The 125,453-nt window shown below is 45.2% G+C and overlaps 3 protein-coding genes across 6 annotated transcripts; all 3 read left to right on the top strand.

Moving 5' to 3' along the window:
• Window positions 1–7,763: 7,763 nt before the first annotated feature.
• Window positions 7,764–20,456, top strand: LOC129857890 (spondin-2-like). Of its 2 annotated transcripts, XM_055926568.1 has the most exons (7): window positions 7,764–8,032; window positions 9,909–10,000; window positions 12,454–12,678; window positions 15,049–15,269; window positions 18,024–18,215; window positions 18,585–18,756; window positions 18,900–20,456. In XM_055926568.1, the coding sequence occupies exons 3-7, from the start codon at window positions 12,459–12,461 to the stop codon at window positions 19,085–19,087; spliced, it is 993 nt and encodes a 330-aa protein (XP_055782543.1). In that variant the 5' UTR covers window positions 7,764–8,032; window positions 9,909–10,000; window positions 12,454–12,458; the 3' UTR covers window positions 19,088–20,456. The 2 variants fall into 2 exon arrangements, with proteins under 2 accessions (XP_055782543.1, XP_055782542.1); XM_055926567.1 differs by lacking the exon at window positions 9,909–10,000.
• A 795-nt stretch (window positions 20,457–21,251) lies between these two features.
• LOC129857888 (lysine-specific demethylase 3B-like) lies at window positions 21,252–44,180 on the top strand. 3 transcript variants are annotated; one of them, XM_055926563.1, is made up of 24 exons: window positions 21,253–21,853; window positions 29,163–29,339; window positions 30,459–30,572; window positions 30,670–30,775; window positions 31,006–31,130; window positions 31,247–31,315; window positions 31,425–32,141; window positions 32,253–33,609; window positions 33,912–34,119; window positions 34,338–34,552; window positions 34,657–34,809; window positions 35,310–35,417; window positions 35,746–35,873; window positions 36,020–36,338; window positions 36,483–36,748; window positions 37,006–37,272; window positions 37,514–37,685; window positions 37,775–37,996; window positions 38,203–38,322; window positions 40,669–40,692; window positions 42,092–42,231; window positions 42,547–42,723; window positions 42,943–43,077; window positions 43,308–44,180. In XM_055926563.1, the coding sequence occupies exons 1-24, from the start codon at window positions 21,641–21,643 to the stop codon at window positions 43,386–43,388; spliced, it is 5,613 nt and encodes a 1,870-aa protein (XP_055782538.1). In that variant the 5' UTR covers window positions 21,253–21,640; the 3' UTR covers window positions 43,389–44,180. The 3 variants fall into 3 exon arrangements, with proteins under 3 accessions (XP_055782539.1, XP_055782538.1, XP_055782537.1); XM_055926562.1 differs by having other exon boundaries at window positions 36,017–36,338; XM_055926564.1 differs by lacking the exon at window positions 40,669–40,692 and having other exon boundaries at window positions 21,252–21,853; window positions 36,017–36,338.
• A 995-nt stretch (window positions 44,181–45,175) lies between these two features.
• On the top strand, window positions 45,176–75,343 carry LOC129857889 (receptor expression-enhancing protein 2-like). The gene is made up of 8 exons (XM_055926566.1): window positions 45,176–45,407; window positions 52,337–52,409; window positions 63,044–63,120; window positions 63,444–63,564; window positions 63,828–63,941; window positions 64,182–64,368; window positions 69,541–69,713; window positions 71,053–75,343. The coding sequence occupies exons 1-8, from the start codon at window positions 45,376–45,378 to the stop codon at window positions 71,149–71,151; spliced, it is 876 nt and encodes a 291-aa protein (XP_055782541.1). The 5' UTR covers window positions 45,176–45,375; the 3' UTR covers window positions 71,152–75,343.
• The last annotated feature ends 50,110 nt before the right edge of the window (window positions 75,344–125,453 follow it).

Here is a 125,453-nt window from a genome sequence, read left to right as displayed (position 1 = left end):
TCCAGAGCTCACAACAGCTTTATGAGTAGGCAGGCAGGTGAGATGGGTACAGTCATTGCACCACAGGGATTGGGAGGGGGGAATGCCAACCGCCAAATTGCCACATGTACCATCCCTAGCCCATGATGAGACTGTTCTTCATAAAAAGCAGTCTAAACCTTTTGGTCCCATTGCTGGAGGAAAGCCCCCCCCCTCATTTGTGTTAGATGGGGAAGGGGGATCAATACAAGCTAGGAATACACAGGTGGACCTGTAAAAATTGAGTTTAGAGGGAAGCTTATTGGTTACTGTCATGGTGTGTTGAGGTCATACGATGGGAAATGGGGTATTTGTTTTGGGGTCATCGCTGAAGACCGGATTAGATCCTGCTGGCTAAAAACATCTGTTTTGTTGACTAAGCTTTACTTGTAAAAAGCTTGCAAGCTTAGTTCCTCGCATAACCCTTAGGTAGGTCATAGTAATAGACTTTTTTGGGATTCGCGGGTGTAGTGTGGTGACGGGAGTTTTTCCTGGTCAGGAAAACTCCAGGCCCCGTGGATGAGGTAACTAGGGAAGGTTGTATGGTCTCAAGCGGTGTTTCCCCGTCCTGGAGTACCCTCCCAACGGTACACATTTCTGTTGTAGCCCCGGACAAACAGACCTGGTTCAACTCATCGAGAGCAAGTTGAATCAGGTTTGCTTGTCCAGTGCTATAATAAAACATTTGTACAATGAAGGGATACTCGAGGACTGGAGTTGGGGAAAAGCTGGTCTAGGCTCGGACACACCAATAGCGTATGCCAGCCGAGAGTACTTAGCACCTCTGAACAGAGTTCCGGCTGTAATTTTCCAACCGAGTGCAAACCGATTTTACATGTAGAATCACTTGAAAATGTTGGGAGTCAGACATCCACCAGCGAGGTCGGTCCCTGAAACCCAGTGCGCCAAATGATCGGCAGACAAGCGGCAGATCAACATTCAGTGTGGCGTGGTCCTTAAGTGGGATTAAAAGTGTTCCTTGTTGACACGACAGAAGACGAGCTCACGTAATCTCTGTGCGTGTCTATGTGGAATGAATTAACCACGACAAGAGACTCCACAGGCCCTCATGCTCAATCAAAGGATTGTGTTAGCAACCCAAAGACAAGCGAACAAATATTTACCCATGCTCTCATTCCCATCTAAATATTAGTCTTTACAATGAATGGATGACTTGGAGATTGCATCATAAGGGGTGATATTGGTAGAGTTCCCTGCTTATTTCTGATCGTCCTGAGTACGGTACGTACTGTATGTTCACTCTGTGCTGTGTGTGTAGCCTATTAGATCAATGGATCAACTTGACACATTACAAGTAGATGGTCAATATATTTTGTATACAGTGTCTGAATAGAGATAGAACAGTATTTATTGGGCCTACTTTTTCCATCCCTGGTGTCCCTTATGAGGGTGTCTCAATAATGGAGTTAGAAACCCTAAACTCCAGCTGGGGCTGGTATGGCACAAACCCAGCTGCTGTGGTTATGGTACCCGCCGTTGTTCTTCAATATTATTCTCGCAATTGGCTTCTGCCACTGTTTACTTGGCGAGTGTGAGTGGGTGTTTGACGAGGGGACTGTGTGTGTGTGCTCATCTGTGTGTGGGTTCGACATTGATCATGTGTGGTTGACTCCTACCGACTAGTGTGAGCTGCTCTGCAGATGTGTGCCCTCCGCAGTGACTCAAATTCAGAGGCAGGCCAGTGTGACGTTCCACTCGGCTCGTGGTCTGTATGTCTCAGTATTATGTGTATGTGTCTCAATGTGTAAATCTAAGTGTGTGTGTGAGACGTTCTCCTCTATGCCAATGCGAGCCAGCCAGTGTTGACGCCCAGCTCTCTGTTATTAATCAGCAGGCAGGGGAAGGTCTAGGTTCTCCCTGTAACCTCCCAGCAAACAGCAAAAGCTCCCACAACTTTAGAGAACCCCCCCCCCATAGAGTTGATGTTCACGGTCAAATCGAATTATCATAATAACACATCCCCATCAAAATCCGTCAGTTTAAACTAGAGATATCTGGGGTTTTTTTGCATGGGTTGCGTCTTAATAAAGCTCCACAGCTGTGTTTGTCAGACCAGCAGGCATCCCGAAAATCGGTCTCATCACGAAAACATCTGTAGCGTCTGAATGGTTTGGGCTACACAGTAATATGACCCCTATATGGAAAGATGAGAGTCTCACAAACACATTGTGTTCTCCGTTCTCCGATGGTGTTCTCTGTTTTGCTCTACGACCCCCACAAGTGTCACAGGACTCGTCTGAAGGTAATCCGGTACCGGCCCGAAAAATGAATGGAAGTGAATGGGGCATGTCCATGTCAAAGGTATACGGGTCATTCCACTGTAATTAAAAAAAAATAAAAAATCCTGAACTTTCTTATATCTCTCAGACCTCACTTGCTCACATTGTATATAGACTTATTTTTCACTGTATTATTGACTGTATGTTTGTTTTACTCCATGTGTAACTATGTGTTGTTGTATGTGTCGAACTGCTTTGCTTTATCTTGGCCAGGTCGCAATTTGTAAATGAGAACGTGTTCTCAATTTGCCTACCTGGTTAAATAAAGGTGAAATAAAAATAAATAAATAAAATCTCTCAGATATAGAACAGACACTTCAAAACATACTTCCTTTTGATGTATTTTCATGTATGAATATTTTATTCAATGTGTTTCTTTGGGCTAATGGCAGTAAGGCTATATATATATACACAGTATATATATATTTTATACCTACGGGAGTCATACAATTCCAAATCAAATAGCTAAATGATCCTTGCTATGGCCATCTTCAAGCAATGCCATATGTTAGCTTAGTAGAAACCCAGCCCCGGCCCCAGCCCCCCGTATTTTCAGCGGGAACCCCATTTTTTTCCGCCACAATTTCTGCGGATGCCATTTTTTTGTGAGAACTTCATCCCACACAAAATCTTATGACACAAAGTTAAAATCGGTACATAAAATATTTTACATCATCAAATAACCTTCAATTTACTACATTTTCATCTCTTATCAAAATGAAAAGAACCAATAAATACATTTACTTCTCCAAGGTTTTTACAAAAAAAACATTTTTTTTTAAAGCGTTTGTATATTGTACTATACAAAAATCTGTACTCTTCATTTTTTGTTCCTAAAACATATGCTGAACAAAAATATAAATGCATCATGTAACGTGTTGGTGCCGTGTTTCATGAGCTGAAATAAAAGATCCCAGAAATGTTCCATATGCACAAAAATTGTATTTCTCTCAAATGTTTTGCACACATCTGTTTAGATCGCTGTTTGTGGGCATTTCTCCTTTGCCAAGATAATCCATCCACTTGACAGGTGTGGCATATCAAGAAGCTGATTAAACAGCATGATCATTACACAGGTGCACTTTGTCCTGGGGATCACTCTAAAATGTGCAGTTTTGTCACACCACAATGCCACAGATGTCTGAAGTTTTGAGGGCGTGGGCAATTGGCATGCTGACTGCAGGAATGTCCACCAGAGCTGTTGCCAGATAATTGAATGTTCATTTCTCTACCATAAGCCTCCAACGTCATTTTTAGAGAATTTGGCAGTACCTCCAACCGGTCTCGCATCCGCAGTCCATATGTAACCACGCCAGTCCAGGACCTCCACTTGCAGCTTCTTCATCTGAGGGATCATCTGAGACCAGCCACCTGGACACCTGATGAAACAGGAGTATTTCTGTCTGTCATAAAGGCCTTTTGTGCTGAAAAACTCATTCTGATTGGCTGGGCCTGGCTCCCTAGTGGGTGGGCCTGGCTCCCCAGTGGGTGAGCCTATGCCTTCCCAGGCCCATCCGTGGCTGCGCCCCTGCCCAGTCATGTGAAATCCATAGATTAGGGCCTAATGAATTTCTTTCAACTGACTGATTTCCTTATATGAACTGTAACTCAGTAAAATCGTTGACATTGTTGCATGTTGCATTTCCATTTTTGTTCATTATATATTTAAAAAATATATACATATACACTGCTCAAAAAAATAAAGGGAACACTTAAACAACACAATGTAACTCCAAGTCAATCACACTTCTGTGAAATCAAACTGTCCACTTAGGAAGCAACACTGATTGACAATAAATTGCACATGCTGTTGTGCAAATGGAATAGACAAAAGGTGGAAATTATAGGCAATTAGCAAGACACCCCCCAAAACAGGAGTGATTCTGCAGGTGGGGACCACAGACCACTTCTCAGTTCCTATGCTTCCTGGCTGAGGTTTTGGTCACTTTTGAATGCTGGCGGTGCTCTCACTCTAGTGGTAGCATGAGACGGAGTCTACAACCCACCCAAGTGGCTCAGGTAGTGCAGTTCATCCAGGATGGCACATCAATGCGAACTGTGGCAAAAAGGTTTGCTGTGTCTGTCAGCGTAGTGTCCAGAGCATGCAGGTGCTACCAGGAGACAGGCCAGTACATCAGGAGATGTGGAGGAGGCCGTAGGAGGGCAACAACCCAGCAACAGGACCGCTACCTCCGCCTTAGTGCAAGGAGGTGCACTGCCAGAGCCCTGCAAAATGACCTCCAGCAGGCCACAAATGTGCATGTGTCTGCTCAAACGGTCAGAAACAGACTCCATGAGGGTGGTATGAGGGCCCGACGTCCACAGGTGGGGGTTGTGCTTACAGCCCAACACCGTGCAGGACGTTTGGCATTTGCCAGAGAACACCAAGATTGGCAAATTCGCCACTGGCGCCCTGTGCTCTTCACAGATGAAAGCAGGTTCACACTGAGCACATGAGCACATGTGACAGACGTGACAGAGTCTGGAGACGCTGTGGAGAACTTTCTGCTGCCTGCAACATCCTCCAGCATGACCGGGTTGGCGATGGGTCAGTCATGGTGTGGGGTGGCATTTTTTTGTGGGGCCGCACAGCCCTCCATGTGCTCGCCAGAGGTAGCCTGACTGCCATTAGGTACCGAGATGAGATCCTCAGACCCCTTGTGAGACCATATGCTGACACATGCACATTTGTGGCCTGCTGGAGGTCATTTTGCAGGGCTCTGGCAGTGCACCTCCTTGCACTAAGGCGGAGGTAGCGGTCCTGCTGCTGGGTTGTTGCCCTCCTACGGCCTCCTCCATGTCTCCTGATGTACTGGCCTGTCTCCTGGTAGCGCCTGCATGCTCTGGACACTACGCTGACAGACACAGCAAACCTTTTTACCACAGTTCCCATTGATGTGCCATTCTGGATGAACTGCACTACCTGAGCCATTTGTGTGGGTTGTAGACTCCGTCTCATGCTACCACTAGAGTGAGAGCACCGCCAGCATTCAAAAGTGACCAAAACATCAGCCAGGAAGCATAGGAATGAGTGGGTGGGCTTGTTCTGAGAAGTGGTCTGTGGTCCCCACCTGCAGAATCACTCCTGTTTTGGGGGGTGTCTTGCTAATTGCCTATAATTTCCACCTTTTGTCTATTCCATTTGCACAACAGCATGTGCAATTTATTGTCAATCAGTGTTGCTTCCTAAGTGGACAGTTTGATTTCACAGAAGTGTGATTGACTTGGAGTTACATTGTGTTGTTTAAGTGTTCCCTTTATTTTTTTGAGCAGTGTATATATATTTTTGCGACCGCACTGCAGTGCAACCCCGACTTTGAATATCACTGCTCTAGGGGTTAAGCGTCTCATTAGATCATTACCTTATGGTTCCATATGAATGTTCCAGTGATGTGCAAGAACTGATTCCAAGAGAACATGTCTTGTCAAACAGAACACTGCAAACAATTCTAGGGAGAGAATGTTTTTGTCATGTTACCCGTAATGTATCCGGCATGCTTAAGTGTCCAGTTTTCCATTAGTTAGAATAATATTCCTTGTATGTTAGCGAAAACCTCTTCATTACTATTTAGCATGTTCTGGCGTTAGTTAGGAGAACATTCCCTTAATGCCAAACAGAACTTGGTTACCGTGTTCTCAGAATAACCAATATTAATGCTATAGACACGTTTCATGGGAACGTTGCAAGAACATTCCTGTGTACAGTTTACGATAATATTCCATCACCGTCACATCAAACATACACAGAACATGGTTGCCGTGTTCTCGGAATAGAAGATATTAATGTTCCAGACACATTTCATGGAAACGCTACAAAACCCGAGACCGGGTGAGAGAGGGCTAGATAGTGAATGATGGAAAGAGGGGATAAAGCGAGAGAGAGAGAGGGAAGGAGTGAAGGGAGCAGAAATTGAAATAGAGAGGGAGAGAAACAAGGAGGTAAGCAAGATAAGGGGCAAGAAGCTTTTGGAACTAAGTCATTGACCATCTTTCTTCTCCCTTCTCCTTTTTTCCCTTCCAGTTAGTTATTTATTTATGTTCACCTTTATTTAGGCAGGGAGTCCCATTGAGACCAAGGTCTCTTTTCCAAGGGAGCTCTGCGTGACAAGACCAGCAGCAAATGACACAATAAAATGCTACAACAGATACTACAGTCAAGGCAGGAGCACACCCCAAAAAAATATATCTGATAAAACAAGGGCATTCCTCTGTGAAGAGGTCCTCTACCAACAATCTGAATTGCCTGAAAGGTTTCTAGAGGGTTCACGGTGAGGCCATAGTGGCCAGGTAACCCAGGCTGCTTCTCCATGCTACCTCGTTCTTCTTGTCATCCCTTCACAGAACAGCTTAAGGGAAGGAACGTCCTTAGCTTTGGGATAAGCCTAGTCTGAGACCCTGGTCTTTGTGGTAGCCTACATGATTGTTCAGAGATGCTTTTGAGTGGGTGGGCTTGTTTGTGTGTGTGTGTGTGTGTGTGTGTGTGTGTGTGTGTGTGTGTGTGTGTGTGTGTGTGTGTGTGTGTGTGTGTGTGTGTGTGTGTGTGTGTGTGTGTGTGTGTGTGTGTGTGTGTGTGTGTGTGTGTGTGTGTGTGTGTGTGTGTGTGTGTGTGTGTGTGTGAACCCTAATTTTAACCCTAAACCTAACCCCTAAGCCTAAAATAGCCTTTTTCCTTGTGGGGATCAGCGAAATGTCCCCACTTCGTTGTTTTACTATCCTTGTGAGGACTTCTGGTCCCAACAAGGATAGTAAAACCAAACACACGCACACACTCATTCACACTGCGCCCCAACACGTGGATCAATAGCCAGCTCGGTAATGGAGCCCCTCCTAAATTGCCCATGTGTTTACCAGCTGTGGCTGTGGGGGAATAGTTATGTCAAGACACAGACAGACAGGGCTTTAATACAGCCTCCTTCCTTCACTTCACTGACCAGAGGAAGTTTGTCCAGTGGAATCACTAGCTGGATTGACCACTAAGGCTCAGCCCTGTTCTATTCATTATTGGATGGAAGCACTTCCCTTTTCCAGAGCCAGACTGCTGATCTGTCATTATTCAACAACCAGACTTTTGGGATTTCTCCGACCCCAAATGTAATAATTAAAACAGTTCAGGGAAAACGTAAACACTGTACAATCGGAATGCACTGACTGCCAAGTAAGATCTATTAAGTTGTGGGTAACACGGTGTTGATTACCTTGTCAGCAATATGAGGTTAGGGGTAACTGAATTCTCAGAGCAACACGGAGACAGTGGGAGAAGTTGTGTGTGTACACACAGAGAGAGAATGAGAAAAAGGGCGGAAGAAAGAGGGAGAGATACTATAGAGGAGAAGGGGGGTGCTGTGCACTGCCTTCCCATACAAGGAGAGGTAAGGGAAGAAAAGAAGGGGAGGGAGAGAGAAAGCTAGAGAGAGGGGGGGGGGGTAGAAGGGCATACAATGAGGGAGGAGGGTGGAAGAAAGGGAGATTTGGAGAGAGATAGAGTGGAGTGAGGAAGGAAGACTGTGATAAGGCACCCTGCCTCCCGCAACCAGACGGACTGTGCCAGTAGAGAGAAAGAGAGAGAGAGAGAGAGAGAGAGAGAGAGAGAGAGAGAGAGGAAGAGAAAAAAAAGGAAAGAGAGCGAGTGACTGGAGCTGAGTATTCCTTGCTGTCGTGCTGTCTTTCTGTCCTGCTGATATATCCTCTGTCATTTACTGAGTCGTCCTTCCCAGGTAAGAAACTCAATCTACAACCCTGATGATTCGATTCAGACACTCTGAGTATGTGCATGAGTATTAGTGTGCATGAGTGTGTGGTTCTGTCAGACCCGGGTTCAAAGAAATGTGTACTTGGTATTTCAAATACTTTTTCTTTGACAGTATATTCAAATACTTCTTTCAAATACTATTTTCAAGGACCTGGGTTAAATGCCTGGGAGTGTATTTGAGTCAGTGTATTAGAATTTTTCAAAACCTTTCTAAGTGTATTTCCAAATTCATGAAAATATTCAACTACTTGTCTTTTCAAAAAATATATATCTAAATACTTACTTTGAATGTATGTGAAAGTAATTGAGATATTTGAAATAGTATTTCAACCAAGGTCTGGGTTTGGTATATGTGCATGTACTGGTCCCTACTGTACATCTCTATTTGTGCATCCCTTAGTGTGTACGTTTGTTTTTACATGATGTGTGAGTTGGTATGTATTTGTGTGTATGCTACTGTTACCAAAAAGGCAAAGGTGATAGTGCTGTCTGCCTCTCTCTCTCTTCTCTCCCTCCTCTCTACTCTTTCTCTTTCTGCTGAGGGTTTAGAATAAAAGAATAAAGCCGGGTATCTGGTGAATGCTTCAGCATATGTCCCTCTCTCAAACCCTGCATTCATCTTCATGTTTCTCTCCTTCTCGTAACTTCCTCCCACACTGGCATCACTGTGGTTTGTCTTCAGCTTGCATTTGGAAGAGAGGAATCATCTGACCTCCTTTCATGGTGTGTGTGTGTGTGTGTGTGTGTGTGTGTGTGTGTGTGTGTGTGTGTGTGTGTGTGTGCGTGTGTGCGTGTGTGCGTGTGTGCGTGTGTGCGTGTGCGCGTGTGCGCGTGCGTGCGTGCGTGCGTGCGCGTGTGTGAGCCTTGCACTGAATGAGGTTGGTGTAATTACACAGCGTAGGTTCACAGGCAATATGTTTGGCATCACTCCACATCCCCTTGTTTTATTGTGTCTCGTGCACCAGAGAAATCCAGAAAAACTGCTGTGTCTAAGTCTGCTAGTGGGTTGACTGATGAATCCTAACATGTGTATTTAGCTGTGTGTCTATGCATGAGGCTGTGTCTGGGCTATGTCTGTGTCAGCTGATGAATCCTAACGTGTGTATTTAGCTGTGTGTCTATGCATAAGGCTGTGTCTGGGCTATGTCTGTGTCGACTGATGAATCCTAACGTGTGTATTTAGCTGTGTGTCTATGCATGAGGCTGTGTCTGGGCTATGTCTGTGTCAGCTGATGAATCCTAACGTGTGTATTTAGCTGTGTGTCTATGCATGAGGCTGTGTCTGGGCTATGTCTGTGTCAGCTGATGAATCCTAACGTGTGTATTTAGCTGTGTGTCTATGCGTGAGGCTGTGTCTGGGCTATGTCTGTGTCAGTTGATGAATCCTAACATGTGTATTTAGCTGTGTGTCTATGCATAAGGCTGTGTCTGGGCTATGTCTGTGTCAGTTGATGAATCCTAACGTGTATTTAGCTGTGTGTCTATGCATAAGGCTGTGTCTGGGCTATGTCAGTGTCGACTGATGAATCCTAACGTGTGTATTTAGCTGTGTGTCTTTGCATAAGGCTGTGTCTGGGCTATGTCTGTGTCGACTGATGAATCCTAACGTGTATTTAGCTGTGTGTCTATGCATAAGGCTGTGTCTGGGCTATGTCTGTGTCAGCTGATGAATCCTAACGTGTGCATTTAGCTGTGTGTCTATGCATGAGGCTGTGTCTGGGCTATGTCTGTGTCAGCTGATGAATCCTAACGTGTGCATTTAGCTGTGTGTCTATGCATGAGGCTGTGTCTGGGCTATGTCTGTGTCGACTGATGATAATTAACGTGCTGTGTGTTTCCAGCCTGTGCTGTCTCTACGCTGATGAGAATGAACGTGCCTACAATATGCTGTGCCTGTGTTTCTCTCTGTCTATGTGACTGATGGAGATTGACAGTGAGTAGTCAGTGCCATGTTTATCTCAGCGTGTCAGTCAGTGGTGTTGTTCATCCTCTCCGCTGTGTACTGACTGTACCCCACTGCCCTGACGCACTTCCAGCCCTTATATGTCTAACCTTAGTTTAAAAGAGATTCATTATGTTTTTTTAATTTAACCAGGCAAGTTAGTTCAGAATACATTCTTATTTACAATTTTGGCCTACCAGGGAACAGTGGGTTAACTGCCTTGTTCAGGGGCAGAACGACAGATTTTTACCCTGTCAGCTCGGTTACTGGCCCAACGCTCTAACCACTAGGCTACCTGCCGCCCCATACCTTCACATACTGGCTACGTTTACACAGGCAGCCCAATTGTCATGTTTTTTTTACACGAATTGGTCTTTTGACCAATCACGTCAGATCTTTCCAAGTCAACTCTTTTTTAGAGCTGATCTGATTGGTCAAAAGACCAATTAGTGAAATAAAAACCAGAATTGGGCAGCCAAAGATTGTCGAGAGATGAGCACCAAACAGCTTTCCATTGACACTGTCTGTCTAGATTCTAGAGGGAAAGGGGCGAGTGATGTTGAGAGGTTGTTGCATGGTATATGATGTTTCTATAGGTTAACTTACAGTATCTGTGCCCCTCTGTGGCCGGCAGGCACAGAATGCAGACAGGGCCAGTCGAACAGCACACGCGCGCACGAACACACGAACACACACATACACACACACACACACACATATCACACAACACATTGTCCCTGAAGCCTATTTTCAGTTGTGGATACTGTTACCTCTCTAATATAGGCTGCTCCAAAACTCTACTCAAAGTTTTTTCTCATGGCGTACTGTGGTGTAGTGGAGGGTAAACGCAAGTAAACCAAGTTTACTCACTTTTTTTTTGGCTTGACAGTTATCCCCCTTTTGCGGAGAAATGCATTTAAAGTAAAGGGAGCATTGCTTTTTTTTTAACCCCGATCGGCGATCACACCTATTCTTTTTTTTTACCACTACATCGCTGGTGGCATATCACGAGTAGGCTGCAGCGATAGTTTACTGTCTGCAGCTGTATATGTCAGTGTGCATGTTACCCATTTACTTTCTCCTCTAAACTTATATTTACAACCGCAAAGTTTAACAGGCATGTTAAAAATACCATGAGTATGGAGGCAGAGAGGAGCCAACTCTGTCATCTGATCATCTCAGCGGCTGCAGCTCTGCTGTACCAATATTGCAGGAAGAAGGGACTGGTCACATTGGCGACACACACACCTACACACACACCCGCACATTCTGAGGGCAGTCTGAGAATGAGCTGCAAAACCACTGTACCCTCTTAGTCCCTTTTTGGTCCAGGACGTTCAGTGTTCAGACTGTAACAGAGAAAAGGAAGCGCCAATGCAGTCATAGTCTATTCCCTCTTTGTACAGAGCAGAAACCATGTTGTCTGCACACACACACCTTAGTGGGGACAGAAGGCATATGCACGCACGCACGCACGCACGCACGCACGCACGCACGCACGCACGCACACACACACACACACACACACACACACACACACACACACACACACACACACACACACTGAAAATAGCCTTGCCAGGCTGTTGTTCTGTTATTTTAATTCTACCAGCCTCATAAACAGGGCGGTAAATCAGGATAGGGGGCTAGGGGGTGAGGAGGGGTGAGGTAGGGGTGAGGGCAGAGGACTGAGGGGAGTGGGACACAGAACAGGCAGCGTGGCTCTGGCAGTATGGCTGATTTACACTCATCTCCGGGAGCATTGTAAATCCCCCTTAAGCCCTGATGTACAGTGGCAGAGTACAGGGAACTGGGGCTCACGCACGCACACACGCTCACACACACGCACACGCACGCACGCACGCACGCACGCACGCACGCACGCACGCACGCACGCACACACACACACACACACACACACACACACACACACACACACACACACACACACACACACACACACACACCCATGTACACCTGCAGATACACAGATGTCTTTATAGACAATCAACATGTGCATATACGGTATGGATGGTCCACTCTCCCATTAGCACATCCAGTCTGAATCAGCAGTGGTCAGGTCAGGGTCAGGATGTTTTGAGGATGGTCAGTCAGTGAGGTCAGTCAGCACTCAGCAGGCTTTATGTCTATCCTTAGAATGTCGGCCATGTTTATTTTGGACCAGGGTCTTATCCAGACATTACAGTGACATTGATGTATGCTAACAGTTCGATGGCCTCTACCCTCTACCCTGCCCTCTGACTGCCCCTGCCCTGACCGACGTACTGGGATGATACAGTATAAAGTAGAGTACAAGGAAACTAGTTTAACTAACTGTCACACATCCTGACCTGGACACTTAGAGTCAGTGTCTTGATGAAACTCCATCCTACTCTGTTGACAACACTTTTAATTGACATTTCTTCTCTTCCCTCTGTGTCCAGTTTAGATGATGTCATCGAAGCTCCTGTCCTGCGGTTGGCTGCAGCAGCTGCTGGTGGTGCTTCTGAAGCTCACCCTATCCTTTGCCGGACCGACCAATGGGACAGAGTGTACGGCCAGAGGTCCTGCCTCCTACATCCTGGTATTTACGGGTCACTGGAGCCCCCAGACTTTCCCTAAACAGTACCCACTGTTCCGACCCCCTGCACAGTGGTCCAAACTCATAGGTGAGATGAACCACCAGCTCAGTCCAAAATCAGGCCCTAACCACTACCTCTAGACATGATGATGATCAGAACACAGACACAGCGTATACTCCTTATAGTAGTCTCAATGACCTATAATGGCCTCCTCTCTTTGCCTTTTCCCCTCATGACAACTGGTTGGTGAATGGAAAGGACACTCGTCACTTTTCACCCATAAAGCCCTTTCACATCAGGGCTCACAAGGGAAAAAGGGTGAAGCAGCGAGGCTATTTTAAACAACAGAGACACAGACATTGATCGATAGAAAGCGCGCGCGCGTGCGCGAGAGACAGAGAGAGAGAGAGAGAGAGAGAGAGAGAGAGAGAGAGAGAGAGAGAGAGAGAGAGAGAGAGAGAGAGAGAGAGAGAGAGGAGAGAGAGAGAGAGAGAGAGAGAGAGAGAGAGAGAGAGAGAGAGAGAGAGAGAGAGAGAGAGAGAGAGAGAGAGAGAGAGAGAGAGAGAGAGAGAGAGAGAGAGAGAGAGAGAGAGAGAGAGAGAGAGAGAGAGAGAGAGAGAGAGAGAGAGAGAGAGAGAGAGAGAGAGTAGACCACCCACAGTTCTCCATACTCTCTAGAGAAAACCATGTTACAGAGAGAGATGGGGAGAGAGAGATGCTCAAGGAACTCTTGTGGTGAGTTGACAGACCAGGTAAAATACAAAGGCTGCCTTGTACTCAGCAGTCTTAAGAGTGGCATGTCTCTATTTGTGGTCACCTCCCTTCTCCTGCTGGCTTTCTCCCTCATCCTCTCCCCCCTGCGGTCAGGGAGCAGATCAGGGATAGTAGGCTTGACAGGGATACTGGCTCGGCCTGCTCCTTTCTTCACCTGATCATGTGCTGGAGGTTTGAGGGCTCACAGCTGGCCAGTTAACCTGTTCCGGGCCTCCCCTTCCCCCCATGGCCCGGCCCTGCGCTCCCAGTCCATCTCCACACACATAAGGGGGAGAGAGAGAGGCTAAACGCTACCAGATGATACAGGGCGGGTACCCCACAGGTTCTCTCTCTTACTTACTCTCTCTCCTTCACTCTATCTCACTCTCCCTCGCCTCCTCTCAATTTTGTGGCTGCTGGGGTCCTGGATGCAAATAGGGGCTATGGTGGTTTTTAGAGTGTGGTGGGGTCAGATGTCTTCCCTCACTAAAGGAGGGAGGAAAGGGGCATCAGGCTCTACTTGGCTCTGCCCTGCCTTGCCAGCGTGGATGGATGGCAGAGGTGTGCGTGTGCCAGACTTGATCTCTGCATCACTGTCTGTGGCCGCTGTGGGTTTGTCTGGCTTCCAGAACTTCCAGCCATGCCCTGTCAGCCTGCCAGTGGGCGATGGCCTGTTGCTGCATATAGAGACAGTAACGTTGCACATAGGCCCTGGGGACATGGACACGCCTGTGATGACTTAGACTGTAGGGGGCCAGGAACAATGAGCCCAGGGAAGACAGTTATATAAGTGCGTTATTAGTCACTGAAGAAGAAAAACATGACTCATTTTGGGTCTGGGAGTTGAGGAGGGCGGTCGTTCATTTGCGAGAAGAAATTGAAACGTTACGTGAATCTGAATCTTAATCTGTATTATTGGGTTTCAGGAACTTGACGCTTGTGGGAAACCTGCTAGTATGGAAATTCAATTAAGTCCATAAGTGAGGAGGTTGAGGAGAAACAGGATAGTGTGTGAAGTGTGTTTTTTTTGGGTGCACCGGGAGTGTGCGTGTGTATGCACGTGCCCGTGTGTGTGTGTGTGTGTGTGTGTGTGTGTGTGTGTGTGTGTGTGTGTGTGTGTGTGTGTGTGTGTGTGTGTGTGTGTGTGTGTGTGTGTGTGTGTGTGTGTGTGTGTGTGTGTGTGTGTGTGTGTGTGTGTGTGTGTGCGAATGGATCCTGAGGTTAGCTTAGGCAGAGATGTTATAAAAGAGACTGAGACTGTGTGGTTGTTAGTTAGTCTGACTGACCCTCTGCTAGCCTTAGAACCCCTGATCCGGGGCCAAGTGTGGCTTATAATGAGAGTGACAGAACAAAGAACAGACAACTGACTCAGAATCAGTTCTTAATCAGGACAAAGTGAGAACAAAGGCAACAATCCCTCGTAAAGAAAACAGCGGGAGGTAAAGGAGGTAAACGGTATGAGGAGTGAAAAAGCAGAGACAAAAAGAGAAAGAAAATGAATTTGTAGTTTTTTAAAATATTTTTTAATATTTAACCTTTATTTAACTAGGCCAGTCATATGTGTGTGTAAAGAGATCATGAATGCAGTGAGATGAACTCATTCTAGATTAGAGCGATGGCATCAAGGCAAGGAGAAAGGAAAAACACATGCATTTTCAGAGCATTGGAAACGTACCTCACTGCCTCCCTGTCTTCTCCCAACAGCTATCACTCACAACGGGCAGCATCGGCTGTTTCAGGAGGGGGCGCTGGCGAGTATAGGGGTGCAGAACTTTGCTGAGGTGGGGGTAACTGTGGAGCTGGTGAAGGGGGCGAAGGATGCCAGGAAGAGACGGGAGGTCGGTGCCATGTACAGAACAGCGGGCATCCCCACTGGCATCGGGTACAGCTCCACAGAACTGCTGCTGCAACCACGGAGCCCACTGGTAGGCATCACACACACCCACGCAGGCATGCAATGCATGCACACACAAACACACACACACACACGCACGCACGCGCGCGCACACACACACACACACACACACACACACACACACACACACACACACACACACACACACACACACACACACACACACACACACACACACACACACACACACACACACACACACACACACACACACACTTCGTTGCTTTACATAAACCTCTTCACAACCTTTCCACCGTCCGTTCTGCTCTCCGCTTACAACCACAAATCCTTACCAACAAACACAATCCTTAACTCAATCCATTGTCAACTCATGACCCGGTCCCACCACAGGCAAACCCCTTGACTCACTCCACCCTCCCTGGCCAAACACATAATCACTCTTTTACAGTGCTCCAATCAGGCTAAGTTTAGCATCCAGCCCTATGGCCACAAACGCCCACATCCGTTCTGCCTGGTCTGGACTATGTCTGCTGTCTTCCCTGCTGAACTCAGTGCCCGGGCGGGGTCTTCATGGGGCTGGGGCTGATGCTGGAGCTGGGAGTGAGGCTGTAACAATAGGCAAGGGCTGGGGCTTTGACCGGGGCTTCGGTTGTGGATTGGGGTTGGGCTGGGGTTGGGGCAGGGGCTGGATATGGGAGTGAGGCTGGAATGATAGGCTGGGGCTGGAGCTTGTGGCTTGGGCTGTGGCTGGGTTTGGGGCTGAGGCTGGGCAGGAGGCTAGCCAGGCTAGGTGGGTTCTAGGCTGCCTGGGGCCTGTGTCTGTTTGTTTATCTTTGCCCTCGCACTTAGTTGATGACTGAAGTGGAGAGAGGGGGAGAAAGGGTTAGAGAGAGAGAGGGAGGGAGGGTAGCTCCTGAGGGTTTGGAAATAGAAGGGCCACAGAGTGGAGCTGGTGATCTACGTTTTGTTTATTAGTAATTCCACTGCCTGCCTGCACCTGGAGTGCGTTGTGCAAACAACCCCCATGAAAAGCATCTCTCTCCACTGCTGCCTGCCCCATACTGAAGGCTGGCGTTTGTCTGGCATTCTCTGATCTAAATGTGAGGTATGTGGTGTGTGTGTTTGTGCTGGCCAGGCCAATCTGTTTTTAGATCAGTGGGTAGCAAGGCGGAGAATGGGGGCATGGAGGTGTGTGTGTCTTTGTGTGGAACGTGACAATGATGGCTCAAATTGTCCTTCTCTGGAAATGCACAAAGAGATACACATGTAGGCTTATGCTTATTACGCACGCACGCACGCACGCACGCACGCACGCACGCACGCACGCACGCACACACACACACACACACACACACACACACACACACACACACACACACACACACACACACACACACACACACACACACACACACACACATTCTCTTTTCCACAAAGCAAACACATTTGCAATGCTCCAAACATCCCCACATGATTCTCATCTCCATATTCATAAAACCCCATTCTATTTCTGTCAAGCACATAATTGGAACCAGACAGAAATCAAACAATTCACCAACTACCAGAACCAATCGAGTCTACTCTGCACTAGGAAACCACCGCATTTCGACAGATTAGTGTGACCAGTTATGCATATTTCTTTAAGCTTCTGGTACTGCCAGGTTTGGGCGGGTTGCGGTTGGGGATTTTTCATTCTCTGGGCCTGGGACTCCTCCGTGGGCCCTGGGGAGAGCATGCCTAAATGGAGTGTGAGTGTGATTATGGGACTATAAGTGGGTATCAGTGTGTGTCAGCGAGTGTCTCTGGCCTTCAAGTAAAAACCGCTGCCCCCGCGGTGGACAGATCAAGCCAGAACGTGTTAAGATAGATACGCTGCCTTCCCACTCGCTGCACAGGCAAATGAAATGGATATAGCAGGAGGGATTCCTGGAAAAACCACCGTTTGAGAGAAGGTTTAGAAAGATGAGAGGAAGGATGGAGGGAGGTAGCGAGCGAGGGAGGGAGGGAGGGAGGGAGGGAGGGAGGGAGGGAGGGAGGGAGGGAGGGAAGGAAGGAGAGATGTGAGCGAAGGAAGGAGGAGGTCAGTGAAGGATAATTCTCGAAGCGGATGGAATAGTAGAGATGCCCCTGGGCTAGTCGGTAGTCTCTCCAGTCTCTCTGTTTAATCCTCATCCCTCACTGTGTGTCACAGGATAGAAACACACCACTGATGTCATCCTCATTTGCTTGATGCTGCTGCTTCCCAGAGGCCAAACTCTCCACGCCACTCCACCCTAATGCACCTAGTGCACGTTGATGTCTGCCCCATCCCACCCCATACAAGCCTGTCCACTCTACCCCATCGTGTCCCAACTCAGCCCAGATCCACAAATAGCAGGCGTCCTGTCCCGAGGGAGGCTGTGCTCCCTTCCTGGTCTTTAATGTGCTGTTTTCTGGGCGCCTGCCACCCCGGAGCCGGTTCCCAGGACGCTTCCTGCATGAGGTCACTGCCTTTCAGGAAACATCCATCACAGAGGAGAGAGGGGAGTAGAGGAGCATAGAGTTTAACCCCACACAGGAAACAGCGGGTGTGCTGGAACGGGTGGACGCACACGTCAGGCTATTACACAACCAGGATGTGTAAAGCCAATGACCGATTTTGTCCACGCATGTGTTAGCTTCAGCTACAATCCTGTCTTATTACCACAGCCAATATTACACACACATGACCTGAATACTGTACTGTAACTAAACTCTCTCATTTCCTCTCTCCACCTCATTTCATTCCTCCCCTTTCCTCTTCTCCCCCACTCTATGGACACAGCTCTCTCTGATGGTGAAGGTGATCCCTAGCCCTGATTGGTTTGTGGGGGTGGACAGTCTTAACCTCTGTGAGGGCGGCCAGTGGAAACAGGAAATTACCCTTGACCTCCAACCCTTGGACTCTGGGACGGACAGCGGCTTCACTTTCTCTTCACCCAACTATCCCACCGTCCCTCAGGAAAACATCACACGGGTGAGACAGACGACTTCTCCCCTCGTTTAACTTTCACCTAAGGGGCAAAGAGGGCCACGGAGGTTGCCCCTTGCTCTATAATGACTAGGCTTTAAATAAGCCTATTCTAGCCTATATAGGGGAAACTGGACACCTCTTAAAGCCCCCTATGGTGTAGGCATGCTACTAACATTCCCCTAACATGGAAGACTTGAAAGTGTAATTTAACTTTTTCCACTAACATAAAGTCACAGTTAAAGCACACAGCTTTGAAATGTTAAGAAGTACCGGTAATAATCTGTGATTAGTGTATGTTTTATTGTGTGTGTTTTAGTGTGTGTCTTAGGGTTTGTTGTTGACCGTTTTCTATATGTTGTTGTCCCCCTCCAGATAACTTCCCAGATGCCCAACCACCCAGCCAACTCCTTCTTCTACCCCCGTCTCACAGAGCTCCCGCCCATAGCCTCCATACGGCTGACCAGACAGAGCCGTTCATCTGCCCGTCAAACTCCCATGTCCAATCACATTCTGCCTCACCCTATCCACCCTCAACGCTTCTCAGGTAGGTTTACATGCACACATCCCCTGTCTCTTTCCCTCACTTTCTCTTTCTTTCTCCCTCTCTCTCTCTGTGATTATCTCGATTCACTGCATTTCTGTGTTATTCATTCACCACATCTCTTTCCCTCTCCCTCCCTATCTCAGAGACACCATTAGACTGTGAGGTGTCTATGTGGTCGTCCTGGGGTCTGTGTTTGGGGCCCTGCTCCAGGGGAGGGATCCGCCATCGTACCCGCTACATCCTCCTGCGGCCGGCTAATGCCGGAACCCCCTGTCCCGAGCTGGAAGAACAGACCGAGTGCACACCACACAACTGTCTGAAGCGCCAGTGACCCCCGACAGAAGAGGGTGAAGTTGCCCCAAGACACTGATTTAAAGTCAGTTTTAGGTTTAGGCCAGTAAGGTTAGGATTCGGGACGGTAAGCTGATCATAGATCTGTGCTTAGGGGGAACTTCTAATTGGAGCCACACCCCTGGCGGTCTCCATGGTAACACTGGGACTCAAACATACACAGACCACAATAATGTAAGCAATGGACTCTTTCACTGCAGAACGCACAATCTCTAGACCCAGTTAAGTCTTAAGTGGCGGTGACTTTTTGGTGTGGTCTTTATGGAGTACTCTGGCAATCTAAAGACCAACTAGTCCTGACTTGTATTGAGAAACACTGTTGTTGACTGATTGACAAGTACCCACATGACAAAAGAGCACAATGACATTATCAGTGGACATGAGAGACAGAAAACTATGTAGAGTATCTTCACTGGCACACACACACATGCCCTTGTACACAAATAATACACTCTTACTTTGTGTAAACTGGGGCATTGATTTACATGGGAATCCTATACGATGCTCAGCTCAGTGCACAGCCATCATTCAACATAACCACACAGACAGATTTATAAATACCCCTTTCACAAGACACAACTGATGATGGCTCACTATAGCCCGGTACCCCATGTCAGAAAAACCTAGCCAATATGGAGCGAGGCGGTTTCATAAACGAAAAAAGGGATACAGGTTTAAAAAAACAAGAGCAGTTATATCTGTTTTCTCTCTTTTAATATGTAGGACATATTTTGTATATACTGTATGTTCTGTTGTATCCGTCGTATCTTGTGTAACTCATGAAATAAATATGGAGGTGATTTCTGTAAATAGAACCTTCTGTGTTATTTGGCTTCTGCCAAAGGAGCCGAACAGTCTTAACATGCTAGTTATGTAAAAGCTTGTCCGTCCAAATGTGAAACTGCTGTCACACTGAAGAACGCCCTTGAATTACGTCTATTAGGAGTTCCAGTAATCCACAATGACATGAACTTATTTGTGTCTTGTATGCCAGAGTGTAATTTTAACAATAATGAAACCTCTTCATTGGTCTGGCCAAGGCCTTTGGCTACTAAATAAAGACATGGAGTCACTCATAAATATCATTAAACAACATGGACATTGATACCATGAAGGCTATGTCATATCAACAGAAATACAAGAGGGCAAATCACTACACTCTTAATGTTTAATGAAATAAAATGCATTTGTAGCACTATTCAAGTAAGTAGGCCTAAGCCTTGTCCAAGCCAGAATGATGTACAAATACACCCACTGCACAGGATGCTAGTCTGTAGCGCTATTCAAAGCTCAATAATCGACCCTAATAGTGCTGGCTGTAAACGTTTGAAAAAGTTTGAAAAAACCTTGTACATAATAAACACTCTTCATAGTCCAATAATTAATTCTCAACCATCTATTCCTGAATTATGCAATAATATCTTGCTTTTATTATTTCCATCCTGCTATGCTGTTGTGTGGTGTTTGGACATACAGTGCGTTTTGAAATGCTGTGGCGCCCCCTTGTGGTTAACATAGGGACACGTGAATTTGCGAGTAGACGACAATCTCAATCTTTTTTCAATCAATGTAGTCAAGCTCAATCAATGTAATGCAAGAGCCAAAGTGTGCAAAGTAATCACTGTCAAACAGGACATGGAAATAAAATATAAAAGGCGAAGGAAGAAAATGTATGCTTTACCAGAGTGCACACAAGCGGTGCTTCACGGTAGTACTAGAACTAGTTCTATGGTTTGTTCTGGTCGCACAGATTTATGGGGCCCCTAAATTATGACGTCAGCAGATTTGGAGGTCCATTCAGCTCAGTGAATTAATACAGAGTTTCAAAGTCATATAATCTCCAACCGGTATGATTAAAATCTAACACTAAAATGCATGCGGTAGACTGTGAACAAAATTGTTAGATACTGTTTGTGGGCGAAGGAGAGCATATGGGGAAGAATTGGCTACTGCTACTAAATGATGTGTGTATCTGCATTGTGCTGAGTATACAGCATATCTGTGGTGTCCGAGCAAAAGTAGTTTTGCGCAACCCCCCAAAAAAATGATTTCCATTTAGGCCAACTGTATTTTTTTCAGATATCCAGACACTTATTTGGCATTCCAGATTGAACGGGTTCTGTGTAGTACACTGGTGAGCCAGCATAAGTCGCTGTAGCAATTCACACGCCCGCTAGCTATCTCCGCAGTGGAGCCTTGTAGCTAGTACGAGGAGGAGTGTGTTTGATTTTTGCAATTGCAGCCTCAATGGCGGATAGAGCAGGATAGCGGCTTTGCGGACAATAACATCTCGGTACTTCTCTATTTGTGGCGTGACTTGGTCCGCCGTATTTTCCCGTGCATCCTACGGAAGAGGGGACTCCGGTGCATGCAGCAAAGTTGCGGTAGTTGAGGTTTCAATCTGTTACTTATTTTAGGCCGATTTAACCTGGCTAACTGGCTGGCTAGCTAACGTTAGCTAAGTGCATCGGAGTTCCCAACAGAAATATAGGCGAAGGAAGTTGCTCCTGCAATTCACAGTGGCTAGCTAAATATGGGAGACTCTCTTGAACTGATTGGGAAGCGACTTCTACTGCTCCTCAACGATGGCAGGTCCGCAGCCGGATCCGAAGCGGAACAGGCCGCCTGGACTCGTGACTGGCTCCGGGGGACTGTCCGGGCGGTCAGCGTCATAGGGTTGGCCAGCCCAGGGGTAGAGGTGAGCGGAGGAGAAGCGACGACAACAACTGCAGCTGCGGGGCTGACGGTCAGTGTTTTCATGTGAATAAAAACAACTAACGTTAGCTAGCTAACAAGCTAAACGCATGATTTAACTAGCTAGTTACGTATTTAACTCAACTGAAAAGAGAAAGCATACAAATAATGAATGGTCCGTTTATGTTTAAATTATATTATCCAACTAACACATTATGAATAGCGAAAGCTAGCCAATCGTGCTTCTGTGTTGCGCTTGCCAGATAGCCATTGTCCCCATAATTTAACCCGGGGATTTTGGGCCTTCGACAGATTTGAACTTAGTTAGCTTGCTAGCCAACTTTACCGTAGTCTCCAGAATGAAAATCATGTGCAATGGGCATAGCCTCATTAAAATGTGAACGTCGGTGAATTAGATTTGCTTGCCTCAAATGACCGAATGTAGATATTGATGGTGATACAGCTAACGTTAGGCCAACATAGTTAGGTGTAATTTGTTGCGTGTATTATCTTCAACGTCATGATACCAAGTGTATATTTTTCATTCTAAAATAATTTTTCGTAATTGCGTGACCCCTTATGTGTTCCTATAATTTCACTGATTAATAGGGAGGATGTAGTTAGAAGATTCTGCAGTTGAGAATATAAATACATCTGAAAAAGCTGTCTGACTTGATGATGCAGCCTGTGATTGATTACAAGGCATGCCAACATCCAGAACTAGAATTACAGAGGATAAATAATGTCAGGTGTCTTTTTTGTTGTTCTACCAAAGCAAATCCAGATTTTTAGAAAGGGACAGGTGTTGGTTGGAGTAGTTTATTCCGATTATTCATCTTTCAAGGAAGTCTCCAGGACCATTTTTGGGAAATAGGCTTTTTAACTAGTGCAGATAGTAACTACAGACACCGCTCAGCGCTCTCCGCTGCTGTTCTTGTTTCTATTGGGAGGAGATATGTTACTGTGTGTAAATAACATAAATGTCTGTATGTTTTTGCTTTTGCATGGACTATGTGTTAATCATCATAATGTCTTCTGTGCAGGTTATCTGGTCTTGGTAGGAAGGCATTTTTCAAATCACAGCACTTGTTTCACCTCTCACAGAACCATACAGTTCATATTCACAAGTCTGTCCATGTTGGGCTTGTATGCTGAGTGAGTCAGCAAGTTTCACATTTAAAATGGACTTCTGCTGACATATCTTGCCCCTGTCTTGAGACCTAGAGTAGAGCATTAGCCCATATAAATGCAATCCATTGTTACACTGAGTATGTTTACATGCATACTAATAATTTGATATTAAACTGATTATGGCTGTAGGCCAAGTATGGCATTAGTCATGTTAACACCTTACTCTGCTTATCTTAATCGGTGTACTAAGGTCATAATCGAAGTAAGTATACGCCGATTAAATCACCTGGTGTTCGGTGCAATCTTTAGAATAATTCAGGCATTTAAATGCCTTAATCCAAGTTACCATGGAGTATTTGCTCTGCACGTGCTAGCACAAGCAGCGCAAGCTTCCTTCTTTCGCACGAGTGATGTGAGTTCGGATAAACTCAAAGTATTTATCTTTAGAAATAGTTTTGAGATACAAACTATGTTTTTGAACTCAATCAAATAGACTTCACAAAAATAACATGGTCTGTGTTGGAACGTTTATTTGGATGGCGATTTCTGCATTTATCAAAGTCAGATCAAGTAGCCTGATAACCTCTCCCTCAATATCAACAAAACGAAAGAGCTTATTGTGGACTACAGGAGACCGAAGAGGGAGCGTGCCCCCATCCTCATCGACCATGGCTGCAGTGGATAGGGTCAAACGCTTCAAGTTCCACATCCCTCGGGACCTGAAATGGTCTTGCCACACCGACATTGTGGTGAAGAAGGTGCAACAGAGTTTCTACAACCTTAAATGGCTGAAAAAATTCGGCATGCTTCCCATTCGGAACAGTTCATGGATATATTATGCCAAGGTTTTTGGTCTTAGGCAAGGTTTTTTTGTGGCTGTTCTTGCTCAACATTTTTCTCTCGAGGAAGTCGGAAGCCACCATTTTTTTATTTCACCTTTATTTAACCAGGTAGGCCAGTTGAGAACAATTTCTCACTTACAACTGCGACCTGGGCAAGATAAAGAAAAGCAGTGCGACACAAACAACAACACAGAGTTACACATGGAATAAAAAAATGTACAGTCAATAACACAATAGACAAAATCTGTATACAGTTTGTGCAAATGAGGTAAGATTAGGGAGGTAAGGCAATAAATTGGCCGTGGTGGCGAAGTAATTACAATTGAGCAATTAAACACTGGAGTGATAGATGTGCAGAAGATGAATGTGCCAGTAGAGATACTGGGGTGCAAAGGAGTAAAAATTGTTTATTTCCAATATGGGGATGAGGTGGTTGGATGGGCTATGTACAGGTGCAATGATCTGTGAGCTGCTCTGACTTAAAGTTAGTGAGGGAGATATGAGTCTCCAGCTTCAGTGATTTTTGCAATTCGTTCCAGTCATTGGTAGCAGAGAACTGGAAGGAAAGGCGGCCAAAGTAGGAATTGGCTTTGGGGGTGACCAGTGAAATATACCTGCTGGAGGGTGGGTGCTGCTATGGTGACCACTGAGCTGAGATAAGGCTTTACCTAGCAGAGACTTATAGATGACCTGGAGCCAGTGGGTTTGGCGACGAATATGAAGCAAGGGCCAGCCAACGAGAGCATACAGCGGTGGGTACTATATGGGGCTACGTCCCTTTCGTCTGGGATTGGTCGACAGTAGGGGTTCTTCAATGAGGTGTTTGTTCTCATTCAATGAGAGACGACTTGTTTTCATGCGTATTTTTTTAACTTGAGAAATACTGCACCAAACATCTTAGATGTAAAATTGCGCGACTAAGGTCTCCTCTGGAAAAACATCAAAATTAATTGCAAATTTCTTGCGTTGTCTTAGATGAATTCTGACTTTTGAAGAAGTGTATTCTGGCTATATCGAGCACACTCGTTCGGGTTTGCCTAGCCAAGTTCAGCTTGGCGCCAGCCGAACCAAAGTATGCTGACGCCTTAAGACCCTCGCAGAGTTCAACAGATGCAACATTGAGAGCATTCTGTTGGGCTGCATCACCGCCAGGTACGGCAACTGCTCCGCCCTCAACCACATGGCTTTCCAGAGGGTGTTGTAGACAACCCAGCACATCACCGGGGCCACGCTGCCTGCCCTCAAGGACATTGACTGCACCCGGTGTCTAAGGCCAAGAAGATCATCAAGGACCTCTGTCACCCGAGCCCCCAACTGTTCACTCGGCTGCCGTCCAACAGACGGAGACAGTATGGGTGCATCAAAGCCAAGACCGAGAGACTAAACAGCTTCTATTACCAGGCCATCAGACAGTTGAACAGCCATCACTAGCTGTCCACCAGGCAACGCACACAACACACACACACCTTATGAACACACACACACGCAGCCAATCCTGCTGTCCCATGTTATAGAGACATTGAACCACTGGTCACTTAATGTTTCACATGGTGTATTTTAAATAATGTATCCCTGACAGTCTATTCTAATATTTTTGTTACTGTACATTTGTATTTTAGTTACTGTTTCTACACACTGCTTATTTATTTATACTGGTTTCATGATATAGCTCACTAATATATCTACTGGTGTACATATCATTTTTAGTTTGTTTTGTGTAAATTCGCCCGGTGTACATACACAGTTCATTCGGAAAGTATTCAGACCCCTGGACTTTTTTCACATTTTGTTACTTTACAACCTTATTATAACATTTATTTAATAAAATGATTTGCTCATCAATCTACACACAATACCCCATAATGACAAAGTGAAAACAGGTTTTTAGAAATAAAATAAAACAGAAATACCTTATTTGCCTAACTATTCAGACACTTTGCTATGAGACTCGAAATTGAGCTCAGGTGCATCCTGTTTCCATTGATCATCCTTGATGTTTCTACAACTTCATTGGAGTCCACCTGTGGTAAATTCAATTGATTGGACATGATTTGGAAAGGCACACACCTGTCTATATAAGGTCCCACATTTGACAGTGCATGTCAGAGCAAAAAACCAAGCCATGAGGTTGAAGGAATTGTCCGTAGAGCTCCGAGACAGGATTGTGTCGAGGCACAGATCTGGGGAAGGGTACCAAAAAATTCTGCCGCATTGAATGTTCCCAAGAACACGGTGGCCTCCATCATTTTTAAATGGAAGAAGTTTGGAACCACTAAGACTCTTCCTAGAGCTGGCTGTCCGGCCAAACTGAGCAATCGGGGGAGAAGGGCCTTGGTCAGGGAGGTGACCAAGAACCCAATGGGCACTCTGACAGAGTTCCTCTTTGGAAATGGGAGAACCTTCCAGAAGGACAACCATCTCTGCAGCACTCCACCAATCAGGACTTTATGGTAGAGTGGCCAGATGGAAGCCACTCCTCAGTAAAAGGCACATGACAGCACCTAAAGGACAAGATTCTCTGGTCTGATAACCTAGATTGAACACTCTGGCCTGAATTCCATGCGTCACGTCTGGAGGATACCTGGCACCGTCCCTACAGTGAAGCATGGTTGTGGCAGCATCATGCTGTGGAGATGTTTTTCAGCTGCAGGGACTGGGAGACTAGTCGGGATAGAGGTTAAGGTGAACGGAGCAAAGTACAGAGATCCTTGATGAAAATATGCTCCAGGGCGCTCAGGACCTCCGACTGGGGTGAAGGTTCACCTTCCAACAGGACAACGACCCTAAGCACATAGCCACTCCTGCGTTGTCTTGGCTTCGGGACAAGTCTCTGATTGTCCTTGAGAGGCCCAGCCAAAGCCCGGACGGGAACCCGATTGAACATCTCTGGAGAGACCTGAAAATAGCTGTGCAGCGACTCTCCCCATCCAACCTGACAGAGCTTGAGAGCATCTGCAGAGATACAGTACCAGTCACAAGTTTGGACACCTACTCATTCCAGGGTTTTTATTTTGACTATTTTCTACATTTGTAGAATACTAGTGTAGACATCAACAATGAAATAACACATACGGAATCATGTAGTAACCAAGAAAGTGTTAAACAAATCAAAATGTATTTGAGATTCTTCTAAGTAGCCACCCTTTGCCTTGATGACAGCTTTGCACACTCTCGGCGTTCTCTCAACCTGCTTCGAGGTAGTCACCTGAAATCTCAATTAACAGGTGTGCCTTGTTAATTTGTGGAATTTCTTTCCTTAATGCGTTTGATCCAATCAGTTGTGTTGTGACAAGGTAGGGGTGGTATACAGAATATAGCCCTATTTGGTAAAAGACCAAGTCCATGTTATGGCAAGAACAGCTAAAATAAGCAAAGAGAAATGACAGTCCATCATTACTTTACGATATGAAGGTCAGTCAATCTGGAAAATATCAAGAACTTTCAAAGTTTCTTCAAGTGCAGTCGCAAAAACCATCAAGGGCTATGATGTACCTGGTTCTCATGAGAACCGCCACAGGAAAGGAAGACCCAGAGTTACCTCTGCTGCAGAGGATAAATTCATTAGTTAACTGTACCTCATATTGCAGCCCAAATAAATGCTTCACAGAGTTCAAGTAACAGACACATCTCAACATCAACTGTTCAGAGGAGACTGCGTGAATCAGGCCTTTATGGTTGAATTGCTGTAAATAAACCACTACTAAAGGGCAGCAATAAGAAGAGACTTGCTTGGGCCAAGAAACACGAGCAATGGACGTTAGACCAGTGGAAATCTGTCCTTTGGTCTGTCCAAATTTGAGATTTTTGGTTCCAACCGCTGTGTCTTTGTGAGATGCAAAGTAGGTGAACGGATGGTCTCCGCATATGTGGTTCCCACCGTGAAGCATGGAGGTGTGATGGTGCTTTGCTGGTGACACTGTTTGGTATTTATTTAGAATTTAAGGCACAATTAACCAGCATGACTACCACAGCATTCTGCAGCGATACAACATCCCATCTGGTTTGGGCTTAGTGGAACTATCATTTGTTTTTAAACAGAACAATGACCCTAAACCAACCACCAGGCTGTGTAAGGCCTATTTGACCAAGAAGGAGAGTGATAGATTGCTTTATCAGATGGTCTGTGCTCCACAATCACCTGACCTCAACCCAAGATGGTTTGGGATGAGTTAGACCGCAGAGTGAAGGAAAAGCAGCCAACAAGTGCTCAGCATATGCGGGAACTCCTTCAAGACTGTTGGAAAACCATTCCTCTTGAAGCTGGTTGAGAGAATGCAAGTTGTGTGCAAAGCTGTCATCAAGGCAAAGAGTGGCTACTTTTGAAGATTATAAAATGTATTTTAATTTGCTAAGCTTTTTTTGTAGTTGGTTACTACATGATTCCATATGTGTTATTTCATAGTTTTGATGTCTTCACTATTCTGCACTGTAGAATATATAGAAACTCCTTTGAATGACTTGCTGTGTCAACTTTTGACTGGTACTGTATAAATTAGCAAAAATGTCTAAACCCCTGTAATTGCTTTGTCAATATGGGATATTGTGTGTAGACGAGGGGAAAAAACAATTGAATCCATTTTAGAATAATGCTGTAACGTTACAAAATGTGGAAAAAGTCGATCTCTGAATACTTTCCAAATGCACTATATATAGATTGCATTTTGATACTATTACAGTGTTATTTGGGTTGTTCATTCTTGATTTACTTGCTGTTTTTGTTTAAAAATATCTATTTTTCTTTACAATTTAATTGTTTGACTTGACTGCATTGTTAGGAGCTAGTAACATAAGCATTTCGCTGCACTGCTATAACGCCGCTATACGCAACCAATAAACTTTGATTTGATTTCAGATGTGTCCATGTAAACAGGATTATTAGAGTGAATTGTTCTTGCAAAGCATCTAAATGTTTAAATCAAACTCTTCTATTAGTCTGTCTTCACAATCGCATTGTGTGCATTCAACCGTACTCCCTGTAATCCTCATCAATAATGTCGCACTAGGCTACTTATTGACAATGATGGGTAAATGAGAAAGTGAGACCGGTTTTGAATTGTCTTGCCTATTTCTAATAATTGACTGCTCTTCCCGAAAGAGATGCCCATACTTTGAGGAGTAGACATGCTGTGTTTGAGTCACTAGTGCTGCCCGGGCTCTGCTGACTGTATGATCCTACCAAGGCCTGTCCTGCTGACTTTGTCTGTAGCCTGTCTGTGACTGCTCTTCTCCCATCAGTCCAACGTTGTCAGTGTTTTGTCTTACCTCAGTTCTTTTGAAAATGTACTCCTAACATGGCACTGAGTCTACGTTAATATAGCTAGTCTTACAGAAATGGCACCACTCTCCCACCATCTTTCCCCTCCATTCCCTTCTCCCCCTGTCCTGTAGGTGTTTGTGGAGTTTGAGGACTGTGCATGGCGCAGGCGGTCCTGGGTACAGGTGTACGGGGAGGAGGTGAGAGCTGTACTGGTCGAGTCCTCCATCGTCTGGGCTAACCGCAGCAGCGACCCCAGCCAGAACCACCCTGCGGCTGGAGGAGCCCCTGGAACGGCCTGGCCTGCCCTGGTGAGTAGCCACCTCCTCTCGCTTAGGGTTAACCAAATCATGTTTGGACTGTAACACTGAGCCACACCAGTGGTTTTCAATCCTCTCTGACCCTGCAGAAGTTTCACAATTTTGTTGTAGCCCTGAACTACCTCACCTGATTCATCAATTGAAGGACTTGATGATTTGTTGACAAATGTAATCAGGTGTGCTAGCTCTGGGATAGTTAAAATACATGGAACCACAGCTAAGTGATCTGATCTGGACCGGTTGCAAACAGCATGATGGGAGGTCACCTAAAAACAACTATTGGGGGAGACTATTAGGTCATGGGCTGTAAAATGGGGTTAAAGTCCTGGTAGCAGATAATGGACCATAACAGATATGTATGTAGTTGGTGCTGTATATGAACTAATATACATTGGTTGCGAAGTGGGATTATTTCCCGAAGTAAGAGCTGATTTGGAGAACCTCAAACCTAACTTTTAGAACGACATAATATAATAACGATTGATTTTACTATTTGTAATCTGGGAATGTTTTCTTGGGGTGCTCTAAGCTACTATTATATGCGTGTCTGGCATGGAGAAATAGGTACTACACTCTCCTTTTAAGGTTAGTTCAGAGGGTGCATGTATGATGTATGCACTCTCCTCTCACATTCCCTGGCTGACTCCGAGGCACACCTGCATCTTGAATTGAGGCCAGGCCAGCTTGTGGAAATGCAATTGTCCCAGCAAGGGATGTCTGGAGGACCTGTTACCATTACATAAGAAGCACACACGCAGCAACCTGCTCTCTGCTCTCCCTCATGCTTTGCCAGAGGATAAGATTAGAGATCGTTCTCCAGCCACTCCACCAATTAACAGAGGCGGCAGGTAGCCTAGTGGTTAGAGCGTTGGACTAGTAAACGGAATCCGAATCCCAGAATCCCCGAGCTGACAAGGTAAAAATCTGTCGTTCTGCCCCCGAACAGTTAACCCGCTGTTCCTAGGGTGTCGATGAAAATAAGAATTTGTTCTTAACTGACTTGCCTAGTTAAATAAAGGTGGGGGGGGGGAAAGATAGGAACGCTAGCCTACATAATATCGTTCAGAGTTAGTGGTTCTTTTCCTAACGGTGTTCCTCTTCGTCCGCTAGGCGTTCCGGTCTCTAGTGGACCGTGTGGGTTTGGGTTCCCTGGTCCCTGTGGAGTTCTTCGGGAACAGAACCCTCAACTTCCTCCCTGACGGGAATTCACTCCAGAGATTTGAGGTGGGTTTACTCAAGGTTGTGTGTCAACTTTTATTTGAAGTGTGTGTGTGTGTGTGGTATCACTCTGTGAATGTCTGTATTTTGTCTTGCTCTGTAGGTAGAGAAAGACGTGGGGCACTCTCTCCTGCTGGGGCAGCCATCTCTGCAGGCTGCGGTGTCCAGCTGGCACAGTGACTTTGAGCTGCAGGAGATCCTCAGGAAGGGTGAGTCTTTGTTAAGACTTATCTCTGGAACGAATGGAAACCTATTGTGCTTTCCTCCTGCCTTTTCATTGCTCACCCATGTTTTCCTACACTGCCGTTCTCAATCCTGGCCTTTTCTAGCATCTACTTCTCAAACCTCTTCTCACTTTTCACTCCCTCCGTAATATCCTTCTGGCGCGCCACTCCACGGGTCTTTGAGCCTTGTCCTGTTGGTTGTGTTGTCTCTCCAGGCTCCTACACAATCCAGGGCAGGAGGGTTCAGGTTTACCAGTGTGAGTTTGACGAGCACTGGGCACCGGGCCTGGTCTCTCGGCACGACCCCAACTCGCACATCATGGAGATCACCATGGACCAGGTACACACACACACACAACCGCTGCCTGGATGTGCCTTTCGTAGTACCTTTTTGATGTTAGGTAATATGGCGGAGGTGTTGACAGCTGTTAGCTAAGTGTTATTATTGTGTTCTAGGCAGAGGAGACCCAGGTGGTGGATCCTCGGGTAATGCACGTAATACTTGCTGAAGATCACTTTGATGAGGTAAGTTGGATAAAGTATACAGTCCTACTCCTCCCTTGCTTTTTCCCCCAAAATACTTATGAGTTTGTTGGTCGACTTGTTTGAGTTTGCATTTTCCTCCTCCTTTCAGAACGGGAGGAATGCTCGGCGGAGGAAGGAGAGCGATGGCGTGAAGGGCGAGAGCGGCCGTAGACGGAGGACATCGTCGGAAGGCGAGGAGGACGTGACTCTGAAGCGTTTTAAGGGGGCGGGAGAGGGAGCAGCGGGGGGACAGAACGGGAGCGGCTCCACCAAGGGGATGGTGACGTGGGGTGAGGAGGTAGCAACCGGAGGAGAAGACGGAGTGGGTGGAGGAGGCAGAGTGAACAGCACTACCAACAATAACAGCAGTTCCTCTGAAGTCACACAAGGTCACGCCACTCCGAACAGCATTTCCTCCCACATGGACCAATCAAAAGCTCAGCCGCGGTACCCCAAGGAAAACGGACGCTCCCTCTCCACACAGGACAGACAGGGGTCGGCTGACTCCACCACTACAGTCACACCCACCCCACCCCCCCTCAAACCAGCCCCCTCCCCATTCTCCAACACTTCCTTCCCCTCTTTGGGCCAGATGCCCAGCCTTGTCCCTGGAGCTCCGGCCGCCAAGCCTTCCCCAGCAGCCCCGACCCCAGAGAGCGAGGAGCCATCCCAGTCTACCTACCCCAAGACGGCTGCCCTGGTGTCCCCCGGCCCGGTGACCATCTCGTCCCCATCGCAGGGCAGTGCCCCCAGCGTGGCCCTCTCTGCCCCCCTGTGCTTCAGCCCCAAACCCACCGCCTGGACAGGACCACTCAACCAGACGGAGGTGAATTAGTAACACTTAACTTGACTTTGCTCTTAACCTGTGTAGTAACACTGTAACTACTAACTATAATTGTTTTCACTAATATGCTATTTCCTTATCCTGCTTCTTTAGGGCTCTAAGCCCATCTTGGCTGCGGCTGGGTTCCGGCTGCCCCAGTCCAAGCCTGCTGGTGCTTCTGTGTTCGGAGAGGTAAGCTCCCAGACCAACGGTTCCTCCAACACAGCGTCAGTCTCCCAGGACACCCCGGGACCCTTCGGCTTTTCCTTCAGAGGCGCCAAGAACAACGAAGCACAACCGCAGCAGCAAGACCAGAACTTATTCTTCCAGTGTATGAGTCAGAAGACTGGCCAGAACCCTGGTGGTTCTAATCAAAACCAGACTTCAGGCCTGGGTCAGAGCCAGGCTAAAGACACCAACTACTTCACAGCAGTGTCAGAGAGCTTGAGTAAGGAGCCTCCTAGCCTGTTCAAGCCCTCCGCCTCCACAGAGGGACTCAAAAAGACTGTTCTGGCCCCCGCTTCAACTGGCCTGTTTGGCTCAGCTACAGCTCATCTCAAAGAGCAGTCCAAAGTGCCTGAGACCCAGCCGGCAGGCAACGGAGTGCTCAACAAGCCTTTCGGAGGGGACAAACTCTCGTCTTCCTTCAGCGGCGGCTCTGGGGGGATGAGGAGCTCTGTTCTGGGAATGGCTGCGATCGGCACCCCCCTGGCTCCAGCCTCTGGATCTCTGGGTGGTGCTAACAGGAGTGGCACTAACGGTGGCGCGGTGGGTGGCTTCAGCACCAAGACAGACAGCCACCAGAACCTGTTCCTCCAGGGCTCCAAGGAGCCTTCCAACCCCTTCCTGGCCTATGGGGAGAAGCTCTCCCACAGCCCCTTTAGCGGCAAACCATCCCCTCTGGAGCCTGAGACCCTGGGCCCTGCCTCCGCCTCGGAGAGCAAACCCAACCTATTTACAATGGCCGAGCCGCCCAAGGGCATCCTGTCTTCCCCCTTCGCCTCCCTCACAGGCGCCGCTGCCTCCAGTTCTTCCTCCCCAGCCCCAGGACCCGACTTCATACAGAGGCCCCAGTCTGATGCCCCCTCCAAGCCCAGGGAGGGCGCCTCCACAGGGGAACAAGGCTCCTCAGCTGAGGGTGTGTCTCTGGATGACCGGCCCAGCTCCACCTCGGGCTACCCCATGTTTGGGAGCGCTGTCCCTGGGGGGAGTGGTGAGGATGCGCCCATGCCATTTGACCAGGGCCAGGCCCAGAAGTTTGCCCTGGAGGAGCGAGGCCAGGTATCTAAACGTGACTCTGACTCCAGCGATAACAGCGACCTGTCAGACCTGAGTGAGACTGAGGAGGGGCTGGAGAGAGGGCAGGCCCCTGGGGGCCTCCCGGGACCCGTCAAGGAGGGAGCCATGCTGCTGCAGAAGGGTAAAGGCCCCGGGGTAGCCAAGGGCCGGCCACGCAACAAGCCCTTTAAAGGTAAGATCTGGAGCCTCGGGATAGGGCTCTGATAATAAAGTATTCCTACTGTACGTCAATGCGTTTCTCAATCATTCGTAACATTTCATTCGTCAATGTTGAGGCAAGTTAGATTGTGGTCAGGGTCATGAAACGTTAGCACGTTAAACGTTAGTTTGATGGTAAAGAAAAGTTGCTGACCAACTCTTCCCTAATGAATCAATTACCCTTTCCTACACTCTTTGATGAATAGGTTGTCATTGCGTTGTTTTGTATCGCTTCATATTCTAATCAAAACTCTCCGGTCTTTCCTTTTTCTCCAGTGGGCCAGTCAGTGCTGAAGGACGTGACCAAGGTGCGTCGTCTGAAGCAGTCAGGAGAGTCGTTCCTGCAGGATGGCTCCTGTATCAACGTGGCGCCCCACCTCCACAAGTGTCGCGAGTGTCGCATGGAGCGCTACAGGAAGTACCGGGAGCAGGAGCCTGACGACGACGACCCCAACGTGGCCTGCCGCTTCTTCCACTTTCGCAGGTACCGTCTGTGTACCAAAGACTGTGTTTTCCTGCGTGCGTGCGTGTCCAAGCACTGTGTGTGTGTGAGGAATGGCTGGGGTGTGTATCCTCTTACAAGGAATGCGACAACGAATATTGGTCATTTCATCAACCTCAATTATAATCCAACATGTTCTACTCGTCTACGCGTCCTGCACTACTCTGTCCTCCAACCTCTGACCTTTGCCTCCTAACCAGGCTGGCGTTCACGCGTAAGGGCATCCTGCGTGTGGAGGGCTTCCTGAGCCCCCAGCAGAGCGATGCCATGGCCATGGGGCTGTGGCTACCCTCGCCGTCCGTACAGGAGGGCCTGGACCTGGATACCTCAAAGTACATCCTGGCCAACGTGGGAGACCAGTTCTGTCAGCTCGTCATGTCTGAGAAGGAGGCCATGATGATGGTTGAGCCTCACCGTGAGTGCTCTTAGGCTGCGTCCAAAATGGCACCCAAAATGGCACCCTATTCCCTTAATAGTGCAATACTTTTGACCCGGGCCCAATCTGTCTGTGTCCTACAGAGAAAGTGGCGTGGAAGCGGGCGGTGCGCGGCGTCAGAGAGATGTGTGATGTGTGTGAGACCACTCTCTTCAACATCCACTGGGTCTGCAGGAAGTGTGGCTTCGGGGTGTGTCTGGACTGCTACCGGCAACGGAGGAACCGCCCTCTGGAGGGTGAGAGTCATAAAATCTAGAGAACATACAGAATGTGTGACTTTCCTGAAATTTTACGGTTTTCCAGAAGTCCTGGTTGGAAGATTCCTGGAATTCCATGGGAATAAGCAGCAAATCTGAGAATATTCCAACTATGATTTCTGAAATACTGGGGAACGTTGGGAAAGTTACCAGAATGTTGCCACCTTAGACTCAACACACAGGGATGGGCTGGGGTAACACTGAGGGGGCCCTGTCCATTTCACCAGCAGTGTTTGCCTGTAGTGGTCTTTCAGTGATGTTTGTTTTTGTTTTGAAGTAGTAAAGATTTAGCTGCTACTAATTGTTAATAAAGAATCGGTATATGATGTACTTTATTGTCCATTAACTTACAGGGAATGGACATTTTGTATTTATGAACAACCCAACCCAACTCAGTATACCCAGAATGGCTAGAAGCTATGGGTCAGCTGCAGTGCAGAGCCCCTTTACGAATGACCCTTCCTGTTTTTGTGTCTCAGAGGTGGACGAGGGGCCTGATGACGAGGTGTTCTCCTGGTTGAAGTGTGTCAAAGGCCAGAGACACGAGCCCCAGAGCCTCATGCCCACACAGATCATACCTGGAACAGGTAACATGGACCAGGATACCTATAGAAGCCTAGGGCCCAAATGGACCCCTAAGCACTTGTGGATGTCAGAGAGGATTTGACAGTTGTAAGCAATATGGTAAAAGCTCCACCTTGCCCTCTAATAGGCTAAGTAGAAGTTTCACCACATTCCTTATACCAATCAAATCCTCAAATAGGATTGGGCCTAGAACTGGGGCCTGGAGTCTTTCCTGCTCATGTCACATGGTCTGGACAAACTCCCAGCCCTAACTATAACATCCAATTATTATGTTGTTTATCTCCAGAAGAGTTGTCCCATATTGACATTTCTCTCTCCTCTCTCCCTCAGCTCTCTATAACATAGGGGATATGGTGCACTCAGCCCGGGGCAAATGGGGCATCAAGGCAAACTGCCCCTGCACCAGCCGGCACCACAGGCCCCTAGTGCGCCATAGTGCCCCCAACGGCATCTCACAGGTAATGCACCACCCCTTTTTTTAAATGTCAAACCAATATCAATATTTTACATTTTTACCATCCACGCATGGTTTTCACTTGTTTTACATATTGCTTGTCAAGGGCTTCATTAGAATGCAGTAAAATGTTCCTTGTTGTCCCAGCAGTCTGCAGTGTCCTCCAGCATGGGGAGCAGTGGTAGTGGACCAATCACAGGTGGTGGGGGGCCAGCGGGTTCAACCACTCCTAAACCCGAGGGGGGGGAGACAACAGTGGTCAAAACACGGCCTACATCCAGCACAACGTCATCCGAGGCGGCAGGAGGGGTTGATACTAACTCCACCAACAGTACCAGTGCCCCCCCTAACTCTGCCCAGACAGCCGCCCCCAAGGACAGCCGCCCTTCCACGGGTGAGGGCAACTCCACCGCCCTGCACTGGCTGGCAGACCTGGCCACTCAGAAAGCCAAGGTGGAGGACACTAAAGGTGAGGGCCAGGAGAATATCATCTCTTTCACTTCATCTTCTTGTCTCAATCCTAACTCATATGCTCAATGATACTCTCTAAATGTATCGTACATGTGTTTAGATTAGACCATCTCTAACCATCGTCTCCTCTCCACATCTCTAGACTCTGGGTCGCTGCGCTCGGCGATGGGCCGGGACACACGTTCTCCCTTCGGCCTTGACTCGTTCAGCGCCCTGTCCAAGCCTTCGTCCTCCTCCTCCTCCAGTCCTAAACTGTTCAACAGCCTGCTGCTGGGCTCCAGCAACACCCAGCCCAAACCAGAGGGCTCCAGCCTCCGAGACCTGCTCAACTCTGGCCCCGGGAGGCTCCCCCAGGCCCCCGGAGACACTGGAATACCATTCCCCTCAGTCTTCTCCACCTCAGCCGCTGTGAGTGTCTTTTCAGCTTTCCTCAGTTAGCTAGGAGAATTCAGATAATTTCAGAATGCCCAAATGTAGAATGTCAGAGTGCCCAGATATGGATCCTTACATAATGCCTACATGTAGGGACATTACAGGGGACCATTCCAGAATTCTTAGATTCTACAAAGTTCTAGGTTATGTCCCAAATGGCACCCTGTTCCCTATATAGTGCTCTGCTTTTGACCAGAGCCCTAGACTGCAGGTCTAACCCCTCCCTCTCTCAGGGGGACAAGATGAAGGGCAGCCTGCCTAACTTCCTGGACCATATCATCGCCTCGGTGGTGGAGACCAAGAAGGCGGAGGGCCGTCGTACGGGCGAGGGGGGCAGCGAGCTGGGCGGGGTGGGCCGCAGGGACGGGGTGATGGGCCTCAGCGTGCTGGACCCCCACACCTCCCACTCCTGGCTCTGTGACGGACGCCTGCTCTGCCTGCAGGATCCCTCCAACACCAACAACTGGAAGATCTTCAGAGAGTGCTGGAAACAGGGCCAGGTGAGAGAGAGACCTCTCTGTGGGGTAGAAAGGCGATTAAATAATTTTTTTAAATACGGATTTTTAATAAAGAAATATGTGACCACCGAGAGTAGTACTAAGGCGGTGTGAGTAATATGGTGGTGTGGAAGATGGAAATGGACTGAGAGTAGTTGGGGATGAAGTTTGGAAGAGGGAGATGTGTATTGTGAGAGATGAGGTGATGATGATTCTGTTTGAACTCTTTCCCTCCTCTCTCCAGCCGGTGCTGGTGTCTGGTATCCATAAGCGTCTGAAGGGGGGTCTGTGGCGACCTGAGGCCTTCAGTGAGGAGTTTGGGGACCAGGATGTTGACTTGGTCAACTGTCGGAACTGTGCCATCATTTCTGACGTCAAGGTCCGTGACTTTTGGGACGGCTTCCAGGTCATCTCCAGTAAGTAACGGGATCGTTCATTCAGCCATTCATTCGTCCATTTATTTGTTCTTTCATTCGTTCATCTCGCCTTATCTCTCTCTCTCCAGAGCGTCTGAAGGGTAGTGATGGTCAGCCCATGGTTCTGAAGCTGAAGGACTGGCCTCCCGGAGAAGACTTCAGAGACATGATGCCTACACGGTTTGATGATCTGATGGAGAACCTACCCCTCCCAGAGTACACTAAGCGAGACGGCCGTCTGAACCTGGCCTCCCGCCTGCCCAACTTCTTTGTCAGGCCAGACCTGGGGCCTAAGATGTACAATGCCTACGGTGAGAGAGACAGCAGAGATGGAGAATATGCAAGATTAGTAATGAGCCCATTTACTCTTTTAATGGGATGTCAGTCTCTGATCTCTGTTTCTATCTCCTCCTTTTATATTCTCTTTTTACACCTCTTCCCTCTTGATACTTTCCATGCTTCCTTCTATTACACCTTTTTCACCCCCCCTTTCTCTCACCTTCCATCTCACTCTCAGGTCTGATCGAGACAGAAGACCGGAGTGTTGGCACTACCAACCTGCATCTGGACGTGTCTGATGCCGTCAACGTCATGGTGTACGTGGGCATTCCCGAGGGAGAGGGGGAACACGTCAAGGGTGAGTAGGACCAACACACACTCTCGCACAGTGAAGCGGAACTTAACACACACACACACACACACACTCACAGCAACACTGACTCGCACAGCTGACTCATTCCAGCGTTGACGTACATCACACTAAACCACACGAGGCCCGTGACACATTTCTGTCCGGCACGCGCAATGATTTGGGTTTTTAATTCATTTTGGCCCGTTTCCATTCCGTCCGCGCTGCACTACAAGTCACAGCAAGCACTGCCATTGTCCTGCGCGCCAATGGCAGTGCATTGCCACACACACCCACCCACGAGCCAGCCAGTGCGCTGTATCATATTACATTTGCAGCAGCCCAACTGTTTTCCTTAATGGCACGGACCGAAAATTGAAAAATGTTGGAGGCTAAATGTTGATGCCAAGTTTCGGTTCCAACTGGTCATTGCTGTACTACAGGAAATGGCATATTTGTTGTCAAAATTATTAGGTAAAGGATTTGCATGCTAATATAAATTTGTACTAAAGGACACTATGACTAAATGAATCTACAGTTGAGTCATCTACATGAAATGACACAGCCTGACTTGATCGCATCGGTGTGTTCAACGTCAATTGCGCTGCTATACATGTCTCATTTATAGCGTGTAGGGGAGGGAAAGTACACAGACACATACATGCCACAAGTCCCAGGCTACTAAAATGTTGTGGCCCGGCTTTGTTTTTTAAAGCTTGACAATGAATAACCAACAAACTTGCAACAAAACACCACGCAAAGGGGAAACATGTAGGCCTATTACAGCAACATTTGAGCAGTAACCTAGCTGCAATACATTTCATGCGCACCATACAGCAATGCCGCGTTCAACCGCACTGGTGATCCATGCAGAGCGAAACATTTAAAACGTGTTTTAAGTGTAAATGTTACAACAACCTAGTGAAACGACTTACTTTGTTATTTGCAGTTAAAAAAAAAAAAACTTTTTGGTTAGGGTCGCAGCATATTTTGCATAGCAGCAAAGGTTGGACAAATAATATTTATTTAGTTTTATTTGTTAAAATGTTATACAGCATCCTATGAGTTAAGTGGACATTATAAAGGGGCATATTTAAAAAAAATAAAACGATTGCCAGGTTGGGTCGCAGTTGTATGCAAGTTTTTATTTATTTTTATTTTTTTGGTCTGACCCGCGAATTCGTTGTCTTTTTCAATATGGCCCGTGCGGTAATTGAGTTTGACACCCCTGCACTAAACAATGTAACCTTTAGCATGGCTAGCAATTATTACAAGTGTGTATTGACATGGTAGCAATTACAAGTGTCCATTTAGCACTGAGTGGTATGTTTCAGTAAGGCACTACTCACACTGACATTACCACTTTCCTCCAGCAACACTCATAAAAGATTCATAGAGTTTTTTGTGAGGTAAATAAAAAATGGTCCTTGGATCTTTGTCCTTGAACAGACATGTTTTCAATTCCATTGACTGCTGCACTGTATTTTTCAGTAGTTTTATTATGACAGGTTATAACACCTTAAATCTAAAGCAGAATTTCCCAAACTCTGACCTCAGGACCCCAAGGATTGCATGTTTAGGTTTTTGCCCTAACACTACAAAGCTGATTTAAATTATCAAAGCCTGATGATTATTTGAATTGGCTGTGTAGTGCTAGGGCAAAAACATGCACCTCTTTGCGTCCCGAGGACGGAAATTGGGGAAACCTGGTCTAAAGAGTATATAAAATAAAAAAACATTGCAAAATCTTCCAAAAATATGTTAACTGTTAAAATCACATGGGCTCCGAAATGACCCAGTCATATATAATTGGATTTGAAAGGCGCTCCAAAGTTTTCTATAGGAAAGTCGATAGGTTCACACAAAGATCAAATGCCCTCTACTGTCCCATTCAGCATTTCCAGTTTCTGGAAACTATGGACAGGAAGCCATTCCTCAGCATTGAGACAGAATAATGGTGTAAATGTTAAATTTAAGCCTGTCTTCAGTCAGTCCTATAGACTTTCCTAAGTTTCCCACACTAGTGTATAATAATAGAGGCCTCTGACTAGATTATAATGTTATTCATCCCAACTTGGGACATTGTTATATCAACACTAGCATCATCAATGATTAGAAGGACTAGACGAGGATCAATGACATACACATCATAAATGCATATTAAGGCACGTGCACCTTAGTAGAGACCCATTTTTTTTTTAAAGGTAAGAAATGCTGTTTTCTATCCTACTCTGGTGAAACAAGCCCAATGAGGCTAACCCCCCCCCCCCCCCCCCATGCAGCAATGGACAGGACCCTGGAAAGGCCCTTTAATGGGTCTCACATGTTGATTGTGGTAAAATTTCTCGTTCACAGAGACGGATATCGCTGGATGTAAAGGTCTGTGCATTTTTTAAAACATCACCTCCTTAGCATGCCTTTTTTTCTTGACTAACTTCTCCCTTCTCTCTCTCTCTCCCACTCCCCCATCCTCATGTCCTCTCCCTGTGCGGTTGGGGCCAGAACACTACGGTGGCTCATCTGTCTGTTTGTGGTCTGAGTGGGGTCTGCCTGCGGTCTTCCTTCCAGTGTAGAGCTGACCTTCAGTAATGCTCTGATAGTCAGTCAGACGAACTCTGTTTTTAAACCCTTTTAACACAACAACTTTGTTTTTATTTTCATGCTGTTCGATGTTAGTAAGTCTTTCCTTGCATTACATCTTCTGTTATCTGGGACAACTGGTGTTCTGGCCTTGACTGTTGGGGAAGACTAGATGTATGAAGGTGTAGGTTACTGTCTGTATCCCTGCACAGGTTCACTGACTCTCAAGGAGAGAAAAGAGCAGCAACTTGCTAGCTGCCCGTCTTTGGAGTCACATTCCCCCCTGACGGATATCTCTTCCTAGAGGAGAGATGCGGGGGGAGAGATTATAAAATAAACACACATTACCATGACAAGCATATGTAGCTGTACCGGACTCTATGCCTAACCGAGATCAAAGTCAGAGCAAATGAGCACCCCCCCACACAGTCTCTTCCACACACGCATGCAGGCAACTTGATCTATGGCAATCTCGGGATAATTTGTCCAATTGACCGGAATTTGAATAAAACATGTAGCTCCGTTAGTGTTTAGTCCTGTTCCTCACTAGCCACCTAAATGTTTACTGGATTAGTAAATGATGAGCAACTCTGAATGCGTCCCAAATGGTACCCATTTTGACAAAAGTAGTGTATTGCAGAAGGAATAGGGTGCCATTTGGAACCTATGTGTTGTGGCTGAACTCAGAGCTGCCACCGGCCAACAATGATGTCATAGCAGGGAGATTCCATTTCCCCCTGCCAGCCGAGCGCCCCTCTGGTTGTGGATGACTGATGATGAATCAGCACTTCAGAGGCTTGTGTCTCAAATGACACCCTATTCCTCCTGTTCCACCTGTAGTGTGCTACTTTTGACTAGGGGCCACAAGGTTATGGTCAGAAGATGGTGTACTGCATAGGGGAATAGGTAAAGGGTGTCGTTTGAGATGGCGCCTCGTGATCCTGACGTAGTGAATGAGCACTTGTATAGATTAGAAGGATTGTAGTGTTTTCCCTCCATAGATTAGAAGGATTGTAGTGTTTTCCCTCCTGTGTCTACAACTGTAGGATGTGAAGGTGTGCGGTACTTCTGTGCTTTGTGATGTTTCGTGTTGCACTTCTTCTTTCCTACGTCATTCCCTTTGAACATGGACTCTGTCAGTGACTGACCGGTGCTGGAGTTTGCTCATCCCTGTCTCTCTCTGTGTGTGGTCCCGCAGAGGTGATGAGCACCATCGAGGAGGGTGACGTAGACGAGATGACCAAGAGGAGGGTGTACGAGGCCAAGGAGAAGCCCGGGGCGCTGTGGCACATCTACGCCGCCAAGGACGCCGAGAAGATCCGGGAGCTGCTCCGCAAGGTCAGGGTTCATCATCACCACATTCCTTGAAATGTCAATATGCACATTCATTTTCTTTCAATGCATTATATCAGGAAAGAATCTAAAATGGTGGCTGAACTTCTTTAGTTCTACTGTTCCCACGATTAAAATCAGTCTCAAATGGCACCCTATTCACTATATAGGTGTGCTACGTTTGGGCCCATAGGGCTCTGATGAAAAGTAGTGCACTATATAGGTATTAGGGTGCCACTTTGGACGTAGACATTGTCTCTCTGATATACCATACCATGTTACTATGATTTACCATATCTTCTTATCCTTTGACTGTGGTAGGTGGGTGAGGAGCAGGGCCAGGAGAACCCTCCGGACCACGACCCTATCCACGACCAGAGCTGGTACCTGGACGGGGTGCTGCGCAGGAGGCTGTACGAGGAGTACGGCGTGCAGGGCTGGGCCATCGTACAGTTCCTGGGAGATGCTGTCTTCATCCCCGCCGGGGCTCCCCACCAGGTACTAGGGGAAACACTGGACGTACCAGTCGAGGTTTAGACTGAGACTTTTTTGTGTTTAATGGTTACATAGGGGCATAGCGTACCCTTATGTTTTCTCTTTTTAGCTATATGATGTCTATACTCTTGCTTTTCTTTTCATTCATACATTCTCTCTCTCGCCCTCTCAAAATGACAAATCAAACGCTCACCTCTTTCTCCTCTCTCATGTGCCCCCAAGGTGCATAACCTGTACAGCTGTATCAAGGTGGCGGAGGACTTTGTGTCTCCTGAGCACGTGAAGCACTGTTTCAGACTGACCCAGGAGTTCAGACACCTGTCCACCACACACTCCAACCACGAGGACAAGCTGCAGGTACACTTCGTCCGCCTCCCAAATGGCACCCTATTCACTATGTAGTGCACTAGTTTTGACCCTGGTCAAAAGTAGATCACTTAACTATGACTCCACTATAGTATAGGCCAGTTATTTGAGAGAACGAATAAAGGATTGAATCGATCAGTCAGCTAAACAATCAGTAACATATTGTGGTACAATTGTAATTCTGACGGGATTTGATGGTAATTTTGATCTCTGTTCTCTAGGTGAAGAACATCATCTACCATGCCGTAAAGGACGCTGTGGGGACACTGAGGGCCCATGAACCCAAGCTAGCACGCTCTTAGTGCCCGCTAAACACACACACACACAAGCTGCAGTTATAGAGTAGAGGTCTCAGTGTGCAGAGAGAGGCACGGTGATGTGCTCACAACTCTCTTATTTTGTGGGGGGGGGGTCTATAGTCAGCGCTTGGATGAAGGAAGTACTACATCATCGCTGTTACACGACATGCTCTACACGTCTTAGTTGTTTTCCAATTCACTTCTGATTAACTCTGTATTTAAGGTCAGTGTGTCCTGTTTGTGTGTGTGGAAGAGAAGGAGAGCATGTGACGTGAGGCGGTTCAGCTTCTGTGTAGCGTCTGACTAGATGTGAGCACTGGGCTAAGTTTCCTTTTGCGACAACCATTGACATTATTATTCTTCCTTAGAAGAGAGGGTTCACTTGTTTTTAGATATTTTTTGTTGTTGAAGTTTTAATCTTTAGTGGTGGAATTGAGACTTGTGCAAGTAACAAGCATCGAAGTGAACTAGACCAAAGTTTTGTATTTTTAGTTGTCTTATTTTTAATTAAAAGCAAGGACTTCTTAAACATGTTTTCTTTTATACGCCGGAGGATATTTCAGAGTAATGGCTTTTTGAATGCTTGACAGAGTGGCTTAGAGAAATGTCTCCATTTATTTGGTCATCTTTGTTGTCCCAAGGTTTGCATGGATGAACTGCAGACTTCAAAACGTTGTAAAAGAATCACAATTCCAACTGAACAGAAACTACTGGCCGTTAACAGTGTATCGATATATGTTGATGATCTTAGCAGTCTGTTTGATTTTTCAAAATAAAGTTCACAAATTAAATGTACTGGTCATTTTCAGGTGATTTTTATACAACTTTATTGTTGTGTGTCATTGGACTCAATTGTTGAACAACTGTTACATGTCTTCACATTGTAACATGTATGTATCAGGTGCTAAAGATGATGTAAACAACATGTCCATATAATGCATCAGCATGATTTAGCTCATTTAAAAAAAAAAAAGTTCCACTCCACATATGTTTTGGATGGATTTTTACCCATGCTGCAGCTGTATATGTTATCCGGAGGCAGCGGGCTTAGATCGCTAGACCACCCTAGGCCACTACCCAGTGTTCTTATGCTTCCTGACTCACCTGCATGAGTCTATATTTGAAAGTGATAACAGCAATAAGGCAGGCAGTCTCTTATTATATCCTTCCACTGAAGTCTATTCCCAGAGAACCAGACACTACTTGATGGCAAATCTTGTGTATTTATATGCTAGTTATAGGTTGTGGTCCTAATTCAATTACCAAACCCCAAACAGCTGTTGTATTACATAGAATATTAACATAATCAATTACATAATGCCATCGAACTATAGTGTGCAATAATCTTTGCACAAATACCCTGCCATATTTTTATGAGGGAATGAATGAAGACAGACTTGTTGTGGCAGCTGCCTAGCACCTACAGCAGGGCTCACCAACCCTGTTCCTGGAGAGCTACCTACCCCGGTAGGTTTTTGCTCCAACCCCAGTCATAACTAATCTAATTCAGTTTATCAACCAGCTAATTATTGGAATCAGATGTGCTAGATTAGGATGGAGTGAGAACACAGGACCGTAGCTCTCCAGGAACAGGGTTTGAGAGCCCTGGCCTGGGACATCAGTGCATCTGACGTTTCACTGTACAGAGCTTTTTGGTATTGTCTATCTAGCTAGGCCTACGTAAATCAGCTAATTGGGTCAGTGGCAGCCTTCATAGGACCTATTTCATTGTGGCAGTAACCAGTTGTTTTTGCCTTCTCTACGGACTAGACAAAACAGTGTGGACCTGCCCCTTTAAGAGAAGAGGAGTTCCAGCGATTTGAACGCTGCAGATTCAGAATCCACAGTAGCCTACCTGCCAGTAAAATAGAGCAGGAGACTAACTGCACTTGCATCACAACCACACGGTCGTGGACGGAGGAATGGGGGGTTATCCAGCTAGTTAGATTTCCGAGAATAAGGAAAAGCTCACTACAATCAACCAATTAAGATGGTGTCGTGGATTATCTCCAGGATGGTAGTGTGAGTATGCATTCTGCAGCGTCTGTTTGTTGTAGCTATCGGCTCTTGTCAGCCCACATCGTGTTCTATAGCTACATACGCTAGCTCGCGCTGTCATCTGTTCGATGCCATGGCTTGTGCCCAGAGCGCAGGCGAACAGTTATCTTGATAGCAAGATTGTTAGCGAGCGAACTAATTTTCTAGCAATTAAATTGTCGTTGGTTTATATATAGCCCATGGTGTCTAAATGTGCGTTTTGACCACTGGTGTTTCATAAAGCCAGGATGGTTGGCAAACAGCAACACCGTTAGCCAGTGCAAAATTGGCAAGGTAACGTTAGCTAGCTAATGTGGGTAGTTGAAATGACAACGCTGCTAGCCAATTGAAGTGAAGGTGGAATACATTAAATGGCTAACAAGCTTGCTAATGCCATCTACTGAAGTAAATTTACGAATTCATATCGGTTGTGTAGCTAAATCAGTAATGCGAAAATGCTTTATTCTTGGATATCGCTAATCGTGCATAATCTTGAATAATGCAGGCCCGGCTGCTGTGATCATCAAAACATGGCAGCAACTGCACTGCTAGCATGACGCTGACAGCCAGACAAATAATTTAGATTTTGATTTGTCTGGCTGTCGTGTGTCACGCTAGCAGTGCAGTTGCGGTCATATGTTTTGATGATCATAGAAGCCAGGCCTGCACTATTCAGGATTATGCACTATCCCAATGTTACCTCAACCAAGATCAAGTCAATATTTTTACATGATTGATCTTTGTCATTCATTCATGGCTCGTAAATTCCTGGTTGCTAAAATTCGAATAGTTCGCCTAATTTGTTTTTGACAAAACTAGCATTGTGTCACGAATCCATGTACCAAAACAGCTGTTAATTAAATATATTTTCAATAGCCAACAATATTGTATTTTCAGCTTTTTGAAGCTGGTATACAAAACCGAAATTTAACAGGAAGCATAGAAATAATGTACATAGTTTCAATCTACCTCTTCTTAGACTTGCTTTCGATGAGAACGACAGATCTAGAACTAATTTCTGTGATTTTGGTCCGTCGCTCAAAAAAGTTACACATTGATGCTTTAACGCCTCATGTCCACCAGATGCTTCACTGTTTGCATTCCGGCGGAATTCGTTCATTGTCAATGGAGCAGTCCACAACACTAGGCTGTTGTGCACTGCATGCGTTCAAAATGTTCAACTCGTGCGGTGTTACAAACCGAAGTACACAGACTCCAACCAGCTCGCTTTTAGGTAGTTGAAAAGCGAAGCACATGCGTCAAGTGCCGAAGAATGCGGGCTAGACATCAGTAGGCTGGACATATGACATTTTTAACAATGCTTTTTTTTCTAATAAAAAGTAGTTAATTGCATCCGCTGTGGAGCCCAGTTTCATAATATTACCACAGACCCCAGCTGCCTGCCGTAGTTTGAGTAATCACGAAAAACAGGCGTTATTTTAAGGACATGTTTCACCCTGCCAGCGCCTATTAGTTCTATTGAGCACTGTGGCACCAACTCGCCTTCCGAATTTTCTAATCCCATTGTGTTGTGCTGTCACAATGGTTGCTTCGCTATAGTTGGCAATGGAGACCTGCTCACGTTGTTTATAGTAAAAATGCAAACAACAAAAAATTACTCGTTACTCTGAGGTCGTCCCATTGTTTACTATAGGGAAATATAGGTGTCTGTCTATTTTGCCAAATATCTCGCAATGTGTATATTTAGATTTAAAAAAATAAAAAAATAATTTGACACCATTTTAATCATGAGAATCTCCTCTTTCTAACTATGTAAGGCTTGGTAGTGTATCGTTGTCATCAAACGCTAGCCCCGAAATACATTTTGCCCTTGGAACGCTGCTGGTATATTTCGCCAAATATCTCGCAATGTGTATCTCGTTGTCATCAAACGCGAGACCAGAAATAGTCAGAAGTTGCCATTTTTACCCTACTTCCTCGTTATGCACTCATAAGCACCATTGAGGTGCGGATGTTTACTTTCTACACGAGTTATTTTTAAGTTTCGTCCTAAGAACAGATTGTAGTAGTAACATTGAAAAGGGATACATTTTTAAGCTTCACTTCAGTCAAAACTGTCTCTGCGAACGTTTGATTCCATTAATTTGCTATGCGCTCGCGCTAGTGTTCCAGTTTAGCCAACGTTCTAAAGCCATTTTTCAGCCTTGGGTGAATTTTGACTCGTTCTATTGTCCAGCCTAACATCAGGCAAAACAAAAAGCACTTGCATCGGGTGTAATGTGTTATCATGGAGCTGTCACTGTGACAGTGGTGCTGTTTCATAAGGGGTGAGACCAATTATGTTTTGGTGAGATGAAGAGGGAGGCGAACCATGAAAAACAGCCCCAGACCGTTATTCCTCCTCCAACCAACTTTACAGTTGGCATTATGCATTGGGGTAGGTAGCATTCTCTTGGCATCCGCCAAACCTAGTCATACTGCCAGATTGTGAAGCATGATTCATCAATTCAGCTTTACGCCACTCCAGCTGACGTTTGGCATTGCGTATGGTGAGCTTAGGCTTTTGTGCGGCTGCTCGGCCATGGAAACCAATTTCATGAAGCTCCCGACGTTTGCATTGAACAGTTATTGTGCTGATGTTGCTTCCAGAGGCAGTTTGTAACTCGGTAGTGAGTGTTGCAATCGAAGACAGACGACTTTTATGCGCTTCAGCACTCAGCGGAACCATTCTGTGAGCTTGTGTGGCCTACCACTTCGTGGCTGAGACATTGTTGCTCCTAGACGTTTCCACTTCCCAGTAACAGCACTTACAGTTGACCAGAGCAACTGACTTGTTGGAAAGGTGGACCCCTATGACGGTGCCACGTTGAAAGTCACTGAGATCTTCAGTAAGGCCATTCTACTACCAATGTGTGTCTATGGCTGTCTGCTCAATTTTATACACCTGGCAGCAATGGGTCTTGCTGAAGTAGCCAAATCCACTAATTCGAAGGCCCCTCCGAATCGTCCTCTGGAATAACGGATATTCTGGGTTAATAATTACATAACCAACAATCTCTAGTAATACTAGTCCCATGCAAATAGGGCTAATGATGTAGCCTACTGTCTGACTTTGCATTGTATTACATAACCAATAATAACATCTAAGGCAACTATTACCTTTAGTGTGTAGAGCGATTAATGCCATATGTCCACCAGCTGCACATGCGTTTTACCATATGTTGTTTTTGTCAGATGTCTAGCCTGCATTTTCCGTACTTGATGTGCTTCGCAAGGCTGCAGAACGGTTTGCAGCATGGAGAAGACCGTTTTTGCCCTGTTCGACTAAAGCTAATAATTAGAACGGATGAAAGTTATTCCTCTATTGGCAGAGGTCATTCAAAAAGTACATTTTATGCCCTGAGGACATGTCTCCCGGGTGGGAGGCACCTCCCCCTTGCACCAGCCACACGCACTCTGGTTTACTACTTTTTTGGCTTTGATGTAATTTTTGGGAGAATTTATTTAACCGTGATGTATCTAGCACAGTTAAGCATTTTACATCGGGTTAAATGGTTAGAAAATATAACTATTTTTAAAGGTTGGGATAGGAGGTGTAACCGGTGTCTTGGGCCCAGCTGGGGGTGGTTGAGGAGGCAGCACTAGTGGTCTCATCTGAAAACAAGCATATGTTAGCAAGCAATTTTTTGTTCAGGCATGTTGTATAAATTCTAATGGGATATCTTATGCAGTAATATAATCTTCCATTATAAAAAGACAACTAATTCCACAAAAAGGGTGGGTGAAATATCCATTGTTTGTTTACAAAAGGTTTCTCTGAGCTTTCCCCATAGCAAACAACGTCATGGAGCAACATGGCAATGTTAGACCCTTTTCCCGATCCGTAGCACTTTGACGACACACTAAATCCCTTCGCCGACACACTAAATCCCTTCGCCAGCTTGCAAATAGAGACTATCTCAGAAATGTAATGAATGTCCGCTCCGAGCTTTCAGAGCGCCGAAAGACGGCTCATTGTTTCAAGAGAAATCATCGCCCAAGGTCAGTTTCTCCTACAACAAACTCATTCTGGGCATGTTAAAACCCGATTGTCTAAACTAAATATGTGTATCGATGTGAAAATTGGCATATAGACAGTAAGTCCCGAGACTTTATACATGTTGACTGTCTTTGATGTTGCCGGGAAATGGGAAGAAGCTGCGTTAGTTGTAACTGCGTAGGTAACTACTCTCAAGATTTAGTACAGACCAGGCCTGAGACAAAATGTTGAAATAGTAGCCTACTTTGACAACTATTCAGTGAATGCAACAAGTATTAGATACACAATATTTGTAGGACAAATTCATATTTCACACTGTCACTTTAGTGTTTGCATTTAGCCTACAACATGTCATGAAACTTCTGGAAACACGGCCCCGTCCTGCAAAGTGGCACAGAACACATAGAGCACCCAAAGGACGTTTCTACACATCTCCCACTCGGTCCACACGCCTTGGTGCCACATTCTTGTCCCCCCTCTTCCTGCCACTGTAGCCATATCACAAAGTGAATGCACAAGCTGCATTTTGAATGCCTTCAGAGAAGAGATTTCTGGAGAGGCCTTTGCAGGGTCCCCCACACAATGTATGCATTTGAGGGCTATGTTGAGCACCCCCCCCCCCCCCCCCCCCCATTGTAATAGCTCCTCAGTTGGTCAAGATGGTCAACCCCGCCCATTTTCTTGTTGTAATCCATTACAAGCTCTGGAACAGATAAATTCCTACCATTTAAAAAAAAAGGTGAATGGTGAGACTTAGGGCAGACACACGCCATGGAAACGTAGGCTCCCCTCGCGGGTGTACTCCCTCCTCTCCGTCACTCTCCTTCCTTTCGCTCCACATCTCTATTCCTCCAATCATCTCTAACTTCTATTCCTCCCTGCCTTTTGCTGCTGAGCCTTGACTCTCCACATCACTTTTTTCACTGACCTAGAGCAACAAATAGGATACAATTCTAGTCTGGAACATAGTCTCTCTTCCTTCCTCTGTTTCTCAGCCATACACATACTCTCTTCCTAATAAGGTGTTCCATAATAAATTGTGGTAGATACACGCCTCTCATTTCTCACTCACTAACTACAGAGTTTGCCAATGTTAGCTGATTAGTTACGAAGCTGGAACAGTTTCCAAATTAATTGCATCGGTAGAAACAGGAGAAACAAGAAACTTGTTAGCTTGCTATGTAAACAAATATCCAACTCCTCATATGCGTTCCACTGCGCAGGCATCTTCTACCCTAATACGACAACTAAGCTGTCAAATAATAGATAAACGAGGCAATGTATAGCCTATGAATATCTGCACCTAGCAAACATGACAAACCATAACCTAAGCCCAACAGATAAACACCAATTACTCTAGCCTTCGTTTCGGTGGCTAGTAAGCTGGTTTTCTGTATGGCTAGCTAGTAAAAGTGATAGCTGAGGTTGGCGCTTCGTTAGCGCTGCCCAAATGTATCACTACACGCAACTTTTCTTGCCTGACAGACTAGCTAGCTATAGAAAGCAGCTTGGGCCGTTTTCATATAAATGACATCGGTAGAAACAAGACAAAACAACCAACTAACATTAGTTAGCTGGTTATATACAACTAAACACTGCGACTATTTCCATGAGACAGCACGCAATCATAAAAATGTGATAACAGCCACACGAATACGACAACAGGTGGTGAGCAAGTTAATTTAGCGATATTGACACAGATTTTTGATAGATAAACAAGGTCGTTCGCGGCCGCAATATTAGTTTAAATAAAGGCCGTCGATGGCCACTGGTTTCTAATAAATGTTTGCCATTGGGACTGGGCATCAGACTCCAGAGCCCTTTATTGCAGAGTTGTGTCAATGAGGTGGTTGGTTTGACCAAACTGTAGTTTGTGACTACTATAATTTCCCATTGTAGCCAGTACAGTAGACCAGAGTAAAGTAGTTATGTACATTCTAGTGTTCTCTACTCTACTGTGCCGTCCAAACTTGTGACACATGGGTGTCCTCCGGCCTGCCCTGCCCAACGTCTCCTCTTACTGCAATGTAAAGCTAACAACACAGTGCAGCCCTGGCCCAACATGTATGACTGGGTAAATCACTCAGACCCACACACAGACCTAGATGGATGCATGGACCCAGTGTACACGACATACACCAATGGAACAAGAAAATCCCATAGCAGGACGAGTTCCACAGACAGCCTAAGAGAGAGTTTGGAATACACAAAGTATCCCTCTGACCGAAAGGTGGTACACCTTATCACAATTTAACCTACAGTGGTAGAAATGCACATAACATACATACACTGGTAGCAGTCAGCCTCTGATGGCTGTGTGTGGCAGGCACAGACAGACAGTAAGGCGTGGTCCTCCTAGATCTCCCCTCGCTCAGCATTCAGTTCCTGTCACATCAGCAGTAATTGCCGCGCCGACAGGACAGAGTACTGTGTGTATGTGACTGGATTTATTTTTCCTTTTTGTGTGTGTTGCAGGCAGGTTCACATACGGTGGGTGACCTGTCGTTAGCCCTTTTTGTGTTTTGTCCCTCTATCAGTACAGTAGCAGAACCGTTTTCCAATCTTCTGTTTCCTGGAGAGAATTTGTTCCAACAAACCACTGCCTGTTTTTTATGTCTAAATGTCACCATGTATAATCGCAATACAGCTGGTACCCTGTAGGCTAACAGTGTTTTTATTTTTTTGAATGCACATTTTTAGAGCCTGTTCAGAATATGGCCTACTTTCTTTGAACGCAACCTATTTTATGTTGACGCTGAGATCATGGGTTTTTAGACTCGAGTCATGTGTTAAGCAACATTTGACTGGATAAATATTGAAACAGAGGGAAACATTTTGTTCAGTGTTGGCATCCTGAGGTCATGTTGCCCGGGTCGTGTTGTTCACTGTACCGTAACCTCTCCTTGTCCTTCAGCCTGGCCTTCGGGACCCTCTACCCGGCCTACTCCTCATACAAGGCCGTCAAGACGAAGAATGTGAAGGAATATGTGAGTACTGTACCTATTTTTTTTATTTCTTTTTATTATTATTCCAGTATATTAGTGTAGGATAAACATTTTAAAGTGTCTTTTGTAGCCAGCTCATATTCTTATTGGAAAAAGTGACTGTTTTTTAAAATGGGGTGTGGGATTTTACTCTCTCCAATGGGATGCTGCAAGTTTCCATTGTCTCTGAGGATGCGAGAGCAGTTCAACTGTATCCGTTTAAAAGGGGAACCTCCCAGCTTACCTCATCCCTGTCAGCGAGCAGAGGGATGAGAAGGAAGAGGGGTCCTCTGCCAAGCTCTCTCCTTAGTCTCCGCCCTCTGGTTGCTATAGAAACCCCACTCAATATCTGAGCGGGGGCACATGCAGACTGACAGAGGGAGAGATACAGAGGAGGATGCCATTTTTAGCCTTGTTGGTTTTATTTCTCACCCCCCCCCACCCCAAAATGTGACTCAACCTGTCAGGCTATTCACTGCATTGCACTGGGTTTAGTACTTTGAATTGTTTATATGTCGATAGACATACAGTGCATTCGGAAAGTATTCAGGCACCTTGACTTTTTCTACATTTTGTTACGTTACAGCCTTATTCCAAAATGGATTTAATTGGTCTCCCCCCCCCCCCCCCCCCCCCCCCTCCCCTCAATCTACACACAATACCCCTTAATGAGAGAACTGATTGAATTGATTTTTCGACATTTTTGCGAATGTAAATGTGATACATTTTTATTATCCCTAAGTATTCAGACCCTTTACTCTGAAGCACCTTTTGGCAGCGATTTAAAGCCTCAAGTCTTCTTGGGTATGATGCTACAAGCTTAGCACACCTGCATTTGGGGAGTTTCTCCCATTCTTCTCTGCAGATCCTCTCAAGCTCTGTCAGGTTGGATGGGGAGCTTCGCTGCACAGCTATTTTCAGGTCTCTCCGGAGATGTTAGATCGGGTTCAAGTCCGGGCTCTGGCCGTGCCGCTCAAGGACATTCAGAGACTTGTCCCGACAGCACTCCTGCATTAGGGTCGTTGTGCTGTAGGAAGGTGACCCCCCCCCCCCCCCCCCCCCCTTATCTGAGGTCCTGAGTGTTAAGTTCATGTTTTAAGTATCCCTATATTTCTGTTATTACGGGGCGATCACTCAGTCAAGAGTGCGCATGCGCAGGAAGTCGGTTCGTTGTTGGACCTAGCCTGGAGTGTTATGGCTACCTTGTAGTGTGTTCATATAGTAAACTTTGTTAAACTGGAACCTTGTCGTTGTGTCATTTCAAGTTAACATTGGTAGCAGAAGATGGCTTCTAACTACAATGTGCCACCTCGCTTCGACGAGAAGAGGTCGTACGAAAGTTGGAAAAATGAACTGGGAATCTGGATACGCGTTACTAATCTGGACGCGAAAAAGCAAGCACTTGCGGTGGTATTATCGCTCGAGGGAAGAGCGAGAGATACAGCACTGGAAATATCCGTTGAGGATTTGAACAAGGATGACGGTATGGGAACTTTGATCACAGCACTGCATTCTGTATTTCTCAAAGAAGAGAAAGACCGTGTCTACGAGGCATATTCAAACTTTGACAGTGTTACGAGAGATATTTCGGTTGCAATGGCAGACTACATCATTGATTTCGAACAGAGGTACAATAGCATGCGCAAGTATGACATGGTTCTCCCAGATGCAGTGCTAGCGTTTAAGTTGCTAGACACTGCTTGTCTAGATGGTAGGGAGAAACAGTTGGCTTTGACTGCTTGTACTGTGCTGACTTTTGCATCTATGAAGTCGGCACTAAAAAGAATATTTGGTGAGAAGACGTCTGTCGCGCCAATAACAAATGGAATGCAAGTGAGTGACGCAGCATATTACACCGAGCAGCACAGAAAAGGCGCCAACAAGTCACGTTCTCAAGACAACCAGAAGAGGGCGCCATTTCCCGGCACAAATCCACTGGACAAATTTGGAAGGAGATCGAAATGTGCAATTTGTCAAAGCACTTACCATTGGGTTAAAGACTGTCCTCATAAAAATGAACAAGTTAAACTAACAGAGGAAAATGTAAACACAGAGAGAGAGCAGTGTAACATTACACTGTTTTCAAATGAATCTGATACTGAGATTTTTATAGTTGAATCCTTAGGAGCTGCGGTGATTGATACTGCATGCACACGGACAGTGTGTGGTGAAAAATGGCTTGATAGCTATGTCAGTGAACTAAACATGAAGGAAGTACAAAATATGATTGACACACCAAGCAACAGAGCTTTCAAATTAGATGGGAGAATGGGAGAATTGTCCATTCTACCAAGAGAGTTAAGATACCAGCAAAAATTGGTCAGACTAAGTGTCACATTGAAACAGAGGTGGTCCCTACAGATATCCCCTTACTATTAAGCAAAGCTTCACTCAAGAAGGCAGGGGCTGTATTAGACATAAAAAATGACAAGGCAGTGATGTTTAAACAACCAGTGACTCTTGAACTTACTACCTCAGGTCACTATTGTGTAAACATTTTGGACAAAGACATGACACAGAGTCCATGCAAAAATGAGATTGACTGACACGAAGCACATGGAGATTCTGACAGTCACAGAGAACACGAACACAAAAGACAAACACAAAGTATTGTTAAAGCTTCACAAACAGTTTGGACATGCTACAGTTGACAGACTTCAGAAGTTACTCAGGAGTGCAGGGAGTAATGATGATGAGAGTATTTCCATTCTACAGCAGATAGTTAAGAATTGTGAGACATGTCAAAAATACAGCAAACCTAAGCCCAGACCAGCTGTTGGTTTGCCACTGGCTTCCATGTACAATGAAACAGTGGCTGTAGATCTACATGAGTTAGGACCAAGTGTGTGGTACCTTCACATAATCGACCACTTCACACGCTTTAGTGCTGGAAGCATTGTGAATACAAAGAAACCCAGTGAAATCGTCAAGCACTTCATTCATTCTTGGATATGTGTGCATGGCCCGCCACAGAAATTGTACAGTGACAATGGAGGAGAATTCAATAATAATGAAATAAGAGAAATGGCAGAGAACTTCAACATGGAAGTAAAGACAACTGCTGCATACAGTCCATGGAGCAATGGACTTCTGGAGAGACACAATCAAACACTCACAGAGATCATGCTGAAAGTGAAGCAAGACAATGGATGTGACTGGAACACAGCCCTAGATTGGGCTTTGATGGCAAAAAACTCAATGCACAATGTTCATGGTTACAGCCCATATCAACTAGTGTTCGGGCAGAACCCTAATCTTCCCTCAGTACTGGTTGACAAGCCACCAGCACTAGAAGGGACCAGTGTGAGTGCATGGGTGGGACAGCACCTTTCAGCACTACATGCAGCGAGAAAAGCATTCACTGAAGCAGAGTGCTCAAAGAATTCGCAGGGCTCTGCGGAAACAGCTTCGACCCACCGATGAGAAGTACGAGACTGGAAACAGAGTGTACTACAAACGAGTTGACTGTCAAGAGTGGAAAGGACCGGGAGTAGTCATTGGCCAAGATGGTGTGGTGATATTTGTGAGACACGGAGGCATCTTTGTCAGGGTGCATCACTCAAGATTGCGGAAAGTAAATGATCAACAAGATAGAGGGGCTGTGGCTGAGAATCAGTCTCCTAATGAAAATGACAAAAAGGACACAGTAACAGACACAAACCTACCAGATGTCGCATCCAATGATATGGACACTGAAACTGACACAGGAAATGGAGCAGAGACCTTCAACCATGCCACAGGTAATACTGTTGAGGGTTCAAATGATGAAAACATTCAACAGCCACATGTGTTAAGAGAACATGGTTGTTCCAATCTGAAAACTGGACAAACTGTTAAATACATGGACAGAGAAAGTGGTATTCCACACACAGCAACCGTCATTGGACGAGCAGGAAAAGCCAAAGGAAAACACCAGAACTGGTACAACTTGCAGTACTCTGAACCAGCTACACTTTCTGGTACAACAGGGTCAGCTGACCTGTCACTTGTAGATGATCTCAGAATTGAATCAATGGAAAATCGAGAAAAACAGAATGACATTCAAAATGATGATGTACTTGAAACAAAGGACGTGTCATTTGACTCAGCTAAGCTAGATGAGCTCAGTAATTTGAGGAAAAATGGAGTGTTTGAGGAAGTCAAAGACATTGGTCAAAAATGTGTCTCAACAAGGTGGGTGTGTACCCTTAAAGAATCCTTAACTGGAATAGTGCCTAAAGCACGTCTAGTGGCTAGAGGTTTTGAGGAGCTGGCTGCTAAAGAACTCCCAAAAGACTCACCGACATGCGCCTCAGAGTCACTCAGATTGCTGATGTCAGTGATCTGCCAGAAAAAAATGGAAACTTAATTCCATAGACATCAAATCTGCATTTTTGCAGGGAACAGAGCTGTCAAGGGACATTCACATCCGACCTCCGCCCGAAGCTAAAAGTGAAGGAACACTGTGGAAACTAAAAAAGTGTGTGTATGGACTGGCAGATGCATCACTCTACTGGTACAACAAAGTCAAGGCAACAATGCTGAATACAGGTGGAAAAATGTCACAAGTAGACCCTGCAGTCTTCTATTGGCTTGATCAAGACTGCAATGTGACTGGAGTACTTGCCTGTCATGTTGATGACTTCATCTGGGGTGGCTCACAGACTTTTGCTACAACTGTGATTCCAAACCTCAAAGCTGTTTTCCAGGTCGGCCGTGAAGAGCATGATCATTTTTGTTATGTTGGCATAGAGTTTATTACAGTTGATGGAACAATACTGATGCAACAGGAGAGCTATATCAAGAATCTTCAACCTATCCACATGGATTCTTCAAGAGCTGTACAAAGGAATTCCCCTCTATGTGGAATTGAAGCTGATCAATTGAGGTCGAAGATAGGTCAAATTCTATGGGTTGCTAGACAGAGTAGACCTGATGTGATGTTTGATGTTTGCAACTTGGCATCTAACACAAAACACGCCACTGTACAAACCATTCATGAGGCAAACAAAGTTGTTCGTAAACTGAAATCACAACAAGTGACTTTAAAGTTTCAGCATGTTGGAAAAGATGACTCTTTGAAACTAGTTGTCTTCAGTGATGCTTCGCTAGGGAACCTTACAGATGGAGGCACACAAGGTGGACATCTAATCGTGTTAATGGGTGAAGGAGGAAGATTCTCACCTATCTGTTGGCAGTCAAAAAGGATCAGAAGGGTTGTCCGAAGCACACTTGCTGGAGAAACACTTGCTCTTGCGGATGGAATTGACAATGCGATCTTTCTTGCAACTCTGTTCTCAGAGCTTACCACTGGTGAGACAAAACGGCACATTCTACCTGTAGTTTGTGTCACTGACAACTACTCATTAGTTGATGCTGTGAAGTCAACCAAGTCTGTCACAGAGAAAAGACTTCGTCTTGAGATTAGCAGCATCAAGGAACTTATTCAAGCACAGAGAATCCAGCGGATTCTGTGGTCGACCACAAAGGAACAGCTTGCTGACTGTCTGACTAAAAAAGGAGCATCCAGTCTTGTGCTCCTACAGGCTCTCAGTAATGGAAAGTGGCAGCTTGAGTAATACAAATAAAAACTGTCAAACAACCCATTTGTAATGGGGATCTTGAATAATACTTGGACATTTAATTATATTGTTGATGTTTATTTGTCTTTAAAGAAAAGGGGGAGATTGTTAAGTTCATGTTTTAAGTATCCCTATATTTCTGTTATTACGGGGCGATCACTCAGTCAAGAGTGCGCATGCGCAGGAAGTCGGTTCGTTGTTGGACCTAGCCTGGAGTGTTATGGCTACCTTGTAGTGTGTTCATATAGTAAACTTTGTTAAACTGGAACCTTGTCGTTGTGTCATTTCAAGTTAACACTGAGTGCCCTGGAGCTGGTTTTCATGAATGATCCCTCTGTACTTTGCTCTGTTTATCTTTCCCTCAATCCTCCCAGTCCCTGCCATTTTAAAACACCCCCACAGCATGATGCTGCCACCACCATGCTTCACTGTAGGGATGGTGCAGACAGGGACGAACTAAGAACGAAAAATGTACCTGGACTTTTTGACTCAGACCGGCCCACCAAAAATCCCTCCAGCGATACACCACCACCCGCGCCACACTTTATGTAAACAAGATTACTGAACAATAGAACAAATAGGGATAAATTATTTGCTTAGTTCTTGAAGGGCTGTCTGTGTAAAGCCACTGGCACTGGATGTTAGCTGACTAAAGTTTTTAGGGTCTATAAGAGCAATGTCGGCATACAAAGTGCCATTACTCAGAAATCGCCGATGGATGCTATCTATAACTGTATCCAGAATTTGATTATGGACCCCACTCTTGTATGCACTCTCTACTCCAGTAAAAGTCTCATCTTGTGCCATCTCTCCAGGCACGGTTTTCTTCTTTCGAGCCCTTTTCGTTGGCCGAGGGGTCTCTAACTCCAGCTCTGTTTCGTCATCCCGTTCTCTGCAACTTCCTGTTGGCCCACTGAACAAATGTGTCTGCAGCTGCCTTGACTTTTTCAAAATCTCTTGCCATTCCTTTCAGCTGCTCCTCTGTAGACACAACCATACGATGCACGGACAGAATGTCCATTCCACTTGTTTTGAAGATATTTTGAGACTGGTGCGGTGACCTGGAATATCTGAGTTTTAAGTATTGTTTCATACTTCAGCAACTCCCTCAATGTATCCTTGTGCCTTGACCCATGCAGTAGTGTTGTTTTTCCTGATCTTGTATGGTTGAAAGAGTGAGAAGGACCTCAACATACAGACCCTCATCTGGATTTCCAAAAGCTCCAAAGACGTTTAAGGCACTGTCTTTAGCCCACCAGAGTGTCTCTCCAATTGGAGCAAGATGTCTGTCTTGGGTCCTTGCTCTCCTTCTCCAAAATGTCCGTCCTCTAGTAGGATTCACTGAAGAACACAGCTATGTTGTTATTGAGAGAGAAAAAGTGACCCACTTGCCAAGACACACTGTGTGTCTGCCAAAACAAGGTTCAGGATGTGTACATAGCACCACCCATGCACTTGATTGGTGGTGTCAAGCTTCATGTTTTCCACTACTTCACTCAGTACCTGGACAAAGTGGTGTCCAGTGGATGCCTCGCATTTCACCACAGCCACAAGCCTCTCATGACGTTCGTCACACGTTTGACTATGACAGCGCATTGATCGTGTCTTGTAGTGTCAATCTGGACTGAACATACGAGCTTCCTGCATTTCACTTGTTATGGTGGCCTGCGTCGGATGGTAATGATGTTATCGGTGGTAGTCTTTGAGAAGAGTGATTAGAGAGCCTCTTCCCCCTCTTGACCCAGGCTCAGTTTATTTTTTTGCTTTTCTCTATGCAGGCAGTGAGATGTTCTTTCATACATTCATAAGTCTTTGCTAGATAAAGCCCCGCCTTATCTCAGCTCACTGATCACCATAGCAACACACGCTCCAGCAGGTATATTTCACTGGTCATCCCCAAAGCCAACACCTCCCTTTGGCCGCCTTTCCTTCCAGTTCTCTGCTGCCAATGACTGGAACGAATTGCAAAAATCACTGAAGCTGGAGACTCATATCTCCCTCTCTAACTTTACGCATCAGCTGTCAGAGCAGCTTACCGATCACTGTACCTGTACACAGCCCATCTGTAAATAGCACACCCAACTACCTCATCCCCATATTGTTTTTTTAAATTTTTATCCTTTGCACCCCAGTATATCTACTTGCACGTTATCATCTGCACATCTATCACTCCAGTGTTCATGCTAAATTGTAAGTACTTCGCCACCACGGCCTATTTATTGCCTTACCTCCCTAATCTTACTACGTTTGCACACACTGTACATAGCTTTTTCAATTGTGTTGTTGACTACGTTTGTTTATCCCATGTGTAACTCTGTTGTTTTTGTTGCACTGCTTTGCTTTATCTTGGCCAGGTCGCAGTTGCAAATGAGAACTTGTTCTCAACTGGCCTACCTGGTTAAATAAATAAAAATACACAGGTCGTACTCAGCAGAATGATCATCTCTAAAAAGTTGCCATGGGCAATGCTGCTGTCATCTAGCGTACAAGCTGTTTCAGACTGCATGCCTCTGTAGCTCAGACCCCTCTTCCCTATGACTAACATCTATAATGCGCTCTAGCACTTGCCTTCTACTGTGCACTTGCTCTCTATGAGCAGACATCTGACTGCCGATGAAGAGGCGCTCAACGTTACCTTTTGGAGGACCTTAGAAAGTAGGCCTCGGCATAACCTCTATGCATAATGCTCTTCCACTCTGTGATGGATATGCATCCCGTCTGCCATTCCATTCATGAAAGGGCTGTTTTGTGGGCTTTGCAAGTGCCATACACATGAAGCTGAATAAAGCATGGTTCTCGTCACTGTATGACAGCCACTTCCTGTTGGTCCCATCTTTACAAAAGAGCACCTTCTGCACCACATTTTTCCCACTTTTGTTGGGGGTGGAAACTGAAAAACATATATAGGTCCCTTGACTTCGGCCCCTTTAAAATAATCCAAAATTGGTGTGGCATCCTGGCTCTGGCTCAATCTACGTCTGTCCACTGCAGATGCAGTATCCTCAACCTGGATGAGTAATTTAGTATAATATTATAACATGAAATAAAAAGTAATGTGAATATAATAATAGTATACTAAATACAGCTAGTATAATATTAATTCCAATTGGACAATACATCAGTTTAAGCAATACACAACCAACATTTATAATTTTTGTACGTTTTGTTCCGTCATTAAATCCTTGTGCAAGAAAAATGGTCTACATTGGTTGTTAGTACTTGTCAATAATCTTTGTTAATGCTAAGTTAGTCTCAACAATTCATGCATAACAATGAGTTCAACATTTCTAAAGTTTGCTGTAGCACGTCAACTTTTAATGTCCCGCCCCACCCAGGCTGTGATTGGTCGGTTCACGAAAGTGACATTGACAAGGGCTTGTTTCAACAAAAGGCCAGCTAGCCAAACCCAAACATTGCTTATCTTATCCCTATTGTCTTACCACTTCAGCTGCAAAACCTTGACTAACAGTTGAACTGCTATCGCTGGACTCAATGGGCTGCTCTCTCTCCTGCCAGTGCCTTCAGGCTCACTCGGCTGAGATGATTGACTGGTAACGGCGCCAAATGAATAATTTGTTATTTTAAAACATTTGGCTGCATCAGTCCCAAGGGACTTCAACCTCTTTGTTTTTCAGCACCACCTTTTTACGTTTTTCGTTTTGTTTGTCCATCTTGCTCCACTCCACTATTTATCCAAATGTCACCACTTAACAGAGATGGGAAAGGGGCGGGGCCCAGGTAAAGTTAGAATGGACTGGACCACAAGTAATTGGCTGGGGGAGAGAGGCTGACAGATGTAATACCCAACCGCAGTGGGGCCAGTCAGACACACAGCACTTGGTTATTTTTATTTAAGCGGGGGCCGGGGTTATTTATATTTTGCGTTGCATCGGCCCCAATTGTCAAGCGGCTCACCGGGAAAACTCTCGGTGCTCCAGATGGCCAGTCCGTCATTGGTGCCAGGTTTCCTCCAGACTTGTCTCTTGGCATTCAGGCCAAAGAGTTCTTTCATGGTTTTGTCAGACCAGAGTCTTGTTTCTCATGTTCTGAGAGTCCTTTAGGTGCCTTTTGGCAAACTCCAACCTGGCTGTCATGTGCTTTTTACTGAGTGGCTTCCTAGAGCTGGCCTCTCTACCAAACTGAGCAATCGGAGGAGAAGGGCCTTGGTCACCTCCCTGACCAAGGCCCTTCTCCTCCGATTGCTCAGTTTGGCCGGGCGGCCAGCTCTAGGAAGAGTCTTGGTGGTTCCAAACTTCTTCCTTTTAAGAATGGTGGAGGCCACTGTGATCTTGGGGACCTTCAATGCTGCAGACATTTTTTGGTACCCTTCCCCAGATCTGTGCCTCGACACAATCCTGTCTCGGATCTCTAATGACAATTACTTTGACCTCATGGCTTGATTTTTGCACTGACATGCACTGTCAACTGTGGGACCTTTTATAAAGACAGGTGTTTGTGCCTTTCCAAATCATGTCCAATCAATTGAATTTACCACAAATGGACTCCAACTAGAAATGTCTCAAGGGTGATCAATGTAAACAGGATGAATTTTGAGTTTCATAGGAAAGGGTCTGAATACTTATGTAAAAAGGTATTAATTATATTTTTTAAATACATTTGCAAACCATTTCTAAACCTGTTTTCACTTTGTCATTATGGGGTATTGTGTGTAGATTGAGGGGAAAAACATGAATTTAATCCGTTTTAGAATAATGCTGTAACGTATCAAAATGTGGAAAAAGGGAAGGGGTCTGAATACGTCCTGAAGGGCACTGTATTAACATGTTTGCACTCTGTCCGTGTGTCTTAGGATTCATCCACACCGTCTTGCTATTTATATTGCAATAATTGATGGTTCACTTCACACACTGACTGTATTTTATTCCTTGCCCATCCTTTGGCAGTGATAAACCATGCATACTGATTCGGTCTAAGGGCTGTAACGTGCATGCTTGTGTGTGCGGGAGACGGCGAATGCTGTACATGCGTCTTGTCACATTTTTACGGCCGATTACTGTAGGCTGCGCTTTTCTGTGTTACATTTTGTGACGCTCTCTCCATCGTTTGTGTGTCCAGGTGAAATGGATGATGTACTGGATAGTGTTTGCGTTATTCACCACAGTGGAGACCCTCACTGACTTGTTCATGTCCTGGTGAGTCTTGGTGGGTCGTCTCTGACCACTGCCCTACAGCCACGATACAACACCAGTCCCTAGGACTACCCCCTAGGATCAAAATACTTTGACAATACGTATTCATGGTTGAAAAGATGTGCTCACTAGGATTGCTATATTTAAATCAACTTTGATTTTGTTTGTTTACATTTGTCATGGTGTAGGTAGGCTATTGCCTTCTGAAAAGTACCAAGATATCGGAGCAAACGCTTGGTACACCCTTTGGTCCCTGAAAGAGGCCTAGATCCATTCTCCTTTCCTGCCTATTAAGTATCTCCTGTTGGGTGTGGTTGTCCATGCAGGTTTCCTTTCTACTTTGAGTTGAAGATAGCCTTCGTGATCTGGCTCCTGTCTCCGTACACTAAGGGCTCCAGCGTGCTCTACCGCAAGTTCGTCCACCCCACCTTGTCCAACAAGGAGAAGGTAACGTGTAACTCTTAACCATGAACTCTAACCCTGTCCAACAAGGAGAGGGTTAGAGGTCACAATGAGATCTAGCTCTGTCTGCCTGTCAATTCTCTACTGGTTAGATGCAATGACTCATCTTTCTTTGTCTCCTCTTTGTTTTGCGTGACTGTCACCTGCTTTTGCTCTGTCTTTCTGTTTCTCTCCTGCTCTTTCCTTTTAATTTTTTCCTTTTAATTTTTATTTTTATTATGTCTTTTTACCCATCTTCTGTCCTGTAGGAAATAGACGAGTACATCACCCAGGCCAAAGACCGTAGTTATGAGACTATGATGAGGTTTGGAAAGAGGGGGCTGAACTTGGCTGCTACGGCCGCCGTCACTGCAGCTAGCAAGGTAAGCAAGGCGCCGGGCCTCGACCAGGGGTGTGTCTGTGTGCACATGGTGTTTCCGTGTGCGAGAGAGGACGGAACTTACAATGTGCATATGTGTCTTTGTCACCCCAAGGCGTTTGAGGTGTGTGCTCTTACTGTATGCTCACTTCATGTGACTTAGCACTGGAATGCTGTAGGGCGTCTGTCTGTATATGCGTACATCTAGAGCCTGCAGTGTTTGAGCGATGTGTGTGCTTTGCAGGGCCAGGGCGTGTTGTCGGAGAAGTTGCGTAGTTTCAGCATGCAGGACCTGACTCTGATCAACGATGGGGAGGAGCTGGGCCTGCGTTCCTCTGACCCGCGCATGAGGAGAGACGCCATGGACGACATGGTTACTGGAAGTAGCACGCTATCTAACACACTGCCCCGCGCCAAAGCCACACGCCAGAGTGGGTAACACACACACACACACACACAGACCCACACACAAATGCTGGCTTGCGCCATCAAATCAAATGTATTTATATAGCCCTTCTTAGATCAGCTGATATCTCAAAGTGCTGTACAGAAACCCAGCCTAAAACGGCAAGCAATGCAGGTGTAGAAGCACAGTGGCTAGGAAAAACTCCCGAGAAAGGCCAAAACCTAGGAAGAAACCTAGAGAGGAACCAGACTGAGGGGTGGCCAGTCCTCTTCCTACGTCCATACGGCAGAGTATATAATGCATGCGTATAGATCACTGTGAAATATTGGGGTATGTGGAACTGATCACCGGTCAAAAAGGTTGTCGAGAAATGACAGCCATTTTAGTCATAGACAAGTCAGCGTACTGTAATACTGTCTGTACTCTGTGCCCGTTGTCGAACAGCTCTTATCGGTACTGGGAGGGAGGTGGTGAAGTCATGTGATTTAAAAAAAAAAACTGCAGGATGCCAGGGAGGAAACGCTCCAGAAGGGGAGGAGATGGGGAGAGAGAGCATGTGATGTCAGTGGGGGGTCTTTGTGTCTGACTGCACAGCGCTGTCTCTGTGGGGCTGGCAGTTTGTGAATACAGGGGGAAACACTGAGGTAGAAAAGGAGAGTGAGGATGGAGAAAGGGGATGCATTTAGTTCATGGGCAGTATGGCATGAAAGCCAGGAAAGAGGAGAACTAGTGTAGCGACGAGACAGACCATATAAGAGACAGAACAGGAAACGGTAACAGCAAAAAAATCAAATCAAATTTTATTGGTCACATACACATATTTAGCAGATGTTATTGCGGGTGTAGTGAAATGCTTGTGTTCCAAGCTCCAACAGTGCAGTAGCATCTAACAATACACACATCTAAAAGTAAAATAATGGAAATATTAGGACGAGCAATATCGAAGTGACATTGAATAGAATTTAGTGAGAAGAAAAAGTATGTGAACCTTTTTAGAATTACCTGGATTTCTGAATAAATTGGTCATAAAATGCATAAAACGTCTGCTTAAAATAATAACACACAATTAGAATTGTTCATGTCTTTATTGAGCACACTGTGTAAATATTCACAGTGCAGGGTGGGGAAAGTATGTGAACCCTTGGATTTAATAACAGGTTGACCCTCCTTTGGCAGCAATAACCTCAACAAACATTTTCTGTAGTTACGGATCAGACCTGCACAACGGTCAGGAGGAATTTTGGACCATTCCTCTTTACAAAACTGTTGAAGTCCATAATATCCTTGGGATTTCTGGTGTAAACTGCTCTCTTGAGGTCATGCCACAGCATCTCAATTGGGTTGAGGTCAGGACTGACTGGGCCACTCCAGAAGGCGTATTTTCTTCCGTTCAAGCCATGCTGTTTTACTTCAGTCTTTTGGGTCGTTGTCCTGTTGCATCACCATACTTCTGTTGAGCTCCAATTGCCGGACAGATAGCCTTACATTCTCCTGCAAAATGTCTTGATAAACTTGGGAATTCATTTTTCTGTCGATGATGGCAAGCTGTCCATGCGCTGAGGCAGCAAAGCAGCCCCAAACCATGGTGCTCTCTCCACCAAAGTTTACAGTTGGGATGGGGTTTTGATGTTGGTGTGCTGTGCCTTTTTTTTCTCCACACATAGTGTTGTGTGTTCCTTACAAACAGCTAGGGTTGCAAAGGGTTGGGAAATATCCTGCATTTTTCAGGAAATTTTCCATTTGGAAGTTAAGCCAGGGAATTTGGGAAATTTTGCTTAAATACATCAAACAAGTTAGCTTATAAGTGTGACTTTTTTGTGTGGGATACACAAGGCAATTCTAGGTCTTGTGGCATATTTTGGTTAAACTATCCCCAATTCAATGGAATTGCAACCCTCTGCATGCACAGTGCAATCTTCCATCGAATGTACAGCTGATTCTAAAGATCTTACACACTAATAAGATGCTATTGAGCCCACACTACTACACTGTCTGAGCCAAGGACTACATGCTTTCTGGTAAGCTTTGATTACATACTGGGTGGGGTGAAATTATTTTATGACATGTTTTTTTTTAAACTAGTAAATAGTAGCCTACAGCAAAGTGTGTTTTAAAATAATTTCCGCTATTTAGTTTTTGCTACCATGTGGGTTTTAGCTTGCTTGAGCCTGCTAACTGAGTGTTAATACACCGGTTTCATTTTAAAACATTTATCTTACAAAAGAGTTGTTTAATCTGTACATGGAATTGTATTTTTTATTTTTATTTTACTCCATTTTTCCCCCTGATCTTTACAAGAAAATGCTACGGGCACTATCTGATGTGTGGAGACATTTCACTGCAGCTAATGTAGAAGGAGAAGCTATGTACATTTGCAAATACTCTGTGAAGAATGCAACAAAGATGCAGAATCATCTGGCCAAGTGCATAAAGTTCCCTCCGTGCTTACAACAAGCAACCTCTGACAAAAGTCCCTCTACTTCTATTCGAGGTGAAAATGATGAATCCGACACCTCATCGATTGCAACAGCTCATGGTCCTCCTGGAATCAGTTTTTTTTACTCAAAGAAGGAACGTAGTCAGGGAAAAGCTGATGAATGTCTTGCTCGAGCTGTGTATACAACTGGTTCATGTCTGATGCTCACAGGCAATGTGTATTGGAAGAGATTTCTGAATGTTCTTCACCTAGCATACACCCCTCCAACCAGACATGCTTGATCTACTCATTTGCTGGATGCAGAGTTCAACAGAGTTCAAGTGAAGGTCAAGCAGACTGTATTATGGTCATCTCTGATGGGTGGTCGAATGTTCGTGGACAAGGAATACGTAACTACATAATTTCCACCCCTTAACCAGTATTCTACAAGAGCACAGACACAAGGGACAACAGATTGCAGATGAGCTGAAGGCAGTCATCAGTGACCTTGGACCACAGAAGGTATTTGCACTGGTGACAGACAATACTGCGAACATGAAGGCTGCTTGGTCTAAAGTGGAGGAGTCCTTCCCTCACATCACACCCATTGGCTGTGCTGCTCATGCGTTGAATCTGCTCCTCAAGACATCATCGCACTGAAAGCAATGGATACATTATACAACAGAGCCAAGGAAGTGGTTAGGTATGTGAAGGGTCCTCAAGTTATCGCAGCAATCTACCTCACCAAGCAAAATAAGAAGACGAATAGGAACACAACAACAAATCAAATCTAATTGTATTAGTCACATTCACCTAATACAACAGGTGTAGAACCTTACCGTTGAAATGCTTACTTGTAAGCCCCCAACCAACAATTCAGTAAAAAAAATGCAGACAAGAATAAGAAGTAATTGAAGAGCAGCAGTAAAAAAAAAAAAGAGACCATATACAGGGGGCTAGTGGTACAGAGTCAATGTGCGGGGGCACTGGTTAGTTGAGGTAGTATGTACATGTAGGTAGAGTTATTGAAGTGACTATGCATAGATGATGACAACAGAGTAGCAGCGGTGTAAAGAGGCGGGGGCACAATGCAAATATTCTGGATAGCCATTTGATTAGATGTTCAGGAGTCTTAAGGCTTGGGGGTAGAAGCTGTTGAGAAGCATCTTGGACCTAGACTGCGCAGAGAGAACAGTCTATGACTAGGGTGGCTGACAATTTTTAGGGCCTTCCTCTGTCACCGCTAAGTATAGAGGTCCTGGATGGCAGGAAGCTTGGCCCCAAGCTACCCTTTGTAGTGCCTTGCGGTCAGAGGCCGAGCTGTTGCCATACCAGGTGGTGATGCAACCAGTCAGAATGCTCTCAATGGTGCAGCTGAAGAACCTTTTGAGGACCCTTGCCAAATATTTTCCGTCTCCTGAGGGGGAATAGGTTTTGTCATGAGGGCACAACTGTCTTGGTGTGCTTGGACCATGTTAGTTTGTTGGTGATGTGGACACCAAGGAATTTGAAGCTCTCAACATGCTCCACTGCAGCCCCGTCGAAGAGAATGGGGGTGTGCTCGGTCCTTTTATTCCTGTAGTTCACAATCATCTCCTTTGTCTTGATCACGTTGAGGGAGAGGTTGTTGTCCTGGCACCACACGGCCAGGTCTCTGACCTCCTCCCTATAGGCTGTCTCGTCTGTGATTCTTTCTCCATATATGGTAAATATATCCAATGCAAAAAACATATACATTTTAATGGTGTTAATGTTCATTCCCACGGAAAGTTTACACCTGAATATTCCCCAAAAATGTGCAACCCTACAAACAACAGAACTTTAGTTTAATTTGTCCACAGAATATTTTGCCAGTAGCGCTGTGGCACATCCACGTGCACTTTTGCAAATTTCAGATGTGCAGCAATGTTTTTTTTTTTGGACAGCAGTGGCTTCTTCCGTGGTGTACTTATTGTAGACTTGTCAACAGAGATGTTAGCATCTTCCAGAGATTTCTGTAAAATCTGACACTTTAGGATTCTTCTTAATCCCATTGAGGATTCTGTGCTGTGCTCTTACAGTCATCGTTGTAGGACGGCCTCTCCTAGGGAGAGTAGTAACAGTGCTTAAATTTCTCTGTTTATAGACAATTTGTCTTACGGTGAACTGACGTTTAGAGATACCTTTGTCACCCTTTCCAGCTTTATGCAAGGCAACAATTCTTAATATTCTGAGATCTCTTTTGTTCGGGGCATGGTTCACATCAGGCAATGCTTCTTGTGAATAGCAAACTCAAATTTTGTGAGTTAATGGGGCAGGGCAGCTCTAAGTGGTTCTGAGGTGATATGATCCTTAACTAGCCTCTCAAAGCACTTCATGATGACAGAATTGAGTGCTACGGGTCCATAGTCATTTAGTTCAGTAACCTTTGCTTTATTGGGTAGGATCAATGGTGGACATCTTGAAGCAAGTGGGGACAGCAGACTGGGATAGGGAGAGATTGAATATGTCTGTAACCAAAACGGGAGTGCTTAACACGTGAGCTCCTGTTAGTGGCTATAGGCATGTACTCTCGTCTCATGTCTGATAGGAGAGTCTAGAAACCTGCCATGTATTCTCTATGAAGCAAACGGCATGAAACTGGGAGGGGCCTACATGAACTTGTTTTCATTGCAAAACGTTTTCTGTTTGGAGTAAACGGTTTCTGCGGCGTGCAACTAATGAATACACCCCTGGCACACTAGTGGGAATGATGATCATTTCACTCATGACAGCCCACAATCCCTCTGTCCAATCCCACAGCTCGTTCCTCCATGGTTCCTCATCTTGACGAATCATCGCAGCACAGCTCGGACCAATCAGACACCAGGAGCATCACCACGGAGCATTCTGACGAGGACTACGTGGAGAAGGCCCCCGTGAAACGCACGGCCAGCGTCAGGGCAACCAAAAAACCTGCCGCTGCCAAGACCGAGGTAGGGGATCACACACACAGAGTGGAGTGGGACTTCGGCTTATGCATTATTTGTGACAGGAGAGTGACTGCTTCTTCTGCACTGAGGAGAGTCAGAAAAGTGATGGTTTTAAGTGCACTGGGTGTGCGTGCCAGTATTGTGAGTGTAAATGTGGAAATCAATGAGGAAAAGTGCACATACCACTCTGTTTTGAGGAGTCACAGCGCAACGCTTAGTGAAGGATGAAGCCAATGCAGTGTGCCCCACTCTTGACTCCTAATATGTTTAAGTGTGTGCAAGTCACAGGGTCACCCACAGTATAACTGTATAATCCTCCAATAGAAATACTCTCATATATTATCATGTATGAATGAATATCGCCTTCTCCAGCAGCTGTGTAGAAGCTGCCCTGGACACAGTTCTACGATCAGCTGAGTCTTTAATCTTAGTGGAGGGAAATGCAAAACTTGCCTTAGATCAGTGTGTAAGGGGAAACCTCATCCTACTCTACTCCAGCACTAGCAGATTTAAAACATTTTTTAATTTTTTTATTCACCTCCACGATTTACGATGGAGTTTAGCAGCGACTAATGTGGACGTACTGGAGCTCCGACGTCACATAAAATGACGTTTCAAAAACGACATTTCAGCACCCGGAAGAATAGCCCGCAATTACACACGACATTGTTCTAATTTCGAGCTGTTCTCTGGGTGCTGAAATAAATGTGATGTCGCTGTCCAACAATAATCCCCAACCAAATTTACTGAGCATGAGCAATTTGGACAAAAACGCTGGATATACTGGGTTGGCCTGAGTTGTGCGAAGTTGGTAAAACATTTTTTAATGAAAAATGATTCACAGCTGTAATTGCTTCCACCAAGTAGGAACTCGAGGGGGGGTGGAGACTTATTCAATTATGATATTTCAGTTGATTTGTAAAAATGTATTTAGCAAATCTTTAACTTCCTTTCACTTTGAAAAAGTGGAGTTGGTTGTGTAGGAATAATCTAATTGAATCCCTTTATTTATTTTTTACATTAAACATTTTAAGGTAGCGAAACGTGGAAAGTTCAAGGGAGTGGAGACTTTCTATAGGCACTGTATATACGGCTCAATAGTACATGGTTGTGTATAGGAAGATTTGTGTGCGCGCCATGGACTAATTCAGGAATGCGGTGTGCCGGTTGATAGACGGCTCTTGTGCGAGGCGTCCACCCACTTAGGACGCTAAGCCCTTGTCCAAGTTCTCTGAATACCTACTTCTCCTTTTTTTTTTTTTTTTTTTGATCTCTGTTGTCATTTCTTAATTTTTCTAATTTTCTCTTCGGTAAACTCCTTGCCTCTCTTCCCTCCTGTCAGACTACTACTACTACTACTACTACCAAGACGGTGAAAAAGATGCCAAAGAAGAAGACTACCACTACAGCTATAGCCAGCAACAACGGCGAGTCACAATGAGACCTGTATCTGCTGTCCCGATCTACACCCTACTGTACGCTACCACACACACACACACACACACACACACACACACACACACACACACACACACACACACACACACACACACAGCCAAGGACATCTGGACAGTCACTCTTGCCTGTTAAGCGCCACTCACAGGTTTAGTTCTACTATATATGCCCAGCTTCATTTCAACTCACAGGTTTAGTTCTAATATATATATATGGTCAGCTTCATGTCAACAGCACTTTTTATTTAACCTGCTGCTTACATTTTAGGCTGTATAGTCATTGACATCAGTGTATGTAAGTGCATGTTTTGTTTGAGGTAATGGCAGTGATGGCCTGTTAACTGAACTGAAAATGTGTTGCTTCCTCCTTACTGTACTGTTTACAGCCTTCTCTGTGTTGTCTATCCAAAGCCTCACACGGGATTGACTTGACTTAATCCTCTTGGGGCCTTTGGGAGCATAGGGCATCCACCCTGGCTCTTCCACTCACCCACTGTGCGAGGGCTTTTGCGTCTTGCCAGGAGATTCCTGCTGGATTATTGGAGACGCATTTTTTCTCAGGATCAGCTTAACCCGCCTGAGTCCTTATGTTATCCAGAGTGAAGGGAAATGCTAAACTGGCCTTAGATCAGTGTTTTAAGGGCAGCATTCCAATTAGTATGTTATCTACTCTCTATTGGAAGGTAGTTTGAGGCTGCCATGTAGGGGAAGGTACTATAGCGGACTAGGCATGTCTGGAAGAGAAAGCAGGGAGGCCAGGGAAGAGAGGAGAGAGGGAGGGGTGCTAAAGAGTTGTGGACCGGACAGACCAGCTCTGCTCAACATGTCCCTACTACAGAGATCAGTCTCACCGCTGTCTGTAGAAGTCTATAGGGCCCCTATCCCCTTTGGGAAGTCTGTCTGTACATGGAGGCGGTGTTGTCGTCTCTGGAAAACAGAGGACATTCTGGGAGCACTTAGGTCTCTAACTGTGTTAAGCCCATGTCAAGGTTTCTCATATCATTCACTCTGCTGTTGTGGAGCAGTAGTGCCCATCGACTGATACACACTCGGTCACGCGCTGGCAGAGCGATGAACAGATCGGTGTGTGTGTTCCCCCCCCTCTCCGTTCCTCTCCCTCTGAACAACTCCACCCATCCTCACTCTGTGCAGAACAGAAAGTCCAGCAGAAAGACCCACAGATTCAGGCTTCGTTACCTTTTTTGTGTGTGTTGTGTCTCTGCATTGGTGTGTGTGTGTGTATTTTTGGAACGTGACCACACTTCTGTTTACCCCCTCTTTGTTGACCCAACTGCATAGAGCCAGAATGACATTTAGCATTCACTTATCACATAAATGAAATCAAATATATGTTTAACTCAGTACAACCACGTGTTGATAATGCGTTTTAAAATCATTGAGGATGACAGTTAATGGTCCTATTAAATGACTCAAATGTACAGACAGGACATAGTAGGCCTATGCTACACAGTAGACCTAGCCTACTAGGCATACTTGGGTTAAAGATAAAATGTATTCTTTTTTTTATTACTTGTATAGCGCTTTTCGAAGCGCATAAAAAGTGAAACCTTGAAATGATGGAGATTGAAAATCTGCTGTTTTTGGGGTGAAGTTGAGGCAATTTGAGCTGGAAAGTCATTGTAGGTTGAGGAGAGGGCATCGACGGGACAGCCAAGGGGAAACAAAGAGAGTCTGAAAAAACGGGCTCAGAGCTCTACAACAGCACACCATCTGCTTTTCTGAATGGTCAGTCACTCTATTGGAGTCAGGGATTTAGCGCCCACCTGGGTGAGGCCATGGCTGCTGAAAAGCCACTACATCTTGACAGTGGTTAGGAGCATTCCCTGAACAGTCCCTGAATTTCCTCTGCTACCTCTGGCTACAGAATGCAGTTCTTGCTGTAATACTTCCAAACGGATTAAACAAAAAGCCAGATTATTTTGAATCCAGACAAACCGCTAGCAATTAAGCCAAAAGATAGACTTTATCACAATCCTGCAACTCTGAGTCAAGACCACACGATATAGTGCAGTCAAAACCCACAAAATAAATACAAATATAGAGCTCTCTGCCTCGGCTACGTTATGATGCCATGGCAACCACAGAACCAATAAGCATAATCATCATAATATTATAACCATCAATAACATCAATGTCTTACACTGCAGCGCTTAGCCTAGCTATACTGTACTCTCCTGTGTCTGATAACCAAACATTTTAATTGAGTTGTGTTAGACTTGTGCTTTCGGGTTATTTTTGTTTACTCTAAATTGGCGGACACACTGGACGTGGTGGTGTTGTACCCTAATTAGGAAGACCTTCAGGCTGTCTGGCTCTTACCTGGGTGAGCACCCCAGTCTGACTAGTGAAATGTCTGAGGGATCAACTACTATCATAGTCCTAAATTGTCACACTAGGTGTTGTCAACTATTGTAGACTATATGACTTGTGTCACACACTACGTATATTCCTGACTAGGTTAGTTATCCATGACTGATATCTCTACTTCAGGGCCCGTATCCACAAAGCGTCTCCGAGTAGGAGTGCTGATCTAGGATCGGGCCCCTACCTGTCCGTATAATCTTATCAAGGAATCAAATCTGAAGGGCCTAAATCAGCACTCCCACACTGAGACGCTGACGCTTTAAGGACACGGGGGCCCAGATGTCTGTTAATCTAGGGTCTCGATCATATATCATTGTTTCTCTGAACCATAAGGAGAGCAGCTAAACTAGCATATCCTCGTCACCTGTCCTCTGACAGTAGCCACCTCAAACATGGTGGAAACTGGCTTACCCTGTTAGATAGATGGAAGGATACTGTGGATAAATGATCTTCCAATTGTGTCTAAAGCTGTTAAAACGACGTGCCCTGCTAGTGTTTTACTTAAAAGATATATATACACACATAGCATACAAGGTGGGTTTTTGGACAAGTGTTCTTTAGGGCATCTAATCAATGCCCTTTAAACTATTGCCTTGTCTGAAATCTGTCCCTACCCTGAGACACCTCTTGTCAATCTCCCCTAGATACTGGGATAGAGTGTAGGATTACATGGGATTAGCTTAAAAAAAAACTGTGATAAGAGCGCCACCTAGCTTCCTTGTAGGTTAGGTTGAGTTTCCACCATGTTGTGCTTTGTCTTACACCTATCTGATCCTCTCATAATCTAGGAGTGTGTTGGGTTAATTGGAACGTAAAGGAGTTGATTTTTGGACTGGGTGTGCTTTAAGGGGGCCTTTTTGCTTTGGGCAGGTTTTATTTGGAGTTCCCTTTAATGAGTCTAAATTGAAAGCATGAGACTACTGCACTTGTGTTGCTGCAGTGTGACACTGATTTGAACCAGTAGTGGGAGACATACTCCAACTGTTTTAGAGATACTGTTTGAAGTTACCTACATGTACACACTATGTAAAAGTAATTTTCTGATTGTATAAAATAGCTTGCTTGCCTTACTCTTCATGAATACATAGGTTTTTCTTCTTTTGTTGCTTTTTAAGACTTTATTTGTAATCTTTTTGGGTTTTAAAATGAAATCATATTGGATTTCCTTAAGAGGCACCTCAACCTCTGTAAAGCCTTATGCTGTGAAGAGTGCTACTTGTGTTTTTTTTAATCTCTTCTCGATTTTTCTGTCTCAAGAAGAGGCATTTTAATTGGTCAGTGAACTACCAATAACAGTTGATTTCCTTGTCCCAGTCCTGTAGGAATTTGCTCAGAGAATGGGAATTTCTCAGTCTGGTATTCTGAAAATGTTGTGTTTTGGTAAAGTCCAAACTGAAGTCATGTAGCCCCAAGCTTTCTTTTAGTGTCTGCTCCCCCCTTTGTCAGGCTGGCTGCATATTCCACGAAGGCAATTCGATTGTGTACTTTTTTTCCTATTCTGTTTTAATTTGCTACAGTTTGCACTGAAGAAATGATGGCACACCCTATTGAACGCTTTCTAGTTGTCATGACAACATTACTTGACATTTTAATGTTCATTTCATTTTTTTGATATTTATTTTTGGAATCAGTAATCAATAATCAGTATTATTGTGTACAGGAAGTCTCATTGTGAGAATATTCTGGATATTAATATTGTTTGTGCCAACTATCAATACTATCAATACTGTAATTAAGGATGACAGTCATGTACCAATAACTGCTACTAATAAAGAAAACATATTACACTCCTTATCTATCTTGTGTTTGATTATTTTACCTTATTGCCAATAACTTGTAACTAATAATTTAAAAAAAGGTATTTATGTAACCTTTTGGGTAACTACCATATTCATAAATGAGTTCTAGATCTGTCACTCATTGAAAGCAAGTCTACAAAGCGGTAGATCTGTTCTATGGGTGCTTTTTCTATGCTTCCCATTAAGTTTTGTTTTTACGTGTTTTACTTTCAGTTTTGTACACCAGCTGAAAATATATTTTTGGTTATAATTTGCAGAAGTTTAGATGGTACAATGATTCTCTACAATGTCAAACTGATTTCTGCATATTGCACCTTGTTTAATGTTTCTTTCATCCCTCTTTTTAAAGATTACCTCGTCATGCATTCCAAGATTTAAAGGTGAACTGCACTCACGAATGCGCAATTCTAAATAAATCACTGACAGTGTCACCAGCAAAGCACCATCACACCTCTTCCTCCATGCTTCACGGTGGGAACCACACATGCAGAGATCATCCGTTCCCCTACTCTGCATCTCACAAGGACACTGCGGTTGGACTCATCAGACCAAAGGACAGATTTCCACCGGTCTAATGTCCATTGCTTGTGTTTCTTGGCCCAAGCAAGTCTTCTTATTGGTGTCCTTTTAGTAGTGGTTTCTTTGCAGTAATTTGACCATGAATGCCTGATTCAAGCAGTCTCCTCTGAACAGTTGATGTCTGTTACTTGAACACTGTGAAGCATTTATTTGGGCTGCTATCTGAGGCTGGTAACTCTAATGAAGTACTCATCTGCAACAGAGGTAACTCTGGATCTTCCTTTCCTGTGGCGGTCCTCATGAGAGCCAGTTTCATTATAGCAATTGATGGTTTTTGCAAATGCACTTGAAGAAACTTTGAAAGTTCTTGATATTTTCCAGATTGACTGACCTTCATGTCTTAAAGTAATGATGGACTGTCGTTTCTCTTTGCTTATTTGAGCTGTTCTTGCCATAATATGGACTTGGTCTTTTACCAAATAGGGCTATCTTCTGTATACCACCCCTACCTTGTCACAACACAACTGATTGGATCAAACACATTAAGAAGGAAAGAAATTGCACACATTAACTTAAGGCACACCTGTTAATTGAAATGCATTCCAGGTGACTACCTCATGAAGCTGGTTGAGAGAATGCCAAGAGTGTGCAAAGGTGTCATGAAGGGAAAGGGTGGCTACTTTGAAGAATCTAAAATATATGTTTAACACTTTTTTGTTTACTACATGATTCCATATATGTTATTTCATAGTTTGTCTTCACTATTATTCTACAATGTAGAAAATAGTAAAAATATACTCTTGAACGAGTAGGTGTGTCCAAACTTTTGACTGGTTCTCTATATGCGCAACATGTAAAGTGTTGGGTTCATGAGCTGAAATAGATCCCAAAAATGTAATGCGCACAAAAAGCTTATTTCTCTCAAATTTTGTGTGCACATTTATTTACAACCCTGTTAGTGAGTATTTCTCCTTTGCCAAGATAATTCATCCACCTGACAGATGTGGCATATCAAGAAGCTGATTAAACAGCATGATCATTACACAGGTGCACCTTGTCCTGGGGACAATAGATAGCTGATGTTCTGAAAGGGCTGCAAAATCTGGACCCCTACAAATCAGCCGGGCTAGACAATCTGGACCCTCTCTTTCTAAAATGATCTACCGAAATTGTTGCAACTCCTATTACTAGCCTGTTCAACCTCTCTTCCGTATCGTCTGAGATTCCCAAAGATTGGAAAGCAGCCTCGGTCATCCCCCTCTTCAAAGGGGGAAACACTCTAGTCTAGACCAAAACTGCTACAGACCTATATCTATCCTACCCTCCCTTTCTAATGTCTTCGAAAGCCAAGCTAACAAACAGATTACTGACCATTTCAAATCCGACCGTACCTTCTCCGCTATGCAATCTGGTTTCAGAGCTGGTCATGGATGCACCTCAGCCACGCTCAAAGTCCTAAACAATATCATAACCGCCATCGATAAGAGACAATACTGTGCAGCCGTATTCATCGTACTGGCCAAGTCTTTCGACTCTGTCAATCACCACATTCTTATCGGCAGACTCAACAGCCTTGGTTTCTCAAATGATTGCCTCGCCTGGTTCACCAACTACTTCTCTGATAGAGTTCAGTGTGTCAAATCGGAGGGCCTGTTGTCTGGACCTCTGGCAGTCTCTATGGGGTTGCCACAGGGTTCAATTCTTGGGCCGACTCTTCTCTGTACACATCAATGATGTCGCTTTTGCTGCTGGTGATTCTCTGATCCACCTCTACGCAGATGAAACCATTCTATATACTTCTGGCCCTTCGTTGGACACTGTGTTAACTAACCTCCAGATGAGCTTCAATGCCATACAACTCTCCTTCTGTGGCCTCCACAACTGCTCTTAAATGCAAGTAAAACTAAATGCATGCTCTTCAACCGATCGCTGCCCGCACCTGCCCGCCCGTCCAGCATCACTACTCTGGACGGTTATGACTTAGAATATGTGGACAACTACAAATACCTAGGTGTTTGGTTAGACTGTAAACTCTCCTTCCAGACTCACGTTAAACATCTCCAATCCAAAATTAAATCTAGAATCGGCTTCCTATTTCGCAACAAATCATCCTTCTCTCATGCTGCCAAACATACTCATAAAACTGACCATCCTACCGATCCTCGACTTCGGCGATGTCATTTACAAAATAGCCTCCAACACTCTACTCCACAAATTGGATGCAGTCTATCATAGTGCCATCCGTTTTGTCACCAAAGCCCCATTTACTACCCACCACTGCGACCTGTATGCTCTCGTTGGCTGGCCCTCGCTTCATACTGGTCGCTAAACCCACTGGCTACAGGTTATCTACAAGTCTCTGCTAGGTAAAGCCCCACCTTAGCTCACTGGTCACCATAGCAGCACCCACCCATAGCGCGCTCCAGCAGGTATACCTCACTGGTCACCCCCAAAGCCAATTCCTCCTTTGGCCGCCTTTCCTTCCAGTTCTCTGCTGCCAATGACTGGAACGAACTGCAAAAAAATCACTGAATCTGGAGACACATAGCTCCCTCACTAGCTTTAAGCACCAGCTGTCAGAGCAGCTCACAGATCACTGCACCTGTACATAGCCCATCTGTAAATAGCCCATCCAACTACCTCATCCCCATACTGTATTTATTTATCTTGCTCCTTTGCACCACAGTATCTCTACTTGCACATTCACCTTCTGCACATCTACCATTCCAGAGTTTAATTGCTATACTGTAATTACTTCGCAACCATGGCCTATTCATTGCCTTACCTCCCTTATCTTCCCTCACTTGCACACTATGTATATAGACTTTTTTTCTTACTGTATTATTGACTGTGTTTGTTTACCCCTAGCTTTTTCACCAGTTATCTAATCTCAGTCTAATTCGCTAGTCTTAGATAAGTTGCATTACTTCTTCCAGTCTTTGCCTGCCCTTGAACTGTCTACGTATTTAGAAAAGTTGATTCTTGTTTGCTTGCCTATATGTCCTTTCAACTTGCCATAGACCAGCTGGGGAGACAACCCTACCAAATAAAGCAGCATTTGGTGATATTTGCACCTGCTTGGTGGAATCTCTAGGTTTGCATAATATACAAATGCATAAGAATATTATAGTCGTTATTTGGACAGATATAGCTCACTAGTTCGTACTACAAGCTAACTTTATCAATATGCATAGCTAGTTAGATACAAATAAGTGTTAGCGACTTATCGGTGATAAAGTGCTTCGAACACACATAAATGACTTGTGTAACTGGAGCTCACTGCTTTCATCATCATTGCGGTGTAATAGCCTGAAACCATGAAGTTCGTCTAACAAAATGATACACAACTTTTCAGCATCTTAAAAGCAGGGTTAACTAGCTAGTTGAAGAAAGTCTGTTGGAATCATCTCGTTGGCTGATAATCGTGACGTACATTCTATGCGGCAGTCTCTGTTCATGCTAACATTTTTACGTTTAGACAAAGGGTTTTTAGGTATGATGTAGTTTGTTGATTTAAGACATCGTGGAAGTATGGTAAAAATGACCAATCAAAATATTTATAAGATAATTTAAAAAATAATAAAATCATTGTCGGGTTATGAATAAAGTAGGAAATTTAACATTGTAGTAGCGGGAGTACCCTTTGGCCATACCCTCCTCGGGTTACGTTAAGCCATGCCTCGCTGTGTGTATCTATTGGAAACGACAGGCTGTGGTCTGTGGTTAATCAAATCTTTGGTATCATAGTTAGCTAACTGGCTAGCTTGCTACTCACCACACACCGGACACAGCAATCATGTCGTACGTTTGTTGTATGTAGTCCAATCCTTGCCATCTTGCGCAATATTGTTGAATGCATTAGAAGTTTGCACCAACTTTATGGAAGCCCATTTGAGTGCGTTGCAGACTTGACAACATGTCCACAACACATGGCACCTGGGGACAGACTGCAACTTATTGTCTCTAGGCAATTGGACATCATTAGCAAAAGTGGGCATGTAAATAATCCACACCCAACCCATCCATACTCAAATCTTGTTTTGGACGAGGCTGAATTCATGGAACAAATTATCGTATTTACACTTTGTAGTAATGTTGACATTATAATTTATGTTTCGGACTTATATCGATGCTACATAGGGCGTTTATAACCAGAGAAGTTGTTTCTAGGAAGCAGTTCCCTTTTAAAATCAATCTTTAGCTTTCAACCTTAATAAATGAATATGCAGCATGTATGCACATTTTAGTAATCCAATAGGTCGTGGAAAGTATTTAGTTCATTTTTAATCAGAATTTTATTAGGATCCCCATTAGCTGTTGCGCTAGCAGCAGCTACTCTTCCTGGGGTCCGCACAAAACATGAAACATGACATAATAGAGAACATTAATAGACCAGAACAGCTCAAGAACAGAACTACATACATTTATAAATGGCACCCATAGCTACATATCAATACATCCAGTGTAGAGGTCGTCCGATTAATCGGAATGGACGATTAATTAGGGCCGATTTCAAGTTTTCATAACAATCGGAAATCGGTATTTTTGGCCGCCGATTTGCCAAATTTTTATTATTATTATATATATATATTTTTTAACCTTTATTTAACTAGGCAAGTCAGTTAAGAACACATTCTTATGTTCAATGACGGCCTAGGAACGGTGGGTTAACTGCCTTGTTCAGGGGCAGAACAACAGATTTTCACTTGTCAGCTAGGGGGATCTAATCTTGCAACCTTACAGTTAACTAGTCCAACGCAATAACGACCTGCCTCTCTCTTGTTGCACTCCACAAGGAGACTGCCTGTTACGCGAATGCAGTAAGCCAAGGTAAGTTGCTAGCTAGCATTAAACTTATCTTATAAAAAACAATCAATCATAACCACTAGTTAACTACACATGGTTGATGATATTACTAGATATTATCTAGCGTGTCCTGCGTTGCATATAATCTGACTGAGCATACAAGTATCTAAGTATCTGACTGAGCGGTGGTAGGCAGAAGCAGGCCCGTAAACATTTATTCAAGCAGCACTTTCGTGAGTTTTGCCAGCAGCTCTTCGTTGTGCGTCAAGCATTGCGCTGTTTAAGACTTCAAGCCTATCAACTCCCGAGATGTGGCTGGTGTAACCGAAGTGAAATGGCTAGCTAGTTAGCGCGCGCTAATAGCGTTTCAAACGTCACTCGCTCTGAGCCTTCTAGTAGTTGTTCCCCTTGCTCTGCATGGGTAACGCTGCTTCGATGGTGGCTGTTGTCGTTGTGTTGCTGGTTCGAGCCCAGGGAGGAGCCAGGAGAGGGACGGAAGCTATACTGTTACACTTGCAATACTAAAGTGCCTATAAGAACATCCAATAGTCAAAGGTTAATGAAATACAAATGGTATAGAGGGAAATAGTCCTATAATTCCTTTACTAACTACAACCTCAAACTTCTTACCTGGGAATATTGAAGACTCATGTTAAAAGGAACCACCAGCTTTCATATGCTCTCATGTTCTGAGCAAGGAACTGAAACGTTAGCTTTCTTACATAGCACATATTGCACTTTGACCTGACTAGATCATAAAAGAACGACTATCCAGACAGAGGATTGAGTTTACGAATGGACGGTTTATTAAACCAACTTTACACAGGCTACTGTTTGGCCGTAGCCCACGCCAAATAAATGAAAGATAACCCACAAGCCAATCGTGACCTTCTCTTGTGAAGCCCAGACGTAAGAGAGAGAACAAAGGCAAAACCTGGTCTTAACTTCCAATGCTCCATCCCCCTGCCCAACCCCCCTCCACGCCACTCCGCCAACCACCAGGATGCCCGGCATCAGAACATTCCAGGCATTCCCGTGATTGGCAGATAGCAGGTTGACTGACATGTCGGACCCCGCGAACACAACCACCTACTAGCCTAACACATAACACACAGCTGTCTGTGCGGGTCGCTACACAGCCCCCCCACCACAAAGTCCCTCGTCCCCGAGGGAACAAACGAAGTCTCTGAAGCGACCCGGAGGTCTCCTTTGCCTGCGTGGCCGTGATGGTCGCAGAGTGCCCCTCTGGGAACCAGGGGATGAAGGCAGGGATATGGGGGACAAGGAAGCGGGAACGGGTAATACAGTCCGTGGCTCTGGGGAACCACGCGGTGACACAGGGGGGGAGACAGGGGGAGTGGGCTGTCTGGAGCCTTGTCTGCGGCACCTGGGGGTGGGTGCCTGGAGAATGGCATTGCCAGAGAGGGGAATTGTGGGGGTTCCTGGGGTTTGGGGAGAAGAGGCCCCTCTGTATGGGGCTAACCTGTCCCGGTGCAGTGCCACCTTTCTCCCCCTGGGAGGAAGCTGCACCCGGTAAACAACCTCCCCTACCCTCTCCAGGACACTGCAGGGTCCCACCCAGTGACTGTCCAACTTGGGGCATCTGCCTTTTTTCCTTAGCGGGCTGTAGACCCAGACCAGCTCCCCAGCCACAAAGTGCCTTCACCGGGTGTGCACGTCATAGTTCCTCTTCTGCCTCACACCTGCATTCACCAGCTGCTCTCTGGCGAAGGTGTGGGCTGTCTCCAGGCGGTCCTGGAGTCTCCGGGCATACTCCGGCCCCGGGGGAACATGAGGGCTATCCAGGGGCCGACCAAACGCCATCTCCGCAGGGGTGCGGATCTCTCTCCCCAGCATGAGGAGGGCAGGCGTGCAGGAGGTGGAGTCTTGGACAGCGGAGCGGCATGCCATGAGGACCATAGGCAGGTGCTTGTCCCAGTCACGCTGGTGTTTGGAAGAGACGATGGCCAGCTGCTGTCCAAGCGTTTTATTGAAGCGCTCTACAAGGCCATCACTTTGAGGATGGAGAGGAGTAGTGCGGGTCTTGTGCATACCCAGCCTCTCACACATGGTGGCGAACACACGGGACTCAAAGTTTCTGCCCTGGTCGCTGTGGATGGACTCTGCAGCTCCAAACCTGCTGAACATCCCCGCTGTCAGGGCGTCGACGATGGTCTCTGCCTCCTGGTCAGGCAGAGCATAGGCCTCAGGCCATTTTGTGAAATAGTCCATGGCCGTGAGCACCCAGCGGTTTCCACTGTCTGTGGTGGGGAACAGCCCAACTACATCCACTCCCACCCTCTCCATGGGAGCCCCCACTGGGAACTGTTGGAGCTGAGCATGAGAGCGGCCTGGGGGGCCCTTTCTCGCTGTGCAGTTGTCACAGCGGCGACAAAAGTCCTCCACATCCCTCTTGTGCTGCCCCCAGTAGAAGCCCTGACGGAGACGGCGCAGTGTTTTTGTGACCCCAAAGTGTCCAGTCCCCACCCCGCCATGAGTACTCTGGAGCACAGCCTCCCGCAATGCTTTTGGGACCACCACCTGCCACCTCTCCTCTCCCGTAGCTGACTCCTTCCATGCCCGCTGTAGCACGCCATCAGCCAGCCGCAGTCTCTCAAACTTTGACCACAACCCTTTGGTCGCGAGTGAGAGCGCTGTCACCTCTTCCCATGGTGGCCTCACCTGCGCCTCTACCCACTGTAGCACTGGCTGTAGGTCTGTGTCCCGTCCCTGCTGCTGCCGCCATTCAGCCACGTCGACAGTCTGCAGCTCACAGCAGACAGGCCCGCTCGCCCGACACACTGTGGCACAGACCCCCTCTGCACACAGCTCTCTCTCCCGTCCCTCTCTCCGTTCGCAGTGGCGGCAGCCGTCTGCAGTACAGGGCCGACGGGACATGGCGTCGGCGTTGGAGTGGCGTGCCCCTGCCCTGTGCACCACTGTGAAGTCATACGGCTGAAGCTCCTCCAACCAGCGTGCCACCTGCCCCTCTGGCTCTCTGAAAGACATGAGCCACTGGAGAGCAGAGTGGTCAGTCCTTACAGTAAAGGGCAGACCACCCAGGTAGTACTTGAAGTGTTTGACGGAAGCCACAACAGCCAAGAGCTCCCGCCGGGTGACACAGTAGCGGCGCTCATGTTTGTCAAATGTTTTGCTGAAGTACGCCACCACTCTCTCCCCCGCTGGCCCCACTTGGGCCAGCACCCCACCCATGCCCACATTGCTCGCGTCTGTGTCCAGGATAAAGGGCAAGGTGAGGTCAGGGGGGGCGAGCACGGGGGCCTCGATCAGTGCACGTTTGAGGGTGTTGAACGCCTCCTCACACTCCACTGTCCAAGTGAAAGCTTTGTCCTTCGGCAGCAGGCGGTTCAGTGGAGCAGCAACGCTTGAGAAGCCCCGTACAAACCTCCTGTAGTACGAGGCCAGGCCCAGGAAGCTCTTCAGCTGACGCTGGTCGGTGGGGGTGGGCCAGTCTCTGACAGCCCCTACCTTGTCCTCCATGGTGCTGATCCCCTCCTTCCCCACTCGGTGGCCCAAGAAGGACACCTCTCTCCTCATAAAGTGGCACTTCTCGGGGTGGAGCTTCAGACCTGCGGCAGCCACCCTCTCCAGCACACGCCGTAGCGCCCCCAGGGCTGACTGGAAGGAGCTGCCATGGGCCAGGATGTCATCGAGGTATACCAGACACTGCTGTCTGGGGATGCCATCCAGCACCCTGTCCATCAAACGCTCAAAAGTAGCTGGAGCGTTGCACAGGCCCAAGCACAGGACCTTGAACTGCCAGTGTCCTCTGTTAGTGGAGAATGCAGTTTTGGCTCTGGCCTCTGGGGAGAGGGGCACCTGCCAGTAGCCACTGCGGAGGTCTAGTGAGGAGAACCAGGAGGACCCCCTAACCAGGTCCAGCGACTCATCGATACGTGGTATGGGGTATGAGTCCTTCCTGGTTACCTCATTCAGCCGCCTGTAGTCCGCACAGAACCTCAGCTTGCCCCCCTTCTTCGGAACCATGACGACTGGCGCCGCCCAGGGGCTGTCTGAGGGCTCAATGAAGTCTGCCCGCTGCATCTCCAACACAGCCTTGTCTGCCGCCTCCTGGCGTGCCAGCGGGATACGGCGGGGACGCATCTTGATGGGTCGAGCATCACCTGTGTCGATCTCATGCTGCACCAGATGAGTCTGACCCACCTCTTCCTCACTCAGCGCAAAGCTGTCTCTGAATTCAAACAGCAACTGCCACAACCGTTCCTGCTGCTCGGGGTCAAGACCAACACAGTTCCTCCCCCATATCTCCCTCACTGCAGACAGTGTCCTCTCCTCTCCCATCTGGGGTAGCTGGGCTGGGGGGGCGTGGCCTGGGCTCACAGAGGGCTGTGTCATGGAGGTAGCTGGGGGAATGTAACACACCGCAGTAGGTGACAGGGGGGCTGGGGAAAAGTCACACACAGCTGTGGGGGAGGGGGGGCAGCCATGAGTCTCTGCTGCTTTAACTGTTGGAGTAAAGGGTTTGTTGGGTTGAGTGAATTTGACATTAGGGGGGGCCATGGTGACTTCCGGCCCTCCCTGGAAGCTCAGTGTGCCCCTATTTAGGTCTAACTGGCAGCCTGTGCTCCTAAGAAAGTCCAACCCCAGGATACAAGGGTCCTGCACAGCCGCCACCCACACAGGATGACGCACAGTCCTGCCCCCTACTGTCAGAGTCATTATTCCCTTCCCTTTCATGGGTGCCAGCTCACCTGTGACTGTGCGGAGCTGCACAGTTGTAGGCTCACACTGAGTCCAACCTGGCACAATATCTGGCCTCACCAGGGTTACTGTGGACCCAGTGTCCACCAGGGCGGAGCAGGGCACACACTCCACAGTGACAGGGACATGACAAAAGTCCCCAACACAGGTCCGGCCCACCACAACAACAGGCTCCATTCGCTTGCTCTCGTCTGCTTCTGGGGGAAGTGGAGCCTTGCTTCCCCGTCTGTGCCGGTGGGCTCCTCCTGAAGATGATGGTGGTTGGGATAGAAAGCCAGGGGTCCGCACTACCCGGTCTATGCGGACCCCGAGCCGTTTCCCTGAGCTCTGGGGGACATGGGGCAATTTCGGCGCAGATGGCCTGGTTGGCCACAACCCCAGCAGACCCTGGGACCAGGTTGTGTGTTTTGTGCCGCCTGTAGCGACACAGCACGAATGAGTTCTGTCATTTCAGCCACCCATGCAGGCTTTTCCGGCTCCGGGCTGCTCTGCCCCCCAGCTCGCACAGAGTGTGTGTCTCCCTGCACCCCCACCAAAGCCCCAGCTGAAGTCCCAGCCCACACCAGCTCCCTCTCCAAAGCCATCTCCAAGGCTATCTGCAATGACTCAGGATGAGCCAGCTGGGTCTGTATGCGCAGCTCCGTAGGAGAGAGCGCCTGTATGAACTGGTCCCGTGCTAGCTCGCTCTGCACGGAGGGGGGCATGTGAGCATATGCCCGCCGAGAGAGGCTCTCAATGTCATTAGCTAACACCCGTAGAGGCTCTCCAGGCTGCCTGCGTCTATTACTCAGTTCGGAGCGCAGTAGCCCGGGCTGTACACACTGTCCATAGCGCCTCCTCAGTGCTCCCACTAAAGCACCATAATCATGTCTGTCCTCGGGGCTAATCAATATCAAACAGGCCAGAGCTTCATCCGTGAGGCATAAAGCCAACTGCAGTGCCCTTTCTTCATCCGACCACCCCCTAAAATGAGCTAACAGTTCAAACTGAGCATGAAAAGCTTCCCAATCCGCCTTACCGGAATACTTCGGGGTCTTAACAGATACGGACGCAGCCGGGAACTGGGCGCCGCCATGTTTGTTTACATCCTGAGCCCCAGATTCCTCGTCCCGCCGCGTCGACGTCACCACTTCGGCCCGCCCACCTGAATCCGCGCGAAACACAGTCGACGAGGCGCTCATGCCCGCTTCAGCCGCCATCACTCTAGCGTCCTCCCTCAAGCGGCCTCTGCGCTCCGACGCCCTGGCGATCTCCTCAGCCAGAACCTCCGACGTCCATTCACACGTATCTCCTTGGCCATAATCGTCCCCTACCTCCACCTTCACTTTCGGATTCCCTCAAAGCATTTTCAACCCCCGTTCTCACCTACGGTAGCTAGCCACAGAAGTCAGCTAGCTAGCTGGCAAACTTTTATCAACGTTTTTACTTCTGACACCAATGTAATGACCTGACTAGATCATAAAAGAACGACTGTCCAGACAGAGGATTGAGTTTACGAATGGACGGTTTATTAAACCAACTTTACACAGGCTACTGTTTGGCCGTAGCCCACGCCAAATAAATGAAAGATAACCCACAAGCCAATCGTGACCTTCTCTTGTGAAGCCCAGACGTAAGAGAGAGAACAAAGGCAAAACCTGGTCTTAACTTCCAATGCTCCATCCCCCTGCCCAACCCCCCTCCACGCCACTCCGCCAACCACCAGGATGCCCGGCATCAGAACATTCCAGGCATTCCCGTGATTGGCAGATAGCAGGTTGACTGACATGTCGGACCCCGCGAACACAACCACCTACTAGCCTAACACATAACACACAGCTGTCTGTGCGGGTCGCTACAGTATAGAGGGAAATAGTCCTATAATTCCTTTAATAACTACAACCTCAAACTTCTTACCTGGGAATATTGAAGACTCATGTTAAAAGGAACCACCAGCTTTCATATGCTCTCATGTTCTGAGCAAGGAACTGAAACGTTAGCTTTCTTACATGGCACATATTGCACTTTTACTTTCTTCTCCAACACTTTGTTTTTGCATTATTTAAACCAAATTGAACATGTTTCATTATTTACTTGAGGCTGAATTGATTTTATTGATGTATTATATTAAGTTAAAATAACTGTTCATTCAGTATTGTTGTAATTGTCATTATACCAAATAAATTAATCGGCCGATTAATCAGTATCGGCCTTTTTTGGTCCTCCAATAATCGGTATCGGTATCGGCGTTGAAAAATCATAATCGGTCGACCTCTAATCCAGTGCATTCGAAAATAATTCAGACCACTTCCCTTTTTCAACATTTTGTTACGTTACAGCCTTATTCTAAAATGTATAAAATTATTTTTCCCCCTCATCAATCTACACACACTACCCCATAATGACAAAGCAAAAACAGGTTTTTAGAAATGTTTGCACATTTATTACAAATAACAGAAATACCTTATTTACGTAAGTATTCAGACCCTTTGCTATGAGACACGAAATTGATCTCAGGCGCATCCTGTTTCCATTGATAACCTTGAGATGTTTCTACAACTTGATTGGAGTCGATTTTGAAAGGCACACACCTGTCTTTATAAGGTCCCACAGTTGACCGTGCATTTCAGAGCAAAAACCACAGTGACCTCCATCATTCTTAAATGGAAGAAGTTTGGAACCACCAAGACTCTTTCTAGAGCTGGCCGCCCGACCAAACTGAGCAATCGGGGGAGAAGGGCCTTTGTCAGGGAGGTGACCAAGAACCCGATGGTTACTCTGACAGAGCTCCAGAGTATCTCTGAGGAGATGGGAGAACCTTCCAGAAGGACAAACATCTCCGCAGGACTCCACCAATCAGGCCTTTATGGTAGAGTGGCCAGACGGAAGCCACATGACAGCCCGCTTGGAGTTTGCCAAAAGTCACCTAAAGAACTCTCAGACCATGAGAAACAAGATTCTCTGGTCTGATGAAACCAAGATTGAACTCTTTGGCCTGAATGCCAAAGCGTTACATCTGGACAAAACCTGGTACAATCCCTACGGTGAAACATGGTGGTGGCAACTTCATGCTGTGGGAATGTTTTTTCAACGGCAGCGACTGGGAGACTAGTCAGAATCGAGGGAAAGATGAACGGAGCAAAGTACAGAGAGATCCTTGATGAAAACCTGCTCCAGGGCGCTCAGGACCTCAGACTCTGGACAACAACCCTAAGCACACAGCCAAGACAACGCAGGAGTGGCTTCGGGACAAGTCTCTGATTGTCCTTGAGTGGCCCAGCCAGAGCCCGGACTTGAACCTGATCAAACATCTGTGGAGAGACCTGAAAACAGCTGTGCAGCAACGCTCCCCATCCAACCTGACAGAGCTTGAGAGAATCTGTAGAGAAGAATGGGAAAAACTCCCGAAACACAGGTGTGCCAAGCTTGTAGCGTCATAGCCAAGAAGACACTAATCGCTGCCAAAGCTTCAACAAGTATTGAGTAAAGAGTCTGAATACTTATGTAAATGTAATATAAAACTTTTGCTTTGTAATTATGGGGTAGTGTGTGTAGATTGATGAGGGGAAGATGCAATTTCATCAATTTTAGTATAAGGCTGTAATGTAACAAAATGTGGAAATTGTCAAGGGGTCTGGATATTTTCCGAATGCACTGTAAGCCTACTTAGCATTATTGATGATATATGAGGGGTCATATGTCATTAGCTCTGTTCACCCTCATACTACCACCATACAGTACAGTACCAGTCAAAAGTTTGGACACACCTACTCATTCAAGGGTTTTTCTTTATTTTACTATTTTATACATTGTAGAACAATAGTGAAGACATCAAAACTATGATATAACACTTATGGAATCATGTAGTAACCAAAAAAGTGTTAAAGAAATCCAAATATATTTGAGATTCTTCTAAGTAGCCACCCTTTGCCCTCATGACAGGTTTGCACACTCTTGGCATTCTCTCAACCAGCTTCATGAGGTAGTCACCTGGAATGCATTTCAATTAACAGATGTGCCTTCTTAAAAGTTAATTTGTGGAATTTCTTTCCTTTTTAATGTGTTTGAGCCAATCAGTTGTGTTGTGACAAGGTAGGGGGGTATACAGAAGATAATCTCATTTGGTAAAAGACCAAGTCCATATTGGCAATATCCATATGGCAAGAAGTCCATATGGCAAGAACAGCTCAAATAAGCAAAGAGAAATGACAGTTTGTCATTACTTTAAGACATGAATGTCAGTCAATCTGGAAAATATCAAGAATTTTCAAAGTTTCTTCAAGTGCATTTGCAAACACCATCAATTGCTATAATGAAACTGGCTCTCATGAGGACCGCCACAGGAAAGGAAGACCCAGAGTTACCTCTGCTGCAGAGGATACGTTCATTAGAGTTAACTGCACCTCAGATTGCAGCCCAAATAAATGCTTCACAGAGTTCAAGTAACAGTCACATCTCAACATCAACTGTTCAGAGGAGACTGCGTGAATCAGGCCTTTATGGTCAAATTGCCGCATAGAAACCACTATTAAAGGACACCAGTAAGAAGAAGAGACTTGCTTGGGCCAAGAAACATGAGCAATGGACATTAGACCGGTGAAAATCTGTCCTTTGGTCTGATGAGTCCAAATTTATGATTTTTGGTTCCAACCGCTGTGTCTTCGTGAGACGCACAGAAGGTGAACGGATGATCTCTGCATTTGTGGTACTCACCGTGAAGCATGGAGGAGGAGGTGTGATGGTTTGGGGGTGCTGTACTGGTGACACTGTCAGCGATTCATTTAGAATTCAAGGCACACTTTAACCAGCATGGCTACCACAGCATTCTGCAGTGATACACCATCCCATCTGGGTTGCGCTTTGTGGGACTATCATTTGTTTTTCAACAGGACAATGACCCAAAACACACTTCCAGGTTGTGTAAGGGCTATTTGACCAAGTAGAGTGATGGAGTTCTGCATCAGATGACCTGGCCTCCACAATCACCCGACCTGAACCCAATTTGAGATGGTTTGAGATGAGTTAGACCGCAGAGTGAAGGAAAAGCAGCCAACAAGTGCTCAGCATATGTGGGAACTCCCTAAAGACTGTTGGAAAACCATTCCTCTTGAAGCATGTTGAGAGAATGCCAAGAGTGTGCAAAGCTGTCATCAAGGCAAAGGGTCACTAACTTGAAGAATCTAAAATCTATTTTGATTTTTTGGTTACTATTGGTTGGTTACTATTTTATTCCATATGTGTTATTTCAACGTTTTGATGTCTTCACTATTATTCTACAATGTAGAAAATAGTAAAATTAAAGAAAAACCCTTGAATGAGTAGTTGTGTCCAAACTTTTGACTGGTACTTTATTTACATACATGGATTATCCACTTGGGTAATTTTGATCCTAAAAAAAAAAATATTAGAAAAAGCAACTATAATAGTAAAATATCAACCTAGTTCTTATCAAAACATCATTTGACATTTATATAATGTTATCAAAAAAAAAAAAAAATAAGGTAATTTTGTACACGGTCATACAAAATGGTATAGATAATCTTAGGCGAGTAACTCGGGAGCTATATATGTGCAGATGATCTGTCTATCTGGTCCAAATCACTGATACAGATCGTCTTCGACCCCCTGATGGTATGTATAGCATGTTATTATGTCTCCAGAGAAACCTAGATTCAGGTAAAGGTCCTATCTATTAAATGACCCCGAAGGTCTTGAATTTTGTCAAAGTCTTTATTGGTACAGAAACACTAAACAGTGATTTAGATTAAGAACTAGTTGGCAAAGTCATGAAAATATTGAAGAATTTTATATTCCACCTTTGGGCTGTGATCAAAAATATACCTCTGGGGTCAAAATAACCCCCAGTCAATAGTATGTGGATTATTAAACCTACCCTTTGGAATGACTTCGATAACAACAATGAATCTATTTCGTTTTTAGGCAGAGGTCTCGTGACAATCGTTCTCATGATAGCACATTGGTAATTAGTCAGTGACAAATATTATTGCTAAGCAGGGCTGGGCTTGGTTAAAACTCTGTATGAGAGACCAAAGGGTAGCTGTAGATGGATGAGTTCTCCAGTAGGGGTTGCTGCCCAGCCTATATTTATTCATATGTTTTAATAGTGGATATAACGTTGAAGATCTGACATTGTTTTAAAGGTACAAATTTAACATGTTTTACACAAAGTTTGTCTATGTTGAAATTTGGTTACTATGAGGACTGAATTACGTGGTTGAAAACAACAGATTCCGTTGATTTCTTTTTTCAGAACCAATGCGTTTTCCACGTAGATTCCAAGGTAAAATACATTGACAAATTACGCTTAAACGATTCAACCAGTTTGTGCCCAGTGGGCTATTTGTGTGAGTATGAAAGAGAATTACAGTTGAAGTCAGAAGTTTACCTACATGGAGTCTTTAAAACTCGTTTTTCAACCACTCCACAAATGTCTTGTTAACAAACTATAGTTTTGGCAAGTCGGTTAGGACATCTACTTTGTGCATGACACAAGTCATTTTTCCAACAATTGTTTACAGACAGATTATTTCACTTATAATTCACTGTATCAATATTCCAGTGGGTCAGAAGTTTACATACACTAAGTTGACTGTGCCTTTAAACAGTGGAAATTTCCAGAAAATGATGTCATGGCTTTAGAAGCTTCTGATAGGCTAATTGACATCATTTGAGTCAATTGGAGGTGTACCTGTGGATGTATTTCAAGGCCTACCTTCATACTCAGTGCCTCTTGCTTGACATCATGGGGAAAATCAAAAGAACTCAGCCAAGACCTCAGAAAAAAATTGTAGCCCTCCACAAGTCTGGTTTATCATAGGGAGCATTTTCCAAACGTCTGACGGTACCACGCTCATCTGTACAAACAATAGTACGCAAGTATAAACACCATGGGACCACGCAGCTGTCATATCGCTCAGGAAGGAGACGTGTTCTGTCTCCTAGAGATGAACGTACTTTGGTGCAAAAAGTGCAAATCAATCCCAGAACAACAGCAAAGGACCTTGTGAAGATGCTGGAGGAAACCGGTACAAAAGTATCTATATCCACAGTAAAACGAGTCCTATATCGACATAACCTGAAAGGCTGCTCAGCAAGGAAGAAGCCACTGCTCCAAAACCTCCATTAAAAAAAAGTCTGACTATGGTTTGCAACTGCACATGGGGAGAAAGATCGTACTTGTTGGAGAAATGTCCTCTGGTCTGATGAAACAAAAATAGAGCTGTTTGGCCATAATGACCATCGTTATGTTTGGAGGAAAAGGGGAATGCTTGCAAGCCGAAGAACACCATCCCAACTGTGAAGCACGGGAGTGGCAGCATCATGTTGTGGGGGTGCTTTTCTGCAGGAGGGACTGGTGCACTTCACAAAATAGAGGGCATCATGAGACTGGAAAATTATGTGAATATATTGAAGCAACATCTCAAGATATCAGTCAGGAAGTTAAAGCTTAGTCGCAAATGGGTCTTCCAAATGGACAGACAAAGCTGAAATAAATCATTCTCTACTATTATTCAGACATTTCACATTCTTACAATGAAGTGGTGATCCTAACTGACCTAAGACAGGGAATTTTTACCTGGATTAATTGTCAGGATTTGTGAAAAACTGAGTTCAAGTGTATTTGGCTAAGATGCATGTACACCTCTGACTTCAACTGTACATATCAGCTCTACGGTACAGTGGTTCTGCTCAAAATCTTCTCATAATCTAGGAGCATTGGTAGTAGTGCAAACTCCATTGGTAGTCCATTATTACTAGTGCAAACTCTTATAATAACATAAAGGAGTGAATGAGCGAAAATACAGTTCTGTACTGACTGAATCACCCAAGCCTCAGTTCCGGTGCACATCACTCAGTTTGTGGAGTGAACGCTGGGTGGCGTTCTTTGCTTATGGGAGAGAAAATGGAGACGAGTTGGAAGGGAAGTGATGTAGACTCTAGGTGGCGGTATATACCCTGGCATGTGCACATCCAGTATGTTGGACAAAGTCCCTAACAAGTGTCTGCTCTGGAATGATGAAACGAGTCCCCTCAAACAGTCTACTCTCTGTATTACCAGGACGTTTGGATCAAGAACAGGGTAAATGGGAACTTTGTATGTTACACCATCTTTTGTTTCTTAGTCTAACTAACCTTTACCTAAAAGATTTCTACCCCCAAAACATTGTCCACAACCTACCAACTAAGATCTAAGCCAAGTTTTGTGTTTCTTATACCTTAAAAATACCCCACAAGCATCACATGGCAAAGCCATGTTTAGTAGGCCATAGACTTCCTAGAACTGCACCTCAATGCCTGTTCAGTGCAGTGTGGTGGTACTGTTACCATTACACTACGGATTGGAGAGAGATGCTCAGTGACGGCTTATGTAACGTGTCAAGCTCCATACCGTGTGTGCGTTCACTAGTGTTTAAGGGTGTTGGCAATGGGCTAAGGAGATGGGTCAGAGTGTCAAGACCTATTTGTTTGAAGTTCAGAGGTGTTTGTGTGTGTATATGTGCGTTGGGTGTTTGTAGTGATGTTCGCAGGGTAAGGTCAATGTGCCAGGGTGTATCTGGTTGAATAGTTTTGCTCTGGAAACTTCGAGACAAGTCCTTCTGGTTGCTCTTGGCATCATGTAGTGGAGTTACGGTAGTGTAGTCTGCTCTGTCCTATCCCATCAACCACTGGGCTCTGCTGTGGAGGGCCGCGCAACACCTACTGCCAACTAACATCAGTCAGTGTGTCAGAGAGAGAGAGAGAGGGCTGTGAGAGGAAAGGGACAGAGAAAAATAGGGGTAATGAAAAGTGTTTAAAGGTCCTGATTTGGCAAACAGAGTTCTCTTTGGGGTTTCATTTAATGTGGGTGTTTCTTGGGTGTGTCTGTCATTCAATCACAACAAACAAGTGCAGTAGTGAGTACAGCGAGGTAAGCGGAGGAGAGAAGAAAGTTTTGAAGTGTAGGACTTCTCCCCTCCTGACTCGCCATCTCAGGATGGTCAGCTAATTCAGTTCTATGTGTAGGCTAAAGTCTGTGCTGACCTTGTGTTTAGCCAAGCTCACAGCAGTTAGCTAGCGTACCTTGGTGATAGCTGACGCTGGCTATCCAATTTATCTGATATTTCTCTGTCAAATCAGTTATGGCAAGTTAGCAAGAGCCAGTGTCTGGAATGTGTTTCATAAGACTCTTGCAAATTAGTTTCAACATTTCACATCATGTAAATACATGTTACCGTGGAAACGATATCAACTACTGCAAGTTGAATGCCCGTGGTCTTCAGTCAGCTCAGCTGTTCTACAACGCAATATTCTATAACTGGCTAGTTTTGTCTCGCCTTATGTCCACTGTTAGATCTTTCCCGGGAGACAAATCTCAGAACGAATATACCTACTGGTGTAGGCTACATGTGGACATTGCACAAACAGCACCCAGCTTGAGTGTAGATACATCAGCAAAAAATAATGTATGGACGTGTTTGTGTTGCAAAGACAAAACCTTTTTGCTGTAAATATGATATTGATGTGCTTATAAAGAGAGTGTGCCTACAGGTTTACCTAACAAATCAACATCAGTTGTGTGTAGAGAACAACTTCAGCTGTCTAGCCAGAACTAGACTGGCATTTCGAATTTCTATGGTCTATTTGCCCAAATCTAAGGATGTGGCTGTCTAACACACTGACATGCACAGCCTTCTGGGTGAAGTTCTGTCTTCAAGTCTCCAGCGGGTAATGTTTTACAGGTTATGGACATGTGCAGTTGGGTGGCAGGAGGGGTGGAGTGCATGACACTCCATCCTGGATATGACAAAGTTTGTCTCATGGATCCAGCAGGCAGGGTACAATGACTTCAGGCAGATATGAGAGGCAGGGGGATGGCACTCTTCTCGTTCTGTGTTCTCATACCGAGTAGCAATTGCTGAACTAATGTAGATGTTCTAAAGAAAGTCTTTTGAATAACTTTCAAGTGTAACAGTTCCGTGTAGAATGCACCGTCCTTCACAGAATACTGTGGAAGCAGTGTTCTGCTAATATAACAATGTGAAAATAGGACACTCGTCTCTCAACTTCTGCCATTCACAGTCGATACAGATACTGCACCATTCAACCATTGATAATACCGTTTGATTCAATAATAACAAAACACGCTTGTTGAGCGCACGGTCTCTCTCCATTCAGAGCCATGAGCAACAAGCCCGTCTGTCAGTCTGGACACCATCATATCATCTTGAAAGTCTCCCAAGTGTTGGTTCCATACAGGTGTCTGTGAACACATACACACATAGTCACTGTTCTTTTACCAATGACAGTTAGAACAGGTGACGTCTGGCACAAAAACAGATACTATGTTGAAGTTTGAACAGGTCAGACTATACCTACCTAATTCTGTTCTCCTCATCGACGACCGTTGGTGAGCAGGCAAGAGGTGAAGTCTTTGTCAGAGCCCCATAGCAGCGTTGATCAGCGTCTGGCCCTTCATCAAAGATACTGATCAGTCAGTCAGATACAAACACACACACACGCGCACGCACACACAAGCATACACACAGCGCACTGATTACATTATCAATGGTGGTTATGATCAGCCTGGCTGAACCAACCTGATCGATGCTTTCACCTTTTTTATTTCACTTTCACTTCAGATATAAAATGTGAAGTGAAATAGAATGGTGAACACAGTGATCAGGTTGGTTCCACCTGGCTACGTTATGCCCGGTATTTTATACAGATGTCGGATTGTAATTTGACTCCTTTTTGCTTTTCGAATATCTGAAGAAATATTTTGAATCGCCGCCAGGGGCAGCTTGAAGCAGTATTTGTATACAATGCAGTACCGTACCTACATTGTAGGCTACCTTATGTAAGCTACATGCAGGCTACAGCGCTTCTCGTGTGAATTCTTATGTGAATTACAATAAATTGACATATTTGTAGATGGTAGATGTATTTTTCGAAAATCTGTGAATTGTTTTATTTTATGTGGAAGGCAAGCAATAGGCAGAATGCATTATTTTGGTTGCCTCAGTGCCTGTGTGGTCTTGCGCTTACAGCCACTGACCCCAGCACGCATATGTCAGAGACGGCATGGGTTGAATTCGCCCCACTGCCCTTTGACTCATGGATGAATGTCTATTAATTCCTTGTGGTGACAAGGTTAAGACAGAAACAACTCAAAAGGTTAACAGCTTAGGCATTCATTCCGAGTGCTTAAGGTTAGGGATATGGTTTGGGGAAGGCTTAAAAAAATGTATCCTAGTATTTTTAGTGCTCGAGGTGGTCTAAGCAGTGCGCTCCGGCTACGAACCTCATGAGTGCTGGGTGATCTAGTGACCAGCCTGAACCTACATTAGGCCCAATGGTTAATTGCGTTTATTTAAACGCTTTCAAGAAGTGAAACGAATAGTCTGATCATTTACATATCAATGAAGTGTCTTGGCTCGACGAAATCGTCTTTGGATAGGCTCCGAGGCATAAACATCTTGACAGCTTTATGAAGTAAAATATTAAAGTCACACAATACACGCTTTCAATTGCGACTAAAGACAATAACTATATTGACAAATTATACATAGCTTTAACTATAAAACCTTTGGCGAGCATCCACACTGGAGGAAAGTTGATCGTTCTACAGTAGGCCTACATCTGTCAATCTGATGGGCCAAATCAGCTCATCAACTCAGCCAGGGAAACACAAACAGTGACAATGGATAGGCTAACGGATTGGAATCTAATCAAATAACAAAGGTGAAGCCTATTGCAAACAGCGATAGCACTTGATTATCTCCAGCTGGTCTTGTTAAACCATCGATACATGCTAAATTCACCCGCACAGCTGATCTCAATAGCAACCATTATTGGTCACCTCATTATCGTTCCCTAAAAGATGATATTGGTCTTATACAGGTGGTACAGAGTCAATGTGTGGGTGCACCGGTTAGTTGGGCTATTTAAGGTAATATGTACATGTAGGTCTAATTAGGGACTATGCATAGATGATCAAACAGAGAGTAGCAGCAGCGTAAAAGAGGGGTTGGGGGAATTGTCCTTTTTGAACAGACTAAGGGTGATTTATCTATGTGACAATCATTTCATGCAATATAAATAAAGTATACTGTGGCATCTTACCTGACAATTTATATGAATGGAAACTAATGTTGGCGTAGCCTATTGTTATTATTTTATTAATTTCCCATGTATGCTATCTAAAAGTGTCTGGTATGGTAATTTCTTATCAAGATCAGGGGTAAAATATCTCTGGACTGTCAACATGAGAAAAATATGTAATTCATCTTGTCAATCGGGGGGATTGAGTTATTTGTGCCAGAAGGGCGTGGGGCGGAATGAAACTCACGCCAACGTGTTAGGCCTATATGTTCACGCTGAATATAGTGGCCCTAACTGCTAGACGACCCCAGGCCACAATTGAACTCAGTGTTGACCTTACCATACCCGTGACACTTGTATGTCATAGCCTAGTGGAAACCAATATCTATCTTGTATTATTAAACTATACTACATGAGCAAAAGTATGTGGACACCTGCTTGTCAAACATCTGGTTCCAAAATCATGGGCTTTAATATGGAGTTGGTCCCCCATTTACTGCGATAACAGCCTCCACTTTTCTGGGAAGGCTTTCATTAGATGTTGGAAGATTTCTGCGGGGACTTGCTTCCATTCAGCCAAAAGAGCATTAGTGAGGTCAGGCACTGATGTTGGGCGATTAGGCCTGGCTAGCAGTCGGCGGTCCAATTCAACCCAAAGGTATTCGATGGGGTTGAGGTTAGGGCTCTGTGCAGGTCACTCAAGTTCTTCCACACCGATCTCGACAAACCGTTTCTGTTTGGTCCTCGCTTTGTGCATGGTGGCAAAAGGGACTTCCCCAAACTGTTGCCACAAAGTTGGAAACACAGAATCGTCTAGAATGTCATTGTATCCTGTAGTGTTAAGATTTCCCTTCACTGGGACTAAGGGGCCTAGCCCGAACCATGAAAAACAGCCCCAGACCATTATTCCTCCTCCACTAAACTTCACAGTTTGCACTATGCATTGGGGCAGGTAGCGCTCTCCAGGCATCCGCCAAAACCAGAGTCGTCCATCGGACTGCCAGGTGGTGAAGCGTGATTTTTTAACTCCAGAGAACGCATTTCCCCTGCTTCAGAGTCCAATGGTGGCGAGCTTTACACTACTTAGACCGACGCCTGGCATTGCGTATGGTGATCTTAGGCTTGTGTGCGGCTGCTCGGCCATGGAAACCCATTTCATGAAACTCCCGACGAACAGTTATTGTGCTGGTGTTGCAACATGTGTCCGCAACGGGTGTGGCTGAAAGAGCTGAATCCACAAATTTCAAGGGGTGTCCACATATGTTTGTATATACAGTATAGTGTATAGAAAACAACGGTTGTTGATATGTATGGCTACATTTCAGATCCATTTTTGTACATTTGAGTGTTGCAGTAGTAGGACCTAGAACATTCTTTTGATAGCAAGCTCTGATCCCAATGACTCTACTGCCCCCTAAGGTACAGAAAGAGAACTGCTCATTTTCAGCCACTCACAAGGCTCATTTGAATTTCCTGATGCAGCAGAGAAATTTTCTGCGACAATGAAGGTATCAAGTTAAGATCCGACATCTGTATGCATCAAAAAAGTAGAATAAAAAAAATATATATATGTCAGTTTACATAAATTAATGGGTTACCTTCTGTATTTGGGGTGGCCTTCTGTATTTGGGGTGGCCTTCTGTATTTGGGGTGGCAGGTAGCCTAGTGGTTAAAGCGTCGGGCCAGTAACCGAAAGGTTGCTGTGTCGAATCCCTGAGCTGACGAGGTAAAAATCTGTCGTTCTGCCTCTGAACGAGGCAGTTAGCCCGCTGTTCCCTGGTAGGCCGTCATTGTAAATAAGAATTTGTTCTTAACTGACTTGCCTAGTTAAATAAAGGTTAAATAAAAAAAAATGTGTACAAGTTATGAGCCTGTGAAAGCTGTTGCTGCTGACACGTGAAGGTTGCTGGCTGGATGCTTACAAGCATGTGGCTGACTGTTCCGTTTATAGGAATGCTTACAGCGAGGGTATGTCTGCATGACGATGATGATGAGGGCCCCCTTGCTGGTCTTCTCTATGCTGCATGTTCGGCTGCAAACTGGACATCTCCCGAACAACTGCAGCAGACAATCTTACGAGGTGGTGTTGACTGGGAGGGCCTGTAACAGGGTGATATAATAGATAGCCAAGTGGTCAATTGCATTTTGTTCTAAAGAAAGGACCAAGATTTTTGCTAATGCACTTCACAACCAAAATTACTCTACTAGTCGTATCTGCTTGGCTGGGGAATTAGCTTACTAGTCTATCAAGCTGGGTATTTTTTTTTTTAGACAACTTTTCACATTTGACAACTTGTATTACCTGTTGTTGTTGATGAAGCCGCCTGTGTCAAGCGGGCAGTAACTCGGGTCACTATCAGAGGCCTCATGATGGCGTGTCCTTTTCATAGGAGTCGAGTGGCGCTTGGTAAAAGGGGGCATGAATTGTTGACGTAATTGTAATCCAAACCCAACCTTCAATATAATGCAAATTATAGCTATGGATTAACAGTTAAAAGCTGTTACAGCATACTGTTTTCATGTCTGATGGTTAGTTCACCGTGTTTTCCCCCTAACCTTAGAGATGTTGTTTTTAGGGAGAGATTTTAAGTTTGTCTTCTGAAGTGTCTGACACTATGTCCAACGACACACCACGCCGCTTATGTAGGCTTATGTTGGTTGTTTCCATCGCACTCGCCTTTGTACGCTCTGGTTTTGCTTTCCTCTCTCCTCTCATCTCTTTATCTTCTCCCCTCTCTCTCTCTCGCTTTCTGTCTTCCAGTGCCAATGCAGAGTGGATTGCAGGTATCCATAGCAACATGTGTGCGAGCATGTGTGTGCGTGCATGTTCGCGTGCGTGCGTGTGTGTGACCTCTTGTCCGAGACACAATTCTGTAATTACTAGACCTTACCTCCATGCTAGTTAACCGTCACCGTGGTAATTGGACGGGTCAAGTGAGCGAGACGATTGGCTTCCCTCCTCTCCGCCCCCGCCTCCTCCCTCTCCCTCTCCCCAGTTCCTCTCTCCCTCCTCATCCCTGCGCCTATACCTCCACCTCTACCCCTCACCCCACCCCCTCTCCCCTATCCATCTCTTACACCCTTCTTCAGCCTTCTACTTTCTCTATACTTACTTATATCTTATCTCTATGAATCCCTGACTGTAAAGAGAGAACACAACATGGCCCATCCACCCACCTGATTGGCCAGATAGACAGCTGGCTGCCACCCAGTGGTGGAGCTTTGACCTTGATAGTCTCTAGGTGTTCTCAGCAGCATCTGGTCAGATGGATGGAGAGATAATCCTGACATAGAGACCCAGTCTTAGAATGCACTGTGTCCTTGTGCACTGTGTCCTTATCTACTGTGTCCTTACCTTCACATAACTGTAGAGAATAGTGCAGGGGTGCAACTTTCACTGGGGACCGTGGGGACAATTCCCCCCCACATTCTGAAATTGCATTTTTGTCCCCCCCAGTTTTATCATTGGAATATACAAAACGAGGCAACGGTGTGCTTTAGGACCATGCGGACACCTCTGAATGCCCTGGTAGGCTGTAACAACTATGCCCCCACTTCTAATACCAAAGTTGCGCCTCTGGAATAGTGTATGTCCATTAATCTCGCTATTTATTTGTCTGTCAATCCAATTCTCAATCTGTCAATTCGTCTGTTGTCTATGTCTATCTGGCTCCCTTATTACCTCATCTCTGCATCCGTCTCTCCATCTTTCCCATCCCTCCACTATCTCTCCTCCTAACTCTGTCTCCGATTCTCTCTCCCTCTATCTCTCTGCCCTCCCCTCTCTCTCTGGTCTCATGAAAAGAGATATATTTGCCCTTTAGGAAGGAGAGGAGAAACAATGGTGCAGAGAGAGGGGTGGATGGATAGAAGACCAGGGGAAAGGAAAGGGAGGTGATGGAGAGAGACCGGTACTTCAGGAAAGGACAGAGCTGAGAGAGAAAATGTAAGAACGTTTAGTAGAGAAGAGGATGGGGAGAGTGATGGAGTGCTACCGGTCATGATATGGTTGAAGAGAAAAGGGGGAAAGAGTAACGAGGAAGTAGGATGGAAAGAGCAAGGGAGAGCGTGATGGAGGATGAGAGAGAAGGGAGGCGTGAGAGAGGGTGGGGAATATGGATGGGGAGATTGTGAGGAGAAGTTCTCTGAAGGAGAGGATAGATCAAGTGAATGATGGAAGAGGGGATGGAAAGATAGAGGGAGAGGCAGATGGGATGGAGAGAACGAGAGAGTGTTTAGAGGAGGTGAGGTCAGCTGTGGGTTTGACGTCCTTGCCGTCCATCAGCCGCTGTGTTGACCGTTCTCACTATGTTGACTGTGGAACGCATACTAAGAGGACACCTGGCGTACTGCCATCACACACACACGCGCGCGCGGGCGGGCGCACACGCACGTGTAAGCTTCCAGTTGGGCAGTGCTGTGCGGCTGCGCTGTACCCTCTCTCACCCCTTACACTGACGCTCTCCAGGGTGCTGAAGTGGCCTCTGCTTTCCATATGTGATGGAGAGGGAGGGGGCAAGATCTATTTTTAACAGCTCTTCATTGTTTATTAATGAGCGGTTGTTTAGTCAGACCCGGGGTGCTGTTTAATGTATGATGACAACGTCCGTCTCCAGGGACCATTCCCATACTCCTCACCGCTGCTTTTTACATAACTGACACAGATAAACAGGGAGGGGTGGGAGGGGGAGTGTGTGTGTGTGTGTGCGCATACTAGGGGAGGTTGGGAATGAGGGCAGACCTAGGTTTCCCCCATGTTGTGGCTAGGAGCTGAGCACTATGGGAACACGTGCAGGAGAACGGAAAAGCCTGGAAAGGGTAAAGGTTTCCGCTTGATCCTATAACAATAATTTCACAGGCTAAATCAAAGCACAAACCTATACGATGTCAATAGCTGGTAGTAAAAAACCCTTTAGAGCGTCACATAAAGAGGCTAGATATAAGGTGTTGCAGAGAGAGGAAATCTGGAGGCTACTGTAGACTTTAACCTACTGTTCTGACTGGACACAGCCTCACAGATCTGGCCTCACTTATTTACTGAGAATGTAGGTGGGATTCCCAAATGTATCACCTTTTCCTATCAACTCTCCTCTCCCCATCGCTCTCTTCCTCTCTCTGTAGGTCGTGTCAGACGTTCCTCATTGCCCGCTGTGGTCTGGGAGATTAATACTCTTAGTTAGAGTCCAGCATACCTCTCTCTCTCTCAAACACACACACACACACACACACACACACACACACACACACACACACACACACACACACACACACACACACACACACACACACACACACACACACACACACACACACACACACACACACACACACACACACACACGAGGGATGCTTGCTTAAGGGTGTGTGAGTGACACAGCTGCATTCTGACAGTTGCTTCGAAGATCTCACAGGGTATGGAGCGGAGGAGTGAAATCAAACCAATTTGTTTCCTCATTCCAGAGCAATGAACACACGTTGATCTTTACCCAGCCCCCAACACACACACACACACACACACACACACACACACACACACACACACACACACACACACACACACACACACACACACACACACACACACACACACACACACACACACACACACACACACAGTGTTTTACCAGGAGTAGAGGAACCAGGGGCTGCAGTGTTCATCAATAATAAAGGAGAGCAAAGTTGGAGGAAGAGAGAACGGACTGAGAATGCCACCCCCAGCTGCAGGGCCCATAGAGACACAGCAAGCAAACACTGCTATTAACCCTGTGTTTGTGTGTTTGTGTGTGTGTGTGTGTGTGTGTGTGTGTGTGTGTGTGTGTGTGTGTGTGTGTGTGTGTGTGTGTGTGTGTGTGTGTGTGTGTGTGTGTGTGTGTGTGTGTGTGTGTGTGTGTGTGTGTGTGAGATTTATTTTTACTAGAATAATAGTGAAAACATCAAAACTATGAAATGACACATATGGAATCATGTAGTAACCAAAATAAGTGTTGAACAAATCAAAATACATTTTATAGTTGCGATTCTTCAAAGTAGCCATCCTTTGCCTTGACAGCTTTGCACGCTCATTCTCTCAACCAATATATTTTGATTTGTTTAACACTTTTTTGGTTACTAGATGATTCCATAGGTGTTATTTCATCGTTTTGATGTCTTCACTATTATTCTGCAATGTAGAAAATATTAAAAACAAAGAAAAACCGCTGAATGAGTAGGTGTGTCCAAACTTTTCATTGCTAGTGTGCATAAGTTACTGTATGCCTGTTTTGTGTTTATATAACGGTTCTCTATGTGGGTGTGCTTTAGATTCATCTTTTATTATTTAGGTGTGTGTATCAGTGTGTAGGTGTGTGTATGAGTGAGTGTGATTGAGTATGTGTGTCTGTTTGTCAGTGTGTGGGTGTGTGAAACCCTAGTTTATGTAACGCATGCACATTGTCAGTCGGGGAAGCCCTTCTCAACCCACCCTCAGCTCTACAGCAATCTATTATCACCAGGAGTGATTTACCTTCCCCCTCATCAGCCCTTGCCCTTTCCCTCCTCCATGCAACCCCCTTGCCCCCCTTCCACCTGTAACTCATTTGACAAGAATCTCTTGATCAGACTTCATAAATAGTCCATGACCTTAATGACCCCCATCCCCTTTGTTATCCAACCTGGCGCTCCTATCCTCTCCTTTCTATGGGAGTTTTTCCTAGCCGCCGTGCTTCTACACCTGCATTGCTTGCTGTTTAAGGTTTTAGGCTGGGTTTCTGTACAGCACTTTGAGATATCAGCTGATGTAAGAAGGGCTATATAAATAGATTTGATTGGATTCTACTCCTCCTCATCTTCGCCTCTCCATGACCACAAACATAAAAACATAGAGGTCTGCTATTGAGGTGTTTCTTCTGATAGCTTTGCGTGATAGCAGGTGCCCCCAGCTGTTACTGCTGGGGGAAGCCCTTTGTGTGTGTGTGTGTGTGTGTCTGTGTCTGTGTGTGTGTGTCCGTCCTCACTAGCACACTTCAGACGTAAGATCTGTTGATGTCTCTCTCTTTTCCCAGTCAATATCAGTTTTATGTTTCCTTATCTTCCTCTCTCTATGTATTGTGATCTTTAATCCAAGGGCAAAGGTAACACGTTGGAGTCTGTTGTCTGGCTACAGCGAGGTAATGTATCTCTGTTATGGCAGAACGCCCAATTCACCAGTACCCAATGATGATAAACACTGAACTTGTAGCTGTCTATGAGTTAGAGGGTATGTCTATGGGTTAAAAATGAGCATGCATCGTTGTGAAAAGTACAGTACTCATGCTATACCCGTCCCACCTTAAAACAAATGCCTGTATGAAGGAACCGTTATCTAATGTGGGTTAGTGTAGAAAGCAAAAAGTGTACTGTTTTGAAACTGTGTCTGTTGAGTTGAGATGCACAATTGAAAGCATCCTGTCAGGCTGTATCACCGCCTGGTACGGCAACTGCACCGCCCGCAACCGCAAGGCTCTCCAGAGGGTGGTGTGGTCTGCCCAACGCATCACCGGGGGCAAATTTCCCATCCTCCAGGACACCTACAACATCCGATGTCACAGGAAGGCCAAAAAGATCATCAAGGACAACAATCATCCGAGCCACTGCCTGTTCACCCCGCTATCATCCAGAAGGCGAGATCAGTACAGGTGCATCAAAGCTGGGACCGAGAGACTGAAAAACAGCTTCTATCTCAAGGCCATCAGACTGTTAAACAGCCATCACTAGCACAGTAGAGGCTGCTGCCTACATTGAGACCCAATCACTGGACACTTTAATAAATGGAACACTAGTCACATGAATAATGTTTACATATCTGCCATTACTCATCTCATATGTATATACTGTATTCTATACTATTCTACGGTATCTCATTCACTTAGTAATGTTTACATATCTGGCATTACTCATCTCATATGTATATACTGTATTCTATACTATTCTACTGTATCTTAGTCCTACAGTCCTTAGTGCCACACCCGCAATAACATCTGCTAATCACGTGTATGTGACCAATACAATTTGATTTGATTCGTTTGCTTTGCTGTAGGAGGGATGGGATGGTGATGGTATTGGCAGCAGCAGAGTGAGAGGATAGAAGCAGGGTTCTCCTGGTTACTGTTGCTCTGTGGGTGGCTAGTTACGCAGGCTCTCCTGCCCTGATGCTGTTCACTGAGGGGGGCGGTACGTGGGCCTACCTCTCTCTCTTTTTGTGTCTTTCTCTCTCTTTCTCTCTCTCCCTCTGTCTTCTGAGGGGGCGATGGCGCTACCTCTCTCCCTCTCTCTCTTTCTCGCTGTCTCTGTCTGAGGGGGTGATGGCACTACCTCTCTCTCTCTCTATGTCTGTCTGAGGGGGCGATGGGGCTACCTCTTTCTCTCCGTCTCTCTTTTTCTCTCTTCCTGTCTCTCTCCTTCTCTCTCTGACTGTTAGAGGGGGCGATGGGACTACCTCTTTTTATTTATTTCTCTCCCTCCCTTCTCTCTCACTTTCTCTCTCTCTCTCTCTCTCTGACGGAGGTTTCCGGTGACTCTCCCCGGGGGTTGAGGGAAAGGCCTTTCTTCTCCGCCGCCTCCACCCACCGGGCTGCTCAGAGCTCCCGTTCTCTCCCCAAACCTCAATGCCCACTCGCTTCCTCACCCCTCCTTAACGCCTTACACCGATCCCACACAGAGCACAAGGAACACATACGAAGCGCTCTCGCTGTATCCATCCTCTTAGCCTTTCAGCTTTGATCTTCTCTGCTTCCCTCTGATTTTTCTCGCTGTTGCTTCTTTTCTTGTTTCTTCACTGTCTCCCTGTTCCAATGTGTGTTTCTCTTTCTTTATTATTTTCTTCCTCAAACTTCCTGCTATTCTTTCTTTGCCACTTGTGCTCGATCTTTTGAACCAATTTATTGTTGCCTCTCAGGGAATGTGCTCTGTGTGTATGGGTGTAGGTGTGTTCCAGTACACTGTGTGTGGTAGGATTCTGTACTGTAGTGTGTGTGGGTGTGTGTGTGTGTTTATCTGTGTGCTTTAGAGGTATTCACGGGTGCCATAAGTTATACCCGTTCTGAAATGGACCCGGGGCTTTCCAACCCGGACCTGATATGCATAATTTTTTAAAATATAGAAACCCTTTCTGAACGGACCCGAGGACAACTAGACCTGTTCAGTGTAGACTTGTTTAGTCCCAGACCCGGTCTGATCCGAGTGAGGGAAGCAGCAGAAAAGTAATTTGTTAAGCTACTTTATTAACCGGAGCTGATAAAGAGCGAGAGGATGGAGAGAGAGGTGCAGCTCTAGCAGGTGGGGGAGGGACCATACTATGAGTATGCGACATTGGGAGGAGGGAGGGAGAGATGAGAGAACAGCAACCAACCAAGCCGACTCGCGCTATAGTAGACTAATAGCTGCCATAGCTAGGTTATTTATCATTAAATATGATTACGCAGTACCAGTCTTGACTGCACCAAACTGGGAGAAGCTAGTTAAGCTAGCTAACGTTAGCTAGCTAGGCTAGTAGAGGCTGCAGTGAATGCGCTTTCTCATCCTACAGTTACAAATAACAACAACTTCATTCAGAATATTAAGTAGCAGCCTAGCTGTTGGCTCTTGGTTGTTGTAGCCTCTCCTTGACGGAATGAATGGAATGAAATCTTCCATTGATTAGATATCCCCTATCTTTTGCCACACACAGAGGCTCTATGACTGTAGCCTATTGCGGTTTTGAGGACTTATGATTGGCCAACAACATCAACAAGCTAAACGCACCACGCCCCACTCTTGTGAAAAGCAAGAGCAGCAGCATAAATTATGAGATGTACCTCTTTGCTCTCTGTCTAGAATTACACACACCTGATACTACTATTGGGGCTTGGGTATTCGGGTACAGGTTGATCCGTGAAGACATCCAGTATGCTTACCTGTGGGTCTGCGCTTGAGTGTTTGAATGTTTGCACGTGTCTGTGTGCTTGCGTACATTCATGAATGTGTATGTCTCTGTGTGTGTGTGTGTGTGTGTGTGTGTGTGTGTGTGTGTGTGTGTGTGTGAGTGTGAGTAGGGTCAGGCAATCTTATGGAAACACAGCTTATGTCAGAGAAGAGAGTCTCAGAGCAATAAGGAAGTAATCTCCTATAAGACTCCCACAGTCCCAAGCCTCTGAGGCCACTCTGTGTTCACTCATCTTCCGCTGTGCACTCTTACACCTAGCTCCCCTCTTCTGTCACCTCCCTCCCCTCTTCCTCTCTCTCTGGGGGGGGGGGGTAGATCATATTACATCTAAATGGCAGGAGAGCGCCTGAGTCTCACAATGTACACAGTTTATGATGCTGAGAATACAATTAGAGTCTAAATAGACAGACATTACCTGCTGGAACTGGGACTAATAAAGTAATACTGCATACCGGAGACTTGGACAGGTCAAAGTGGCAATTATGACTATAAAATCTCATATACCGGCAACACTACCACTACGAGAGAGAGAGAGAGAGAGAGAGAGAGAGTGTACGCACTAACCAGTGGTCATTTGTAGTCTGTGCAAGAACAAGGGAAGCTCTTAGGGTTCAAAGACTATAAGAGAAAGAGAATATACAGAGAGATGTCAGTGAGGAGAGATAGAGAGGAGTGTGTGAGCTGCCCTCGGGCTAACGCCTACGACATACTCTTGACAGTAAAATAGGCGTAGAACTAGAGCAAAGACCAGGAACAATGGGATCTATTATTACAAGGCTACTGATGGGTTCCAGTAGCCTAGTCTGCTTGTCTGTGAAACCACAATGAACTCTTCTGCATATTACTTCTGCTCTTGCCGGACCAGGGTTGCAGAATTCGGGTAACTTTCCCAAAATGTTTTACAGAAATCCTGCTTTGAGGATTCCAGATTTCCTGCTTATTCCCTCCTAATTCGGAGAATATTCCAACTGGCATTTCTGGGAAAACCTGGTAATTTGGGGGTAAATGACCAGAAATGTTGCAACCTTAGTCACTTTTTGCCTGTAGGCGCTGCAAATGTACACCCAAAAAGGTCAATGTAAAGTTGCTAACTGACATACAATGGGGTCTGGAATCATTGGATCCCTTGATAAAGATGAGTGAAAAAACACTATAAAAATAATCATTCAAATGCTGTGGTAGGTTGTATGCTCAAAAAAGATAATGCTATTTTATACTAATACAACTGCTCAGAGAAAGAGATTTTGTTTAACGATATTGGATCCCCTGTTTTCAACACTCCAACAACCTTCCCGTGCGAGGATAATGACACAGCCTTTTTCTAAAATGTTTTATGAGATTGGATAACACATTGGGAGGGTTCTTAGACCATTCCACCATACAGAATTTTTCCAGATCCCTGAAATCCTACGTCTGCGCTTATGGAATGCCCTTTTCAAATCAAAACAAAGGTTTTCAATGGGGTTCAAGTCCAGAGGCTGCGGCCATTGCAAAATGTTGATTTTGTTGTCAATTAACACTTTCTTTGTGGATTTTGATGTGTGCTTGGGCTTATTGTCTTACTGGAAGATCCATTTGCAGCCAAGTTTCAGACTCCTGTCAGAAGCAACTAGGTTTTGGGCTAAAATGCCCTGGTACTTAGTCAAGTTCATGATGCTGTTGACCTTAAGGGCCCCAGGACCAGTGGAAGCAAAATAGCCCTATAACATCAAAGATCCACCACCATATTTTATAGTAGGGATTAGGTATTTTCTGCATATGCCTTGTTCTTTCGAAGGCCAAAACCCCCACTTGTGTGTGTGGCCCAAGACCTGTATTTTCGTGTCATTTGACCATAGCCAAGATCCTGGTTGTCTCTGCCAGGAGGCTGAAACTTGGCCGCAAGTGAATCTTCCAACAAGACAATAATGGTCTAAGATCCCTCCCAATGTGTTATCCAATCTCATAAAACATTTGAGAAAAAGGCTGTGTCATTATCCTCGTGGTGCTGAAGTATTGAAAACAGGGGGATCCAATAATCTAGATTTGTTTTGTATTACTTGTTAAACAAAAATCTCTTTCTCTGAGCAATATTCCACACGCGAACGTTCCAAGCCTTCTTCATATTGGGGGAGCCGTTTCCGGTGCGTTGTCAGGCATTGCCAACAGGAAGAAGATCCCGTTTAAATATGGATACAATTTGTTAAAATTACTAAATGACATTCACAGAATTTAAAAGCTACAGTAATCTTCTTGTGAGAGAAATGTAAGATCATTTGAAAATAAGTGTTTCAACATAGTATAACCACTACAAAGCTGATCCTCTTCCATAGACTTGACTGGTTAGCTAGCTAGCGTCACAGCCTTCTGGCTAATATCATAGACTGGATCTAACGTTGTTTTACAGAGAAATAGGTCTATGTACTATGTCGCTTACAAAACGATTGCTTGCTGATTGTTTGACCTTGCTTTCTAGCAAACTGAGATCTTGTTCCTCAAGTTGGTCTAATGTTTTGAAAACAGCTTGCTAGCCCCATGTCCAGTACATACAATTAGATATTAGATAAATATGCCATCCTAAGTAATGTTATTTCTCTGGATGTTCCCTGACATTGTTCATGTCTTTTATTTGATGCCCTCCATTTATAAATCCATAACCTGATTACTCATTAATTCTCCCTTCCTCTGATGTATTCCATATTGCCCACTTCCTCACCAGACAGTAGCAAAAAAACGAATAGAAGCAGTGCTAATTTCACTCAACAACATTTTTAAAAGGGTTTCAGCGTCTACCAAGTAACAATACATAATTTTAGCAAACATTCTAAAAGGCAACATAAAATAATGCAAGTGACTTGTCACTGAATATATTTTTTAAAAAACATTTCAAACCAATACATTATATTGTAGGACAGAGATGATACGTCTGGTAAGGCGAGGGGCGGGGGTGTGTGTCTATTTGTCAATAACAAACGGTGTGCATTGTCTAATATTAAAGAAGTCTCGAGGTATTGCTCGCCTGAGGTAGAGTACTGTATGATAAGCTGTCGACCACACTATCTACGAAGAGAGTTCTCATCTATTGTTATGCTGATGAAGGAGGACCCAAAAGCGACGTAATAGAAACAGAGTCTTTATTCCAGTCTTAGACAAAAAACGATACTCCTGATATATCTAAGGTAAAAAACAAAACAGGAAAACTGAAATCCTCTCGTCAGTAGAGATGAACGACTGAAGACGCGACCACTAGACACCTGCTCACACGCAGCATCTGATGAAGGCAAAAACACGACAGGGCGGAACAAGGACACAGAACAGCAAACATCAAACAAGAATCCGACAAGGACTGAAGCGGAAAACAGAGGAAGAAATAGGAACTCTAATGAGGGCAAAAATAGGGGACAGGTGTGAAAGAGTAAATGAGGTCGTTAGGAGAATGAGAAACAGCTGGGAGCAGGAACGGAACGATAGAGAGAGAGCGGGAGAGGGAGAAAGGGAGGAGGAGAGAGAAGGATAGAAAGAGGGAAAGAACCTAATAAGACCAGCAGAGGGAAGCACAGGGACAAGACATGATGATCAAAAACATGACATCTATATTATTTGTAGCCGACTATTTACCATCACAAACTGATGATGGCACTAAGACAACACTCAACCAGCTGTATAAGGCCATAAGCAAACAAGTAAATGCTCGTCCAGAAGCAGCGCTCCTAGTGGCCGGGGACTTTAATGCAGGCAAACTTAAATCCGTTTTACCTCATTTATACCAGCATGTCACATATGCACCCAGAGGGAAAAAAAACTTGAGACGACCTTTACTCCACACACAGAGATGCATACAAAGCTCTCCCTCGCCCTCCATTTGGCAAATCTGGCCATAATTCTATCCTCCTTATTCCTGCGTACAAGCAAAAAATAAACCAGGAAGTACCAGTGACTCGCTAATATGGAAGTGGTCAGATGACGCAGATGCTACACTACAGGATTGTTTTGCTACCATAGACTGGAATATGTTCCAGGATTCATCCAATTGCATTGAGGGCTACAGGAAAAGGTGAGCCTAACAGACCCCATTAACATTTACAGGGCTGTAGTGGAGCGGGTCGAGAGTTTCAAGTTCCTTGGTGTCCATATCACCAACGAACTATCATGGTCCAAACACACCAAGACAGCCGTGAAGGAGACTGAAAAGATTTGTCATGGGTCCCCAGATCCTTAAAAAGTTCTACAGCTGTATCACCAAGAGCATTCTGACCGGTTACATCACCGCCTGGTATGGCAACTGCTCGACATCTGACCGTAAGGCGGTACAGAGGGTAGTGCGAACGGCCCAGTACGTCACTGGGGCAAAGACTCCTTATCAGCTTTTACCCCCAAGCAATAAGACTGCTGAACAATTAATCAAATGGCCACCTGGACTATTTACATTGACCCCCCCCATGTTTTTACACTGCTGCTACTCGCTGTTTATTATCTATGCATAGTCACTTCACCCCTACCTACTTGTACAAAATACCTCAACTAACCTGTATCCCCGCACATTGACTCGGTACCGGTACCCCTTGTATATAGCTTCGTTATTGTTATTTTACTGTGTTAATTTTTTATAATCAATTTTTTTTATTCTTAACTCTTTCTTGAACTGCACTGTTGATTAAGGGCTTGTAAGTAAGCATTTCACGGTAAGGAAACCTGTTGTATTCGGCGCATGTGACAAATAAAGTTTGATTTGATTATATAACTGCTAAATTATTCGCATCTAGCATAAAAAAAAACATTAGAAACAAAATAAACAAAAGGAATGATGTATTTATTTTGGATGCAACAATTGTTCATGAAGCAAACATTGGATGACTTGCTGTTTTCCTCCCCCTCCATCCGTGGTGCTAGTTCAACACAGCATTTGGAGAGTTCTGTGAACACCCACAGTCATGGACATGTCATTCTGAACAGCAACATCTTCCCAATTCAGAACGTTTACCTATTGGCATAATACATGTCATCTGATAGACAACAGCATCACCCCCATAACCTCCATAAAGTCCACAGACATGTTTCAAGATTTTCAATCAAGCATGTTGCCATCGTGTATAGAAGCGGTTATTGACAAAAGGAAATATTCATCGGAAATAGGTAGAAAACTTTGTTGATCCGTGTGTACAAATGCTGATTCAGGAGGAATGTTCATTAGAAAACAGGTGGCGGATTACATGTGGATGGTAGTTATTGATAATGAGGGATGTTAAGTCATCCAAGAGCATCCTTTACATTAGAATGACGTCCAGATCAGCTAAACATTTACATTTGCAAAATAAGGATATACAACCCCAACATAACACTCACTGTTCTTGTTACAAATGCATATGACTATTGTGATCGTTTCATGGTGACACTTGAATAAACACATGGTGGTAGGTACTCACACACGGGTATGGGCTGGCAAGATGTGGGCAGCTCGTACAGGTATCATTGTGCACAGAGAAAAGCTACTGGGCCCCTCACCAAGCTGCAACAAAAGAGAGAAGTGGAACTCCCATTAATCAAGACAGGTGCATGTGGTACATAGGCCTGAAAACGGTGGAAATGTTTTGCGAACTCGTTTTAGCCAATGAGGCGGTTTCATTATTAATCAATCAAATGTATTTTTATAAAGCCCTTTGTTTTACATCAGCAGTTGTCACAAATTGCATTACAAATACCCAGTCAAAAAAACAAAAATCAAACAAAGAGCAAGGAATGCAGAGGCAGAATCACAGTTACTACCTGGCAGAGCTCAATCAGCAGGGGTCCGGGACAAGGTAGTGCGTCCGGAGAAATCAGGCTAGGGGTCAGCAGCTGCAGTTGGACCAGCAGCACGACCAGGGGCTCAGGTTGTCCGGGAGGGTTGACACAGAGAGGGGGATTAGTGGGAGCATGCCTAAGAACACACAGTACACCAGATAAGAAATGCTGACCCTAGCCCCCGGCACATAAGCTATTGCAGCATAATTACAGGGGATCGAGACACAGGGGTTGGGAGACAGGGACAAACAGGAAGGAGCTTACCCAACCGTAGATCTTTTATGGAAAAGAACAATACTGCTGTATATGGTGCAATAAACATTAGTAAATCACTTTCCCAGTGGGTCAGAAGTTTACATCCACTCAATTAGTATTTGGTAGCATTGCCTTTAAATTGTTTAACTTGGGTCAAACATTACAGGTAGCCTTTCACAAGCTTCCCACAATAAGTTGGGTGAATTTTGGCCCATTCCTCCTGACAGAGCTGGTGTAACTGAGTCAGGTTTGTATGCCTCCTTGCTCGCACACGCTTTTTCAGTTCTGCCAACAGATTTTCTATAGGATTGAGGTCAGGGTTTGTGATGGCCACTCCAATACCTTCACTTTGTTGTCCTTAATTAAGCCGTTTTGCCACAAATTTGGAAGTATGCTTGGGATCATTGTCCATTTGGAAGACCTATTTGCGACCAAGCTTTAACTTCCTGACTGATGTCTTGAGATGTTGTTTCAATATATCCACATTTCCGTCCTCATGTGATGCCATCTATTTTGTGAAGTGCACCAGACCCTCCTGCAGAAAAGCACCCCCACAACATGATGTTGCCACCCCTGTGCTTCACGGTTGGGATGGTGTTCTTCAGCTTGCAAGCATCCCCCTTTTTCCTCCAAACATAACGATAGTCATTTTGGCCAAACAGTTCTATTTTTGTTTCATCAGACCAGAGGACATTTCTCCAAAAAGTACAATCTTTGTCCCCATGTGCAGTTGCAAACTGTAGTCTGGCTTTTTTATGGCGGTTTGGGAGCAGTGGCTTCTTCCTTGCTGAGCGGCCTTTCAGGTTATGTCGATATAGGACTCGTTTTACTGTGGATATAGATACTTTTGTACCTGATTCCTCCAGCATCTTCACAAGGTCCTTTGCTGTTGTTCTGGGATGGATTTTCACTTTCGCACCAGAGTACGTTCATCTCTAGGAGACAGAACGCGTCTCCTTCCTGAGCGGTATGACGGCTGCGTGGTCCCATGGTGTTTATACTTGCATACTATTGTTTGTACAGATGAACGTGGTACCTTCAGGCATTTGAGAATTGCTCCCAAGGATGAACCAGACTTGTGGAGGTCCAAATTCTTTTTTTTTCTGAGGTCTTGGCTGATTTCTTTAGATTTTCCCATGATGTCAAGCAAAGAGGCACTGAGTTTGAAAGTAGGCCTTGAAATACATCCTCATGTACACCTCCAATTGACTCAAATGATGTCAATTAGCCTATCAGAACTTCTAAAGCCATGACATCGTTTTCTGGAATTTTCCAAGCTGTTTAAAAGCACAGACAACTTAGTGTATGCAAAGTCTGACCCACTGCAATTGTAATACAGTGAATTATAAGTGAAATAATCTGTCTGTAAACAAGTGTTGGAAAAATTACTTGTCATGCACAAAGTAGATGTCCTAACCGACTTGCCAAAACTATTGTTTGTCAACAAGAAATTTGTGGAGCGGTTGAAAAACACATTTTAATGACTCCAACCTAAGTGTATGTAAACCTCCGACTTCAACTGCAGATTTAAACAAAATATGGAATATAATACAGATATAGCATGTGATGGTTTCAATGAATAATGTTACTACTAATAGCTTGCTCTATCCCTGGTTTTCCTGAAAATGTCTATCTGATATAACGGGGGCACAAAGGTAGCCTAGCGGTCAAGAGTGTTGGACCAGTAACCGAAAGGTCGCTGGTTCGAATGCCAGAGCTGACTAGGAGAAAATTCTGTTGATGGGTCCTTGAGCAAGGCATTTAACCCTAAATTTCTGAAATGCCAATGTAAAGAAATAACTAGATAGTTGTTATTGCTCTCTATATAGGCTTTCCTCCTCGCTGGTCTGCTGCTTGACTACTTGCTAATGATGTTGTGTCTGTAACGTTTCATGGACATTGCATCAGAACAACAAACAGCTAGCTAGCTTTATCAGATAGACATTTTCAGGAAAAGCAGTTAATTTGGGAAGGCAATAAAATGTCTATATTTTGATTGGTTCAACATTGAAACCTAGATAATCAAGATAGAATCTGAGAGATCTTACCCTTTTATCTCTGTAGCAGTTTGCTCTCACCTCGTCTGGGCACCGCAACAGCCACTCAGAAGCAACTGCACAGCTGATCTTCTTCCCCATCCAGTCTTGTCTAGATTGTAAATGGAGCTAGCCTGTTCTCCTAAAAACATTTGCTAGCTAGCCAACTTAAACTAATGTTAGTCTCAACCAAGTACATAGACCTTTTGCTAATTTACACAACGTAATAACAACCATAAGTTACAGGCTAGCCATGAGGCTCTAATGCTAGCTAGCTAACCAGCCATGTTATATAAATAAAAAAATAAGCTAGCTAGCTAGCGTCAGTTTTGTAACGTAAACTCACCCCATTCCGTACAAATGTGCGCAACCGCAACATTCAAACGAGGCTACAAAGAAATGGTACTGTAGCGACTGTGTTGACTTCAAAATCGGGGGTGTGAACTACGTTTCTATTCAAGCGTTGATCGACAGGGTAATGGCTCTATAGTATTGGAGAAAAGTTGAAAAAATCTGACCCTCCGTTACATCGTGACGTGTCATGCCGTAACGTACAGCACGCATAAAGCAACTATTTCTGTCTTACAATCTCTCTCCACCAGGTGTAGCACTTCTCTCATCCTTTTAAAACAAGAAATGGACAGTGACGGGGGTAAGGGGGGATACCTAGTCTTTTTTTGCGTCATCACTGCATACGATCATCATTCTCAAAGCCGCTGTTTACTTCTAAGATCACTTTAGCACCGCCCTAAAAACCCAATTCAAATTTGATGCAAACCTTCAAATAGGTATGTAATCACACATTATATAAACTCTTTATAGTGTTTTATTTACATTTTAGAGGCGATAAGGTGATAAATTGGACAGATCGAGTGAAAAAAAGCAATTTTCCCACACAACATCTCTCCTTCTCACTATGATGCATTAGTTTCGCTTCCCCACCCGCCATTTTTAAAAAGACCCGATGGGGCTCATTGCCTTCTTGAATCATGCAGAAACTGGCAGCCTGGGGGTCATGTAATTGATTCTGTTGGAAAGGGGAGGAATTGTGCTTTACAATGGTATTGACATTATAGTTGATCTGGAAGTATTACGTTTTTGGGGCGCTAAAATAAGGTAAATTGTACGGACCAAGGCGATGTACAAAAGTGAGTAAGTTTACGTTAGCGGTAATGATGTGGAAACACACGTTAACACTAGAACCGCTGGGCCTCGAGGGACCTCCCTTCAAGTTAACGAGCAGTCATCCTGACGGCAACATTCTAACAGTGTAATTAATACATTTCATATAGGCTTTCACTGAAATAATCATTTGGTTGTGTTCATGAAGGTATTAGGTTAAAATACGATTTTAACAAAATTGCATTTTCATTAGTTTACATTGCTGTAGGCTATATGTTAAAAAAAATAAACACACATTCAACTGTTCAATCAATTTTATTCTGGGAGTGACTTTTTTTTACCACTACGAAACAGAAACCATATTTGTTGGAAGACGGTAACATATTTATAACATTTTTTTTTTACGGAAACACCCCAACCACAAAGACAGAAAAACGTGCGTTCATATTATAAAAACAGTAGCCTAAACATCTTTACAATCGCCAAGTGTGCTTGAGAAAATAGTGAAAATCATCACAAAAGCAATAATGGCATTTAATGAATATTAAGTGTCGATATGACAGCAGGCATGTTGTACGTTTTCGCGCAATGGCATCAGTTGGATTTCATTTAGCGGGTATCCCTTGTCAAACAGTAGACACAAATCTTCACCACTTACACTTGCTTGACACACTTCCCACAAACACGTCGCGTGCAAGTGACACAGGTGTCTTGGGTTCTGTTATTTGTGCATCTGGCCACCTGGCACTGTCTCTTCCCCGGGAGCTGTGCGCAATTTGGCTCGCGCAAACGCTCGCCTGGAATCTTTGCTGCTGCCTTGGCCCTCATATGTCTCTCAAGTAGCCCGTATGCCAGACTCATAATGAAGTCTCTCCCGGGCATGGTGTTGTTCATGCACTGCTTGAACACACGTGCGTTGATAACAGCCAGGTCAAATGTTGTAGAGCACAGCAATAGACCGGCGGCAGGTGCCTCCTTTTACAGAATACAGCCATGTTCTTCCAATTTCCCAACCCTTTGATGGAGCTTAAAAAATGATGTGAATGTCATTTAGGTGTTTCAACAAATTTGATCAATATTTTTTCGCGACATCTCCTCCCTCCCTAAGTTAACGACACATCGTGACGGGCTGGAAGTCAAACCGAAGTCAAACGAAAATTTAACCCAATATGAAGAGGAATGGAATTTGGGAGGTGCTAGAATACATTCACTGTATTGTGTTAGTATACAATAGTACAAATGTTCTGTAAAAAAATTAAAATACAATATAGCTCAGTATTTGTATTATTTATTTTATACAGTGTTTTTTGCTCATCTTTATCAAGGGATCAAATAATTCTGGACCCAACTGTCTGTCAAACATAAAGACAGTGTCTGCCAGGGTTACATCAAATATTGAGGTAAACAATTATCCTTGTCAAACAAACCTCCACCAAGCCATCACCAGTGACCATCTCTCTCTTCTCTTTCTTCTCTACATTCCTCAGCTTTTCATCTGTCACTATAGCAACTACTGTAGGCAGGCAGTCGGTGACAGAGTAGTAGCCTGCTGTTGGGCTAGCTAACATTTTCCTAGCAACATGCTAAACTTAAGCATACCCCCTGGCCACGTTTGATGTTGTCCCACTGGTGCTCTGTTGTAAGTGTTAACTCCCGCTCCTTCTGCCAGGGGTGTGTTAGTGAGCGGAGCTGTTTATATTCCTCTCTTTGATGTTCGGCGAGGACGGTCAAGTTGGGTTATCTGGAGGTGTTCGGCGGTCGAAGGCGGCGAGCGTGGTGGCGCGGACTGTCGCTCGATAGGGCCTGACATTGATGCCAAAGCTAAAAGAGTAGGTCAACGTGTCTTGACGGTTTCTAATTCCACCACAAACGAGATGCTGCCGCTCATCGGAGCGCTGCTCGGGGTGACTGTGTCAGCTAGCGTTAGACGGAGGGATGCGAGGCGTGTTGACACCGGTCAGAATGGCAGATGTCCACACGAGCGGGCAGAGTAGTGGGCAGGGTGGGAATCCAGAGGGCACAGGGTAGGGCAGCTGTATAGAGCTGCTGTCCCCTCTGGCAGGCATCAGTGGCAGGAAACAGACCACATCTTTTCTATCCTTAGAGACACAGAGAGACAAGCTGTTTGGGGGTAAACATGCTATTCATTTCGACCAAGGTTCCCCAACTGGCCCCCCAAGTTTTCTGAGCAATTTCTCATTTCATTTTATAACACTAGCAAATCAGCTCCAAGTGATTTTCATTTTGGAAATCTGTTCCAGCGTATTCCCTCGCACAATAGAGAGAGATACTGTATGTGATCGTATACAAATGTAAGCAAGGTTTTACATGATTATGTTTTAGTCAAATATTATATCTGTTTTGGCTTCTTGCGGCCAATTTGTAGTCGACATTTTTTTTTGTTATGCTCCGGCCCCTGTCAACAATAACAACTATCTAGTTATCGCTCAAGAAAAAATCGTCCCCCGGCTAGTTGATGATCCCTGAGATTCACACTAAAGATAGCGCCGTGTTCGATACTGACAGCTATGATTAATGACAGGACTGTGTGTGTGTGTGTGTGTGTGTGTGTGTGTGTGTGTGTGTGTGTGTGTGTGTGTGTGTGTGTGTGTGTGTGTGTGTGTGTGTGTGTGTGTGTGTGTGTGTGTGTGTGTGTGTGTGTGTGTGTGTGTGTGTGTGTGTGTGTGTGTTTGTGTGTGTGTGTATACTGTATGTGTGTGAGACATGAATCCTTCACCAATCCAAATGATTTGACAGCAGAACCCGATCAACATGTTAATACAGCCATAGACCTAACTCAAGTTGACTGCAGAACCACAGGCTCATAGGCCTGATACACATAGTCCTATTCATATACATATTCATATACGTGGAGTGGTTGAGGTGTGTCGGTCGGGTGTTTTAGGCTGGGTAAGAATGTCAGGAGTCCCTCCCAGACAGCTTCATTAGCCTGCTGCTTGGATGGAGCCTCCATCGATCAGACGCTCTGTGATCAATTGATCTGCCTCCCAGAGCCCAGGGATTCATCTGTGCTCACCTCGCCTGCCTTATACAAGGAGCCTTACTCATACCTTATACATGCAGGCAGGCAAGGAAACAAGGAGGGAGGCAAAGGTTGTATTGGAATTTGTTAGTTGTGCTAAATTGGTTGCTTTCCCACAACTCTGTTCCAACCCCTTTCTCCCAGATAAATATGTGTGTGTGTGAGTTTGTTTGTGTGTGTGCGCATGTGTGTGTGTGTATGTTTGGGCTGGCGTTGCTGTCTAAAAGTCCCATTAATGTCACTTCAGCCTCTGGAACATCTGAGAAAAGGGAAACCTGGGAGGAATCTTTACGTAACCAATCACTGAGCTGATGGGTTGGCAGTCTCTCTCTTCATCCCTTCTTCACCACACTCCTCCACTCCTCTCTTCCTCTCTTGGAGATTATCTCTATCACTCTGGCACAACTTCACAGAACAAGAGAATGAGAAGGAGAGAGAGAGGGAGAGTGACTAGTTTTGCTGTAGCCAGGCCTTCAAAGCCTACTTACCTTTGCTGGCCACCATCTGAAAGTGTGAGAGAAACTTTGAAAGAGAGAGAGAGAGATGGGGAATATTCCGTTGCGTAATGTCATTTGCAGCTTCGCTCAGACTACTGCATATGTGTGGGACCGCGGTCCACGTGCTACCACCACACTGCTTTCTCAGGACAGGCTCGAGAAAACATGCCGAGCCTAAGAGCGTCGGCTAGTTTGAACATTTCTTTCATTAAGGAGAAATCCAGTGAAGATCATAAGTTCACACCAGCAGGCAACTACTAACGATCAGTTCAAAGCAGTTGCGAAGATCCAAAGCGAGACGATTATACAGTAATAACACACCTTTTCTGTTCTGTTCTAGCTAGTTCCTCTAGTTATTAAAAACATAAATCATAAATCAGTGAACAAAACTCCCCCTCTTCACTCTTCACCCTCCCGTGTTCCAGCTGTCGACACTCGACCGTATCATGTGCTGTGACTGGCTCATAAAACAAGGCTTATCTCCCAGCGCAGGGAGGAGAAACAGGATGAGCTGCCAAGCCTCTCCTCTCCTCCTCTCCTCTCTCGCTCCCCCTGTCATTGTCTACATCTCAGATAGAAATAGAAACACTGGTTGGTGGATGTCTTTAAGATGCCAGAGTTTCATCCGCTGGTGGTGTGGCGCTGAAAGGTATACAGTGTGTGTTGATGCGAGGCGCTATCTATCGAAATGATTCAGTCTCTGTGATACTGTGATAGTGGTTAGAGTGCGTTCAGACCCCCAGTTGTCGGGGTTGTAGTGTATTAACTGGTTTGTGTAGCCCTGCATGAAAAAGTTCAACAGTCAAAAAGAAAACAAAACCCTCACTAACAAATGAGAACTGAACGTCTTTTAGAGGCGTTTGATTAAGAGCCATTGTGGGCTTTGGTAAACGTGTTCTGTAGATGCATTTAATCGTGCGATTGTTTGAAATGAGGGGACGAGCGTGGAGAGTAATTACGGATTGAAACGGCAGTGTTCACTGCCTGGGCCGGTGAATATGAGGCTTTAAGCTTTTGCAAGAAGCCGCTCAACAATTAAAAAGTGACGCTAAGAACACCCGGCTTTAAAACAAGCAATCATGTCCGGTATACTGAGGCTAAATGAGGATGTTATTTTCTTTTCAGTGGTCTGTCAATCTCCCTCAGCCCAGAAAGCCATTTCCTTCTGTGGAGTGGCAGCTGGGTCTGTGAACATGTTTTAATAAGCTTTCTGACAGCCCATCTTTGTTTCTGGGAGATAAGTCAACAGGAGTGCACAGCAAAGGATTCTGGGGTAGTTGGAGGGATGTCTTTCACGCATTTATACTTGTATAGAACCATTGAACGCAAACATACATGTATCACACACACACACGCACGCACGCACGCACGCACGCACACACACACACACACTGCTATGTCATCCTATCTTAAATCCTATTTAATATTGCCAATTCAATTCTCCTCTGTGAGCTCAAGGTGGTTGGCATGTTCACTTCATGCCTCCTTAGAGATTACCGGATTCAGCCTAGTTCTGTTCGCGCCGTGTCGCCTTTTAAGTCTTCCCCTCTTATATACCCACCCCCTTTTCTCCCCCACCATCTCGCTGAATAAAATGTGCTTTTATTTGTTTATTTGTTGTTCTTTATCTAGGGGAAAGTGTGATGTGTGGGGACTTTTAGATACCTGGGACTGGTACCGCGGGCTGGCAGCTGTGCCTGTGATTGAGTCTCATGACAGAAATGTCCTCATTAGCTGGCTACAAATGGTATGAAAAGAAGCATGCAAGGAGAGAAGAGAGGAGTCAGAGGAAAGGAGAGCGGGGAGGGGAGAAGAGGAAAGGAAGGGGGAGAGAGATGGAGAGAAAGTTTGCGAGCTTTTGACACTCACTGCCTTTTATCTGTACAGTGTTTCAGAATTGGGTTTAAAGTTCTGTGTGCGCTAAGAAATATTCTCTGTCATTATTATACACACTTTTAATTAAAGAGGAATACAATAGAAATGAGTTGAACCCTCTGTTGAGGCTAATTATCATGTCTTTGATACTAAAGTGAGCAGAGAGAGAGCGATAAGGGCTCCCCATCCATTCTCAGTTAGGGGAATCTGAGAATTGGGGAGCGGATCATCATCACTAAAGCGAAAGACCTAACTTTCTCTGTTTCTTCTGCTTCCCAACACTGCATCCGGAGACGAGACCTCCTCAGTTCAAATCAAAGATCTTCTTTTAATGTGAAGATCTGCTGTTAGAGAGTAGCAGAGTGCCTGGAGAGCAGGGACCAAGGGGATAAGGGGGTAGGGGGTTATGTGTTGATTAGGAGGAACGGAACTCAACAACAAACAAAAGCCATCCTTCATCATCTTTTCACTCTTTGCTCTTTCCTCGTGGAATTCCTCTGTGAGTTTTTCTAATGATCTCGGCTTCCTATGAACATGTTGCTCTTCAGGTTTGTTTCTGCTGTTGTTTTGGTCTAAGTAGCAGATTATGCCTGTCATTAAAATAGGGCTATTGACATTTCTTGTCTTTCCCCATGAGAGTTAGCGTGGAAATATTGATTGACAGTAGTTGCACAAACACTTGTAAGTAAAATAGAAAATGCACAGTGGAGTACTCCAGTGGGCCAGGCTAAGGGTAGCGTATGGCCTTGTCAGTTGGATACAGTAACCTGTTGCAAGCTTTGGTGTTCACTTCAGCTGTACCGTACAAACACTTTAGGACACAGAGAGGCAGCGAGATCAAGAAAGAGGAAGTGGGGGAGGAGAGAAAATTGGATGTACATAGCAATGAAGGGAGAAAGAAAAGGAGATGGGTTGAGATGGAGGAGACGAGGAAGAAAGATGAAGCAGGGTAAAGCAAAATACAGATGAAGATCGAGAGGGAGAGCGATGCGCTCTGGAGAGAGAGAGAGACGAGAGATATAGGGAAGGTGATGAAGAGTGGAGCAATGGAGGAAGAGAGGAGAAGATGTGAAGAGAGAAGAAGAGGGCTTAAGATGGAGAGCGTGATGACGAGCAGAGGAGCGAGAGGGTGGCGAGAGAGTAGAAAGAAAGAGGTAGAGAGAGTGAGAGAGATAGACGGAGGTAGAGAGAGACTGAGAGGGATAGAGAGAGGTACAGAGGGAGAGATATAGAGTGCATTCGGGAAGTATTTAAACCCCTTCACTTTTTCCACATTTTATTATGTTATAAACTTATTTTAAAATGGATTAAACTGTTTTTTTCAATCATCAATCTACATACAATACGCCATAATGACAAAGCAAAAACAGTTACTTAAAAAAAAAAATATGAAAAATTACATAAGTATACAGACCCCGTACTCAGGACCTTTGGCAGCAATTACAGACTCAAGTCTTCTTGGGTATGATGCTACAAGCTTGGCACACCTGTATTTAGGGAGTTTCTCCAATTATTCTCTGTATATCCTCTCAAGCTCTGTCAGGTTTGATTGGGAGAGTCAATGTACAGCTATTTTTAGGTCTCTCCAGAGATGTTTGGTCAGGTTGAAGTCCTGGCTCTGGCTGGGCCACTCAAGGACATTTATTAATTGAACCTTTATTTAACTAGGCAAGTCAGTTAAGAACAAATTCTTATTTACAATGACGCCCTACCGGGGAACAGTGGGTTAACTGCCTTGTTCCGTGGCAGAATGACAGATTTTTACCTTGTCAGCTCAGGGATTCGATTCAGCAACCTTTCGATTACTGGCCCAACACTCTAACCACTAGGCTACCTGCCGACATTCAGAGACTTGTCCCGAGCCACTCCTCTGCTGTCTTGGCTGTGTGCTTAGGGTCGGTGTCCTGTTGGAAGGTGAACCTTCGCCCCAGTCTGAGGTCCTGAGCACTCTGGAGCTGTTTTTTTATCAAGGATATCTCTGTACTTTGCTCCGTTCATCTTTCCCTCGATTGTGACTAGTCTCCTAGTCCCTGACGATGAAAAACATCCTCACAGCATGATGCTGCGACCACCACACTTCACCGTAGGGATGGTATTGAACAGGAGATAAGCGGTGCCTGTTTTCCTCCAGATGTGACGCTTGGCATTCAGGCCATACAATCTTGTTTCTCATGGTCTGAGAGTCCTCCCCAAGAGGGCTACGATGTGCCTTTTACTGAGGAGTGGCTTCCGTCTGACCCCTCTACAATAAAAGCCTGATTGCTGGAGTGTGCTGCAGAGATGGTTGTCCTTCTGGAAGTTTCTCCCATCTCCACAGAGGAACTCTGGAGCTCTGTCAGAGTGACCATCGGGTTCTGAGTAACCTCCCTTACCAAGGCCCTTCTCCCCCGATTCCTCAGTTTAGCCGGGCGGCCAGCTCTAGGAAAAGTCTTAGTGGTTCCAAACTTCTTCCATTTAAGAATGATGGAGGCCACTGTGTTCTTGGGAACCTTCAATGCTGCAGAAACATTTTGGTACCCTTACCCACATCTGTGCTTCAACACAATCCTGTCTCGGAGCTCTACAGACAATTCCTTCGACCTCATGGCTTGGTTTTTTGCTTTTACATACACTGTAGGGCCTTATATAGACAGGTGTGTGCCTTTCCAAATCATGTCCAATCAATTGAATATACCACTGGTTGACTCCAATCGAGTTGTAGAATCATCTCAAGGATGATCAATGGAAACAGGATGCACATGAGTTCAATTTGAGTCTCATAGCAAAGGGTCTGAATACTTGAGTAAATACTTTGTTTCTGTTTTTTATCTTTAATACATTTGCAAAAATATCTAAAAACCTTTTTTTTGTTTGTCATTATGGGGTATTGTGTGTAGATTGATGAAGGGGAAAAACAATGTAATCCTTTTTAGAATAAGGCTGAAACATATCAAATGTGTCTGAATACTTTCCAAATGCACTGTATAGAGGTTGAGAGAGAGGTGTGTGTGTGTGTATATATAGAGAGAGAGTGAGAGATGGATCGAGGAAGAGAGGTACAGAGAGAGTGAGATGGAGGGTGTTCCAGAGAGAGCGATGTAAAGTGAGAGAGAGAGAGAGAGGGAGAGAGCGAGAGAGGGCGAGAGAGGGAGGCAGAGAGTGGTGGCACAGCTGAGGTTGACACTAATGAGCAGCAGTAGTCTTTGTGATGGGACCTGACAGTGGAGAAGAAAGCATAATCCCCCGACACGACGCTCCACAACACTAATTGGGGGAGCGAGAGCCCGCAACATGTGTGTGTGTGTGCGTGCGTGCATGCTTGCTTGCGAGAGAGAGAGAGAGAGAGAGAGAGAGAAAGTGTGTGCGCGTGCATGCATATGTGCGTGCGAGAGAGCATGTGAGATTGTGTGTAAGTGCATGCGTTTACACACTGTGCATGCACGGCATGTGTG

Source organism: Salvelinus fontinalis, chromosome 6 (assembly GCF_029448725.1).
Source record: "Salvelinus fontinalis isolate EN_2023a chromosome 6, ASM2944872v1, whole genome shotgun sequence".
NCBI lineage: Eukaryota > Metazoa > Chordata > Actinopteri > Salmoniformes > Salmonidae > Salvelinus > Salvelinus fontinalis.
This window is presented reverse-complemented; position numbering and strand designations above follow the sequence as displayed.

Excerpts from the sequence above, each read along its gene's own strand:
- LOC129857890 (XM_055926567.1), top strand. The coding sequence starts at position 12,459 with ATGATGTCATCGAAGCTCCTGTCCTGCGGTTGGCTGCAGCAGCTGCTG. Across the intron at positions 12,679-15,048 it reads ACAGTGGTCCAAACTCATAG|CTATCACTCACAACGGGCAG; the intron begins GTGAGATGAACC and ends TTCTCCCAACAG. Across the intron at positions 18,216-18,584 it reads CTCAGGAAAACATCACACGG|ATAACTTCCCAGATGCCCAA; the intron begins GTGAGACAGACG and ends GTCCCCCTCCAG.
- LOC129857888 (XM_055926562.1), top strand. The coding sequence starts at position 21,641 with ATGGGAGACTCTCTTGAACTGATTGGGAAGCGACTTCTACTGCTCCTC. Across the intron at positions 21,854-29,162 it reads CTGCAGCTGCGGGGCTGACG|GTGTTTGTGGAGTTTGAGGA; the intron begins GTCAGTGTTTTC and ends CCTGTCCTGTAG. Across the intron at positions 31,316-31,424 it reads CTGAAGATCACTTTGATGAG|AACGGGAGGAATGCTCGGCG; the intron begins GTAAGTTGGATA and ends TCCTCCTTTCAG.
- LOC129857889 (XM_055926566.1), top strand. The coding sequence starts at position 45,376 with ATGGTGTCGTGGATTATCTCCAGGATGGTAGT. Across the intron at positions 63,942-64,181 it reads CCGTCACTGCAGCTAGCAAG|GGCCAGGGCGTGTTGTCGGA; the intron begins GTAAGCAAGGCG and ends TGTGCTTTGCAG. Across the intron at positions 69,714-71,052 it reads CTGCCGCTGCCAAGACCGAG|ACTACTACTACTACTACTAC; the intron begins GTAGGGGATCAC and ends CCCTCCTGTCAG.